Below are 134567 nucleotides of genomic sequence, written 5' to 3'. Positions count from 1 at the left end.
GGCAGTAAAGAATGCTTGTTATACTCACCGAAGGGGTTAATCCTGTATATTGTGTAAAAAGGCCACTTGATCCTGTCTTCTCTGATACTCCCCTTCTTCTAATGTCCCCAATCCATCTGCTGATAGTACAGAGCTCTGGGAGTCACTCTGCACATGCTCAATTTGGTGTGTTGCTAGTTTTTTTTTCTTTTTTTGGGGGGGGGGGGGTATTTGAGTGCATGTGCTCGGCCCTGACCAGACAGAGGGTCAGGGATTATGCAGTCTCATAGGACAGTGAGAGCAGAATGAAAACTCCTCCTGCAAGCTTTAACTAGTGCTGAACGGTACACTGATAGAAGTCACAAGATTGCTATATACTGCTGATGAGAAAAGGTATTTAGCAGTTTAGATTTACTAAAATAATTGTATTTCCATGTTCTGTGTACTGTGGGAGACCAGATCTACTGAATGCAGGGGCCTGGGTTTAAGTCAGTACACAGCAGCACGGGGCAAAGCACATTGGTGACTTCAGATGCCATCTAATACACTGCAGCAAAATGGTCAGAATTTTTTTTCCTCATTGCAGCTTTGAAGTGTGAATGGGGCAAATAGGAAAGAAGGGTTTTCTATGTGCTTTGGTGATGACCTGTGCAGAAAAATGGAGGTCACTGCTCAAGTGTGAATGAGCCCTTACTGCTGCTGCATATGAGATAACGTGCAGCAAAGTGTGTCTGCTTGCAGTAGTTATTAAAAATCCACATAAAATCCACTATATTGCCAAAATTTTTGGACAACTCTCCAAATCATTGGATTCGGGTGTATAAAATCAAGCATCTAAGCATACAGACTGCTTCTACAAACATTTGTGAAAGAATGGGTCGCTCTCAGGAGCCCAGTGAATTCAAGCATGGTACCGTGATGGGTTGCCACCTGTGCAATAAGTCCATCAATGAAATTCCCTTGCTACTAAATATTCCATGGTCAACTGTTAGTGGTATTATAACAAAATGGAAGCAACTGGGAGCAACAGCAAATCAGCCACAAAATGGTAGGCCATGTAAATGACAGAGTGGGGTCAGCGCATAAGTTGCCAACTGTCTGCAGAGTCAATAGCTAAAGACCTCCAAACTTCATGTGGCCTTCAGATTAGAACAACAACAGTGTGTAGAGAGCTTCATGGAATCGGTTTCCATGGCCGAACAGTTGCTTCCAAGCCTTACATCACCAAGTGCAATGCAAAGCGGTGGATGCAGTGGTGTAAAGCACGCCGCCACTGGACTCTAGAGCAGCGGAGACATGTTCTCTGGAGTGTCGAATCGCGCTTCTCTGTCTGGCAATCTGATGGATGTGTCTGGGTTTGGCAGTTGCCAGAACGGTACTTGCCTGATTGCACTGTACCAAGTGTAAAGTTTGGTGGAGAGTGGATTATGGTGTGGGGCTGTTTTTGAGGGGTTGGGCTTGGCCCCCTTAGTTCCAGTGAATGGAACGCTTAAGACGTCAGCATACCAAGACATTTTGGACAATTTCATGCTCCCAACTTTGTGGGAACAGTTTGGGGATGGCCCCTTCCTGTTCCAACATGACTGCACACCAGTGCATAAAGCAAGGTCCATAAAGACAAGGATGAACGAGTTTGGGGTGGAGGAACTTGACTGGCCTGCACAGAGTCCTGACCTCAACCTGATAGAACACCTTTGGGATGAATTAGAGCGGAGACTGCCAGCCAGGCCTTCTCATCTGACATCAATTCCTGACCTTACAAATGCTCTTCTGGAAGAATGGTCAAACATTCCCATAGACACACTCCTAAACCTTGTGGACAGCCTTCCCAGAAGAGTTGAAGCTGTTATAGCTGCAAAGGGTGGGCCAACTCAATACTGATCCCTACGGACTAAGACTGGGATGCCATTAAAGTTCATGTATGTGGAAAGACAGGAGTCTCAATACTTTTGGCAATATAGTATATATACTTACAAATATGTGACTAGAAATAGCAAATTGGGCTTCTCATCTGTAGTCTAATAGAGTATACGACCCAGTGACCTCCAAAACCCAGGGGGACCTCAGGATTTCGAATGGGTGACTCATATTGAAGGATCAACCTTCTTTAGTGCCCTGATGAAGACAGTTGATCCTTTGAAAGGTGTCAGCCAGTCATGATTCAGAGTTTCCCCTGGGCTTTGGAGGTCGGGGAGTATATATTTTATGTAGTTTTTAATAAATGCTGTGGGATCATGCACAAGGCTGGTGTGCCCGCTGTTTCATTTTGTGTTTTATAGATGTCAATGGACCTAACCCGGCTCCAGTTTCAGGCTGGTGATAAAACCTGAATGGACACAGCTCTCACAAAATGTCCATTCAGCTCAAATTCAGCAAGGAATCTGTTCACGGTACCTTGGTGATGGAATGGATGCTGCCCATACAAAAGGATCCTTTTCTCATCCAAATCTCTGCGGAACAGGTAGAAGTAAAATTCATCTACTTTACCGGTGTGACCACCAACATGCACGAAACAAAAATGAACTGCAAACTTCAATTCAAGAGTTGTTAAAATTCCATTTTATTACCAATACAAAAGAAAAACCCTCAAGTATCACCAAAATACACAGGAGCCATCCTGTAACACACAAGGCTCCCGGCGTCTGTTAGAGCAGCAAGAAAACTGTGTGGCTCCCCGTGTTAGCAAGGAAACCGGAATCCTGACTGTAGCACACTTAACGACAAGATTTCCTGTATGTGTTCAGGTTAAGTGGCAGTGAGGAAGTTTTTAACACAGTTTCAGACAGGAAGAGCACTTCCCACCCAGCTGAAGCAGCAACAGTCACTCTCCAGGAAAAGAAAAAAAAAACATACAAACTATGCTATACACAGTAAAAAATATTAAGGCTTGTGGATACATGACCTTGAGGTGGATGATGATAGCTGAATATTATGACACCTTGTGGTTGGTCTGAGGTACTGCTTTGTTAGTGTGAAATATAAATGGTGAATAAAGTTTTGTCTTCGTACATTTAACACGATGGCAATATATAAAAATGTCATTCTACAAAAACAAATCTAGGACAAGAAGCTATAAAGATTAAAAAAATTGCACCGTTTAAAAAATCAGGGTCAGTAAAGATTCTCCTGACTGTAGTCGTTATACAGGAGGGTAACAAAAAGAAGAAACAAAAACACAAATATTCAAGTTATATCAACCACATACACACTTGCAAACCAGAAGACAGAAGTCCATCTAAAACGAATGACTTAATTTTGGATGGAAGCGGATTGGTGCAACTGGTATGTGAAGTTATCATTTCCTACAGAGGTGTACTGTGAAATTCAGCCACAAAGATTCATTTCTGATTTACTCTCCTTGGTACTACTGAAAATGGATGAATATCTGAACAATCAGACAGCTCAGCGCTAGCCAAGGGAAGGCCATGAGCTCTATACAAAAGGGCTATAGCATTCAGTACAAATAAAGGCCTTGTTCACACAGGCATACTACAGCATTCATCTGTGCAAGGGCCGTGTTTGGCCGCACAGATACTCCATACATCCCCATGCAGGCAGTCCTATTCATGTCAGTTAGCTGCAACAGTTGTACAGACGCAGCCATGGCTCCCAATTTGACGGTGGGTGAATGGCCTTGAACACAGACAGTGTGCATTCGGGGCTGTGCACCCGCAGAGCTGTCAAATTGGGAGCAGCAGCTGTGTCCATGCAGCTGCTACAAACCATTTGACAGGAATGGGGCTTCCTGCACGGGGATGTATGGAACACCTCCGCATCCCTGAACAGGCAAACACAGCTCTAGCACAGGTGTACGCTGTAGTAGTGTGAACAAGGCCTAAGAGAGACCATTAAGAGCCAGTTCACATCTGAATCACAAGGAACGTGACGTGCATTCTTGTGCAATTCAAACCACATGCAAAACGCACTATATTTGCAGTCGGCAGCGGGTGTCACTAAAACGTTAACAATACAGCAAATGTAGGTCACAAACAGTGAGTTTGCTCGCACCTACCTGCACCAAATCGCACGATACTTTTGCATGCACTTCTTTTGGTGTGGTGCAATTTAAGCCCATTCAAAATAAATGGGCTGAAATTGCACCGCACAGAACCGCATGTGAATCGCACAGGAATTCACAGCTCATTCCTGTGTGATTCAGATGCGGGCATGGTGTGAACCGCTCCTAAATGTGTATGTTCTGATCCTCTAGGCCTAGTCTGCTCTTATTACTTTATTAGATAAAGAATGTATTCCCACCAACAGATATCCTGGCACAGCTGGCATAGGTTGCTGCCCCCACAGAAGGCAATGAGTCTTAGGACCCCCTATAATACTGACACTAGCCCACTTGTTGATAAGAGAAGATAGTGCACCATTATAGTATTTTATCAGATTTGTATTATGCAAAGTTTTTAAAAAAGGGTAATACATGCAAATACATATGATCCACTGCACCACCACAGTAAGCTGAACTAAGCATAACTCTGAGCAAGGCCTACGTCACTTGTACTGCACCATAAAGAGATCCACTAATAAGAGCTATATTTATAAAATCCAAAAATGGCTGGAAGGTACATGGCTCAAGATAGAAACTTAAAAGGATAAGTTCACCACCTTCAGGAATATGTAACATATTCCCATAGCTGCAGTCCCCGCCACCCCCCCCCTCCCTCTGACAGAAAGTACGGGGAGACATCTCCCCATACTATCTGTCAAATTTGAAAATACAGCCATGCAGGGCTCCACCCACATGGCCGCATCATTCATTCACAGACTTCCATGAATGAATGATCTGCAAGTCCTGACAGCCTTAGTGGCTGTTGGCTCAGTTTTTAATGAGCTGTGTAGCCCCGTGGTAGTTCATCGAAGTTCCTGTCAGAATATCTGCTTGCTCATACATCCCCGTACAGCAAGCAGATATTCTGACAGGTCTGCAGGAGACCTGCATGGCATCTGTGATCTACTGATCACTGGTACAATGCCTTCCAGGCTCCTTTGGACAAATATAATAAATGCACATTTTTTTTACCTGCAAACAACTGTGCATTTCGTTTTTTTGTCTAAAAGGTGATCTTATCCTTTAAAGTAGTTGTAAACCTCACAGATGAAATATGAACAAATCATATCCCTCTCAATTAGGAGCACTAAGTGTCATTTCTGTGTGCTGCTTTAATGCTCTATCTGCATGAGTCACTTCTGACATATTTTCCTGACACCAAGAGAAAAGTGGTGACAGGGGAAGGACCTCCAGCAGATTGACAGCCTCAGCTCTCTTCCTGTGTAAAGGGGGTGTCTCTCTTCCCTCCAATCATCTCTCAGCGCTCTCCTCACTGAGCTCTACAAAGTGTAACTTCAGCTCACCTTCCCCTTTTTTCTCAACTCTTAGGCAAGCTTTATAATTTTAGCACTTTGAATGGATGTAGAGTGAAGACTGCAGATAGACAGATAGAACTTATATAGGAGATTTCTTTCATCTGTGTATTACCTGAGGCCAGTCACTTCATTGGGTATATGTAAGGGTTTACAACCACTTTAAGGAACTCACAAAATGAGCAAAACGTGCAGATAATGCAAAGGAGCCTCCATGTTGTTTGAAGACGGTCTCACCATTTCAGGGCTATGCTCCCGCTACCTCTCCTAGCAGTTTGCTTTGGGGTATCTGGCATTTCCTCTGTGCATATATCTTTCTATTCAGCGCCTCAACTAATTAGGTGGAACCAGGACCTGAGGAAAGGGTATAGCCCTAAAACGTAAAGGCGTATAGCTCTTATTAGCTCTCTGGATAGTGGCCTCAGGATTACCAAAGTAGTGCAGTGAATCATATGTATTTGGAAATATTACTTCAATTCATTATTGCACCCTCAAATACTGTTAGCTATATTTACATCCTTAGGGCGTGTATACATTTTTTCCCTTGTTATAAACTAGCCCACATGCTTGTCAGCTTCAGTATATGAAAAGTGGCCAAACAAAATAGAGCCCACACCTCTTAAAACACCATTGTAACAAGGTAGTTCCTCCATTCACTGTAATTGTTTGTTAATAATATGAATTACCCTGGTAGAGCAAGGAAAACTCCCAGGAATCCTCAACTCCAGCAGGCCATTAGTGAATCTCTGTTCAGACTACATTTGACAGGAAGACAGTAAGAAAGGAAGGTAAAGTGCCCCCAAACTGAAGTGAAGGCAGGGTTTTATCAGACACACCATTTTCTTTTCACTTATCCCTGCTCTGTTTTTTCCTTTACCACAGCAAGCATTGAGGAGAATTTTTCAAATCTGGATGAGCTGTGCATGGTAAACAATTGGCTTCAATCGTTCATTATCTTTAGCTTGTTTAACTGAACAGGATAAAGAGAGAAGCAGCACTGAAGGTTTTTTTTTAATGCATTAAATGGGAAAAACCTTAAGGCTTTAGAACCACTTCAAAAGTGAAAACCCTTCTGAGTGCAGCTTCCTCCGTCCAGCACCCCACCCCCCACCTTATACCTACCTGAGCCGCATCTCGATCCAGCGATGAGCATGGGAGCATTGGCTATCCTGGGCCTCTCTCCCTCTCCTCATTGGCTCACACAGCATTGGGATCCATTGGCTCCTGCTGCTGTCAATCACAGCCAAGGAGCCAATGAAGAGAGGAAGGGTCCAGGCTGAGCCACGCTGTGTGTGTGTGTGAATGGACAATGTCCACTCACAGGAGCAAGCCTGTTCAATTGCCCCTATAGGAAGAAGCTTGCTATTGGGAGCACTTGGCGGGAGGGTGGATACGGAAGGAACCAGGACCGCTAGTGGGGGACCCAAAAAGAAGAGGATTGGGGTTGCTCTGTGCAAAACCATTGCACGGAGCAGGTTAAAATAACATGTTTGTTATTTTAAATAACAGCAACAAAAAAAAAAAAAAAAAAAATCAACCTTTAGAATCACTAAGTAAAGCTCTGCGCAAACTGTTATGCTATAATAACTTCAATATTATAATAATAATTTCTTTTAAAAAAGGGCAGTTTCTAACTCAAACAAATCAGAAAAACAGATTGACATACGGTCTTTGAAGCGTTTTTTTATGCACTCCACCTACAGGAAAGCGTGACTTCACAAACCAGATGACCACTTTGACTGAGTCGCCTACATGCGCTTGCCCTAAATTAATAGCTTTGGGTCATTAATACAATATGCAGTAAGATGGCCAGTGTCTGACTCTTGGCAGTGTAACAATTCTACAAGGGGCTGAATCTTGCAGAGTATAGTTCAGCTGAATCTTAAAGGGTTTGTTTGGGCAGCAAACAAAATGTTCCGTTGATGGCTAAGGTCTAGTATGAAGGATGAAGCAAAGTATTTTTCTACAGCTCTCTGTATGCACCAATCACTTTAAAAAGAAGGCTGAGGATTCAGATGCATACTGATAGACTGTAGTCTATTGACAGACAGAAGCAATGCAGAGGTCAGCCAATAGTATGTAAAGAGGAGGGAAATCTGGGCTTACACAATGCATCATCATTCTGCCTTTGACCTGGCTTCAGCTTGAATAAACAAAGTGTAAACAGCAAGCTTTTGCAGAGCATTTGCAGAGCTTTCAGCAAGCTTTATTGCAGCTTTTAAAGTACCATTCAGCGTCATTGTTGGACATTCTGAACCGAACGACACCGCACTGAACCTCTCTCCCACTGCAGATACTCTGGGTGTCAGCAAAAGGTGCCCATCCCCACTCCTAAAATCCTGAGACAGTAACTAAATTCAGGCCACACACAGATAACGCATTTCACCCTATGAGGCGTCCCATAAGCCCACTGGGGTGAAACGTGTCAGAAGCGATGGTTTCCAGGCAGGAACATGTGGTATGCTGTCTGTGGCAGGAAGAAGTGATGTCATTGGTGTGCATTGCACTGTGTTTCCATTCAGCTTCCGTTTGGGAATGTTAAACATCAATCTTAATAGGAGAAAGGTCATTGAAAACAAGCTGCTTGCAGGTATTAACACCATTTGAAACCTGTTAACAGCCTGCAAGTAGCTTGCTTAAAGTGACAGCATGTTCTTTGAGATCTACGTTTAACATTTCCAAGCAGAAGCAAAAGGATGCTTTAAGGGTTCATTCACACAAGCCGTTGGGGGGAGGTAAAACCCAAGGTTGAGTCACATTTTTAACACCTTAACCACTACCCCCTTTAGCTGCAGCGACTAAGAATGTACACAAACCATGACAACAGCAGGAATTATACCCCCTGTTGCTTTCAACCGGCTCTACGTGAACATGGCTCATCTACAAGGACCCTGCAGCCATGTGCAATGCACGAGGCTGCGATACACAAGCGCAGGGATCAAGTGTTAATGCAGCCAGATGAGGAGGAGATGCAGACAAAAATGATATACAATGAATGGGGCCACCCTGCAACTGTGTGCAATGCACACAGTTGCAGGGCGCTAGTGCTGGGATCCAGGTGTTGAAGCAGGCAGTGAAGAGGCGATACAACACCTCCTCACTGCTTGTGAAATGCTCTCTGAAGAGTGCTGCAAACGCGGATCTCTCTTCAGAGACCAAAGCTACTGTGAACAAGTCCTAAAGATTTCAAGAAAGCTGCTTGAAGCTTTGCAAAATTGCCGAAAGTGTCATAAAAGCTTGCTGTTCACACTGCTCTTATACAAAATTAAGCCCATGTGAACTAGACCTTTGGGTTCTACTATTCATATCTGCAAAATGCAGCCTTTAGGAAACATTTTATAGTCTAGGTAGTTCTAGCAGCAAGCCAAGGCTCATTATCAGATAAAAGTTAACAATGGTCTATTCTTCCTGACACAAACCCTCTAAGAATCAGCATACAGACACTGCATCATTACCTGGAATGTTAGGTACATAGTATATGTATGGTGTTTATACCCCACTGTATAAAATACTGACAATCAGGGCTTCTGATACATAGGTGCTCCAGTATGTTTGTAATGTGTGCAGTCTCAACAGAACAACCACATGGTGTACCCCTTCAAAGCATAAAGTGCAGCCTTTAAAGTGGGACTCCAGCCAAAATACTTTTTTCTAGTCTTGCAGAGTGTGGACAGGTTGGAACCTTTAAGCTTTTTATTGACATCCGTGTTCTCACTGGGTAGACTTCTGCTCACCTCCTAAATTGGAGGCAGGGCAGGAAGGAAGAGAAAAAGTCTCCAAAACATTAAATACAAAGGAAATCCAACCTTTGACATCCATCACCAGGTGCCTCCATTTCTCTACCCCTGTTCCACTGGCAGCTCTAAGATTCTGCATTTACAGATATCACCAGCATAAAAGTGACATTGAATCTCTTCAATTGGTTTACATACAGCACAAAGGACCTGACTGAGGCTCTACCCAAAACTAGGAAAAAGTTATGGCTGCAGTTCCATTTTAACTATCTATACTGAAAGGAGCCAATTTGCTGGTTGAGCAACAGTGGGGAGCAGCTGGTCAATGACGGTATCTCAGCTCAGAACCCACAGATTATATTATTTCACACAGCAAAAAAGCACCATGTGCTGGCAGTAGGCATTTGTTGGACTGTGAAATGCACCCACCTATAAAATAAAAAAACAAAACAAAAAAAATAAAAATATAAGTAAATACAAAAATATTGCCCCAGGAAGTGTTAGACGTGTATACGCACATGAAAAAGTGAACCTCCGTGAATACTTTTCTTGTAACCCAAATACCGCCGGTAAAGTCTTTCGCATACTTGCCTGGCTGTAGAGTTAAAATTGGCTTATGTTTCTTAATATTTGGTAAAAACTCGAAAACAAATTCTTAAAAATAATCCTGAGTGTTGAGGAGCAGCGAGCCCCACCCTCGTCATATCATGGCAATCCTCTCAGGATTACAGTTGAGGTGGGTAGATGTGCTGCTGCTTCCTGGAGACTTGCAGCTGCGAGCTGAGGAGCTCTGCAGAGCGGCCATGATGGTGTCGCTGGAGACCGAGCCAAACTCATAGGAAAATGTTCCATAGAAGACCAAGATATCCAGTACAAAGATCCACTCACAGATTGCAGCCAAGTGCTGAAGGAGGAAGCTTTCATGGATGAAAAAGACCCCACCTGGAAGCAATGTTAAGGAAGACAGACTTGACATTTACTCAGAACCAGAACAGAAACAACCCTAAAACCCATTCACTTTATTTCACGTGGACAGGGATAGGAAGACTTAAAAATGAAACCTGTCATGAGTATTGTCAATTTTTTCATTCTGAAATGTTAGCTGCCTAGCTAATATATTTATTCAAAAATTCAATAGTTCCAGTCACTGACCCAAAACATCTATGCAGATCCACCAGTATGCTTTCCCCTGATTTTACTGGCTGTACGTTTGTTCCAGGTCAGTGACTCAGGAAGCATTGGGGACAGAGGCAGACAAGGAACCAGCATTTCAGACATTGGCACACAATGGCAACTTTATTTCTCCTATCATGTTTTCTTGTCATTCAGGGCAAAGTGATGACATGTTCTCTTGATAGCCCATTCAGGGCAATATTCTATGTTTTATTGAAGGTTTAGGGTTCCCTCTATGGCATCCTTCTTTAGATACCCAGCTCTGGCATCATCCCAGTCTGTGTGAGTAACCTAGAACAAGCACGCAGTGAGTGAAATCACATCACTTGATATGTATGCTTGTTATTGGTCTGTGACTCTGAAGTCACTGCAGTAACATGACTGCCAGGCAACTTACATGCCCAGGAAGAGATAAGAAATGGTGGCATATATATTTTTGTATTAATATTCATTTCTCTAGCCATTCGCATCACCTGTTCCTTCGATTTCTAATAATGAAATTTCAAGATGATATTCCGAAGTGGTCCTTCAGGTGGTCTGCGGCCTAAGGCCCTATGTATCCTATCTATCTCCAAACAATCCACCGGAACATCAGGGATCAGTTCTTGCAATAAGGATAACACCGAGCCATGGAGATCTGTAATAGTCTCAGGAAGGCCCCTGATACGAATATTACTGCGACGAGCTCTATTCTCAGTCTTTTCCAGTTGATTCTTAAGAGAATGTAATTCTGCCTGTATATTTTCTATATCACCCTCATGGCCATCCAGAACTGTAGTAACATTATCCATTCTGTGTTCTAGAAGAGCAGCCCTCATTTCTAAGTTCTCTGAGTAAATCTGCTGATAATTCGCAAGAGCTCTCGCCAAGTTCCTCCCAAACAATCACTGGAATCTTACCCAACAGAACCGAATCTTGATCCATGCAGGATGGCTGCAAGGCAGAGGGGAACTGTAAAGAGCTGTCAACTGAAACCTCAGAGTTTCCCAATGACTGCCTCGTAGTCTCATCTGCAGGGGGGGGGGGGGGGGGGCGACGACATCTTGGAAGGGAGTCGGCGCTGCGGCTTAGGATCAGCCTGCTGCTTGGACTGGACCCGATCTGGAGGAGCCATGGCCACTGTTCACTCCCCCACACACTCCAATACCTGCGGAGACTCGATGGGCTCCTTCTAGCTGGAAGGAGAGGAGGTGAAGCGTCTGGGGTGAGTGGAGCTAGCTCAAATCGCGACCATTGGGCCGCTCCACGCATATGCCCCCTCACACACAATGTTTCAATACAAAGCAAGACACATTTGCAAAAGGATACTCAGGACAAGGGATGCTAAGGCCACAATGGTCAGGCTTACACGCAGGTGTCCCACCCAATAGTCTAGTGTGCTAGTGGCCAGATGGTAGGTAAGGATGCAATGTAGGCATACAAACAGCAAACCAGCTGGGAATGCCACTCCTGCTCCGATATAATGCAGAGACTTGGCGTAATCCACCTGCCAAAGAAACACACAAGAGTGACTTAAGACAAGATTCATTCGCACCTAATCAAACCAACAGAGCACAGGGTAACTTGAGGCCTGTACTCCAACTGTTCTCCCCCGTCTGTCTTTGTTTACAACAGACATATCTCATTCCAGAAGAGAAAGCAAGTAACAACACCCAATGACAACCTGCTGTCTCAAACACATTCTATAGCTGATCCCCAGGCAGATGCAAAACACACAAATTAACATAGCTCTGTATTCACTAAAACATCCTGATTAAATTATTTTTTATTTCAAGTACTTGACTTCCTCTTGAAATCCCCTGTATCGCAAAGCTTAAACTTGGTCAGATGTTAAAATAGATAGCCTACAAGAAGTCGATAGGAGATGAGCTCATCAGTGTGTACGTACACACACACACACAGGAACACTTTTTAAATCAGAGTATAGCATCAAGTCAATTAAACTCCTGGGATATTGATCTGGTCAGATAAGTAGCAGAGGGGGGTTGTTAATCAGTTTCAGCTGCACAGGCAGTCCAACTCCTCCAGGATGGCACATCTATATGTGCCATTGCCAGAATGTTTGCTGTGTCTCCCAGCACAGTCTCAAGAGTATGGAGGAGATTCCAGGAGACAGGCAGTTACACTAGGAGAGCTGGACAGGGCCATAGAAGGTCCTTAACTCATCAGCAGGACCGGTATCTGCTCCTTTGTGAAAGGAGGAACAGGATCAGCACTTCCAGAGCCCTACAAAATGACCTCCAGCAGGCAACTGGTGTGCATGTCTCTGACCAAACAATCAGAAACAGACTTCATGAGGGTGGCCTGAGGGTCCGACGTCCTCTAGTGGACCCTGTACTCCCTGCCCAGCACCATAGAGCTTGATTGGCATTTGTCATTGAACACCAGAATTGGCAGGTCCGTCACTGGCGCCCTGTGCTTTTCACGAATGACAGCAGGTTCACCATCAGCACATGTGACAGACAAGAAAGGGTATGGAGAAGCCCTGGAGAATTGTTTTTTGTGGTGGGTCAGTGATGGTCTGGGGAGGCATCTCCATGGAGGGACGCACAGACCTCTACAGGCTAGACAATGGCACCCTGACTGCCATTAGGTATTGGGATTAAATTGTTGGACCAATTGTCAGACTCTACGCTTGTGCAGTGGGTCCTGGGTTCCTCCTGGTGCACAACAATGCCAAGCCTCATGTGGCGAGAGTATGCAGGCAGCTCCTGGAGGATGAAGGAATTGATACCAGTGAATGGTCCCCATGCTCGCCTGACATAAATCCAATAGAACACCTCTGGGATATCATGTTTCGGTCCATCCACTACCGCTAGGTTACACCTCAGACTGTCCAGGAGCTCAGTGATGCCCTGATGCCAATCTGGGAGGAAATAACCCAGGACACCGTTTGTCGTCTCAATAGGAGCATGCCCTGACATTGTCAGACATGCATACAAGCACGGGGGGGCCATACAAACTACTGAGTACCATTATGAGTCGCTGCAATGAAATTTCAACAAAATGAACTAGCCTGCTGCATAATTGTTTCCCTTTGATTTTCAGGCTCTCTTTGAATTCAGTCCTCTGTAGGTTGATAATTTTCATGTATGTATGTATGTATGTATGTATGTATGTATGTATATATGTATATATATATATATTTTTTTTTTTTTTTTTAACAGTGCAAGGCCCTGGCACTGTGTGAATATAAGTAAAATAGTCAGGAAAAGGACACAGGGTTTGCACATTTGCTGAGTGCAGGGATATGGAGCATAGATTTTGAGTGGAGAAAAACTGCTTTTGCAGCAGCTTTCTCTGGAGTTCGGTATTCCCAGATTGGGCTCCATAGTTTGGATATTTCAAAGTGCCTTGGGAGGGAAGAAATTTCCAACCCAGTGTCCTGGTGTTGTGAACAAGCAGAAGGGTGTGTACCCAGGTGCACAAAGCCCTTATATGATGGTCTGCTGAGAGTTGAAGGAGGAGTGGCTGCCAATGAGAGAGTCTCTGTGTGGAGATAGATGCTGTGTGCATTAAGGAGCTCAAGGCTGTGTGTGTCCAAGAAGCTTGAGGCTGTGTGCATTAAGGAGCTCAAGACTGTGTTCATTCAAGAAGTCCAAGGCTGTGTGCATGGAATAGCCAGTGGTCTGGAAGACCAAATAAGTAGAGATACTGCTGACCAAAGAGAACCAGGTGGACTAGCATTTTCATTTGGATTCTGTGTATTTTGCAGGAGAAGAACCCCTGTGTAGGAAAGCTTATGTTGGACTTAGTTTTCTTTTTGCCTTTTTTAACCACTTGCCCTCCAGAGGATTTATCCCCCTTCCTGACCAGGCCATTATTTGTGTTACGGCGCTACGTTACTTAACTGACAGTTGTGCAGTCATGCAACGCTGCACCCAAATGAAATTTATGTCCTTTTTTCCCCACGAATAGAGCTTTCTTTCGGTTGTATTTGATTGCCTGTGTGGTTTTTATTTTTTGCCCTATAATAAAAGAAAAAAAAAAAAAAAAAAAAAAAAGGAAGGACTGACAATTCTGAGAAAAAAAACATTATTTTTTACTGTTTGCTATTAAACATGTCCAGTAAAAAATTTAAAAAGTCAAATTTCCTCATAAATTTAGGCCAAAACGTATTCTACTACATGTCTTTGATACAAAAAAAAACCCAATAGATGTAAATTAATTGGCTTACATGAAAGCTATAGTGTTTACAAATGGCAGTATATATACTGAGGCCGAGGCCACGAATAGCGGTGCGGGTAGGGCTTGCGCGCGCCCCCTACTCGGAAATGCAAATTGACGTGTATATATACACGTGATTTTGCGCATCCCTGCCACCCTGTAGCAGTATACCTGCTATAGGATGGCGGGAAAGCGGTTAACAAACAGGCCCTTAAATATAGTTCCTGACTGACATGAACTCACTTGAAGTGCATCTACCACTAGAGCTAATGATCCCCCATGTCACAACTATCACTTCTATCAGGGTTACAGGACTCACAGAAAGGAACACAGAGTTATAGGCAGAAGACCAATACTACGTGCAAAATGAAAAGCATTGTGTCCTTACCTGGAAATTCCCCACCATGACAAGTCCTGCTGCGTTGGTGCAACCAGCGATCAGGGCGACTGTGTTCAGCCAGGAGCCATGGCTAAGCTCGATGACCTGACTGTATCTCAGCAAACAGATCATCACCACTGAGAGAGAGGAGAGTCAGGGAGGAGGGAGGGACACAGGACACAGGGCTGAGAGGGGCAGGGGATGGATAAGTAAAATGTATGGGTGAAAATGGAACGGGAAGGATGTGAGAGTTTTGGAAGGACAGGGAAAAGAGGTCAGTGAAGATGGCAAGGAAGAATGTCTATGGAAAGTTTGGACAGGAAAAGAAACATGAGGGTTTATAGTGGAGACACTCACCCATAAAAGCACCGACATTTCCAATCAGACTGAAGAGACAGCTCTCTGGGGGGTACGTCCCACACTTACTGATAAGACAAGAAATAAATATTTTGTAATTTCCACATAAGCGGTTACATTTTAAAGTACCAGGCAGAACATAGTAACCCACAAGGTATAATTAGGATCTCAGTAAAGTGGGGTAGAGCTCGGTGCAGTCCAGGATTACAACAAGGAAACTCCCTCTTAGCCTCAGTGAAGCGGTCACGGGTTCAGTTTGGGCTTTCAGCTGAGCAATTTGTATTACCTGCCTGTGAAATATTCATAAACCCCAGTGTGCTTGTCAGTGTGCATGGCTTTCCAGCTAAGCCGTATGGCCAGCCTGAAAATTCTCCATATAGCACTATGAGATTTCATTAGAGGATACAGGATATGGTATTTATATAGGAGAAACATAAAAGCTGACTTCTCATTCCATAAATGATGTTCCCTGGCTGTCAAACTGACTTTAATGCTTCAATAGATTGAGCAACTAACCCAGAACAATTATGCAGATAAGGCCTTCTAACTTTACTAAGACTTAATTTATATGCATGCTTGTTCCAGGTAGTGACTCAAAGTACTGAGGCTACTGAAAGTACTCAAAGTACTGAGGGACAGCAAACCCATCAGACAACTAAAATTTTCAGACAAAAATTCAACAATTGCATCCCCTTTGTCTCAGGAAAGGGTCATGCTAGTGCTGCAAACATTGATTCAGGTGTATATAAATTACTGAGCCACATTAAACATACTCTGCATTCTCTGCACCGTATGTAAGGTTGCATCAGTATGTGGTGGAGGCTTCAAGCAGCATGTGAACATCGCAGTTATCTTCTACAAACCACTGGGCAAGTCTAATATAAACAAGACTGACTTCCAGTAGGAAGCTGGTGCTTGGCCCATAAAGTGATGGGTTACCTCACTGATAAATCCTAAGACTAAAGAGAAGGTGAGGGGACTTCGTAGTGGAAGTTGGTGTTTGCACATTAGATGCTCTGAGTATTGGAATTTACAGGGCTCTTTGGAATGTAACAAGGGTTGTGGCTGCACTAACATTCTAGTAGAACTTTACACAGGAGCAATGAGTACAGGTACACCTTAAAGCCTGGCAAGGGGGGCTGGGACATTTAAATATGAAGAGCAGATGATCCCAAAACTGTAAGATTGGTGAGGAACACCTAAAAGGTATTCTGCAAAGATGCTGAGAGTAGGTAACCTGATGAGAGGGACATCCTCCAGAGTGCAGCAAGTCTTCGGTGTCCCCTGCTTGGCAGTGTCATCGGAGCACGTCACATTGTACGTCCTGAAAAAAAGGATCACCAGCAACATTACAAAAAAAACCCCACAAAAACATAGCCAAAAATTGTAAACTTTGCATATTAAAAACGTATAATCAAGAAAATGAGCAAAAAGAGGCAATAGAGAATGATGTCGCAGACAATTGTGCAATGAAAAAAAAGTAATAGAGTATTGTACCACGTTATCTGTCGATTTTATTCAGAACGTTTGGAGTTTAACTCATGCAAGTTTTCATGAGGATTTAAATCCCTTTTGCATGCTTTGTACTATAAAGCCTGAAGGAGGGATCCAAGTAACCCTAAAAGCTTGCTTTTTTAATAAGTTAAGTTGGCGAACAAAGGATATCACTTGAACTTCAAACTTGCTAAAAAAAAAATAATAGAAAGAAATACAGACACAACAGAGTGATGTCATAGAAAAGTATGGAAGAAGAGAGACACACATAAAAGCAAGTGGGGTCACGAACAAGTATGTAGTAAAAAGAGACAAGCAGTACAAAGAGTGATGCCAGAAAATGTGGAAACACACACATATAAGCAAGAATTGCCATAGAAAAGTGTGTAGCAAAGAAATTTTGCACTGATGCAATAGAAATGTGCATGTGATGAACACTGCACACAGCCTCTACACATATGATCCTGTGTCTTGTCTGCTCTTCTATTCAAAGTCCCTTTCTCAGTTTATTTTCCGCTCTCTGCAAGCAGAATTCTAACTACAAACCAGGCTATACCTTTCAGTTCCCAATACCTGGAAACAAAGCAGCAAAATTTGTATATTATGCATCCGAGTGTTTGTATTTACATTGGAGTCACTTGTCAACTTTGCAGATGGCTGCTGTACTGACAAGGAGATATCCTGGATGTACTCATCTGGCTCCCACTAGTGGCCTCTTGAGGGACTACATTGTATAAAGACCTCTAGAGAATCGCTTGCAGCCAATCAGGATATTCCAGTAGTGAACAGGGAGTAAAATAGATTTGCTTCCAGTTCACTCAAAACTAGCACTGGGCAGCTAGAATCCAAGGCTACTACTGTGAGCCAAGGTGTCTGATCCTCTACCCTAATTGAACTCAGTGACAGAATCTGACACGGGATACAGTCTTCTAGGCATACTTGTCCTTTTGCAATCTAGCTTAGGTCATTTTAATATTCTATATAATGCACTGGTTATCTAGTGGGGTGGAGGGGGAATCAACAGTTCCAAGGTCATTTGTTTTCTATCATCGTGACTATGTCTCTATTGCAGAGCGTCTACAGTTTTTGGAGTAGCAAGTACTGGGCTTGTTAAGGTCGTTTGTTATGTTACGTTCTGCTTTGACTGTAAATCTGTGTTCTTTTCATTTTGCATCTACTTGAAACAGGGATTGCCCAGAGGCTCTGTTTTTTTATAGTTATACACAACTACAGATTCAATAAATAGATATTTAAAAAAAAAAAAAACCTAGCACTGGGCAAGCACGCACGCACGCACACACACGTATGTATATTTAATAAGCAAACATAATTCCTATTTAGAGTCATGCTGCACAAGAGAAGTTGATTAAATCTTGTGAAAATAGTTAATTGGACTTGACACAAAACCACTCTCCTGGTAACAAATAAAAGGAGTACAAAGGAGTACAGTGCAATACAATCATAGAAGACAATTTCAGTACAGCCAATTTGTGAACTGTAGCTTCAAGCAACCACTGAAGCAGACTAGAGGCTAAAGAGAACACTACTACCACTCGAGGTTTCATAATTCACTCTCAGATATTGCAAAGATATTGAATTATCCCTGTGAGAAATATAGCAAATTCTGAACCTATATAATCATCTGCAACTATATTTGCATCCAAGGTAAGAGAGGAGAAAGCACTATACTCTGGTGCTTGCAATTAAAAAAAAAATCTAGTAGGCAGTCTCTTTGTCTTGTCTTACGTCTTATGATACGGTCTCACTGTAATTTAAGCTAGCCATACATGTATAGATTTCACTTGTTCTGCCCGAGGACTGAATGAGACACATCTAATAGATTTCCTTATCCACACAAAAAAGTATGGATGGATGTATCTCCCTTGCCAGTCTTGGCAAATAGATAAGCCCAGAAATCTCAAACGACATAGTTGCACTCTTTAGTGTGATGTAAAAGCTGGTCCCTTCAAGACTTGCCTTGTATAAAGCCGCCTTCTTAAAATATAATGCCTACCTTCATTCTGCCAAACAGACCTGTTTCATCACTCAATAACACCCTCCCATCCAGTCTTCATCAACTCTTTCTACCTTTAACCCTCTATTTTATCCTCTACTGCCACTGCCCACTAGCTTGTTCACTGTCCAGGACATTGCCAGTCATTTTAAAAAAGACTGGTGAAATTCATGATAAGACTGTCACTATCCAGTCATCTCCACCATCACATACCTCACCACAAGTCCTTACTTTTGTCACTACAGAGGAAGCTGCTATACAGGTGAAACTCAAAAAAATAAGAATATCGTGCAAAAGTTCATTTATTTCAGTAATGCAACTTAAAAGATAAAACTAATATATGAGATAGACTCATTACATGCAAAGCAAGATAGTTCAAGCCGTGATTTGTCATAATTGTGATGATTATGGCTTACAGCTCATGAAAACCCCAAATCCACAATCTCAGAAAATTAGAATATTGTGAAAAGTTGCAATATTCTAGGCTCAAAGTGTCCCACTCTAATCAGCTAATTAAGCCATAACACCTGCAGAGGGTTCCTGAGCCTTTAAATGGTCTCTCAGTCTGGTTCAGTAGGAATCACAATCATGGGAAAGACTGCTGACCTGACAGTTGTGCAGAAAACCATCAATGACTCCCTCCATAAGGTGGAAAGCCTCAGAAGGTAATTGCAAAAGAAGTTTGATGTTCCCAAAGAGCTGTATCAAAGCACATTAATAGAAAGTTATGTGGAAGGGAAAAGTGTGGAAGAAAAAGGTGCACAAGCAGCAGGGATGACCGCAGCCTGGAGAGGATTGTCAGGAAAAGGCCATTCAAAAGTGTTGGGGACTTTCACAAGGAGTGGACTGAGGCTGGAGTCAGTGCATCAAGAGCCAACACACACAGACGGATCCTTGACATGGGCTTCAAATGTCGTATTCCTCTTGTCAAGCCGTTCCTGAGCAACAAACAACATCAGAAGTGTCTTACCTGGGCTAAAAAAAAAAAAAAAAAAAAAAAAAAAAAAACCACAGACCTGGTCTGTTGCTCAGTGATCCAAAGTCCTCTTTTCTGATGAGAGCAACTTTTGCATCTCATTTGGAAACCAAGGACCCAGAGTATGGAGGAAGAAGGGAGAGGCACACACTGCAAGATGCTTGAAGTCCAGTGTTAAGTTTCCACAGTTTATGTTGATTTGGGGAGCCATGTCATCTGCTGGTGTTGGTCCACTGTGCTTCATTAAATCCAGGGTCAACACAGCAGTCTACCAGGAGATTTTGGAGCACTTCATGCTTCCTTCCGCAGACGAGCTTTATGGGGATGCTGACTTCATTTTCCAGCAGGACTTGGCACCTGCCCACACTGCCAAAAGCACCAAAACCTGGTTCAATGACCGTGGGATTACTGTGCTTGATTGGCCAGCAAACTCGCCTGACCTGAACCCCATAGAGAATCTATGAGGCATTGCCAAGAGAAAGATGACTTACATGAGACCGAACAATGCAGAAGAGCTGAAGGCCGCTATTGAAGCATCCTTGTCTTCCATAACACCTCAGCAGTGCCACAGGCTGATAGCTTCCATGCCACGCCTCATTGAGGCAGTAATTGCTGCAAAAGGGGCCCAAACCAAGTACTGAGTACATATGCATGCTTATACTTTTCAGAGGTCCGATATTGTTCTATGTACAATCCTTGTTTTATTGATTGCATGTAATATTCTAATTTTCGGAGATTGTGGATTTGGGGTTTTCATGAGCTGTAAGCCATAATCATCACAATTATAACAAATCACGGCTTGAACTATCTTGCTTTGCATGTAATGAGTCTATCTCATATCAATTTCACCTTTTAAGTTGCATTACTGAAATAAATTAACTTTTGCACGATATTCTAATTTTTCGAGTTTCACCTGTACTTTTCTTGGGCACCCAGCACCCCACCTGCCCCCTATTTCCAAACAACTTACCTCTTACTTACATCTTCAGCCTTCCCCTCTCTATTGGCATCTTTCCCCTCCCTTTTAAAACATGCCCTGGTCACCTGCATATTTAAAAATCCCTCACTGGACCCCTCTAGACTGAACAAGCTAAGACCCATCTCTTTGCTCGCAGTTATCTCCAAGTTCCTAGAACACCTAGCCTACAGCCATTTGAGCGGCTACCTTATAACAACCTTCTCAACCCTTTACAGTCTGGCTTTCTTCTACAACACTGCACACAAACTGTCCTTCTAAAACTCAATAATGACTTAATAACTGCAAAATCCAATGGACTCTACTCAGTACTCTTACAATTAGACCTTTCTGTTGCCGGCAACACAGAGGACCACTCACTCCACTTCAAACAACTCCACTCCCTTGACCTCCAGGCTTTGCTCTTTCCTGGTTCTCTCCTACCTAAGTGCTCCTTCTGTGTTATGTACAACTCCATCTCCTCCTACCCCAGAGGGGTCCCCCAAGGCTTTGTCCTCTGGCCCCTTCTATTCTCTATATAAACCTCTTCCCATGGTCAATTGAGAACCTCACACAGATTTCAGTTCTATGCTGATAACATGCAAATGTATCTTGATACTCCTCAGCTCTTCCCTTCAGTCTTCTTGCGCAGTCAAAAATTGACTTGTCAAGCTGTGTGGTTCTGAAAGGGTCACCCATGGCTCGAATTGTGACCAATTCAGTTGGACAAAACGCAAGCATTCCATGGCAGCCTTTACTGTAAAAGGAAAGCCAAAAGATTACTGACTGATCACTGTTGTTCTCCCACTGATAATACAAAGATGTCTCTTTGTTTTGACTAAAGCTGGCTATACAATGATTGGTCAGCCCCGACACAAAGCATCACTCTGATCTGTCCTGGAGCCCTTCTGATAGAAAAGAGAGAATAGCAGGGATGGCGTAGCATGTTTGTTCAGCTTTTCATTTTTTTCTGTAAAGGTGAATTAACCCTTTAAAAAAACTTTTTATCCTCATATTGTTTCTGAAGTTGATAAGTGGATTTGCAAGATGGGTTTTTATTAAATAATTCTACATAAGTTTCTGAAGCCTCTACAACTAAATCAACATAGGACTTTAAAAAGTATGATATTAATAAGCACTAGTTTAAATTTTATAGCATATTCACAAATATACTGTACATTAAAAACACATTCACACTGAGCAAACTGTACATGTTTTGCATAAAGTGGACTATGTGCTCTAATAGTCAATAAATTGGCAGTGGAAAAGAACAAAGAATGTACAGATGGGATTTACCAGTTTTCCACAGGACAAACATGATGGTTCATCACAGCCATGGCATACCTGGAATGGAAACAATATTAAATGTTAACAAGCTGCCATTCACAGTACCCCACACCATTTTCCACATCCAGATTAGAACTGTCACAGCTTATCACTCTGCTTTCCTAACCAGTAATATGGCCTGCTTAAAGAGAACCAGTCAAAACAGGTATTACCTGACCAGTTCAGAATCCCATTCACTGCTGGAAGAGCCCACTTGAAGTAGGGCCAGTTCTGGGGCAGGCACATCACTGATAATTCAGAAATGTGCTTTTACTCAGAACTTTCACCTCATTCGGGAAACAAGCCATGTCAGCCAAGCTGATGGAGAGGAGCCTCTGCTGTGAGTTGTAACAAAATTTCAGAAAACATGTGCTTATACAAATCGTAAGGCTGCCTTGCTGATGTAATGGTTTCAACACTTTGAGCTACTGACTTGCGGATTTTTTTTCTGGGTCAGTTTCTCAGAGTTTACTCTGGCTTCATCGCCACATACTTCCAAATCAGAAAGCACTGAAGCCAAAAGGATCAGCTTAAAAGGTAACTAGTTTTTCCAGACTGAGGTCCAAAACGGCAGCCCCCACATGAAATGTACAACTTTTCGTGAAGTTTAAAGAGTTTCTTTGGACCAAGCTAGTCAAAATAAACTATTTACTTCACTAAGAGATGCAGCAGATATGTGCATGATATAAACTGTGTGTAGCCACAGCCACCTACACTATACTGCACTGTGTTAGGGCAGCAAGGCAAGAACGTCCTGTTACACTCCCGCTGCTCAGCCATTCACAGGAAACTTTTTTTCTGAATGAATACAAGGCTTCCTCTGATTGGCTGAGGTGGAGATCACATCATCCACCTACCTCTCTGCCTCAGCCAGTCGGAGGAAGCTTTGTACTCATTCAGAAAATACAATGCTTCCTGAGAATAGCAGCACTTAGCCCAATTTGATTTTGTTCCAGGAGTAGGACGGAAAGTTCTTTTCCCACTGCTGGAGTCCAGTGCTGTATACTGTATATAGCTGAGGCTGTATACAGTTTATACAGCACACACATCCACTGCATATCTTAATGAAGTACATAATTTGCTTGGACAAGCTTGAACAAATCTCTGCTTCCCCCAGTAATTCCTGTACTGTCTGCAAGGAAAATAAACAAGGAGCTCCAAAATTCAATTCTTCATTTCTGCCTGAATAATGAAATCAGGTATCAATGTATGACCACTGGAAAACAATACTCTGTAGGTGTTACTTAAAGTGGGTGTAAAGGCTCAATGTTTTTTCCTTTATGCATTATATGTGCCCCCAGCCCCCTCAATACTTACCTGAGCCCCATCAAGATCCAGCGATGTGAATGACAGCCTCAGCTGTCCCAGGTCTCTGCCTCCTCATTGGCTGAGACAGCAAGCAGGAGCCATTAGCTTCCGCTGCTGTCAATCAGGCAAATCAGCCAAAGGGGGGGCAAACTGCAGCTCCATGTGTGAATGGACACACTGCTGTTTGCTGTGGGGCACCCAACAGAAAGGAGGAGCCAGGAGAGCCTGTGGGAAACCCAGAAGAAGAGGATCCAGGCTGCTCTGTGCAAAACCACTACACAGAGCAGGTAAGTATAAACATTTTTTTTTAACAATAAACATTTAGTATCGCTTTAATAAATTCTTAAAACCCCCCCCAAAAAAACAGTAATTACTGAATCCAAGTAACTTGGAAAGATCTGATTTTTTATATGATGATAGTGTGGTAGTATACCTAGCAGGCCTTGGAATTGTTAGGTCTGATAGGACTGTGCTGTATAAAGGAGGTATATTTGAGAGCCCTCCTTTTTAAGGCAAAAATCCTCATTAATGGTTGCCTTGACACAATGAATACCTCTGCTACATATAATGTTGTAACTATTCATTTCTTTTTTTTGTCCACCCTGTACCAAATTGTACACAACTCTACCCAGGGATGTTCAAATCTTATCACCCAATGCCCGGGACATGCAGTCCCGGGTGCTGGGCAAGAAGTTCTTTTTACATTTAGCCCTGCTGCAGGGTTTACAACTGGCTGGTGGCTCCTTGTAAAAGCAATCTGAGTAGCTAGCTAGCCGCTGAATCGCTTTTACAAACAACAGGAGGGGGGCGTCTATTGCCACCTTCAGCGGGCAGTCCGTCCCACCGGGACACTCAATCAACCAGCCGGTGCTACCGCCAGCTGGTCATAGAGGCGGACAAAGATAGGAAACCAATTTATTCTCTAAGGCCTCTGCCACATATATAATGTTTGAGGGTTCTAAGAAATTTTCTAGCAAAAAAACTATTTAAAAAAAAAAAAAGAAAAAAAAAAAGTATGTTGCCACAAATTTCATTTTTAAATGCCATTCTGAAAAGATGACTAATAAAAAAACATCAACCCATCATATTTTCCATCCTTTTAGTCAGGACAAGTAGATTGTCATGAGGCAAAACTAGATTGGGACCCCAATTTTATCTCTTGGACAATTGGGTTTTTAATTTCCACATCCCTGCCAGCCACACAGCACTACCAGGCAGATGACACCACATTCCCTGTTACACTTATTAACTGTAAAAGAAATGAAGTGATGTCCTTTCCCCACCTCAGGCTGCTGATTGGACACAGTAGGGACAGCAACAGATGGGTAAGATCAATCTTCTGCTCACTCTGTTCTTGTCTCTACTCACCATGTTCCTTGTCAAAACATGAGCATTGCAACTCACCTGTTTGGCTCCTAATGTAGCCCCTTCCCCTCCTAGTATTGTAAAGCTGTATAGGGGATTGCAAAAGGCTCATAGCAAGTCGATTCAGTTATTTACACTAGCTGCACTAAAAATAAAAATATATACACACACAACAATGTATTAAAGAATTACTGAATGCAGCTGTGACATATCTGGCTTGAGTGCAGCTTTAACCCCAATTTTGCTCTGTTCCAGGATCCTCTAAGCTACAATGTACTTGCACAGGGACCACCGCAATAAAATCTATCGTAACAGTCAGAAGGCTTCTGTTACTACTTTAGAAACATTTTACGCCAGGTCAGGTCCTCTTTAATGGGTGCTTCTGGCCCCTTGGTAGATGTGACCAATGCTGGATCTTCACATAGACCAATTGTTAAAGAAATAAAGTTAAATAAAATACTCATGTATACTCATTTGCCATGCTACCAAACTTCATTCTGGTTTACAATGCATTGAGTACTAACATAGAAGGAACATACTCTTTATTATCTCCTTCCTTCTTGAACATATCTGACTGCACTACATACACAGCCTCGAGCCAGGGCTCAACCATTTCCAGTCACCATGGCAAAAAAAAAAAAACAAAAACGCAACTGGATTGTGCAAGGCAGACTGAGCCAAATCCTACCACCGTGTGAGAAAAGGAAACTTAGTTCAGTCTGTCTCATGCAATGCTGGCTGTCAATACAATACATTAGCTGCTACATTCTCATGCAGTGCCAGGTTTATTGAACGATAGTCCTGGCATTTCTGCCCCTGCCTGCCCACTAACAATTGCTATATCAACATCAAGTAGAAATCCCCAAATGCTCCCTCCCTTTTCTCAAACCGCCATTTGCCAGCTCTAGGACCATGAATTCTCTATGCTGAGAGAGGCTCAGTTACACAATGCAGGCAAGCAATTATTGGCACTGTTTATTATTATTTATGGTTTAAAGTTGTTCTACTGGTAAAGTAATAATCTGTTCTGTATTTTTTGTTAATTTGTTAAATGGTTAGCACTTCTGCCTGGCAGTACTAGAGTCGTTGGTTCGAATCCCAACCACAGCACCACCTGCCTGGAGTTTGCATGCTCTCCCTGTGCTTGCGTGGGTTTCCTCCGAGTACTCCTGTTTCCTCCCACACTCCAGAGACATGCTGGTAGGTTAATAGGGTTCTGTCTAAATTGATCCTAATATGTGTATGTATGTAAGTTAGGGACCTTAGATTGTACGCCCCTTGAGGGTTAGAGACTGATGTGAATGTACAATATATATATGTAAAGTGCTGCGTAAATTGGCGGTGCTATATAAGTACCTGAAATAAATAAAATAAAATCTGCTCATAATTTATCAGAACAAATTTTTTTTAACCGTTGCTTAATAATGTATCTTTCATCTACCTACATAGTGCACTTTGCTTACTACTGGCTCCTAGTTCTGGGTGAGCTTATTCCAGTCCTGCTCTAAGAAAATAAAACAGGTTCAGTACGGTAGCTACTCACACAATCCATATCCCAGGGATGGAGAATGCAGTCAGGCTGATGGGTAGGACAATCCAGCCAGTCATTAGTAAGGAAGGTCCGGGGGTCAAGGGAGGGGGATGAGCAGGCCGTACAGGAAACTCCAGGGCAAACCATCAGCAGATGCTACCAACCAGAGCAAAGGGCATTTCACTGACAACCTGCTGGGTGGAATGCATAAGTAATTAATGATAGATCAATCCATAACTAAATCCACAATGCCCTGACTGAAAACATTGACAAAGTGTTACTAAACCCACAACAGTAAAATCAGTCTGTATATGCAGTAAAGCATGCTTGTTATACTGACTGTGGAACCTAAGGGGTTAATCATCTGCATTGTGTAAAAAGGATGTTTGATCCTGACTTCTCTGATCCTCCCCTTCTTCCAGTGCACCCCTCTTATCCCCTGATAAGACATATCGTGAGGAGACACTACACATGCCCAGTTCGGTGTGTATTGCTATAGAGGTTTTTTTTTTCTCTTGGGAAAGTGCATGTGATGAGCACAGGGCCAATCAGCACTGCCCAGACAGAGGGCAGGGGTTCTGCATCCTCCTAGAGAAAACTCCTCCAATAAGCTTTAACCAGTGCTCTGCTGAACACTGATAGAAGCCAGAAGGCTGAGAAAAGGTATTTAGCAGTTTATATTTACTCAAATAATTGCATTTCCATGTTCAGTGTACTGCGGGAGACCAGATATAGTGAATGCAGGGGTCTGGGTTTAGTAACACTTTAACTTTCGTGCAAGTAATGTTGCAGATGACAGTCACAAAAGAATACTAAATCCATGTAAGTGGTTATTAACATGCAGCTTTATTCTTTGGCTGAAGCAAACTACTGAAAATACAGAATGTAACCTCTTGCTGACTACGTATATGTGGCAGAAAAGAGGATGGGTAATAATGCCAATATGTTGCGCATGTGTCCATGTGAGCCAAGCTTTCTGTACTGAGAGTGCACTACAAAGTCTGAGCTGTCACAAATAGCTCCCACTCTCTATTTATGGTCAGGAGCCACTAGGATGGGCTGTTGATCATGTAGCAGCCAATCACAGCGATCAGGAAGTCTGGTCCATATCCCAGACTTAAGACCCAGTTACAGGGCTGCCAGTAAAGGGTTTAAGTACACACGTATACTGTTTTACCTGCCAAAGGACTTGTAATTCTACTGAGCAAACCTTGTGATTTGCACTCATCTGCCACACGCCACAGTCAGAGAAGTGACACATTTATTTCAATCAGCTTTCAATGAGAACAATCTGCTACCCATGAGGGGTTATTTACTAAAGCTGAAGAGTGCAAACTCTATTGCAACTCTGCTTAACAACCAATCGATTTCCAGGTTCTATTACCAAAGCTTAACTGAACAAGCTGAAGTTAGAAGCTGATTGGCTACCATGCACCGCTTCTGAGTGCAACTGTTTTAGTAAATCCACGCCATTGTGTTAGTAGCATTTCAGTTGACAAAATTTTAGAACTATAATAACCATAACAGGATAATTTAATTATTTAATTCTGTGGTAGGTTATAGGACAGGAAGTAAAGGGAAATCTCTGCAATGGGACAAAGATGGAAACAACTGACAAGGGTTAGAGCCCCCCCCTTACCCTATCCAAAAGGAAAACAAAAATGTTGACTTTGCTTCCACTTCAAATACTCTTTTAGTTTAGGGGTGTGGGAATAAGGTTTATCACTTGCACTATCCCCGGCTCTGGCAGACCCCTGCACTATTCTTTTCTGTCTGTAGCTCCAGTCTAAATGTGGTCCCTCAGCATCATCATGTACAATGCAGCATTACTGAAGAGGAGGCAAGCTTAGGGAGGATGCTGCTTTGGACTGATTGCATGAATAGAGGAAGCCTGCTAGATCCAGGAACAAAGTATTGCACCTTATCTATGTACCCCTAGACTAAATGAGCATTTAAAGTGCAGGGTACCACTGCAAGGATAGTTTGTGTGCTTCCCAGAATTCCGCTTTAAGATCACGCCTCTGGCAGCAACTTGCTATCCAACGTCAGGGACCCTAAAGAGTGCAAGCCACAAAATGCCAGCACTTTTTAAAAGGATAAATTAACCTTTTACACACAAATAATAACCGTATATTTTTTTGCAGGTAAAAAAATGTGCATTTATTATTTTTGGCTGCAGGAGCCTGTAAAGCATTGCTCCAGCAATCAGCATATCGCTGGTGCCATGCAGGTCTCCTGCAGACCTGTCATTATTCTGCTTGCCTGACAGGAAGATTTACCACGGGCTCCACATCGCCGTTGTAGTTCATTGAGAACTACAGGCAACAGCTGCTAAGGCTGTTGGGACTTGTAGTTCATTCATAGAACACTGTGAATGAAAGACACGGTCTGTTTTTGAATACTGACAGCTGGTTGGGGGAAACTTCTCCCCATAATTCTGTCACAGGGAGGGGTGTCGCAGCAGGTGGCGGCAGCTGCAGCATTGGGAACGTTACATGTTCCACCCTAAAAGCGAGTGGAACATGTAACATGTTCCCAAAGGTGAACTTATCCTTTTTAAGTTTCCGAGCTTTGAGTTTATTTCTTTATAGCAAGAACACAGATAAAAACCACTAGCCGTTGCTGTAACCTTTAAATGGTGATGCTAGACTGTTCCTGGAATTTGGAATTCTATTTTAGTTTCAGAGATTGTGGAGTATATCTTGAGTCAGTTCTTTACTGGATTATTTGGATTCAATAGACGCTAGGCTTTTATGGTGCCATTTCCTCACCAGCTCAAATGCTGCACAGCAGTAAAGGAGTGACACCACACGAACAGGAAAGTATTCTCTCAGAAATATGCTCTGAGTAAGAGGGGACACCCTTGAAACACGTCAGTGTCAGGCTTGTTGGATATTATCTGAGCACGTACAGCGGTTCTGGGTGAGCCTTTAATGCATTCACGTTTGTATGTCCACCTATTCTTATTTAAAGAAATGGTGCTTTAGATAATAGTTCCGTTCTGGGTACCAATTCACAAAAACAATAACGGGGAACTGGAGAAAGTACAGAGAAGGGGAACCAAACTGATAAGAGGCATGGAGGATATCAGCTATGAGGAAAGATTAGAAGAACTGAATTAATTCTCTTTTGCAAAGAGGAAATTAAGGGGGATATGATCAACATGTATAAATACATCAGTGGTTCATATAGTGAACTTGGTGTAGAGTTATTCACCCTGAGGTCATCACAGAGGACAAGGGGGCACTCTTTACGTCTGAAGGAAAAGAAATTTAATCTCCAAATACGGAAAGGTTTCTTCACAGTAAGAGCTGTGAAAATATGGAATAGACTCCCTCAAGAGTTGGTTCTAGCCAGCTCAGTGGATTGCTTTAGAAAAGGCCTGGATTCTTTCTAACCCTAGGTTCACATCTGTGCGGGTGGTGCCGCTGCGGATCCGCACGAAAATCTGTGCAGCCGCACCACCCGCACAGAGAAATGCGGACCTGCGGGCGAGTGCCATTAGTTCTAATGGCACGTCGCCAGCGCTGGAAAAGGCAACCGTACTGAGAACCAAGGTTCCCGTGCAGGCTGCGTTTTCCAAAGAAGTGCAGGGACTTCTTCCCTGCGTGGCACGGGAGTCCATTGAAATGAATGGGCTCTCGTGCCTGTGCAAAACGCGGCCCTCACGGCCGCATATATGTGAACCGGGGGTTAGATACACAGAATATAACTGGATACTAACATTAATAGGTAAAGCTGATCCAGGGAATATCCGATTGCCTCTCGGGGGATTAGGCAGGAATTTTTTCCCCTGCAGGAGCAAATTACATCATGCTTTGCTGTGGGTTTTTTTTGCCTTCCTCTGGATCAACTGTGGATCTACAATAACTTTTTTTTTTATGGTTGAACTAGATGGACTTTTGTCTTTTTTCAGCCAGACTAACTATAAACGCATTAGGCCGGTAGGCCCTCTTTTGGTGTTCAGATCCTAAAGGTGTGGTGTGCCGCGGCGCATGCCCGTTATCAAGGCGCATTGGGCTTAGGGATGAGCTCAGGTGTTCAGATCGTAGTCCCAACCCTCCAGAGCGATCCCACCAGGAAGCTGTCATTGCACAGTGCTAATCATAAGTGGCTGAGGCATACTCCATCCTGCAGCGGCACATATACACACCCTTTGTATACGTACAGCTGCGGGGAGTGCCTCGGCTCCTTATGATTGGCGCTGTGCAGTGACAGCTTCCTGGTGGGATTACTCTGGAGGGTTGGGACTACGATCTGAACACCTGAGCTCATCCCTAAGGCCAATGCGCCTTGATAACGGACATACACTGCAGCACACCACCCTTTACAGTAACGCACTATCGTGTGCATCACAAAAAAATAGCGCAGGTGTTTTTGATGCGGTAGGCGGCCCATGTAAATTAATCATGTGCTGCAACACACATTAATGCATGCAAGACCGTGTATCAACATGCATGTGTTACTGCAACACAACAGAAGGAAGCCAGCCTAAGCCTGACAATGTGATGACTGGGGAGCCCCTATTATAGGAAGTCTATATGACCTGAGGGAGTGACACACACACACCGACAACGATTCAGCACAGCACACAGGCCGCCCACATACACAGGACAACACACAGTACACGGTGAGCTCAGGAGGACAGCAGACTCCAGCTTAGAACGGGGAAGGCTGTGTCTTCCATCTTGAGAGCTGTCACCCTGCCTAATGCTGCATATCACTTGTTACAATGGCACTCCTTCCTCCATTCACACACACAATATATCTGACACAAAAGCCAGGGTGACCCCGGTATACACACCCGCTCCCCGCTGCCCCCGAGTCCCCCGGAGCCTCCACTGAGCAGTCAGTCCTTCAACTCATTAAACTGCTACTGACCGCGGTAGCTCACGGGAATTGTAGTGCGGAAAACCACCAAACGGTGCGGCAGTGAGGTACTACCAGGACTACATTACCCGGCGTGCCTTCTGCTCTCACCGTCACGTGACTAGAAAGCGAGTTACGCTAGAGCGTCCTTACGTTCCGTAGTTTATTTTGGGCTGAAGGCACCTGTGGCGTCATGGGGCGTGGAGGCTGGGACGTAAACAACGTCTAGCAACAGTCCTATAGGGGAGAGGAGGAGCTTGTTACCATGGTTATTCCGGAGCCGACCACCCCCTCCTCCAAATTTATATAATTAAAACAATGAGATTGCATGATAGAGGGAGAGGTAACCAAACACACTATCAGCGAATAGTCACTTTATTTGTCGTAGCCTGACGAAACCACTTCCTGTACACCTAAAGGAGAACTATAGACAAAACCTTCTCCTTTTGGATAGAATAAGAGAAGGGTTAAAACCCATGTCCCTGTCAGCTTTTTTTTTTTTGCCATCTTTGTCCCATTGAGGAGATTTCCCTTCACTTCCTGTTCCATAGCCAAAACAGGAAGTCCATCCAAAGTGAGGGGATCCCAGGGTGTTATCAGAACTAGTCCACCCCCCTTCCTCCCTGTTCTGAGAACAACCCCAACTTTCATTCACAGTGAAAACAGCAGCCTGGACAAATAGAAAGGGTGAATCTCCCTAACGGGAACATAAATAAAAACCTGACGGGTTCTAATCCCTCTTCACTGTCCAAAACAAAAAAATATTTTGCCTTTAGTTAAAATTTTAATTTAAGTAATGAATGTATTTATAGTCAAAACTTTTTTTTTACCTTTTGTAGAAGGATAGAGTTTAGGTTCATTTTTTGCTGTCTGCATCATGTTGCAGAGATTTCCCATCATTTCCTGTCCTGGAGATGCAAGAGGAAATTTCCACAGCAGCCTTTCTCAACCAGGTTTCATCCAGAAGTTACTATGGGCTCCTTGGGGGATTTCTGTCTCTAAGATAAGTAACAAATGACACCAATAACCTTTCACCTATCTGTAAAAATGGGCCATTCTTCCCACTGACCACCAAGTGAAGAGATGTTCTTCCTCCTGACCACCAACTGAAGGGGCGTTCTTCCCTCTCACCACCAACTGAAGGGGCGTTCTTCCCTCTCACCACCAACTGAAGGGGCGTTCTTCCCACTGACCACAAACTGAAGGGACGTTCTTCCCTCTGATCACCAACTGAAGAGACGTTCTTCCCACTGACCACCAATTGAAGGGGCATTCTTCCCTCTCACTACCAACTGAAGGGGCGTTCGTCCCACTGACCGCCAACTGAAGGGACGTTCTTCCCACTGACCACCAACTGAAGGGACGTTCTTCCCTCTGACCACCAACTGAAGAGACGTTCTTCCCTCTGACTACCAGTTTAGAGACGTTCTTCCCACTGACCACCAACTGAAGGGACGTTCTTCCCACTGACCACCAATTGAAGAGGCGTTCATCCCACTGACCACCAACTGAAGAGACGTTCTTCCTTCTGACTACCAGTTTTAAGGACGTTCTTCCCACTGACCACCAACTGAAGGGGCGTTCTTCTCACTGACCACCAACTGAAGGGACGTTCTTCCCACTGACCACCAACTAAAGAGACGTTCTTCCTTCTGACTACCAGTTTTAGGGGCGTTCTTCCCACTGACCTCCAACTGAAGAGATGTTCTTCCCACTGACCACCAACTGAAGAGGCGGTCTTCCCACTGACCACCAACGGAAGAGATGTTCTTCCCTCTGACCACCAATTGAAGGGCCACTTTTCCCACTGACCACCAACTGAAGAGGTATTCTTCCCACTGACCAGCAACTGAAGAAGCATTCTTCCCAATGAACACCAACTGAAGGGGCATTCTTCCCAATGAACACCAACGGAAGGGGCATTCTTCCCAATGAACACCAACGGAAGGGGCATTCTTCCCACTGACCACAACTGAAGAAGCATTCTTCCCAATGACCACCAACTGAAGAGACATTCTTCCCTCTGACCACCAACTGAAGAGACGTTCTACCCTCTGACCACCAATTGAAGAGACGTTCTTCCCTCTGACCACCAACTGAAGAGACGTTCTTCCCTCTGACCACCAACTGAAGAAGCATTCTTCCCAACGAACACCAACTGAAGGGGCGTTCTTCCCAATGGCAACCAACTGAAGGGGCGTTCATCCCGCTGACCACCAACTGAAGGGGCGTTCATCCCGCTGACCACCAACTGAAGGGGCATTCATCCCGCTGACCACCAACTGAGGGGGCGTTCATCCCGCTGACCACCAACTGAAGGGTCGTTCATCCCGCTGTCCACCAACTGAAGGGGCGTTCATCCTGCTGACCACCAACTGAAGGGGCATCCGACCAGCAATTGAAGGGTGATGCAAGCAGTGGGCTAGTTTTTGGTAGGAATTATGTAAATACCAAAATTAAAGGACTTGGAGGATGGATGCCAGCCTGGAGGTGTGGGTGTTCCTTGGCAGTCTGCATTTACTTGCTCACTATGATCTATTATCGAAAGAACTTAAAGTGGAACTTTAGTCAGAAAATCAAGTCTTGCTAGATCACTTAAGGCTGCCCTTTTTAGTAGGTATAGCTATATAAAACATTCAAAATAAGTGTCTATACTGCATAAAATCCAATAATACACTGTCCCACCCTGCTCTGCACATGCTCAGTTGTTCTCATTTTTAGAAATTTTAAAGCACTGCTGAATATGTAGAGGTCGATCTGCTGACAGTCTTAAAGCACAATTAAACCCTCCTATCCTTTAGAGCCAAGGAAGTTGCTTCTGTTTGATCTGCAACTGCCATGGTGCTGCACATGTGATCAGTTATGACACCAGCCATTTGATGGTTTGACAGTTTGGTTGAGAACACAAGCAAATATGACAACAATCTTGGCATTCCAGGAATGTAACTTTTTTTTGTTTTGTTTTTTTCTTAACCACTTGCTGTCCAGCCGCTGTATATAAACGGCCAGACAGTGGTAGTCCAGGGGCGGGTTGCCGTTCATAAACCGTGCCCACCATTTTGAACTGGGAGCGCGCAGCACCGCGATCCGGTGTCCACTGTGTCCTCCGCACACAGTGGAACACCAATTGTCGTATGGGACCTCTGTGCGAGGTCACGATCACATGTAAAGTAGTAAGCAAGATGTCACTTTTGACATCATTGCTTACTACGCGTGAAATCTGTGAATGATCACAGAGGTCACATGGTACAAGGCTATTCCCAACAGGCTTGTACCATGTGACAAGCTGTGACATCCCAGCTCACACAGTAGTTCTCAATGGCTGCAAGAATGCAGCCAGAGAGAAGAAGGAGAAATGATTGCATTTACAGCCTTTATGGGTGTAAAAGAAATCAGTGTAAAAAAAAAAAATCTTCCTCACCCCCCCCCACAAGTAGTACAGTGTCACCATGGTGACACTGTACTACTAGGGTGACAGTATGTAGAAAAAAATGTAAAAAATAAATGTTTTCAAATTATAATCTTTGGTTATAAAATAATTTAGGTTATTTTTTTTTTTTTTTTTTTTACTAAAAAGATAACTGAATACATTTTGGCCAAGATTTAAGATAAAATATTTATTTGCAAAATTTTATAAGAAAAAACACTTTTTTTCCAAAATGTTTGGAGTTTTTCATTTATATAGCAAAAAAAAAAAAAAAAAAATCCCAGTGGTGAATAAATACCACCAAAATAAAGCTTTATCTGTCTCAAAAATATGCTAAAAAAAAATCATATGGGTACAGTGTTGCATGACCACGCATTCAAAGTGCGACAGCACTGAAAACTGAAAATTGGCCTGGACAGGAAGGGGGTAAAAGTGTCTGGACTTGAAGTGGTTAAACATTAAAACCAATGGGTTTAGTTCCACTCTATGATTTACTTCTGTTCAGTGGCTCAGGGATTCAGCAAAATGGCAGCCTCCAACAAAAAGAAACAGGAGAAATGCTGGAGGCAATTTACAGCACACTCATTTTGGTAGCATACTTATTAATGTGGAAGGTGTGTTTCTTGCTAAAGAACATTATATTATCAAGTTGTTATGATAAAAGTTCCACTTTAAAGAATTTCTAAAAGCATAAAGTTTTTTTTTACTTTAATGTATTCTCTGCATTAAGGAAAAAACAAAAACACACACCTTTCAAAAACTGCTCCCCCAGGCCCCTCTTAACCACTCCCTGACCGCCTACCACAGTATTACTGAAGAAGAGCAGCTCCTCTGCACCAGATCACGTACATGTGATCATTCACCACAGCACAAGACGATCAGCAGGTCCTTGCTAATGATTTATGGCCTGATGATCGGCTTAGCGAATGACAGTTCAGAGCCCTGTGTTTACATAGAACACAGGGCTCTGAACAGAGAGCAGTGATGTGCCTGTTTTTTCCTCCCTACAAAAGCAGGGAATACATTTTGGCCTACATTTATGAAGAAATTTCACATTTTTTTTTATTGGATATGTTTTATAGCAAAAAGTAAAAAAATATTTTTTCAAAATGTTTTGGTCTTTTTTCATTTAAATACAGCCCTAGCCAAAAGTTTTGAGAATTACACAAATATCAATTTTCACAAATTCTGCTAGATCTTTTTGTCAGATGTTACTATGGAATACTGAAGTATAATTACAAGCATTTCATACGTGTCAAAGGCTTTTATTGACAATTACATTAAGTTTATGCAGAGAGTCCATACTTGCAGTGTTGACCCTTCTTTTTCAAGATCTCTGCAATTTGCCCTGGCATGCTGTCAATCAACTGTTGGGCCACATCCTGACTGATGGCAGCCCATTCTTGCATAATCAATGCTTGGAGTTTGTCAGAATTTGTGGGGTTTTTTTTTTTTGTTCACTTGCCTCTTGAGGAATGATCACAAGTTCTCAACGGGATTAAGGTCTGTGGAATTTCTTGGCCATGGACCCAAAATTTGGATTTTTGTTCCCCAAGCCACTTAGTTATCACTTTTCCCTTATGGCAAGGTGCTCCATCATGCTGAAAAGGCATCGTTGGTCACCAAACTGTTCTTGGATGGTTAAGAGAAGTTGCTCTCAGAGGATTTTTTTGGTACCATTATTTCTTCATGGCTGTGTTCTTAGGCAAAATTGTGAGTGAGCCCACTCCCTTGGCTGAGAAGCAACTTCACACATGAATGGTCTCAGGATGCTTTACTGTTGAGTCTTTCCCTCTCTGTGTGTGCAGATGCACTCACACCTGCTTGCTGCCATTCCTGAGCAAGCTCTGCACTGGTGGTGCCCCGATTCCGCAGCTGAATCAACTTTAGAAGACAGTCCTGGCACTTGCTGGACTTTCCTGGTCACTCTGAAGCCTTCTTCACAACAATTGAACCTCTCTCCTTGATGATCTGATAAATGATTGATTTAGGTGCAATCTTAGTAGCAGCAATATTCTTGTCTGTGAATCCCTTTTTGTGTAAAGCAATGATGACCTGCACTTGCAGGTAAATTAATATTTGTGTCTCAAAACTTTTGGCCAGGGCTGTAATAAAATAAAACAGCAAAAAATAAATATACCACCAAAAGAAAACTCTATTTGTGTGAAAAAAAAAAAGATAAATTTTGTTTGGGTACAGTGTTGCATGACTGCACAATTGCCAGTTACAGTAGCGCAATGCCAAATAGCAAAAAGGTGCCCTGGTCATGAAGGGGGTAAAATATCCCAAAGCTCAAGTGGTAAAGACTTACCTGAGTCTGATCTCAATCTATAGATACACACAGCCCAGCTAGGGATGGAGCCAGAATGTCTGCCTCCATAGCAAGCCATTTGCTATGGGCACAGATGGAGATGAGGAGCAGACAGCATCAGCAGGGGATCCCAGAAGAGAAGGTTTGGGGCCATGCTGTGCAAAAGTGTTTCACAGAGCAGGTAAGTATGACATGTTTGTTATTTAAAAAATAAAAAACCTTTACAATTACTTTAAATCCAAATAAAAAGGGGTGGGCCAGGTACAAGCTTGAGTGCAAATAGCTTAATGATGCTGGATGTCCTCCAGTCAGGAAATCTTTTTGACTTGCTGCAGCTACTAATGAACACGGAGAAGCTCACAGGGTACAGTGAAATCAGAGTAAGCAATTTTTTGGTATGTTAGGCAGGCAATTTGAGTGAATGACTTGCCTTTTCAGAACGTGCATCAACCCACAGCAACAGTAAGAATCCATACAGCATTAAACAAGCTTTGGCAGTAAGCCCAGATCACATATTGATATTGTCACACTTTTATTTATCAGCTTTTTTTTTATATATTTTTTTTTATATAAAATCCAGATGCTCTTAAAAAAACAAAACATTGTGGTAAACCACAATCTATTAATACTTTTATTTTTGTAAACTCAAACTGTACTCTGGTTATAAGAGCATCCTGTGACTCTCCAGCCAGGGCAAAACTGCATTTCCCAATGTCCTACGGTAGCAGTTCCAGCTCAGCTGAGAAGTCAGAGATATCCAGATCCTGGAATTACATCTGAGATCCAGCTCCGAATGGTATACAATATTATCACAATTTTATTGTCTGGCTTATAACACAACCACTATTGCCAGATCAAATATAGAACATAAAAAAACAGCAAATTCAAGCCCAGCCAGTTTTGGCTAACAATTAAGGCACTGGCACTCCAAATTCCTCATCTGCCAAAGATCCACATCACCAGTTGCAGAGGATGGAGCTCATGTTACTTATGTACCCACAGCAAACAACTCCAAAGCTGCAGACAGCACTCTCTGAAGCCAGAGTCTGCAATAGTCCAAGGATACATGATTCCTACATTCTGATCAATACACATTCTTACGTCTTCCCTCGTCAACACTGCACAACTCAGAAGGACAAATTCCAGTACAGTATAACCAGAGCAAATACTTTTGCTCATTTGCACTCTTTTCTAATACACGACACTCAGCGGTGCACTCGTCTCTTGGTGATTTCTTCTTGGATCCTTCTTTTAAGGGCTTCTTTCATCTTGGCTTCCAGCTGGTTCTGAATGGATATCTTTGCTGCAACCTGCTCAGCATCATCATCCTGCAAGAATAATAAAACCAAGTAATACATTGGTTTGTGGAGAAGGTTATGCGCAGAAGAGGTTTTATGTCCTTAGGGTTTTCAATAAAGAAATGATTTCTTAGAAAGTGCTACTAAACCCATGACCCTGCATTCACTATATCTGGTCTCTCACAGTACACACTACATGGAAATGGATTTCTTGTAGTAAATATAAACTGCTAAATACATTTTCTCATCAGTAGTATATAGCAGTCTTGTGATTTCTATCAGTGTCCACATGATCACTGGTTAATCTTGTAGGAGGAGTTTTCATTCTGCTCTGACTGTCCTATGAGGCTGCATAACCCATGACCCTCTCTCTGGACAGTGCTGATTGGCCCTGTGCTGATCATATGCACTCTCCCAAGGAAAACAAAAACCTCTCTAGTAATACACACTAAAGTTAGCATGTGCAGAGTGACTCCTAGAGCTTTGTACTATTAGCAAATGGATTGGGGACAGTAGAAGATGGGGAGGATCAGAGAAGGCAGGATTAAACAGCCTTTTTACACAGAAGATTAACCTCTTAGGTTTCACAGTGATTATAACAAGCATGCTTTACTGCATATACAGATGGGATTTTACTGTTGTAGGTTAAGTAACACTTTAAATAGCAATAAAGGAATGGACCTCAGATCAAGGTAGACTGTAAATGAACCGCAATACTCCCCTAACGTGATAGGAGAAAATTACTCCATAAAAAGCTCTAGTAGTGGGTAATCACACTTAACTGGACTTGTTCTGTAATGTTCAAGAGGTTTCGTAGCTTATCCATGCCACCTCTTTAGTTCTATTGGTGTCAGGAAACTACCCCAACATTTATTAGGTAGCACTGACACCTTGATCCAAATACCACAGAAAGGCAGATGCCATTTCCAAGGACAGGATGGGAGGTGGTATTGTGGACCCACCCTGTTCTAGTTACATAATCCCACCATTGGTTTCCGGAAGGCTTCATAATTGTTAATTCTTTGATTTACATGGCTGAAGGTGTGAATTGTTGACAAAATGCCAGGGTATATCAACCATAGCATTATGACAACTGGCATGTAAAGTGAAGAACATTGATTATCTTGTTACAATGGCACCTGAAAGTGGGTGGGATATATTAGGCAGCAAGTGAACATGTTATCACTGAAGTCGATGTGTTGAAAGCAGAAAAAAATATTTGAGCAACTTTGAAAATTGTAATGGTTAGATGACTGGGTCAGACCATCTTCAAAACTGCAGATCTTGTGGGATGTTCTCCGTCTGCAGTGGTCAGGACCTAACACAAGGGATCCAAGGAAGGAAAACTGGCAAAACTGTGGGAGGCCAAAACTCAGTGATGCAAGCGGGCAGTGAAGGCTTGCCTGTGTAGTCCAATCCAAAAGAAGAGGAATTGTAGCTAAAATGGCTGAAAAAGTTAATGCGTTAAATGGGTCCGATAAAAAGGTGTCAAAACACGCAGTGCATTGCAGTTTGTTGCATATGGGGCTGCATAGCTGCAGACTGGTCAGGGTACCCATGCTGACATGCGTCCACAGCCAAAAGCACCTACAATGGGCATGTGATCATCAGAACAGGACCACAGAGCAATGGAAAAAGGTGGCCTGGTCTGATGAATTCCAGAGTGGTTTAAGGAACAAGACAATGAGTCTGAGGTGTTGACTTGGCCTCCAAATTCTCCAAATCGAACATCTGTGATGTGTGCTGGAAAAATAAGTTCTATCCATGAAGGCCCCCACTTGCAACATACAGGGCCAAAAGGATCTGCTACTGACAGGTTGGTGCTAGATACCACAGCATACCTTCAGAGCTCTAGTGGAGTCCATGCCTCGACGGGTTATGATGGATGGTCGTAATGGTATGACTGATCGGTGCAATGTTGATATGGCACTATATGTGGAAGACACATGGTGTTTACGGTTCCCACTGTTCAGGGATAACTGTTTCAGTCTGGACAGGAGTGGGGGCCTTCAGCACCACCTGTCTTCCACATATAATGTCATTTTAACATTTGTACCTGGGGATGACAATTCACACCTTCCTTCATATACATCAAGGAATGATATTTATAAATTCTTCCCAACACCAAGGATGGGATTATATAACTAGTATGGGGGGGTGTCACAATTTCCACACTTCCCAACCCTCTCCTTCTCTGCCGGTCCATGGTGATTGGCTCAAGGTGTTTTGTTACCTGTAAAAATAAAATCTACTGACACCAACCTCTTCCCTACTGACTCCCACTGCTCTATTCACACCATCCACTGCTCTTCTGACTGACACCAACCTCTGCCTTACTGACACCGTCCACTGCCCTGCTGACTGACTGACATTGGCCATTTTTAAGGTAGGCTAAGTTTGTATTTTTACAGTGACATTTGTTTTATTATATTTTTCTACATTTTCCTTGCTATTTGGTTAGGCCTTGCTAGTTCATTTTCCTAACATGGATTAAAAGAGCGCATTGAACCTGCATCAAGTGGTGCCGATACAGGTAGCCATGGTGCTGATCATATGCCTATACAACTTTATGCATAGGGCTCTTGTATTTGAACTCCCGTTCTACAGTGTTGGGGTCCTGGGGCTCAATCCTGTTTCTTGTTACATCTCAAAACTTTTTGCACCCGCTACAGGGTGTGTTTGCTGCTGTGGTATTTTTTTTATATGTACTTTTTTTCCTTTTGATGTGTGACCTGTTTTGACTGCTAGGAAAAAAAAGAGGAAAATATGGTTTGTAAATAAAGAACGCAAAAAAACAAAAAACAAAAAAACAAAAAACAACACCACAAAACAAAAAATGAGCATTGCAGGTGGGGTGGTGGGGTTAAGAGGAGGCCAGCTCCATGATCACATAATATTCTCTACAGAACTGCGTGTAGTAAAATGTGCATACCTCATACACAATGATAGATGTGACCTCGCCATCGTCTGCCTCAAACTCCAAACAGAAGAGCTGATTTCCAAGCTGCTCAGGGTCCGTACTTGAACTGCTCTCACTAATGTCATCCTCGGCCAAACCTGCACTGGGGTGGGAACTTTCTAAGGAGAGGCACAAGATGAAATCTCAGACAGAAAACCTGCACAATCAAGAAAAACTTTAGCTTAAGAAAAAGTCAAGGTTGCGACTGACAGCTTTAGCAATGCAATACAGACATACATTTTCACTCAAACAGACCTCTGCCCATAGGCAGTTTGATTGCCTTCCAACTGTGGATGCACAGAAATTTTGATGGCCGAAATGTATCAGCCAAAAATAGTGTTATCGGCATTTTGCCGATAATGGCCGCCAAAAACACACAATTTTACGTGCAATTTTACCACGTTTAGGGTGCTATTGTCAAAGGTAAAAAAAACAAAAAACAAAAAGCAACACGTGTGCATTTTTGATGGGTTTTCAATGCATTTCAAGCCTGGTTCACGCCAATGCAGTTTGCGTTTTCTCCATTTTAAATGCACGTTTTTTTTAATGCGTTTTGTTGAAATTTTTTTGGCTAACTTGCTGCTGGGCAGATAAAAAATGCAAATAGCATCCAAAACGCAACACATATGCCTGGTTCACACCAATCCAGTTTGTGTTTTGTCCATTTTGCATGCGTGTTTTTGACGCATTTTATTTCTTTTTGGCCAACTTGTTGCTGGGCATTTTTAAAAAAACTGTCCATTTCGGTTTTTGGCCAAATGCATTCTGAATTTTTAGTTTCAGTTTAAGAATTTTCATTTCGGTGTACCACTACTTCCAACATGTGTCAAAAGCTAGGACTACAAGGGCAATGCTAACCTTTTGCTAGGGAGAGATTTAACTATGTCTATAATTATCTCCTTAGTATCAGATTAGTTTTAGGAATTGCCCACAAGTGATAAAATCTTTCAGAAGCAAGGGATTGCAACCCCATGTGTAACCCTAGCCCATATCTGCAATCTAAATCTGGACAACAGAAAGGTTCTTCTCAGTCAGTCATTCTATATACTAGCTAGGATACATCTTGGAGACAAGGCACCTAGACACTGTTAGCGCTGAATCGGATAATGCCACTGAGCGATCCTAATATATTTAGTCATTTTTTGGGTATTCCTCAGTGTTACTTTAACGGCTTCCCGACTGTCCTATAGCAGAAACACTGCTACAGGGCAGCACGGGTGCGCAAAATCACACACACATACATACACACATATATATATATATATATATATAATGTGTGTATGTATGTGATTTTGCATTTCCGGGTAGGGGGCATGCGCAACTGCCCTACCCGTGCCGCCATTCGCGGCTGTCAATCACTGGGTCCCAGCTGGTGATAACCCGCCAGCACCTGGTGATTTCCGAGGATCTCCGACAGGGAGGAGGACTGTTTTGTTTACTAACAGTTCTCCCTGTCAGCTCGGCACACTGCTTTGGTGTGCAACGACGTAGACGCCATCTTGGTACACCCGGAAATACCCACATATGCAGTACACCCATCTTGTGGTGGAAAACGCTGAAACATATCTTCTTATGTGAGCAGATTCAAGTTTATTACCTCAATAAATCTATGGTTTTACACTATATTAGATTTTCTTGCCTTACTGGGGACGTGCATGGAGAGCTACTGGTCTTAAGAAGCAGGAGTATACAGGGGAGACCTTGCTATTAGAGGAGGAGAGAGTCCCAACACCACTGCTAAGGAGGAATCCATACTTTGGAGCAGCAATACTATAAGGCTCATTGGCCCTGTGGGGCCTGGGCAGGAAGGTGAGGGGGCACCCTAGGCACTGAGGATTGTCACGCATCGGTTGCACACCTGCATGAAGAGTGTTTTCTCATTTTAAGGACACCCATTTGTCTTGTGTCTAATTATGCATGTCACATATCCCTCCAAGGGATTTACGCACCAGTTGAGCACGTGTTGATCCATACAAGGACGATTCTATATTTATGTTATCTGTACATTTAGTGACACATCTGTTTATGAGCTATGTACATGTGATGTCATTTTATAGCGCTGCACTACGTCTATATCTTATACAGTCCAGCACTAGATTTCTACCTCCTGGGCTACAGAAATCGCCCCCCTCTCCCTGTTACAGAAGTACAGGGAGAAGTTTCCCGTGCTAGCTGTCACTTTTTTACAAAGCAGCTCTGCGTGGCTCCACCCATACGGCCGCATTATACAGAGTTCTGTGAAGGAACTACATGTACCGACCATCCTTTGCGAATGTCGGCTTGTAGTTCTCAGTGAACTATCACAGCACTGTTTAGCGCTGTGGTAGTTCATGGAGTCTTCCAGTCATTGTAAAACTGTCTGGCCGTACGAGGTACAAGCACACAGATTATGCTGACAGTCTGCTGGAGTCCTGCAATGCTTTAACCACTTGCCTACTGGGCACTTATACCCCCTTATTTACCAGGCCAATTTTCAGCTTTCAGTGCTGTCGCACTTTGATTGACAATTGCGCGGTCATGCAAGATTGTACCCATATGAAATTTTTATCATTTTTTTCCTCACAAATAGAGCTTTCTTTTGGTGGTATTTAATCGCTGCTGGGCACTTTACTTTTTGTGCTATAAGCAAAAAAATTGCAAACAAATTTGAAAAAAAAAAAAAAAAGTTTCTTTGTTTCTATTATAACATTTTTCAAACAGGTAATTTTTCTCCTTCACTGATGTGCGTTGATGAGGCGGCACTGATGGCCACTGATAGGCGGCACTAATGAGGTGGCACGGATAGGGGGCACTGATAGGCAGCACTAATGAGGTGTCACGGATAGGTGGCACTGATAGGCGACACCGATAATGGGTACTGTTAGACAGCACTGATAGGTGGCACTGACTGACATCACTGCTGGGCACTGACTGGCACAACCGCTGGGCACTGACTGGTGGCACTGACTGGAAGCACTGCTGGGCTGCATTGATGGGCACTGGTGGGTGGCACTGGTGGGCGGCCACAGGTGGGTGGCACTACTGGGCACAGGTAGGTGGCACTTCTGGGCACAGGTAGGTGGCACTGCTGGGTGGCACAGGTGGGTGCACTGCTGGGCACAGGTGGATGGAACTTGTGTGTGGCACTGCTGGGCACCGATCATCAGGGCACTGATGATCAGTGACCCTGATGATCGGTGCCGATCCCCGCTCTGACAACTGCCGGTTTTCGGCAGTACTTTCCTCACGATCTGACAGCGTTTGCATTTCCCGGTGATCAGCGTGTCATTGGACACGGCTGTTCACGTGGTAAAAGGCCGCTGTGATTGGCCTTTTACCACGTCATGTGATCAGCTGTGTCCGTAGGACACAGCGATCACGGAGATCGCCGGGGGCGCGCAGGAGAGCGCGTTCTGGGAGGATGTCATATGACGTCCACCCAGAACTGGCCAGCCGCAGTGCAGCCGTCATTCGGCTGTCTGCAGTCGGCAATTAGTTAAAAAAGAAAAATTAAACACATTTTTTTTGTGTTTTTTTGTTTTGTAAAGTGAACTTATCCTTTATCTCCTGCAGTGTGAACGCAGCCCCACTGCAAGGGATAGTTTTTGAATTTCCTAATGTTCAGCTTCAAAGCAGAACTAAACCCTCCTTTCCTTTCAGCCGAGGAAGCAGCAATCTTAGCCTCTGTTTGATCCTCAACTGCCATGATGCTACACATGTGATCAGCCATTTGATGGTTTGACAGTTTGGTTGAGGAATGTAACTCTTTTTAAAACTGTTAAGTCAGTGGGTTTAGTTCCGCTTTAAGCATTCGAATGCTTAACCACTTTAAGTCCGGACACTTTCACCCCCTTCCTGCCCATGCCAATTTTCAGCTTTAAGCGCGATCACACTTTGAATGACAATTGCGCTGTCATACAATACTGTACCCATACAAATTTTTTAGCATTTTTTTGAGACAGATAAAACTTTATTTTGGTGGTATTTATTCACCACTGGGATTTTTTTTTTTTGCTATATAAATGAAAAAGTCCAAACATTTTGAAAAAAAGTGTTTTTCTTATAAAATTTTGCAAATAATCTCTTTATAAATCTTGGCAAAAATGTATTCAGCTATCTAAAAAAAAAAAACCCAAAATTAGTTTATAACCAAAAATTATAAAAATTAAAAAAAAATTTTTTTACATTTTTATATTATTATTTCTTTTTTTTTTTTTTTTTAAATACTGTCACCCTAGCAGTACAGTGTCACCATAGTGACACTGTACTACTTGTGGGGGGTGATGAAGATTGTTTTCTTTTCATTTACATTGATTGCTTTTACACCCAACCCATAAAAGGCTGTAAAAGCAATCATTTCTCCTTCTCTCTAGCTGCAATCTTCCAGGCATTGAGAAATACTGTGAGAGCTGTGATTGGTCACAGCTTGTCACATGATACAAGGCTGTTGTGAATAGCCTTGTACCATGTGACCTTTGTGATTATTCACAGATTTTACTAGTAGTATGTAATGATGTCAGAAGTGACATCTGCTTACTACTATTCATGTGATCACTGATTGGCCAATCAGTGATCACATGATCGGGACCTCACACAGAGGTCCCAAACAGCGATCAGTTACTGCTGTGTCCGGAGGTGCACAGGCAGGGAAGCGGGAGGATGTTTATAAATGGCCACCCGCTCCTGCACTGCTCCTGTTTGGCCATTTATGTACATGGGCCGGATGGGAAGTGGTTAAAGTGGTAGTAAACCCTTACATATACCCAGTGAAGTGACTGGCCTCCGATAATACACAGAGATGAAACAAATCCTCCTACATAAGTTGTACCGGTTATCTGCAGTCTTCTCTTCTCTGAATCTGTTCAAAGTGCTGAAATTTTAAATCTTGTCTGAGAGTTCAGAAAGCAGAGGGCGGACAGCTGAAATTACACACTGCAGAGCTCAGTGAGGACAGCTGAAAGCTGATTGGAGGGAAAAGACACCCTTTCCACACAGCTCACAGGAACAAAGTTGAGGCTGTCAATCTGCTAGAGGTCCCTCCCTGTCACCATTTTTCTCTCGGTGTCAGGAAAACTGGGGAAAACAAAAAAGGGATTTGTGCTGATATCAGAGGAACAGGGCAGCAGACAGAATTGACACTTAGTTCTCTTAATTGAGACAAGTACACACTATAGAGGAATATGCATTGTTCAGATTTCTATTGAGGTTTACAACCACTTTAAACCTGAAGTTCTTCTTTAGCTAGAAGCATACACCGCCCAAACCTGCTATTGAGTTTGGGGTGTGTGTCTGTGGGTTAAACCACTTGCTGGATTTTCTTTTTTTTTTTTCTTTAGCAAATCAGACTCCTGTGGCATGGTTGCATCTCTATCCCATCTGACAAGGACACAATCATGGTGTCACACTCCAGCAGCTGGACTCCCCAGCTTTTTGTACATTATGGGTACTCTATCAGTGGGGTAGGACAGCAGTGTTTGGCTTCGAAATGGACACGGCAGCTGTGATAAAATGAGAGTTCTGGTGGTGACAGCTCACCACTACAAAGTCATTAACCATACAAACCTGAAATAATAATTTAGGTCTTCACATTATTTGAAAGAAAAAAAAAAAAAAAAAAAAGCACATAGGGAACCTAACTGGCTAACATATAATAATCTGCACATTTAAGGTTACCTCTCTGACGGGGGTGGTAAACCTGCAAGTCCGGTTTCTTGGGGCGTGAAGGCCTTGGGGTATACCTTTTCTTTTGCTTCTCTTTAGCTTGTTTTACTTCCTTGTCATAATCATCTCTAGTCATAAAAGAAAAACAACTTAAACATCAGCATTTAACTAAAAATTAAAGAAGTATTAAACCCTTTTTTTTAAAAAAAAACAAAAAACATTCCCCTTGTAAATGATTTGTTAATTCTATCCCAGCACTTTCCAAGCTACTTTCATGCTGATTGCATATGGACTTATAGGAAGAAGTTAACAGTGGACATTAAAGTCTGAGGATGGGAAAGAGAAAGGAGAAGATGAGGAGGGAGGCGCAGGGCAATGCCTTGCCATTCTAGGCTACAGGGCTGCGTGTTTCTATTAATGCACACAATGTAGGGGGGAGATAAAACTCTAGTCTCTGAAAGCAAAGGTGGTTCCATAGGATGCTGCGAGAGATAGGAGCTACATTGAAACATGAAATCTGGGGTAGCAGTCTTAGCATCTGCTAAAACAGAAACACTGTGAAGGATTAAAAGATAAAGAAGTTTCATACTCAGTAAGTAATTAGGGGTTTATAAACACAAATTATTATAGGCATGTGTTATACCTAGCATAAATTTTCCTGCCACAGAGAAGCTGCACGTGCCCTGTACAGCCTGCCCTACAAGTTAATGTGAGTACTCTTGTAAATGCTGATGCTTTGTATTGCTGCTTACTCATACATGCGTGTCTGACATATTTTCTGAACACAAAACTACCATTTTGGGGAAATACAGTAGACACACATGCATGGGCAAGGGAAAATGCAAAAAAAGCATCGGCATTTACAGGAGTACAGCAGCATTATATTTTATATATATATATCTCATCTTTTCTGACTGTTTTTCACTAGTTTTGCATTTGGCTTGGGTCAGTGTCACTACTGGTAGCATAAGGTGATACCTGGAACCTATAGAGGTTGCACAGGCAGTCCAACTCCTCCAGGACAGCACATCAATACAAGCCATTGCAAGAAGATTTGCTGTGTCTCCCAGCACAGTCTCAAGAGCATGGAGGAGATTCCAGGAGACAGGCAGTTTCTCTAGGTGAGCTGAACAGGGCCATAGAAGATCCTTAACCCACCAGCAGAACCCTACAAAATACACACACTTCCAAATCATTGGATTCAGGTGTTCCAATCACCTCCATGGCCACAGGTGTATAAAATCAAGCACCTAGGCATGCAGACTGCTTCTACACACATTTGTGAAATAATGGGTTGCTCTCAGGAGCTCAGCGAGTTCAAGCATGGTACCGTGATAGGTTGCCACCTGTGCAATAAGTCCATCCGTGACAACTCTTTGCTACTAAATATTCCACGGTCAACTGTTAGTAGTATTATAAAAAAGTGGAAGCAACTGGGAACAACAGCAACTCAGCCATGCAGTGGTAGGCCACGTAACATGACAGAGCGGGGTCAGCGCATGCTGAAGCGCACAGTGCGCAGAAACCACCAACTATCTGCAGAGTCAATAGCTAAAGATTAGCACAACAGTGCGTAGAGAGGTTCATGGAATGGGTTTCCATGACCGAGCAGCTGCATCCAAGCCATTCATCACCAAGTGCAATGCAAAGTGTCAGATGCAGTGGTGTAAAGCACGCCGCCACTGGATTCTAGAGCAGCGGAGACGTGTTCTCTGGACTGACGAATCATGCTTCTCTGTCTGGCAATCCGACGGATGTGTGTGGGTTTGGCGGTTGCCAGAAGAACGGTACTTGCCTGACTGCATTGTGCAAAGTGTAAAGTTTGGTGGGGGGGGGGGGGGGGGGGGGGAGGATTATGGTGTGGGGTTATTTTTCAGGGGTTGGGCTTGGCCCCTTAGTTCCAGTGAAAGGAACTCTTAAGGAGTCAGCATACCAAGACATTGTGGACCATTTTTTGCTCCCAGCTTTGTGGGAACAGTTTGGGGATGGCCCCTTCCTGTTCCAACATGACTGCGCACCAGTGCACAAAGCAATGTCCATAAAGACATGGATGAGTAAGTTTGCGGTGGAGGAACTTGACTGGCCTGCACAGAGTTCTGACCTCAACCCGATAGAACACCTTTGGGATGAATTAGAGCAGAGACTGGAGCCAGGCCTTCTCGTCCAAAATCAGTCCCTGACTGAATGTGCTTCTGGAAGAATGGTCAATCATTCCCATAGACACACTCCTAAACCTTGTGGACAGACTTCCCAGAAGAGTGGAAGCTGTTATAGCTGCAAAGGGTGGACCAACTCAATACTGAACCCTACGGTGTGTGTGTGTGTGTGTGTTTTTATACTTCAAAAATAATCTGTTGATCATGAACAATTCTGGTGAACTAATGATTAAATATAAAGTGAAATCTCTGCACAAACGCTAATGGTGTCCTGACTATGTGGTCAGTTCTCCTTGCTGGAGGTTGCTGGTGACAGGAGGCTGGTTCTCTTTTTGGTGATCTGCCTGCAGGTTAGATGCTGCTACCTGCAGGATGGCTAGTGGCATGACCTGTAACGTGAACCTATGCTACAGGTAAAGTAATGTAAACTGAGGCCGATGGGGAAACCAAGAACTAGATGGCTCCAGATTATATCACCACTGTGACAGATCGCCTCCCAAAATGACTCCACAGTTTAGTGCTGAGTGACATCCTGCCAGGCATCACTATTTAGAGGTGTGAGGGGGTAGTGAATCTATCAGGTATTTTTTGCTGTCTGTCACCTGGCAGGGAGATAAAGTGTCTCTAATTACACGGATCACAAATGTCACCAGAAATGAGAGTGAATTGCCACCAGAACAGGAATAGAAGGGAAATCTTCCACTGGGGACACCCGTTCCTGTCTGGATTTCCCTGACATTGGAAAGAGATCCTCTCACTTCCTGTTGAGTCTACAGAACAGGCAGTGGAGGTAAATCTCCCTAATGAGACACAGATAGCAAAAAAACTATTAGGCCTTGAATGTAACTGTTTTGGGAAGCAGCTAAATCAGCAGGTTTAGTTCCAGTATAAGCTACATTCACATACGGGTCAAAAGAGGGCTAAGGGTCTATGGTTACTGGACACCATGTACTACTGACTTCAGCTGGTTTTAGTTCATCGACTTTAACGATGTTCCCTAGTGGTACTGACAGCCCATCGCCCCTGCTCTTCAACACTGACAGCCCACTTTATAGCACTGACAGCCCATCTCCCCACTCTACGGTACTGACAGCCCACTTTATAGCACTGACAACAGCCTCACTCTACGGCACTGCCAACCCATCACCCCACTCTCTGGCACTGACAGCCCACTTTATAGCACTGACAACTGCCTCACTCTCCGGCACTGACAGCCCATCACCCCACTCTCCGCCACTGACAGCCCACTTTATAGCACTGACACCGCTCACTTCACTCTACAGCACTGATCGCCCATTGCCCCCCCTCTACCGTACTGACAGCCTATCACCCCACTTTATAACACTGACAGCTTATCATTCCACTCTACAGCACTGACAGCCCATCACCCCACTTTGAAACAAGATCAGCCCATTACCGCACTCTATGGCACTGACATCAGTCAGCTGCAATGAATGACTTCTGTCTGCTGCTCTCTCACCGCGCTATCTGGTTTCGGCGGATGTGATGAACGAAGCCATGATTCATATCCAGCCGCCCCCCGGGCCCAGACTTGGCCTGCTGCTCCGCTTCCTCGTCCATGCTACCGCTCTCCCCACCGGCGGCTCTAAGAGTCCACCTTCTGATTCGCTCCGGTATTCCATACCGCTCCCCCTAATTGGCTACGAGGTAGCAAACAGACGTAGCGTTGATTGGTTACGGTCACCAGTCTCACTGGCCATTGGCTAATTGTGCACCAAGCCTTTTGCAGGCAGCCCCCAATCACAATCAAGTATTTGAGTGAAGCCTCGTTCTTGTAGCACGGCCACCAATCAGTAGTTGGATCCCGGTAGAGGGCGGAGGCTTAGCCATAGCGAGGCTCGGTACGCAGTACCGGTGTGGAGAGAAGGATGAGCGCCTACAAGAGGATAAAGCGGGAGGCGGAGGAGCCGGTGGTTACTGGGAGAGGTGAGGGCGGCCTGCAATGCTCGCCTTACCATGGGGGTGATGTATGGAGTCTTATACTCACAGTGCGCCTGTGTGAGGCCCGGATCCCAGATGGCTCCTCGCAGAATAGAATCCTTCATTGCAGGGCCTGAGTGTGGCCTGGAGCAGTGTTCAATGTCTACCCCTGGCCTAAGGCATACAGAGGGCAGAGCTGGGGTATGTGCAGGCCTGCTGGGCCCTTGAGGCCTCCCTCACCCAGGAGGCTTGGCTTTGTCACTCCCTGACCTCCTATTAAAACTCTTCATTGATTGTAGCACTTCCACTCTGGAGGAAGGAGCACAGGGGGGCATTTGGACAGCAGCATTGTCAGGGAGGGGGTTAAAACGATTCTAAAGGTTCTTCTTTCTTTTTTTTTCTGTAAAATAACAAACATGTCTATACTTACCTGCTGTGTGCAGTGGTTGTGCACAGAGCAGCCTGGATCCTCCTCTTCTTGGGTCCCCTTCAGGCTCTCCTGGCCCCTCCCTAGTCAGGTGCCCCCACAGCAAGCAGCTTGCTATGGGGGCACCCACTGCTGTGTGTCCATTTGCACATGGAGCCATTGCTTTGCCCTGCCCCCTCTTTCTCCTCATTGGCTGGCTGGCTGACTGACTGACTGATTAACAGCAGCGGGAGCCACTGGCTCCTACTTGCTGTCTCAGCCAATGAGGAGGCAGAGACCAGGGACAGCTGAGGCTGTTGTTCACATCACTGGATTGTGATGAGGCTCAAGTAAGTATTGAGGGGGCTGGGGGCACTGCTGCACACAGGTTTTTTACCTTCATGCATCGATTCCATGAAGTTAAAAAAACCTTCAGCCTGTACAACCACTTTAAACCCTTCCTGACTGCCCTATAGCAGAAATACTGCTACAGGGTGGCACGGGTGTGCAAAATCACGTGTGTGTGTGTGTGTGTATATATATATATATATATACACGTGATTTTGCTTTTCCGGGTGGGTACATGCCCTACCTGCCATTGCTGGCCGTGGCTTTCAATCACTGGGTCTCGGCCAGTGATTACTGTGGATCTCCGATGGGGAGAAGAACAGTTTTGTTTTCTAACAGTTCTCCTTCCTGTCAGCTCGGGCACACTGCTTTGGTTGGCTATGCACAGCACAGCCATCCAAAGCAGTGTGCTTACAATGAAGCACCACTGACACCGCCCCCTAGTAAAACACACCCAGCACACAGTTAACCCTTGGATCACTCCTCATGTTAACCCCTTCTTGCCCAGTGCCAGTAGTACAGTGCTTTTTCTTTTTTTAGCACTGATTACTGTATTGGGGTCACTGGGGATGTCGGTGACACCAAATCAGTTCCCCCCAGTGTAAGAATGCAGTACCGGTATTAGTCGCTGATTGCCGCCATTACTAGTAAAAAAAAAAAAAGAAAAATCCCAGTCTATATATCACCATTTTTAAACACTATAACTTTCACATAAACCATTTAATTTACATGTATTCAGATTTTTTTTTTTTTTTTTTTAAGCAAAGACATGTAGCAGAATACATTTTGGCCTAAATTTATGATTAAATTTGATTTTTTCTTTTGTCACTGGACATGTTTAATAGCAAAAAGTTAAAAATGTTTTTTTCTCAAAACCGTTGGTCTTTTTTTTTTTTATAGCGCAAAACATAAAAAGCGCACAGGCGATCAAATGCCACCGAAAGAAAGCTCAATTCGGGGGAAAAAAAGGACTTTAATTTCATTTGGGTGCAGCGATGCATGACCGCACAATTGTCAGTTAAAGTAACGCAGTGCCGTAACGCAAAACAATGGCCTGGTCAGGAAGGGGGGTAAATCCTCTGGAGGGCAAGTGGTTAATCGCTTTAGCAATGTATCTGTAGGTTACCAGATTGAAGGGGTTATACTGGGATGATGCCTGTATCATCCAGCTTTTATTTATTTTCATTTATTTTAACTGCAGCCGACAGTGGATTGCAAGGTAAAAGCAATCATAGCAGCTAGTTAGCTACTGGATCACTTTTACGGGCAGCAGAAGGGGTCCCCCTCCTCTCCCACCACCTTCCCAGGCTTTCCATCTCAATGGGGAGCCTGGGACTGAAGCTGGAGTTTCCACTGGCTGACTATAGAGGTGACCTAGCATCGCAATGTCTCCAATCATCTCTATGGTCTACCAAACCAGAAGCGATGAATATTTTGTCACGTCCAGTTTCAGTCTAATGTAAATGAACTGTTACTGGCTTGTGAACTGATCTGATCAAACCCGTCTCAGTTTGAAGCGATGCTTTGAAGGGCAGAGGAGAGATCTGGGGTCTAATAGAACCCAGATCTCTCCATAAGGACCTGTCAGTGCTTCAGCTATCACAAGGGATGTTGTTCAACCCTCGTGATAGCCATAAAAGTGATATAAAAAAATTCAAGAGACGGTGTAAGAATAAAAAAATGTAAATAATAAAAAAACAAACTTAAACCACCCCTGTGCACAAAGGTGAACGCATACATAAGTTGCACACACACATCTGTAAACAGTGTTCTTGCCACACGTGAGGTATCACTGCAAACGTTATAGCAAGAGCAATACATCTAGTGCCAGAGTCTCTGTGAAACTCTAAACTGGTACCCTGTAAAGGTTTTTAAAGTGTCGTCTATAGGGATTTTTAAGCATTGACGGTTGTTCGCCATTCCACAGGTGTGCACAATTTTAAAGCTTAACATGTTTGAAACCTATCTAATAAGTGTAAGATCATCTTTTATATTTTACCAAACAATAGGGTATTATATTTTTTGTGCATTAAAATTCATTAGCCACTTGTCCTCCAGAGGATTTAAACCCCCCCCCCGACCAGGCCATTTTTTGCGTTATGGCGCTGCATTACTTTAACTGACAATTGCGCGGTTATGCAACACTGCACCCAACTGAAATGTATGTCCTGTCCTTTTTCCCACAAAAAGAGCATTTTTTTGGTGGTATTTTATTGCCTTTGCGTTTTTTTTTTTTTTTTTGCACTATAAAAAAAAAACCTACAATTTTGAGGAAAAAAACTTTTTTACTTTTTGCTATTAAACATGTCCAGTAAAAAAAAAATTTAGAAAATGAAATTTCGTGATACATTTAGGCCAAAATGTATTCTGCTACATGTCTTTGCTAAAAAAAAAAAATCTGAATACATGTAAAATAATTGGTTTACGTGAAAGTTATAGTGTTTACAAATGGCAGTATATATTCTGGGATTTCTTTTTTTTTTTTTTTTTTTAATTTTTACTAGTAATGACAGCTATCAGCGACTTATAGCGGGACTGCGGCGGGCATTCTGATACTGGGGGGAACTGACACCCCCAGTGACACCAATACAGTGATCAGTACTAATAAAAAGCACTGACACTATACTAATTGCACTGAGCAGGAAGGGGTTAACGTGGGGCGATCAAAGGGTTAACTGTGCTGTTTTACATACTGGGCTGTGTTTGTGCTTCACTGTAAGCACACTGCTTTGCATGGTATGCAAAGCAGTGTGCAGGAGCTGACAGGGGAGAAAACTGTTTTGTTTACAAACAGTTCTCCCGCCGTCAGAGAGCCGAGGTCGCGAATGATGGCGCGGGTAGGACGCGCACCCCTACTCGAAAATGCATAATCACGTATATGTGATTTTGCACACCCGTGCCGCCCTTTAACAGTACTTCTGCTATAGGGCGGACGGGAAGCAGTTAAATTGTGTTTTGGGTTTGTTTTTTTTAATTGCATTTTAAAAGACCGCTGCACAAATACTGTGTGACATAAAAAAATTATAACACGCACCATTTTATTCTCTAAGGCTTCTGCTAAAAAATAAAGTTTGGGGGTTCTAAGTAATTTTCTAGCTGATTTTTACCGGTTGGAAAAGACTGTCAGAATTGATCTGGTGCTCAAGTAGTTAAATACATTAACAAATTGAAACTGAACTCCAGCTAACGCTTTTTAGAACTATGAACAAAGCTTTTTTTGTCCATACTTCTAATATGGGTCACAGGAGTGCATCTACTTGTGCTCTTCTGTGACACTGAATCGGCCAGCAGCTGGCTAATGCCCTCTGTTAGGTGAAGTCCCAGAACAACTTCAATGCAATCAAAGTAGAACTAAAGGCACTTCTTTCATTTTGGATAGAGTAAGAGAGTGTTATAACCCGTCAGTTTTATTTTTGCAGTCTTTACTTCTGGTCCCATAGCCAAAACAGTAAGTGGGAGAAAATCCCTACAAAGTGAGGGAATCCCTGTTTGTCACCAGAACTAGAGTCCCCATCTGAAGATTTCCCTTCTATTCCTGTTATGGGGACAGCGCAAAATTTGGGGGTTTTGTTTACTTTCATCCTCGGTGATAACAGTAAAAGAGGACTAATAGAGAGGGTGGATCTCTAGAAGGGTCCTTCTGGCAACATCCCGGGGAATGCAGAGTATCCTAGATCTTACAAGAAGACAGTATAGCACTGTGGCAGAACATTTTCTTTTGAGAATATTTTTATACTAAATATAATGGCTGTTGACTGAAAATGGTCTTTGGCAGATTTATTTTTAACCTTCGTTTGAAACTGCAACAAAACTGTTAAAAAGCTGTGAGTCCTCAAATACCTTACCCCTTTTAAAAAAGTCGGTGCACATTCTTATTCTGAGTCAACAAGTGATGAAATATGTATATGGAGGACTGCACTGTCATTCTTATATGCCCCTATATTGGCAGAAGGCTATACCACTTTCTAATGTAACAGTTTCAACATCTTTTGATTTTAACATGTATCTGTAAATCTCAAGCCTCTTTATTGTGTTTTTCTGAAGGTCCTAATCTTACATTATCTTAAAGCGTAGCTCCACCCAAAAGGGGAACTTCCGCTTTAAGGACTGCTCTCCATTAAGGATTGGCACCTTTGGGGGGCGGGGGGAGCCAGTACCCGAATTAGACAGGTACCTTCTCCCACTTCTTATCCGATCGCCTAGGCGATCGGAAGCGGAAGGTGTCCTCCCTCCCTGTAGTCTTTTGGGACACGTGACAGGTCCCAGAAGACTATAGGACCATTCATGAAGCACAGCGCTACTCACGCATGCGCAGTGGATACCTGGCTGTGAAGCCGCAAGCTATCAGAGCTGGGTGCCCACACTGAAGATGCCGGCCTCCTAGAATACAGGCCTGTGAAACGTACTGCAGGGGACACACTGCGGGACCGAGGGACAGGTAAGTGGCTGTTTTTTTAAAAGTCAGCAGCTACAGTTTTTGTAGCTGCAGACTTTTATTTTTTGACAGCGTGAGTGGAACTCCGCTTTAACATGTCTGTGGAGAAATATGATCCATTGGTACAACTGTTTTTGTTTTTTCAGTTCAAGTAAAATATAGTCGCAGTGATCACGAGGACAGACGTAGCCGACATTGCCCATACCTAGACACTATTAACAGGTTTGTATACTGAGAGTGTGCTTTTCCAGGCGCTGTTTGCCTACAAGTCTCATCTAATGTTTCCTTGTCTGCTTTTATCAGGAGTGTGCTGGATTTTGACTTTGAAAAGTTATGTTCTATTTCATTGTCTCACATCAACGCATATGCCTGTCTAGTGTGTGGCAAATACTTCCAGGGTGAGTAACACTTATAGAGTATTACTGAGCATATAACTGGTGGATGAAAAAGACAAGTTTTTAATTGATGATTGTTTCTTGTCTTTAGGCCGAGGTTTGAAGTCTCATGCATATATTCATAGTGTCCAATTCAGTCACCACGTTTTTCTGAACCTGCACACGTTGATGTTTTATTGTTTGCCTGATAATTATAAGATCATAGACTCATCATTGGAGGATATCACAGTAAGTATAGCAGCGGTGATATTAGCAATAGTGGTGTGACCCTCCTGCGCTCCAAATATAGTGTTTTAAATAATACAAATTAAATATATGAACCCCAAACAGCTGCTAGCATTAAATCATATACCAGTGATCAAGTGAATATAAACCATATAAATGCTGCGCTACATTCAAAATTAAAGTGAATGTGGAATCCGATAATATAAATCAATATAGTGACGATATTATGTAAATAAATATATAAGTGCTTAATGATAACAAAAATTATCACATCAAACACCCCAAAAATTATAAAAACACAAACTTAAATCTATACGCATGTGCATAAATTACACATACATATAGTTATATCACACGTGCAAATGTGAAGTGAAATAATGGCTTATTAAACGCACAGAAAAACAAATCTATAAATGTTGAAGGTGAAAAAAAAAAAAAAATGTGAAGTGAAATAATTGCTTATTAAACGCACAGAAAGTCCAATTAAATGTTGAAGGTGAACAAAAATGATAACGGTGTTTCCAATAATACTGCAAAGTGACCACAGGTGAACCAAATCGTGCAGGTATCTGAGTGTAGATAGAGCTTGTGAATCCAACCACCTTCTGGATTAGCCTCTCACCTCATCCCTTCGACCCTTGCGGATCAAAGAGCAATAATGGATCCCTCTCACAGATCCTCCAGGTACCACAGCCTTCCAGAAACGCTTTTCAAATTTCAATAATCCCACTCAAGCTCTTCTCCAGGTATAGGTGAAACATCAATCCCTCAGAACAAAAAGAGGAATCATAGCAGCCAGTCCACATGAGACCCTCATGCTCTCAGATGAGGATAAATCTGTGTTGTTGGGTGTACAGCTGAATAACAGGTGTACCAAGATGGCCGCCACGCCGGAAATACGTCACCGCGCTTACGCCGACGCGTTACGTCACAATATCACGTGACTTCATCAGGGCCCTGATGAAGTCACGTGATATTGTGACGTAACGCGTCGGCGTAAGCGCGGTGACGTATTTCCGGCGTGGCGGCCATCTTGGTACACCTGTTATTCAGCTGTACACCCAACAACACAGATTTATCCTCATCTGAGAGCATGAGGGTCTCATGTGGACTGGCTGCTATGATTCCTCTTTTTGTTCTGAGGGATTGATGTTTCACCTATACCTGGAGAAGAGCTTGAGTGGGATTATTGAAATTTGAAAAGCGTTTCTGGAAGGCTGTGGTACCTGGAGGATCTGTGAGAGGGATCCATTATTGCTCTTTGATCCGCAAGGGTCGAAGGGATGAGGTGAGAGGCTAATCCAGAAGGTGGTTGGATTCACAAGCTCTATCTACACTCAGATACCTGCACGATTTGGTTCACCTGTGGTCACTTTGCAGTATTATTGGAAACACCGTTATCATTTTTGTTCACCTTCAACATTTAATTGGACTTTCTGTGCGTTTAATAAGCAATTATTTCACTTCACATTTTTTTTTTTTTTTTTTTTTTTTTTTTTTTCACCTTCAACATTTATAGATTTGTTTTTCTGTGCGTTTAATAAGCCATTATTTCACTTCACATTTGCACGTGTGATATAACTATATGTATGTGTAATTTATGCACATGCGTATAGATTTAAGTTTGTGTTTTTATAATTTTTGGGGTGTTTGATGTGATAATTTTTGTTATCATTAAGCACTTATATATTTATTTACATAATATCGTCACTATATTGATTTATATTATCGGATTCCACATTCACTTTAATTTTGAATGTAGCGCAGCATTTATATGGTTTATATAGCAGCGGTGATATTTGCGATTGTAGCCTTCACTGTGGTTATATTTACAAAGAATATATCATGTCGGGTAAATTCTGGACAGAAGAATAAAATGGCACCAAAAGTAAAATCAATTAAGAAGGAAATTCTGGCACACAGAGGTAAACTTATTCTGAAAAATGATAATACAGATGATGAAGATAATAATAACCAAGATATCAAATATATGCAAAGCACATGGTATATAATACTGTGCTGGGACAGGCACGGTGAATAAATATTATAAGCACATATCTCATATAGTGTCCATGAGCTGTAATAAAGTCTATAAAAAGTATCTGGTACACTGATTGTAAAATGGCGTAAATAGCGGCAGCCGTCCTATAGAGCAAAGCCAACTCTGTATGCAAAGACAGGAAAGAAGAAGACAGGAGGTGCCAATCTAAGTGCAGTTGTAAATCTTATGTTTAATTTTGTAGGATTAACCACTTGCTCTCCAGAGGATTAACCCCCCCCGACCAGGCCATTTTTTGCGTTATGGCGCTGTGTTACTTTGACAATTGCGTGGTCAGGCAATGCTGCACCCAAATAAAATTTTTATACTTTTTTTCCCACAAATTGAGCTTTATTTCAGTGGTATTTGATCGCCTATGCGGTTTTTATTTTTTGCGCTGTGAAAAAAAAGACTGTCAATTTTGAGAAAAAACAATCTATATTTTTGACTTTTTGCTATTAAACCTGTCCCATAAAAATCTAACTTTGACATAAATTTAGGTCAAAATGTATTCTGCTATATGTCCTTGCTAAAAAAAAAAAAAAAAAATCCCTATACGTGTAATTTAATTGGTTTACATGAGAGTTATAGCGTTTACAAATGGCGGTATATACCGTATTTTCCGGCGTATAAGACGACTTTTTAACCCCTGGAAATCTTCTACAAAGTCGGGGGTCGTCTTATACGCCGGGTGTTGTGCTGAAACCTTACCTGTACTTCCGAGCTGACGCTTCTGCGCATGTCTTCGGCAGCAGTAGACGATCGCTGATCACCATTCCTCGCAGAACTGCATGAGACGTCGGATGCAGCCGTTCAGTGCTCGATTGAGCTTGACTGAAACTGTGACATGTGCAGAAGCGTCTTCTTGCCGCTACCCGATGTGTATCCCTTCTCTGCATATCACAGTTTCAGTCAAGCTCAATCGAGCACTGAACGGCTGCATCCGACGTCTCATGCAGTTCTGTGAGGAATGGTGATCAGCGATCGTCTACTGCTGCCGAAGACATGTGCAGAAGCGTCAGCTAGGCAGTACCTTGCAGGAAATACGGTAATTAACATTAATTATTATATATTAATAACTGTGGCAGTTCTCAGATCATCTTGGAGACAGGGAGGGCTGGGCAGGCAGGGAGAGCTGACCCCCCCAATCCAAGCAGGCTTTGTATGCAGTGTGCACAGAAAATACTGGTACATCGCTTGCCGTGATTGGTTGGTAGAGGGGGGTAGTCTTATACGGCGAGTATAGCCCAAAGCCTATATTTTAACAGGAAAAGTAGGGGGGTCGTCTTATACGCCCAGTCGTCTTATACGCCGGAAAATACGGTATATTGGAATTATTTTTTTTTTACTAGTAATGGCGGTGATCAGCGACTTATAGTGGGACTGCGGCAGGCATTCTAGCACTGTGGGGAACTAACTTGGTGTCACTGACATCCCCAGTGACCCCAATACAGTGATCAGTGCTAAGAAAAAAAAAAACACACTGTACTAATGGCACTGGGCAGGAAGGGGTTAACATGAGGGGTGGTCAAAGGGTTGACTGTGTGCTGGGAGTGTTTTACTGGGGGGGAGGTGTGTGTGTGTGGGCTTTACTGTAATCACACTGCTCTGGATGGCTGTGCTGTGCACTCCCTGTGCCGCCCTGTAGCAGTATATCTGCTATAGGGCAGTAAAGACGTGGTTAAAAACACTCATAAGAACAATAAATAAACAAACAAGCTCATCTGTGTATGGGGGTATGGCTGCTCCTATTCATCCTGCAGATACCACTGTTGTTGCCATCAATGTTGGCTGAATGGTAAAAAGCCATTGGTGCAGTAGGGGACAATCTTCCTGATTTATGGGAGTCCGCATTAACCAGTGTGGAACGCACTGGCGGAAATGATGTCACCGGAAGAGACGGAGGGTCAGAGATAAGGAATGTCAGGAACACAGAAAAACAGGCTACACGCTCAGAGCCTCTAGCTCCTTCTACAGGCCCTCCGTCTCTTCTGGTGACATCACTTCTGCCAGTGCGTTCCATGCTGGTTAGTGCGGACTTAGATTGGTGCCTCCTGTCTTCTTCTTAAAAGTAAAATCCATGCCCATATGGAGGCAGCATCTAAAGACCACTGCACTCTGTATGATAACAGCGATGTCACCCACAACTTTGTAATCAGTAGGGAATGTAACATTTCTGATTGCAGTACTGTAGTGGAATTTTCTTTGTAGAATAAAAGGTGTAAGGGGCCAGTATGAAAATCCTCTGGTGTATGCTGACTTTACAGAGCACCCCTGGAAATACCAACTTTTACATTACACATATTGTACACTATTTATTTAAATACAATTTTTATGCCTTTTATTGCTCTATGACCCTGTTTATCCCTCACATTTCTCTTTTCCTGTAGTATGTTTTGAAGCCAACATTTACCAAAGCCCAAATCAGTAATCTGGATAAACAGGCCAAGTTGTCCAGAGCATATGATGGAACCACCTATCTGCCAGGCATTGTGGGGCTCAATAACATCAAAGCTAATGATTATGCTAATGCTGTTCTGCAGGTAAGAGTTTTCTGAGGAATGTTCTTTATGGGATTCTACCTTGTTCATTCTTTGACAGTTATATGCTCATTTGTTTTGTGGCTTTTAAATTGGCTTTTAACCCCAGCTGTTTCCTATTTTTCAGTGGCAAAAATGAACTAGATTTGGCAAAAAGTGGACCAATCTGGTGTTACTCAAATCATTTTCCATTATAATTTGTATTTTTTGGTTACCATGTAATATTAGTGATTTGAAAGCAAGAAAATTGCTTAGTGTATGGACAGCATTACATCTCCCTCTACATTTTAGCAATAATGAGCTGGGAATTTTGATCTTCCATGTTCTCTGCATACTACTGAAGTCTTTGTGGTAACCAAAAGGCTCTGAATATATATTTGTTTTTGTAGGCATTATCCAATGTGCCCCCATTGAGGAACTACTTCCTGGAAGAAGAAAATTATAAAGACATCCAACGCCCACCGGGGGATATAATGTTCTTGCTGGTTCAAAGGTTCGGAGAGCTAATGAGAAAGCTGTGGAACCCCAGAAATTTTAAAGCCCACGTTTCCCCCCATGAAATGCTGCAAGCTGTAGTTCTGTGCAGCAAGAAGAAATTCCAAATAACAAAGCAGGGTGAGACCAATGTGTTGGTGCAAACGTTTATATTGTTGTACCTGCAATTTTTTAAGGTTAGTTGTGCAAGTAGACAAAGCTGTTTGGTGTTTTGTTGAAAGTAAATAACAAACTAACACAGCGTCTACAGCCTCATTTGCCAGCTACTTCAAAATTGAATATTTTGTGTCGAGTGGCTGAATTTGAGGGAGCCTGCTTTTAAAGTTGTCATTCCTTCTCTATATAGGCAGGAACTCCCACTCAGATTCTACACTGACAAGCAGCACGTCGGGGAGGCTGAAAGTGCTGTCTGCGGGCCTCCCCAGTGCATCCCTAGCATTAGTGAATGTAAAGTGTTGTTTTTTGTTGGAAAAACAGCACACATTTGGCTAATGCCAGATTATTTATACAGCTATCGTTTCAAAATGATAAATAGATAGATAGAGATATATATATATATAATTTTTTTTTTTTTTTTCTCTTTCACAAAATATCATTTCTATCATAACTGTCTTCTATACCTGTATCTGGCATTGTTCTTCCAAGATCCGTGTTTTGTGTGTATTAAGTGTCGTCATGCTGTTACAGGTGACGGTGTGGACTTTCTTTCCTGGTTCTTAAATGCCTTGAGCTCTGCTCTTGGGGGTACCAAGAAGAAGAGAAGTAAGTCATCACGTTTCTTATGAATACTCTGGTCTTTAGTACAAATTTGCACTTCACCTAAGTTAATCAGTTCACCTTTTGACAAAAAATAATAAATGCACATTTTTTTTGCAGGCGAAAAAAATGTGCATTTATTTTTTGTTGCAGTAGCCTGTAAAGCGGATCACTGGTGCCATGCAGGTCTTCTGCAAAGCTGTCAGTATATCTGCTTGCCTGTACGGGCAAACAGATATGCTGACCGGAAGATTCAATGAACTACCATGGTGTTCCATAGTGCCGTGGCAGCTCATTGAGAACTACAAGTCTACAGCCGTTAAGGTTGTTGGGACTTGTAGTTTATTCACAGAACTCTGTAAATAAATGACATGGCCATGTGGGGCTGCCGCACTGTTTTTCAAAAGTGACAGTTTGTACGGGGAACTTCTTCCCGGACTGCTGTCACAGGAAGGAGGGGGATCGGGCAGCGGCTGCAGCATTGGGAACATGTTACATTTTCCACCCTTGAAACGAGTGGAGCATGTTCCCAAAGGTGAACCTATCCTTTAACATATGTTGTCTGAATATTTTACTACATTTAAATGACAGAGAAAACTTTAGTATCAGAATTAATAGATGCAGTATACTCAGTTTCATGACCCTAAAAAGGTTCTGTACCCCAGGAGAGTTATTTAATTAAAAAAAAACTCTATGGCATGGGAGAAAAGGTGGAATATCTGCCTTACTCCTCCAGGCTCCTTTTGTCTGTGCAACCGGTCCCCTAAAGCCTCTTCTCTAAGATGCTTTGGTCCCACAATGACAATAGACCTGCATTGTACGTGAGTATGAAAAGGAATCACAAGTAGGAGCGACGAATAAGGTAAGCATTACACCTTATTCCTAATTCCCTAGAGTTAATTAGCAATTGACCCTTGCATTTCAGAGGGGTGAGTGGTGTTAGCCCACTGCAAGGGTAGGTTTTTTTTTTGTTTTTTTTTGTAATTCTTGAAGTTGGGCTTTAATAGTGCCCTAAGTTGTTCCAGGGATTTATCTAGTTACCTTTTTAGAATTGGGAATTGTTTTCTTACTAGGGTGATACTGCATGGGGTTTAAAAGATTGTTTTTTGGCTTTCTCTGGCTCAGCTGGAATTATAGATAGATATATAGGGTTCTTCTACCTGAGTCAACTCAAACATATTGGACATCTGTCTTTTTTACCAATCTAACCAGCTTTGTAACATAAAATATATCCAGGTTTTAGAGCAGCATATGCTCCCATCCAGACGCTGTCTTTTTCAGGGAAGGCCTTGCATATTTCAGCATGACAATGTTAACCACATACTGCATCTAACAGAGCATTGCTTTGTAGTAGAAGAATCTGGGTGCTTAACTGGCCTATCTGCAGTCCAGACCTTTCACCAATTGAAAATGTTTGACACATCTTGAAACAAAAAATATGACAAAGAAGACAGAGGACTATTGAGCAGTTATAATCTTATATTCGGCAAGAATGGGACAACATTCCTCTCCCAAAACTCCAGCAACTGGTCTTCTCAGTTCCCAGACTTTTACAGAGTGTTGTTAAAAAAAGAGGGGATGCTACACCGTGGTAAACATGGCCCTTTCCCAACTTCTTTGAGACGTGTAGCTACCATCAATTTCAAACTTGCCCTTTTTTTTTTTTTTTTTTTTTTTTTTTTCTTAAATTGGTACATTTTGTCAATTCAGACATTTGATATGTTTTCTATTTTCTGTTGTGAATAAAATATGGGTTTATGAGATTTAAAAACCATTGCATTATGTTTATATAGATTTTGCAGTGTCCCAACTTTTGGAATTATACAATAATTAATGGGTCACACTGCAAAGCACTTGAGTAGTCATATAATATTGCAAAAGATACGACATGAGCACCAAGTAACTATGTACATTGCCATTAAAGATAACAAGATCATTTATCATATGTATTGCACGCATAAAGATATAGCTGGTCCAGACTTGGTTTCTTTAAATAGTAGCAACTAAGCTAAATAGAATGATGCTGAGATTTGATGAAAATTCATGGGATCCAGATCTGACAGTTTTTTTCAAAGTGAAACATTTTTCATTAATCTTTATAGTGTTGACACAGTTGTATAATTTGGACAACTGCCAAACTTGGCCAGTTGATGGATATGGTTCATATAGTCACTGATGGTAAACGCAAAAATAAATTCTTTTTCTTGGCAGCAAAACAAGTATAGAGAAACAACGCACCGTGGATGTCTAGTTTTAGAGTTTCTTTTGAAGTTGTAGTTTTATCCTCCCAAATTCAAATTTTTTTTTTTTTTTATCTTTCTTCATATTCTTTTATTTTTCAAGATATTAGTTATTAGGGGAAAATGTTTCCATCTACTGTCTGGTTGCATTAAAATGTAATTTTTAGAAGATGTTTGGCCATTTTAAGCTGGATGTCCCCGTGTCTTTCAGCAACTGTAACAGAGGTGTTTCAAGGACAGATGAGGATTTTCACCAAGAAGTTGCCCCATCCTGATCTGGTAAGCTGAAACTACAGAATTTTGTATAGGCAAACAGATTTCTGTGTATTAAGTTTAACAGGTTACCAAGGATGGTTTCAAAAGATAAAGCTGAAATATAACTAAAAACTTTTTTTTTTTTTCTTTTTAGTTTTGGATTGCATGGAGAGAGCTAAGAACCCCTGTCAGGTTTTTATTGCTGTCTGTGCCACCGTTGGGGAGATTGACCCTCTATATTCAGGGGTGTGGAAATGTTTTTAAAAAAACTACTTGTCCAAGGGATTAAATCGGGGTTGGGATTGGGTTGGGGTCTACTTATCCCTCATGACGATCTACTTTTCCTGATTAAAAAAAAAAAACGTTTTTTCCCAGGATGGAAAATAGGAAGGCTTGATGTTTCTTATTAGGCAGAGGTGCTTTTAGGAATGTCTGGGGCTTTTAACAACGAAAGGGGCTTTATGGCGACTTAAACTTTTTAATGTTTTTTTAGTTTTTGCTAGAAAATTTCCATTTATATATTTTCTTTTAAACATCTCTTGTCACAGCAATAGGCAGTGACAGGTACTCTTTATGTAGAGATGTGGGGTCAATAAGACCTCAGATTTCTCCTCTCCCCTTTTAAGAGTATTTGATGACACCACGATTGGTGTGATCAAATGCTTTCTTTTTAAAAATGGTGCCCAGGAAACCGGTGGGGATATATGCTCATCACTTCCTGTTTCCTATTTCATAGAGGCGGACAGAGCGGTTCCAGTCTTTGCCTACCTCTATGATCAGCCAGCGGAAGCGCTGGCTGGTTGATTGGGTGTCCTGATGGGAAAGGACAGCCCGCCAGGGCTTTTTTTTTTTTTTCTCAGAGAATAGGTGCAGGAATGCAACTACGCCCCCCACCACACCACTGCCTAACAGTGGGAGGGTCTTAATGGAGCATTGTTCTATACCAGTAATGCATACTGCACAGGGCAGAGTTCAGGAGTGCACTGCATGCAGAGTGAAGAGCTCAGGAGTGCACTGCGTACAGACTGCAAAGTTCAGGAACGCGCTATGCAGAGAGTGCAGAGTTCATGAATGTGCTATGTACGGAGTGCAGAGTTCAGGAGTGAGTTGCGTACAGAGTGCAGCGCTCAGGAATGCATATCTCACAGGCCAGTTTAAACCCCCTTCTAGTACACAGTCCTCCTCCCACCACCAAATCTTCTCTCCCCCACCTACAGAGTATCTGAGAGAGGGGCTGCTGCAGAAGAGAAGCTACAATTACAGTAGGAGTGCAATGTTAAGTGGGGAGAGAAGGCATTACTGCTAAGAGGGGGATAGGGGATGACATGGGTGCGAAGTTAATGGAGCATTGGTGCTAAATGTCCCCATTTAGGGGGGGGTCAATGTGCTAATTTATAATGTGGGAGAAAGGGGGGACATTGGGGATTAGTGGAGGGAGAGGAGAAACCTTGGGAATAGGTGGGGGGAGAGGGGGACATTGGGGATAAATGGGGGGGATAGGGGGGACATTGGGGATCAGTGAAGGGAGAGGAGGAACATTGGGGATAAATGGGGTGGGGGGTGCTGCTCTGTCTGAGTGTAGTGTGACTACTCCACATGCTGAGTGTCACATACCACAGTGCACTTGGTCAGGAAGATTCCAAGAGATGTCCATTACAGGTGGGGTACAGCAGCACACCCATTCCTGGAACAGCAGAGGAGCAGAGCTCTGAGCCGTATGATACACAGACTGGAGGGGACTCAGTGTCCCGGGACTGACAGCCAATAGGATGTCAGGAAAGTATGTATGGACTTCTTGTGGAAAGAGAGGCAAAACTCTGTGCTGGCTTTGCATTGCAGAGGTATAACAGCTGCAGTAGAGTGCAGAGATAGGACAGGCTGTAATACGATACATTAAGAGATAAAAAGTGATGTTTGCTAGGAGACAGGAGTCCATGTTCTCGCTCAGAACAGCAGCCCTCAAGGAAACACCACTCCCCCGCCCTCTCCTCTGTTGTCATGTGCAAAGCAGTGAGGGTTTTGTGCTACCAGACTAGAAGCCAGGCTTCTCTGTCTACAAGTGAACTTCTGCCAGCGCCGGAGTAGCCTGCAGCAGAGCTAAGTGTAGAACAAAACTTCTTGCTCGGTGCTCAAAACTGCATGTCCCAGGCGTCGGGCGATAGGAATTAAACATCCCTGTGTATTTGTCATGTCTACCAATATTATCAAAGGTGAAAGTAAAGGGAAATCCCAAATTTTGGGTTGTTCCAAGAACAATAAGAAGGGGGAAATCTTCCAATGAGGACACTGGTTCTGGTGACCCTGGGGACAGCAAAGGATCCCCGCACTGGTTCCCGCTCGTCATTGTACATTAGACCGAGCAGGACCTCTCTTCTTATGGGAGGACATCATATGATGTCCTCCCATGCTTGCCGCGCAGCGCGGTGGTCAGTGGTGCGCTGGGTCCCTGGGACACAATGCATCACCAATCAGGGTAAAGAGCTAGTGACGTTGGCTATTTACCATGTGATAAGTTGTGTCCAATCACAACTGATCACATGTAAATAAATTCTGTTTATAAGCTTTTCCTTTCCTCGGCACTGTCACTGTCTAAACAAAGGAAAGCCAATAACCGGCTTTACTGTGACAGGGACATTTACACTAATAACCAGGGCACTTGATTATCAGTGCCTCCTCTCAGTGCAGCCTCATCAGCGCACATCAGTGAAGAAGAAAAATTACTTATTTGCAAAATTGTATAACTGAAATGAAGAAAAAGGTGTGGGTTTGTTTTTTTTTTTGGTTTTTTTTCTGGTTTTGTTTTTTACCCAAAAAATGTTTTGGTCTTATTTCATTTGTTTAGTAAATAATAAAAAACCTTGTGTTGATTAAATACCAACTACCAACAACAGAAAGCTGTATGTGTCTCAAAAATGCTAAAAATTTAGTTTGCACGACCGTGCAATTATCATTCAAAATGTGACAGCATCAAAAGCTGAAAATTGGCCTGGGCAGGAAGGGGGTTAAAAAAGGCTCGGTATTGAAGTGGTTAAGTACAGAAGAATTTTCTTAGGATCTCTGTTATTGGGAGAATGTTGATTTTGTTTTATCTAGACTGGTTGTTGGCAAAAGCAAGAGGCTCATCATGACAGCCAGGTGTTTTGTCGGTTCCATTGCTAGCTTCTCTTGAGAGGTCTGTTAAGGCCAAACCCCTCCCTTTTTTTTTTTTTGGTATAATGAAGCCAGCTCTATAAAAGTGTTGGCTGGTATTGCATTATGGAAATGTTGTTATATTTGTCTTTGTTTTTTTTTCCTCCCTCTCTCCTGTTCCGATGTGTATTGTGTGTCTGTGGTAGGGACGTTACATTGGAAGTTTAAGGAACAGGGACTGATGTAACCAAGTGTTCTCTGATTGAGTGTTATGATGGGGTTAATGGTTGTGCTGACTATTGTCGTAAAAATCATACAAATTTTAATCAACAAATCTTATTAAAATTACATAAAAGCAAAGAGAACAGGTACAGTGAGGAACAGAAGTATTTGAACACCCTGCGAAGTTCTCCCACTTAGAAATCATGGAGGGGTCTGAAATTCACATTGTAGGTGCATTCCCACTCTGAGAGACAGAATTTAAAAAAAAAATTCAGGAAATCACATTGTATGATTTTTAAAGAATTTATTTGTCTTGCACTGCTGAACATAAGTATTTGAACACCTAAGAAATAGCAAGAATTCTGGCTCTCAAAGACCTGTTACTGTGCCTTTAAAGTCCACCTCTACTCCACTCATTAATCTAACTTTGTAGCACCTGTCTGAGCTCTTTAAAGACACCTGTCCACCCCACAGTCAGACGCCAACTACCACCATGGGCAAGACAAAAGAGCTGTCAAAAGACACCAGAGACAAAATTGTGGACCTCCACAAGGCTGGAAAGGGCTACGGGGCAATTGCCAAGCAGCTTGGTGAAAATAGATCAACTGTTGGAGCAATTGTTAAAAAATGGTAGAGGCTAAAGACGACTGTCCGTCTCCCTCGGACTGGGGCTCCATGCAAGATCTCACCTCGTGGGGTATCACTGATAAGAAAGGTGAGGAATCAGCCCAGAACTACAAGGGAGGAGCTGGTCAATGACATGAAGAGAGCTGGGACCACAGTTTCAAAGGTCACTGTCGGTAGAACACTACGCCGTCATGGTTTCAAATCATGCATTGCAAGGAAGGTTCCCCTGCTCAAGTCATCACATGTCTAGGCCCGTCTGAAGTTTGCCAATGACCATCTGGATGATCCAGAGGCAGCATGGGAGAAAGTCATGTGGTCAGATGAGACCAAAGTAGAACTTTTTGGTCTAAACTTCACTTGTCGTGTTTGGAGTAAAAATAAGGATGAGTTGCATCCCAAGAACACCATCCCTACTGTGAAGCATGGGGGTGGTAACACCATGCTTTAGGGGTGCTTTTCTGAGAAGGGGACAGGACGACTGCACTGTATTAAGGAGAGGATGAATGGGGCCATTTATTGTGAGATTTTGAGCAACAATCTCCTTCCCTCAGTCAGAGCATTGAAGATGGGTCGTGGCTGGGTCTTCCAACATGACAACGACCCGAAGCACACAGCCAGGTTAACCAAGGAGTGGCTCCGTAAGAAGCATATCAAGGTTCTGGAGTGGCCTAGCTAGTCTCCAGACCTAAATCCAATAGAACATCTTTGGAGGGAGCTGAAACTCTGTGTTGCTCAGCGACAGCCCCGAAACCTGACAGATCTAGAGGAGATCTGTGTGGAGGAGTGGGCCAAAATCCCTGTTGCAGTGTGTGCAAACCTGGTCAAGAACTACAGGAAACGTTTGACCTCTGTAATTGCAAACAAAGGCTTCTGTACCAAATATTAACACGGATTTTCTCAGGTGTTCAAATACTTACCGTATTTTCCGGCGTATAAGACGACCCCCTACTTTTCCTGTTAATATATAGGGTATGGGCTATACTCGCCGTATAAGACTACCCCTCTTCCAACGCACAGCAAATAAAAATTAAAAAACATCAGATTTGATTTCAATATGGTATGGTATTCCAATGATGGGGCACGATTCCTCGCTCTGACACCAATGATGGGGCACGATTCCTCGCTCTGACACCAATGATGGGGCACGATTCCTCGCACTGACACCAATGATGAGGCACTATTCCTCCCATTGACACCAATGATGGTGCCCCATCATTAGTGTCAGTGTGAGGAATAGTGTCCCATCATTAGTGTCAGTGGGAGGAATAGTGCCCCATCATTGGTGTCAGAGCGAGGAATCGTGCCCCATCATTGGTGTCAGTGGGAGGAATAGCGCCCCATCATTGGTGTCAGTGGGAGGAATCGTGCCCCATCATTGGTGTCAGAGCAACGAATCTTGCCCCATCATTGGTGTCAGTGGGAGGAATAGCACCCCATCATTGGTGTCAGTGGGAAGAATCATGTGCCCCATCATTGGTGTCAGTGGGAAGAATCATGTGCCCCATCATTGGTGTCAGTGGGAGGAATAGTGTCCCAACATTGGTGTCAGTGGGAGGAATAGTACCCCGTCAGTGGGGAGAGGAATAGTGCCCCATCGTTGGTGTCAGTGGGAGGAATAGTGCCCCATTGTTGGTGTCAGTGTGTGAGGAATAGTGCCCGATCGTTGGTGTCAGTGGGAGGAATAGTGCCCCATCATTGGTGTTAGTGACACCAATGATGGGACACTATTCCTCCCACTGAAACCAATGACACTTGCTGACCCCTGTTCCAGTATAGTGCTGCTGCAGCCAGCATATGTGGTTGCAGCAGCACCTCTGCACTGCACACTTACCGGCTGCTCCCTCACTGCTCCCTTGCTCGATTTTTGTGGGTCCGCTCGGCTCCGCCTCCTTGCCCGTGATTGGCCGCCTGTGTGCCTTTCCTGAGCTACAGTTCTGGCGGCCAATCACCAGTGAGGAGGCGGAGCCGAGCAGCAGGAGTGAGCGAGTGGCCGGAGTGACTGAATCAGCAGCGCTTCCTGGATGGATCGTTGTAGGAGCCTGGTAAGAGACAGCAGCCCTCTGCCCACCCCTGTACTTAGTGTCCCTTCCGTCGGAAGGGGGGGGCGGTGGCACCGCGCTGCCCCCCTAAAAAGTGCCGCCCTGGCGTATAGCGGCGTATAAGACGACCCCCGACTTTTGAGAAGATTTTCAAGGGTCAAAAAGTCGTCTTATACGCCGTAAAATACGGTATGTTCAGCAGTGCAAGACAAATATATTCTTTACAAATCATACAATGTGATTTCCTGAATTTTTTTTTAATTCTGTCTCTCAGAGTGGGAATGCACCTACAATGTGAATTTCAGACCCCTCCATAATTTCTAAGTGGGGGAACTTGCAAAATCGCAGGATGTTCAAATACTTCTGTTCCTCACTGTATAATATTGATCACGATGCAATTTGACTGCAAGTTTCTCATGTTTTTCAAGATATTCCTGATATTTCCCTGGGAGCATATCATTGGCTGAATTTTTTTGGAACAACAAATTTATTTGAAGATTGTGTTGCAGTCTGAAAATATTCCCCAACCCCGAACACCCTCGAACACACACGTACACACACACACACACACACCACCTTTTGGATTAAACCTGGGTTCTAGATTACTGTTTGAAGAATCCCAGGGGTGGACTGACCATTTGGAAACTCGGGCACTGCCCGAGGGCTCAGGGTCAGTAGGGGGCCCCATGAGATGCCCCTGGTACCTTTTTTTTTTTTTTTTTTTTTTTTTTTTTTTTTTTATTTATTTATTTTTCTCATAGGCTTTTTTGATTTGGATATGTGATTTGGATAAAATTTGTATAATTTTCATAATTTGTGTACAGATATCTGCGCCTTTTAACAGTCCCATTTCAAAATGGTTTTGCTAACTGCTTCCATTTTGAGATGTGTCATGGTTTATCTGGGGGGTCAAAATACTCAGCTTATACATTGTGTCATTGTGCCTGCAGCCAGCAGAGGAGAAAGAGCAGCTCCTGCAGAATGAGGAGTACCTGGAAACCATGCTGGAGTCTCCTTTCATGTACCTCACTCTGGACCTCCCCACTGCTCCTCTTTACAAAGATGAGAAAGAACAGCTGATCATCCCACAGGTGCCTCTCTTCAGTATTCTTGCCAAGTTCAACGGCATCACTGAAAAGGTAAATGATCATAAACCTGTGTTACAATATTACGTTTTTGGTAGCATTTGACATTTGTATCCAAACACATAAGCCCCATGTCAGGGGACAGGAACAAGAATTGTTTACATTCTCATGCTTGCTTCTCTGTCCCTCGTTTGAGGAAAGGCTCTGAGCTCAGGAAGATATTCTGGCCCCAGTGCTTCATTCCCCACTTTTCAAAGTCTAGGTAGTGGGCATGCGTTCCTGACAGTTCACACCAAGGCCAATCACTAATAGCCTCTTTTTGGGGAAGACTTGTGGCCAGAGTAACACACTGCATGTAAATAATCCTATGTTATACTGACTGTGTATTTTAGTTTTACAGTTCCACTTGAAGTCTAAATTGGTAAAACATGTATATTAAACTTAAAGCTGAACTAAATCCATTGATTTAAAGCAGAACTAAAGGGGTTAATACTCTTTCCAACAGTCCGTTGCTGGTGCCAGCATTTTCTCCTGTGTGCTGGTCTTTGCAATCTTCATTGGTCAGGAAGGATGACGTCACTCCTGTGCATGGGCAAGAGGCCATCTGCAGAGAAGACAGCCAGCAGGGAGGTAAGGGCATTTTATTGCAGAAGAGACATTGCATGTCTCTCTGCAATAAAAGTGCCAGCTGGCTGTTTGTTACTGCGGGACGTGGTTTCCCAAAACAGTTGCATTCAAGCTATGCCGGGAATGCTGCTTGTGCCTTTAACCGAACTCCCACTCTCTTGAAGTCTTCGATGGTAGAGGAGGGTTTATTTCCGCTTTAGAGCATATGTCAAGTCAACATAAAGTACATTTCTGCATGACATGCACATTTATGCATTATTCCTTACAGACCCTGCAAGTACAGAAAAATACCCATTAATCTGCCAGAAATGCTGTTGTGGAAGACAGTACACAGCATGGACTGAGTAGTGTCATCTCTGGCCTTTTTTGCTAAATTCCTTGATATGAAAATTTTTGGGAAGATGCTAGCCACCTTTTGATACGGTCTTTTGTGCCCAGTTCTGCAACACAAAATTGCTGGTATGGTACAAACATCAGGAGTCCTCCAATCCTGCCATTGTATCTGACTTCCAAGATCAAGTTTTCTATGGAATGGTGGATTCTTAGTGATTCAAGGTCTTGACAATGGATGCCAGCTCTTCAGGCTTGGAAGATGTCCTGGAGAACAACTCTGATCAGGGAAGAGGAAATTTGGGCAATTCAGCTAGTGTTCTTGGAAGGTGATTTTGTAATGGGGGTTTTCCCCCTGTTTTGGGAATTTTGTTAACCTTGTGCTGTGTTGCCCTCTCCTCCATGATCACTGCTATGGGACATCCCAAGTAATCATGATTATTAACTCCTTTGTGTCCAATGATGTACAAATTAAGATTTTTGGTTTACCTGTAAAACCCTTTTCTTAAAGTATATCACATGACACAGATCCCTATTTTTGGTCTGTATTCATTATTGCTTGCTACAAAACTGAGGCTGAGGTGGGAGGAGTTATGCATTGGCAAGGTAATCCTTTTTTTTTTTTTCGGCCAATGTCCATTCACCTGAGGGTGGCAGCATAACTCCAGTAGTCATGAATAACTCCTCTGTATCTTGTGATGTATTTCAAGAAAAGAATTTTCACATACTCCAAAATATAAGTAACTGCAGGGCTACCACTAGGGGGGAAAATATCCTTGCTTTGCTGTATTGCAGATCTGTGAATTTATATAATTGACACAAATGTTGTAAGACGTATCTGCCTTAGGAAAAATATTCAGGGAGATCATTCATTTTATGTTGTAGTATATGAAGTGCAGAATGCTGCCAAGTGGAAAATAACTATGGCAGTCATGTAGCAAGTCTGGTAATTGCATATTTTTCACACGTTATAAATACAAGCTCTTTGGCTGTGCTTACTTCACATTCCTACCTTTTTTTCAGTTCATATTATTAGTATTTCTAGAAGGTGCATTTTCTTTTCTGTTCACTGTTGTGGAAACTAACAGTGAATGACCTTTTTATACAGGAGTACAAGACCTATAAAGAGAACTTCTTAAAGCGATTTCAACTGACCAAGCTTCCACCATATTTGATATTTTGCATTAAGCGCTTTACAAAGAACAACTTTTTTGTTGAGAAGAACCCAACTATTGTGAATTTCCCTATCACGTAAGTAAAGTCACAAATAACTGACATCAATTGTATTTCAGTTTACGTTTTAGTAACATGTTAGTAATGCAGCGCAGGCAGCTGTGAAGGCTTGTAGACATCCTCCCCCCGTGCAACAAAAGAATCATACTGCTCTTAGAACTGTGCAAAGAGCGTGGCAGTGGTAATCATTTCGTAAAACCATGTTCCCTTTTTTTTTTTTTTTCCCTTAATGCCAACACAGAAATGTAGATCTGCGGGAGTACTTGGCAGAGGAATGCCAGACTACACACAAGTACACGACTTATGATCTTATTGCAAACATAGTGCATGACGGGAAACCCAGCGAAGGCTCATATCGTATCCATGTTCTTCACCATGTGAGTGTTTAGCTTGTTTTACATCTGTTTGTCTATCAATTTATTTCTATCTACATATGTACTTTCAAGGAATTGAACTGCATCCTCTTATGAGGAATAGGTGTAATCTTGGCTTGGCCATAAGTAATCCTAATACAAAATCATTTTCTGTTGATGTGCACAAAGTAACTAGACTTGGAGCTAGATTCTATGGAAGGACAAAAAAGTAGGGAAACTGGTGCACAGAAGTACTAGATATGGGTTTATGAAGATGTGTGGTTAATATCTGGTATCCTGTATATTTTAACCACTTGCCTTCCGCCTGCTGTTTATAAACGGCAGGACGGTGGCACTCCAGGGGCGGGTTGCCGTTCATAAACGGCACCCGCATTTTCTAGCTGTGCGCGCTCCCTGGGAGCGCACAGCACCGGGATCTGGTGCCCGCTGTGTCCTCCGGACACAGTGAAAGACTGATCGTCGGACGGGACCTCTGTGCGAGGTCCGATCATGTGATCACTCATTGGCCAATCAGTGATCACATGCAGAGTAGTAAGCAAGATGTCACTTGTGACATCATTGCTTACTACGTGTGAAATCTGTGAATGATCACAGAGGTCACATGATATAAGGCTATTCACAACAGCCTTGTACCATGTGACAAGCTGTGACCAATCACAGCTCACACAGTAGTTCTCAATGGCTGCAAGAATGCAGCTAGAGAGAAGGAGAAATGATTGCTTTTACAGCCTTTATGGGTGTAAAAGCAATCCGTGGAAAAAAAATTCTTCATCACCCCCCCCCACAAGTAGTACAGTGTCACCATGGTGACACTGTACTGCTAGGGTGACAGTATGTAAAAAAATAAAATAAAAAGTAAAAAAAAAAGTTTAAAAATTATAATTTTTGGTTATAAACTAATTTTGGGTTATTATTTTTTTTTTTTTACTAAAAAGATAACGGAATAAATTTTGGCCAAGATTTATGATGAAATACTATTTGCAAAATTTTATAAGAAAAACACTTTTTTTCAAAATTTTTGGACTTTTTCATTTGCATAGCAAAAAAAAATAAAAGTCCCAGTGGTGAATAAATACCACCGAAATAAAGCTTTATCTGTCTCAAAAAGATGCTAAAAAATTCATATGGGTACAGTGTTGCATGACCGTGCAATTTGTCATTCAAAGTGTGATAGTGCTAAAAGCTGAAAATTGGCCTGGACAGGAAGTGGGTGAAAGTGTCCGGACAGGAAGTGGTTAAAAGGCTGTTACACACAATGTTGTATCAGTTTTGTTAGGTGGGCTTTTATATAAAAGTTTGAATAGGAGTCATGAATAGGAGTCATGGATCATGTAAATGTTTCAGGGTATCAGAACTTTTTTTTTTTTTTTAATTCTAGGAAATCCGCAAAAAAGCAGTGGCAGTGAAATTATTATGCCAGAGCATAGTACAACACGTATAAAAAGGGTTATCTATTCCACAGTCCAGAGTAGAGATTTGTGGTGCACCGAAATTAAAATTCTTGGACCGAAACTGAAAATTCAGGATGCATTTGGTCATATAATATTTGACTTTTTAAATGAATCTGAATTTTTTTTTTCAGCCATTAAGGCTGCTTTCATACTGAGCAGTTTTTGCAGCTCAAGAAAAATGCATAATTTTAAATTCAATGTATGTCTTCACACTGGCCCGTTGTGCTTCCCTTGCGGTGTTAAAAATCCTGCTTGCTGCATTTTTGGTGCATATTTGGCAAGCTAAAAAAAAACGCACCTTCCCATTGAGGCCTGGTTCACACCAATGCGTTTTTTAGGGCTTTTTGCAGAAACGCAGTACATTCCATTTTGACATCTATGCTTTTTTTTGAGCGGCAGCGGTTTTGGAAATGGTCAGGGACTTTTTTAAATGCAAAACGTTGCATTTTTGGTTTAATAGACTTCAATGGGACCCTGCAGAAATTGCATGTAGTGCATTTTTTTTTCATGTTTTCATGCATTTGCTGTATTTTTGATGCGTTATGCATTTTTAATCTGCCCAGTAACAAGTTGGCCAAAAAAAATTAAAGGCAAAAAGAACTGCACAACAGACAAAACGCAAACTGCATTGGTGTGAACCAGGCCTGAAATGCATAGAAAACGCACATGTGTTGCGTTTTTGATGCATTTTGCATTATTAATCTGCCCAGCAACAATTTGGCCAAAAAACTCCCAAAACATTCACGTGTTGCTTTGTGATGCGTCACATGGCCTATGAAAAACGCACCCTAAACGTAAACTCGCTTGCTTTCGGCGGCAAAATGCCGATTAACACTATTTTTGGCTGGTTTCAGACACCGGTATATTTGTGCATCCCTAGTAGCTATTATCCAATAGTTGGATATTTAACCACTTCATTACAGGGCACTTTCACCCCCTTCTTGCCCAGGCGAATTTTCAGCTTTTAGTGCTGTCGCACTTTCAATGACAATTGCGTGGTAATGCAACAGTGTACCCAAACTACATTTTTATCATTTTTTTTTTGACAGACAGAACTCTCTTTTGGTAGTATTTAATCACCATTATTTTTTGCTAAACAAACGAATAAAGATGGAAAATTTTGCAAAAAAAACCCAACTTTTTCTTTGTTTCTGTTATAAAATTTTGCAAATAAGAAATTCTTCTTGTTCACTAATGTATGCTGATGGGGTTGCACTGATTATCAGTGCAAGTGTGTGCTGTCACAGGAAAGTCGGTTCATTGGCTTTCCTTTCCTCGGGCAGTGATCTCTGAAGAAAGGAAATGCCGATGATCGTCATTTGTTTACATGTGATCAGCTGCGACTAGACACAGCTGACCACATGGTAAAGAGCCAACGTTATTGGCTCTTTACCTTGACCAATGATGAGCTGTGTCCTGGGGGCATGCATTCACAGCAAGAATGGGAAGACCTCATATGACATCCTCCCAGAACAAGAGAGGTCCTGTCTTTCTATAGTAGGCCGGACGGAAACCAGTTAAGACCAGAGAAAGCTGAAATGTTGTTAAATTGTAAATGTAATTGTAAATGTTGTGAAATTGTAGCCGAACCATGCAACCTATTGGATGTTATATTTTACAGGATAAATAAAAGTGTAGGAAATCCCAACAAAATAACAGAAACTGGGGGAAGAGCACAAATGGGAAGGGGGCAGGGCCGGAAAAAGGAAGATCAAAAAGGCATCCAGAGAACTATTCATGAAAACGTATTGTGGTCCTTAGCTTTTTAAGAAGCTCTGATGGAGCTCATCCAGTCCATTCTCAGATTCAGAGTTTGATCAGACAATTTTGTCAGGTAATTTGCACCTCAGCCAGGTGCAAACTTCACCACCTCAACCTTACCTCAACCAGGAGTGAGATTCTCCTTTGACAGTGTCAAAACTATTGACCAGAAGGCCTGAATCTTGATTTGTGCATGGAAATAAACTCCTTTTACAGCATCCAGAGGTTGCCATTCTAGAACTTGTGTGGTGATACTGACAGGAGTGATACATGTCACATAGCTCTTTGGTGTCTTTTTTGGAATGGGTCATATATCTGTCGTAATAACCTATATATGATGCTGGAAAAGATTTGTGTGCTATGTGACAGTTCCCATCATTTTTGTTTCTATGTACAGGGCACTGGAAAATGGTATGAGCTGCAAGACCTGCAAGTCACGGACATTTTACCCCAGATGATCACCCTCTCAGAAGCCTATATTCAGGTATATTCTGCAGTATTGTCATCTGTCTCTTCAGTGTATATCCTTACTATCGCACACTGCATACAGATCATTCCAAGCATCCACTGATATACACACTTAACATTGTGAAAGACTTCTGAACAGCTTATTCCATGAGTGAGGAATGTCTTTAGAATGAGAATGGTTTTTGAAGGCTTAGTACTTCAGTTTACTTTGGAAATTTTATTTCTGAAGGTTTTAAGCAGCACTGTGAATGAGAGGTTAATAATTGTGCAAAGCCTCTCACTGAAGCGGTCTAGGAATTTTATGCTGGTTTCCAAGACTGTGTTCCTTTTATGAAGTGTGTATTCCTATTTACTCGGGTTAGGCGAACTTGCAACAGATCAGATGTTTCTAGACTTATATCAGTTTTATTGTACAGCCTTCTATTGTCTTGTTGCAAATACCAACTGATCAGATGATGTTCTACACTGGTCGATGCAAGAATTCAGTTTCTTGCTGCTGTGACATGAGTTGTTATACATGTGTTCATTCTATCCCATGATTATTTTCATCTCTGTTTGTTCTTGAAAAGTATTACATAGGTGTGGAATTTATGTTTTTGCAGACAGGTTAAACCTTATGGGGTTTTCATTAATAAAACTGGAGATTGCAAAATCTGGTGCGGCTCTGCAGAGAAACCAATCCGATTCCAGGTTTTTGTCAAAGCTTAACCAGTTCCCATCCGGGCTATATAAAAGACTGCTCCAGTGCGGTTGGCTAGTTCTGGGAGGGCGTCCATGGACGTCCTCCCCAGAACCACAAAATCCCCCGCAACCCCTGGGGCGCACGCTGTGCTCGAGCTGTGATCGCTGTGTCCTTCCACAGCTCATCACATGTTCAGGTAAAAGGCCAATCAGAGCCGCCTTTTACCATGTGTTCAGCTGTGTCCAATCACAGCTGATCAGTGTAAATAGGAAATACCAGTTATCAGCAGCCTTGTCCTCATGCTGACAGCGTGGCGGTAAGTGGCATTTCTCAGAGGGGACATCTACACTGCTCATCAGGGCACTGGTCATCGGTGCCCTGATGATCAGTGTAGCCCCAGCAGTGCGACTAATAGTTCCCATCAGTGCTGGATATCAGTGCCGCCTGTCTGCAGTCTCATCAGTGCAGCCTCATTAGCAAAGGAGAAAAATGTGCTTATTTACAAAACATTATAACAGAAACTATGGGCAGCACAGTGGCTTAGTGGTTAGCACATCTGCCGTGCAGTAAATGGATCATGGGTTCAATTCCCAACCATGGCGCCTCCTGCATGGAGTTTGCATGTTCTTCCTGTGCTTGCATGGGTTTCCTCCTGGTACTCCGGTTTCCTCTTACACTCCAAAGACATGCTGGTAGGTTAATTGGTTCCTGTCTAAATTGTCCTAGTTTCATCCCTGGCCATGTGGGATCTCCTGCATGGTAGGGGTTGGGGAAAGAACTGGCAACCTACCCTGTAAAATAATTGCTAAGAGAATTCATGGAAAAAGTCACTTACGAGTGACGGTCCATGCAATCACCAAGGGTCGGATACGACTGGATAGATAGATAACAGAAACTAAGAAACTTTTTTTTTTTTGGTCTTTTTTTTTGTTTGTTTAGCAAAAAATAAAAACCCCAGTGGTGATTAAATACCACCAAAAGAAAGCTCTATGTCTTTGTCTCAAAAAAAAGATAAAAATTTAGTTTGGGCACAATGTTGCATAATTGTGCAATTCATTCAAAGTGCAATTGCGCTGAAAATTTGGCCTGGGCAGGAAGGGGGTAAAAGTGTCCGGTAGGCAAGTGGTTAATTAAACAAGCTGAAGTTAGAAGCTGATTGGCTACCATGCATAACTGCACAAGATTTTGTACTCTCCAGTTTTAGTAAATCAACTGTTTTTGTCTGTCCCCCCCCCCCCCCCCCCTTTAAATAACAAGTTTATTAAACATTTTCCAAATAGTACAGTACTTCATGAGATGGTGTGAAAAAGTCTGACCATGTTTTCATTAAACAAACAAGTTTTGCTTTGTTTATAAACATACTGAATGCATCTTAAAAAAAAGTTTTTCGTTTTTTTTTTCCTTTAAAGATTTGGAAGAGACGTGACGATGGTGAGCAGAATCAGGAGGGCGCATGAGGATATTTAGGAGTTTAGTCTTCTGAAAAAAGAACTTGCGAGTACTGGGGCAGTAGACCTTGTGGTTGAAGTGTTAACATTTACTGAAAAGTGAGACTGGCCTGTCTGAAGAAGACGCATTACAAGTTGAAGAGCATAACAGCCTTCTCCTGCTATAATCCATCCTATCTGCAAGATGAGTCTGTACCTGTGTTTCCAGGAGTTTTGTGAATTTGTATATTTTTTTTTATATAAAATCTATAGAGGAATTTTAAAGGCTTCCGTTTTTGTTTAATATACATTAAATCCATTTCCCTATACATCCTAACTTTTGTGATTATTACATTTATATGTAACTAATCACTGAAATTTCATACAAGTGTTAGCATACTATTGAGAATTCAAAATTTTCAAGGTTTAACCACTTCACAGCCACGCTATAGCCGAATGACGGTTACAGCACGGTTGTCCAGTTCTGGGAGGGCGTCATATGACGTACTCCCAGAACAAGCTCCAGTGGAATACACCTAGCCCTCTCCATGATCAGGAAAAAAGGCCAATCACAGGGGCCTTTTACCACGTGATCAGCTGTGTCCAATAACAGAAGATCACCGAGTAAACACAGTTGCCGGTTATCGGCAGCACTTTCCTCACACTGTCACAACGTGAGGAAAGTACTGCCGATTGCCAGCAAATGTCACAGAGCAGATCGACACTGATCATCAGGGCACTGATGATCAGTGCCACTCATCAGTGCTGCTAGCCAGCACCCATCACTGCCGCCTATCAGTGCCCATCATTGCTGCATATCAGTGCAGCATCATCAGTGCCTCCTCATCAATGCCCACCAGTGCCGTCTCCTTGGTGGCCACCTCATCAGTGCTGCCTATCGGTGCCCATCAGTGTTTTTTTTTTTTTTTTTTTTTTTGTTTTGTTTTTTGGTTTTTTTTTTAATAGTGCATAAAATAAAACTCCCAGTGGCGACTAAATACCTCCAAAAGAAAGCTCTATTTGTGTGAAAAAAAAAGGCTAAAAATTTCATGTGGGTACAGTGTTGAGAGCGCTGAAAATTGGCCAGGGCACGAAGGGGGAAAAAGTCCCAGTAGTCAAGTGGTTAATTCTTCAGCTTTCGTTAAAAAAACCCATGGTGATTATTGATAGCTTCCTGTTTACAGGGTGACAGCATTTTGTGCCTGTCTTCAAGTTCTTGTCCTGTGTTGTCACCTTGTCTGATGGGCTGCTGGTGAAGCTACGTTGGCCATTACAAAACACTTTACACAGGCATGGTTCTCTGTTATCACCATCAAGACAGTCTCCCTGAGATATGCTATGCACTCTTCAATGTAGCACATGCAGACAGGTAGTGGCTGCAATGAGGAAGGAAGAAATCGGTGTGAGATGTAACAAAGGTGGAAAAAGTACTTTATTAAAAGGAGATGACAGTTTGATACAGAGTGATTTATTAAAGTGGTTGTAAAGGCTCAAGGTTTTTTTTTTTAGCTTCATGCATTCTGTGCCTGAAGGTAAAAAACCTCTGCAGCATCCCCCTCAATATTCACCTAAGCCCCCTCTTGATGCAACAATGTGCACTGGAGTCTAGGCTATTCTGGGGCTCCCTCTTCTCATTGGCTGAGACAGAAACGGGAGCTATTGGCTCCCACAGCTGTCATTCACAGCCAGTGAGCCAATGAGAAGAGAGGAGGTGGGGCCGAGCCACAGCTTGGTATGTGAATGGACACCCATAGCAAGCTGCTTGCTGTGAGGGCACCTGACAGGAGGGAGGGGCCAGGACCACTGGTGGGGGACCTGAGAAGAGGAGGATCCAGGCTGCTCTGTGCAAAACCACTGCACACAGCAGGTAAGTATAGACATGTTTGCTATTTTTCTTTAAAAAAAAATAAACCTTTAGAATCACTTTAAACTAAATATCCTGCCATTAGGGTTTACATCTACTTACACGTCTTGCCGACCATGTATAGCATATGTGCAATGGCAGGAAGAGTAGGTCCTAACACCCACACACCATACATACAGTGCTCAGCATAAATGAGTACACCCCTACAGATTTGTCAGCAAACCTTTTTACTTTCCTTTTCAGAATCAACACTTTCTATTGAACACTATACTATAAAATACTTCCACAAATGCGGGCCATTGATTGCAAACAAGATATGTTCATTTGCACACACAAAGTATTTTTCCTAACATTTATTCAAGACCATGTTGCAAAAAAGAATACACACCAATGAAAGTCTTGAGACTTGTCATTAAACAGGTATCCAGCAGACAGTTGATAATAAAAGGGCGTTACTTAACCACTTGCCCTCCAGAGCATTTACCCCCCTCCTGACCAGGCCATTTTTTGCGTTACGGTGCTGCCTTACTTTGACAATTACACGGTCATTCAGCGCTGCACCTAAATGAAATTTATGTCTTTTTTTTTTTTTTTTTTTTCCCCCACGATTTGAACTTTTGGTGGTATTTGATCACCTGTGTGTTTTTGGGTTTATTTATTTATTTTTTTGCACTATAAAAAAATTACAATTTTGAGAAAAAATATTTTTTACTTTTGCTATTAAACATGTCCAGTAAAAGAAATTTTGAAAAAATCAAATTTTGTCATATTTAGGCCAAAATGTATTCTGCTATGTGTTTTGCTAAAAAAAAAAAAAAAAAAAAACAATACATGTAAATTAATTGGTTTATGTAAAAGTTATAGCGTTTTACAAATGGCAGTATAGATACTGGAATTTTTTTTCTTTAACTAGTAATGGCGGCGATCAGCGACTTATAGCAGGACTGCAGCGGGCATTATGACACTAGGGGGAACTGACTTGATGTCACTAACACCAATACAGTGATCAGTGCTAAAAAAAAAAAAAAAGGCACAGACACTGTATTAATGGCACTGAGCAGGAAGGGGCGACCAAAGGGTTAACTGTGTGCTGTTTCACAGTAAGCTCTGTATGTGTGCTTCACTGTAATCACACTGCTTTGGATGGCTGTGCACAGCCATCCAAAGCAGTGTGCACGAGCTGACAGAGGAGAACTGTATTATTTATGGGGTCGGGAAGCGGTTAAAGTGTTGCTAAACCCAAGACCCTGCATTCACTCTATCTGGTCTCCCATAGTACATAGAATGTGGAAATGCAATTATTTTAGCTAAATACCTTTTCTCATCAGCCGTTAGAGCAATCTTGTGACTTCTATCAGTGTCTAGCACAGCACATGTTAAAGCTTGTAGGAGGAGTTTTCTTTCTGATCTAGGAGGATGCAAAATCCCTGACCTCTGTTTGGACAGTGCTGATTGGCCCTGTGCTGACCACATGCACTCTCCCAAGAAAAAAAAAAAACACCTCTCCAGCAATACACACCAAACTGAGCATGTGCAGAATGACTCCACATGATATGTCTTAGCAGGACATAAGAGGGAGACACTGGAAGAAGGGGAGGATCAGAGAAGTCAGGGTCAAACAGCATTTTTACACAATGCAGAGGATTAACACCTTAGGTTCCACAGTGAGTATAACCAGCATGCTTTACTGCATATACAGACTGATTTTACTGTTGTGGGTTTAGTAACACTTTAACCAAAAATAACCCTTCCCTTTCATGCTGTCAGCAATGGCACCACATGGAAGAAAAATGTCAGAAGGTCTGAGAAAGGAAATAATTTTTTTACACAAGAAAGGTGAAGACTACAAGAAGATCAGCAAAGCTTTACTTATCAGTCAGAATACTGTAGCAAAAGTGATTAAAAAATGTAACAAAGATGGAACTGCAACCATCTCACAGAGATGTCCAGGCCATCCACAGATGTTAACACCTCGACAGGAGCATCTTCTGATGAGAAGGGTTGAAGAAAATCATCATCCAAGTTCACTGCAGTTATCTAAAGATGCAAAAAGCCAAACGGGTGATTGTTTCCCGTGATACAATACGGCGCACACTGCAGAGGAATGGCATACATGGTGTCATCCACAAAGGAAGCCTCTCCTAAAGCCCATGCACAAAAAAGCCCGTCTAGAATTAGCCAGGGCCCATGCTAAGACTACTGTGACTCTGTACTCCTGATGAGAACAAGATAATGTTTTTATAACTGATGGCTTCAAAACTGTATGCCATCGCAAAGGTGAGAAGTACAAAGAAAAATGCATGGTGTCTACAGTGAAACATGGTGGTGGCAGTGTCCTGTGAGGCTGCCAGAGTGCTGCTGGTGTCAGGGATCTGCATTTCATTGATGGTATCATGAATTCACAGATGTACTGCTCTATATTGAAAGAGAAGATGCTACAATCACTCCATGACCTTGGTCGTCGTGCACTTTTTCAACATGACAATGATCCAAAACACACATCTAAGGCCACTGTTGCATTTCTGAAGAAGAACAGGGTGAAAGTGATTCAGTGGTCAAGTATGTCTCCTGATCTGAATCCAATTGAAAACCTAAGGGGAATTCTGAAGTGACAAGTTGAGCATCACTCTCCATCCAGCATCCAGGCTCTAAAAGAGGTCATTCTTGAAGAATGGAAAAAGATAGATGTTGCAGTTGTCACCAACTTGTTCATTCCATGCCTAGAAGACTTGATGCTGTCCTTACAAATCATGGAGGTCATACAAAATCCTAGATGTAGTCGTTTTTGGTGTGGGGTGTTTTCATTTTTGCATCAAATAATTTGAATAAAATCTTACTTTCATGTAATGAGCTGAACAAATGTTTTATAAAACTTAGTTTTCTAAACATTTTTTCAAAAGGGGTGTACTCATTTATGCTGAGCACTGTATGTGTTTATGGCGGTTGAGGTTTTTGTGCTGAAAACCCACTCCCAGATCAGTTGCGAAGTTGTCACAGACAGCTACCAGTCTCTGTTTATGATCAGGAATTGGCAGGACAGGCTCACGATCAGGTGACAGCCAAGCACAGTGTTTACATGATCTAGAAGTCCACCCTGTCTCCCAGCATTAAGACCCAGTTAAAAGGCCACTGTGAGGGATGGTGAAGGGGTTAAAGCAGATTTGATTCCATGTTAGAACAACAGAAACAAAGTAGCCCGTTAACCATACTTTTGTTATTTGAATCACTCACTGCGGATTTAAAGAGTTGCCAAAGCAGCCAGTCAGGCCTTTTGTTTGTAGTTCATGGGCATATGGAAGAGGAGTCTGGCAACAATAACTGTTCCTTTTTTGACCATCTCTGACCATTGGGTTCAGTGATATTTAATGGATCCTATACCCAATGGTTCAACTTGTCATCTCTGTTTTGGTGGATCGGCAATTCTAATATTAACCGCTTTCCGACCGCCCTATAGCAGATATACTGCTACAGGGCGGCATGGGTGTGTCAAATCACGTATGTATACGTGATTTTGCATTACTGGGTAGGGGGTCCGCGTGCGCCAATCATGGCCACAGCTGTCAATCACCGGATCCCTGCCAGTGATTACTCACTGGCACCCAGTGATTGCTGAGCATCTCCGACGGGGAGGAGAACTGTTTGTAAACAAAACAGTTCTCCTCCCTGTCAGCTCATGCCCACTGCTTTGTATGGCTGTGCATTACTAGTAACAATTTAAACAAAAATCCCAGTATATATACTGCCATTTTTAAATTATATAACTTTCACGTAAACCAATTAATTTACACACATTGGGATTTTTTTTAGCAAAGACGTAGCAGAATACAATTTGGTCTAAATTTATGACGAAATTTGATTTTTAAAATATACTGCTACAGGTCTTTTTTTTTTATATAACGCAATATATATTTTATATAAAATATATAATTAAATATATTTTTATAATTGTCGGTCTTTTTTTTTTATATAACGCAAAAAATAAAAACCGCACAGGCAATCAAATACCACAGAAAGAAAGCTCAATTCGGGGGAAAAAAAGAATGTAAATTTCATTTGGGTGCAGCGTTGCATGACCGCACAATTGTCAGTTAAAGTAACTCGGTGCCATAACGCAAAAAATGGCCTGGTCAGGAGGGGGGTAAATCCTCAGGAGGGCAAGTGGTTAAAAGGTACATGTGGAACTCAAGTGGAACAGTGGATCTTGTTTAACTCTACAATGGGTGGTATTAGTTATACTAGACAATGAACATAGGCAACTGATCAAAAAAAGCTACAGAACCTTTGGGATTAACAAATCACTTGGGAATTTGTCAATGGAACGTGTTAAAGCAGAACTCTAGGAAAGCATTTGAAAACACAATGCATTTACCTGTTTAAGAGCGATTTTTTTGTGCTGATGGATTTGAATTCCTGTCTATCCAGTGCTGAGATTTATAAAGCCCTGCTAAGCAGGTGATCAGACTTTTATTTTATTTTTTTGTGTTGTCGATAAGTGGTAAAATTCAAGTTATTTCCCTGCCATCAGCATACTGTTAATTGCCTACAGCAGTGGTTCCCAGTCTCAGTCCTCAAGTACCCCCACAGGTCTTGTTTTTGGGATTTCTTCACCTTGCTCAGGTGATTTAAATCCTTATCAGTGGCTTGGTATGTATGACTGCTATTTTATCTAAGGGAAGTTCCCAAAACATGGGGGGTGCCTGAGGATGGAGGTTGGAACTGTTGACCTAGAGAACAACTTAGACATATAGTTGCATAGTTAGTCTGGCTGAAAAAAGACAAGTCCATCCAGTTCAGAAAAAATACAAATGATGTAGCGCTAAAACACCCAGTGAAAGCGTCAGTGCCTTAGGACATGCAACATGATGTTAAAATCCTATATGAACATAATACATATATGTGCGTGATGATACTGACAAAATGGAAAACAGATGTGCAACCCCTACACACAGTGCACATATATAAATATAAAGTCCAGTGATCCTGTATCAATATTTGCACTCAAACAGAGTCCTTGGACTGTATGTGGGCCCGCACACCACCACGTGCAATCCGAAATCAGCTGAAGTGGCCTCTCACCTCCTCCCTGCGACCCTGCAGGGCCACAGAGCTTTATCAGATCCCCACTGAGTCAAGGTATGCTTCCTCTTGAGTGGATGGTTGGTATATCCCCAGTATACAGCTTCCACCTCTCCTGTGGTATCCTCCGAGGTGAGCTGAGCAGGATGGACCCCAGCTCAAGCCCCCATGGGATAAAGGAAGCAAAAGACATCCTCCATAGTGTAAAACCGTTTAATAAATGCCGGAAAATAAATGTATAATACACTCACATTTGCCAAATAACATACAAGCTGTATCCCATAGCATGGGTGTATGCGTGTGGCTGAGGGTGTACCAAGATGGCGCCGCGCCGGAAGTGCGTCACCACGTATTGCCGTCGACGCGTTGCGTCACGTGACCCCGTGACTTCCTCAGGACTGACGTGATTGGTCTATAGCACTCACTTAAATAGGCCAGCCTTTCCTCCAATCGTGACCCGCTGGGAGTGGTCACGGCAGCCATGTTCTTGTAGCCCGTCGATCTTCTACTTACACATAGCCTGAATAGGTGTATATAGAAATATACATACACCACAGGCTTCAGCTCTAGCACAAAAAATCGTGCCAGAACCGATGTGGAATATAATGGTAAGTAATTATGATGTACTAAATCCACCAGCAAATATAAAACCACATATATGAAAAATGTGATGAATCTATAAACAAAAAACCTCCTGAAATGAACTTTATTAAGGAGGTAAATAAAATGCAAATGCAAATCTAAAAAATAATGATAAAAATAATAATGAAATGTATATAAAAAATGTATATATATAGAAAATATATATATATAAAACAGGAAACCGCCGCTCTCTATTTGAGGAGATAAATATTGCCAAAAATCTTGGAAAAAACATAAAAAATATATATATAAAAAAAAAAAAAAAAAAAAAAAAATACCACCTCTAGACATACGCTGTTCACCCTTCATATGGTTACATATAAATGTAAATGAATGAATAAGAATGCAAATAACCAGAAAACACATAAGTAACTCAAGATACAACACAAAAGAAAAATAAAATTAATAATTGCTAATGAAGCAATTTAAATCAAAATCAATGTTAAGCCCTTTGGGCGTGTGTGTATCTAAAATAAATATCCACTTTGACTCCGCCTGACTTAATGCTCTGATCTTATGGCTTCCTCTCCAGTGCCTATGATACTTCTCAATTCCCCAGAAAACCAGACTAGAGGGATCCTTATTATGATACTGTGAGAAATGTCTAGAGACACTATGCTTAGGAAAACCCTTGCGAATATTTTGAACATGTTCTCTCAATCTGACCCATAGCGGTCTTTTCGTCCGGCCAACGTATTGGAGACCACAACCGCATTGCAGTGCATATACCACCCCCTCTGTCTTACTGGATATAAAATCCTTAATTTGAAATTCTCTTTGGTTGTTAGTAGAGATGAAAGAATGGCGTCTAGGATTGGGGCCTTTAATAGCTCTGCAGGCATGGCACATTTTGCAAGGGAAAAAACCCTTATAATCCAAAAAAGTTGTTCTATTTTTATTAGGAGGATCTATCACGTTATGTACTAAAACAGATCTCAGAGTGGGGGCTTTCCTGTATATAAATTTCGGAACAGTAGGTAAAATTTGACACAATAGAGGGTCCGTAAGCAAAATGGACCAATGTTTGATAAACACCTTTTCAATATCCTTATAATTAGCTGTGAAGTCTAGAATGATAGCCAATTGATTGTCAAATTCCTTCTTATTCTTGTTACTCTTGTCTACCAGAAGGCAATTTCTATCCATGTCTCCTACTTCTCTAATTTTACCCTTGATGTTATCTTGACAGTATCCTTTGTCCACAAATCTATTTTCCATAATTGTGGCCTGCTTAAAGAATTCTTCTTTGTCAGTGCAGTTCCTCCTCAGTCTAATCAGCTGTCCCTTGGGTATATTCAACAGCCATGGGGGGTAATGGCAACTATCTAATGGGATATACCCATTGCGATCGACTTTCTTAAAGAAAGTCTTAGTATAGATCTTCCCCTCATATGTGTAAATACATAAATCCAAAAAATTGATACTTGCCCGATTAACCTCCCATGTAAAAGTGATGTTCTTCCCATTGGAATTCAGCTGATAGAGGAACGCCTGTAGATCTTGTTCTGCACCGTCCCAGACAATGAACACATCATCGATGTATCTCTTGTACAGGACTAACTGTTGTGGGGGATTATGGTATACTGACTCTTCCTCCCAGTGGGCCATAAACAGGTTGGCCACACTGGGAGCAAATCTAGCCCCCATGGCTACACCCCTGATTTGTTTGTAAAAGACACCTTTATACCAGAAGTAGTTGTGGGATAGACAATACTCGAGACATTCCGTGATGTATCTCCTCTGGGCCCATTTATATTGGCTGAGCTCTCCCAGACTCCAATTGACTGAATTGATTGCATCTTCATGATTGATGATCGTGTATAGGGCTGATACATCTGCACTTGCAAACACCAATTGATTGCCTCCTTTAACATTCTCTAAACATTGGATGAGATGCTTGGTATCTCTTAAATAGCCTTAGTTTTAATAACCAAAGGTTGTAGAAAAATATCTACATACTGTCCCATTCTGGCCATGACAGAATCTATCCCATTGACTATGGGCCTCCCAGGTGGATTATCTGGATCTTTGTGGATCTTTGGTACCATGTATATAACGGGTATCCTGCACACTTCTGGATTTAGAAACTTAGTCTCTTTCTTATTTAATATTTGTTTGGCTTTTCCTTTCTCAATCAATTTAGTCAGGTCTTTTTTATAAACATTAGTAGGATCTTTAGGTAAGGTTAAATATGTGGCTCTATCATTAAGATGTACTTCCATTTGTTTTTCATAATAGTCTTTAGTTAAAATCACTATACCCCCACCTTTGTCTGCTGGCCTAATGATGATGTCATTTCTTTTTTTCAATCTGCTAATACCAATAGCCTGAGCCTTATTCTGTATTCCTTTTGTAAAGCTCAATTTCTTAATGTCCATGTCAATCATTTTTTTGAAAACCTCAATCTGATTGTTATTACTTACTTGGGGGTTGAACAATGACTTATTTTTAAGTCCTGTATGTACAATGTCATCATTGGGAGCAGTAGATACTAGATGTTTGGGTCCTGGTAACCCTAAGAAAAACTTTTTGGTGGTCAATTTTCTGGCATATTTAAGGGTGTCAACGTATATATTGAAGCCATTGGCTTTGTGTGGAGGGGCATATTATCATGCAGTATAATTATCATCCAGTTCAACCATTAAAAAAAAAAAGTGATAATCCTATTCCCACAGATGATCCAGAGGAAGGAAAAAACCCAGCAAAGCATGACCCAATTTGCTCCTGCAGGGAAACAATTCCTTTCTGATCCCCCGAGAGTCAATCAGATATTCCCTGGATCAACTTTACCTATAAATGTTAGTAACCAGTTATATTCTGTGTATCTAACAAAGAATCCAGGCCTTTTTTAAAGCAATCCACTGAGCTGGCCAGAACCAACTCTTGAGGGAGTCTATTCCACATTTTCACACCTATCATTGTGAAGAAACCTTTCCGTGTTTGAAGATTAAATCTCCTTTCCTCCAGATGTAAAGAGTGCCCCCTTGTCCTCTGTGATGACCTCAGGGTGAATAACTCTACACCAAATTCACTATATGAACCACTGATGTATTTATACATGTTGATCATATCCCCCCTTAATCTCCTCTTCTCAAGAGAGAATAAATTCAGTTCCTCTAATCTTTCCTCATAGCTGATCTCCTCCATGCCTCTTATCAGTTTGGTTGCCCTTCTCTGTACTTTCTCCAGTTCCTCAATGTTCTTTTTGTGAATTGGTGCCTAAAACTGAACTGCATATTCCAGATGAGGTATTACTACTGATTTGTACAGGGGAAATATGATATCTCTCTCTCTGGAGTCTATACCTCTTTTAATATAAGAAAGGATTTTGCTCGCTTTAGAAACCGCAGCTTGGCATTGCATGCCATTATTAAGCTTGTGATCTACCATAACCCCCAGATCTTTCTCCACCATTGATTTCCCCAGTTAGACGCCTTAGTTAATTTTAACATCTTAAAACCTGTCATTGCAGATTCATAGAGGCTGTCATTGATAACCTTTCCTAAAAATGCATGGTCCCTAGCTGTGTACCAATGCTGACATCCCAAGCTTCAGTAATTTGCATTAGTGATACAGGACAGGTGTGTAGAAAAGCATTGACTTGTTCCAGGTCAGTGACTTCAATGTTGAAGCCAGTGGGTTTGTAGGCAGCAGGGGCGGACTGACCATTTGGAAACTCCGGCACTGCCCGAGGGCCTGGGGTCAGTAGGGGGCCCCATGAGATGCCCCTGGTACCTTTTTCATAGGCTTTTTTGAGTTTGGGTAAGGACACAGGGGCCCCATGATCCCCTAAAACCCGGGGGCCCCATGAGTTGTCAGTCCTCCCCTGGTAGGCAGCTAGCATTTTCAGAAGTTATTCATCGATGGTAGCCTTTGTGTTTGGCTCTTAACAGGTTTACTGTAATTTAGCAAAGTATAGCAGGGAAAGGATAAGAGGGCTGCATGCTGCCCAACGCCCACCCACAAACTAATGAGTCCTGTGATGTACATGTGTGCAAAGCTTTGTAAACCTATGTAAAAATGGCAAGAATGACAAACCCTTTAAGGTGTTTGGTGGCCCTTGCATTAGATTGTACCGTTACAATGTATCTAAACCCTAATAATTTACTTCTCGTATTTGCAACCTTTGGTCTATTAAATATACTACGTCACATTTGTTAAGTTACATCTGTTCAAGTGCAAAAAATGCCAGTTGATCCTGCCAAAGGTCTTGTGAGCCTATAACTTCCTCTGCTCTCTGCCTGTGCTATCTTCCCATCTATCTCTACAAATAACATCCACCCTATGTTATAAAGAAGAGGAGAGGTGGTGTGTTCTATAGTTCTTTCCTAGGGTGACCTCCGCTCCTCCATAGATTCAGTATGGTGACTTGAGCATAGCCACCCTAGGACAGGAAGTGTTTTACTGGCCCGATCATGAGATGAAAATGAAAGAATATACAGCCTGAAAAAAGAAAACTAATGCAGGTACATCATAGGACTGGTAGGCTGCAATGTATTACATTTTTGTTTTTGGTTTTAGATACGCTTTAAGTTTCTGCAGAAAATGATGATACAGTTGGAGTGATTGTAACCAGGCAGTATTTTATTGAAGTAAAACAGGAAAGTGTAAGGCTCATATTCACAAAGTGCTTTGTAAGGTGCTCTGAAGAAAGCAGGTCCCTTGTGGTCCTTTAGTGCCACACGTTGGCCAGGCAGTGTCTGATGGCCTGGAAAAGAGAATATCTTGTAAATATTCATTTCATTTACACAATCTATTTTGATTCCACTTTCTTAGTAAGGTATACTACTTCCATCTAGTTTGCTTAGCCCATTTTAAAGAAAAACTGCACTAGGGGAGGGTCACCATTTCTATTCTCATGGATATGTATTGGCTGACTGACTCTGGCTTTGGTAGTTCCAGTTACTGCCCTTCAACAAACATGTAGATAAGAAAGTAAGTGTGAAGGCAGAACTCCTAATCTGCATATCTGTTTCAGATCACTTTTGAAGCCATTCAATTAGCATAACAGCCAGGTAACTAGCACCTTCAGAAGAAGTCTCAGTCTCCAAATTGTTAGTACAGGTTTTTTTTTTAATTACTCACATTGCACTCTCTTGCATTGTCCAGGTTTTGACACCAATAAGATGGCCCAGCTGCACACCCAGAATCCTCTCTGATGGCTGTAGAAGCTGCAGGACAGGCCCCAAGTGCCTGCAAGAAGAAAGCAAGGTTCCTCTAAAGTTTTTCACTACACACACACACACACACGTCCATATATACTTGGACACAGGCACAATTTTCATACTTTTGGCTCTGTATGCCACCAGAATAAATTAAAATGAAACAATCCAAATGAATTTGAAGTGCAGACTTTCAACTTTAATTCAAGGGGTTGAACATAAATATCAAGTACAAATTTTTGGAACTGCAACCATTTTTATACACAGCCCCTCCATTTTCAGGGTCTCAAATGTAATTGGACAAATGAATATAATCAAATAAAATGTTAATTTTTAATATTTTGTTGCAAATACGTTACTGGCAATGACTGCCTGAAGTCTGTAACCCATGGACATTACCAAAGACTGGGTTTCCTCCTTTCTGATGCTTTGCCAGACTCTAACTGCAGCTGTCTTCAGTTGTTCTTTGTGGGTCTTTCTGCCTTTAGTTTTGCCTTCAGCATGTGAAATTGGGTTGAGATCAGGGGATTGACTCAGCCATTGGAGAATATTCCACTTCTTCTCCTTCAAAAGCTCCTGGGTTGCTCTTGCAGTGTGTTTTGGATTATTATCCATCTGTACGGTGAAGTGCCGTCTAATCAACTTTGCTGCACTTGGCTGAATCTGGGCTGACAGTATGTCTCTAAACACTGCAGAATTCATCTGGCTTCTTCTGTCACATCATCAATAAACACCAATGGCCCAGTACCACTGTAAGCCATGCATGCCCATGCCAGCACACTGCCTCCACCATGTTTTATAAATGACGTTGTGTGCTTTGGATCATGAGCTGTTCCAAGCATTCTCCACACTTTTTTCTTCCCATCATTCTGGTACAGATTAATCTTAGTTTCATCCGTCCAAAGAATGCTTTCCAGAACTGGTCTGGCTTTTTCAGATGTTTTTTGGTAAAGTCTAATCTGGCTTTTCTATTCTTCAGGCTTATGAATGGTTTGCACCTTGTGGTGAACCCTCTGTATTTGCTCTCATGAAGTCTTCTCTTAATTGTAGACTGACAGTGATACGCCCACCTCCTGGAGAGTGTCCTTCACTTGTCTGTATGTTGTCAATGGGTTTTTCTTTACCTTAGAGAGGATCCTGCGATCATCCACCACTGTTGCCTTCTGTGGACGTCCATGCCTTTTCATGTTGCTGAGCTCACCAGTGCGTTCTTTATTCCTCAGAATGTACCAAGCTGTTGATTTGATCACTCCTAATGTTGCTATTTCTCTGATGGATTTGTTTAGTTTTTGAAGCCTTACAATGGTCTGTTTCACTTGCATGCAGCTCCTTTGAATGCATGATGTAGGTTCACAGCAATAGATTCCAAATGCAAATACCACACTTAGAATCAATTCCAGACCTTTTACCAGCTTAATTGATGAAGAAATAACGAAGGAGTAGCCCACACCTGGTCATGAAACAGCTTTTGATTCAATTGTCCAATTACTTTTAGTTCCTTGAAAAAGGGGGGAGATGGCTACTCTTAAGAGCTGTAATCAGGCCCGGACTGGAACAAAAATAGGCCCGGGCATTTTGGACTGAGCAGCCCAAAGCCTGGGGACCCTTTCCTCGGAGCCTGGTGGCGGAACACTTGGGTCTAGTTCCGTCACTAGTGTCAGTACGTTTTTGTTTTTATTTAATTTTTTACAATTTTATATTTTATTATTTTTTACATTTTTTTTGTAGGAAGGAAAGGGAGAAAGGAAGGAAGGAGGGAAAGGGAGAAAGGAAGGAAGGAGGGAAAGGGAGAAAGAAAGGAAGGAGGGAAAGGGAGAAAGAAAGGAAGCAGGGAAAGGGAGAAAGAAAGGAGGAAAAGAAAGAAAGGAAGCAGGGAAAGAAAAAGAAGGAGGGAAAGAAAGGAAAGAGCGAAAGAAAGGAAAGAGGGAAGGGAAGGGAAAGGAAAGGAAGAAGGAAGGGAAACAAGAGAAAGAGAGAGAGAAAAAGAAAGAGAGCCGTATAGAAGGAGGGAAAAAAAGAATGCAGGGAAAGACGGAAGGAGGGAAACAGGAGACAGAGAGAGAAGGAAGGAGGGAAAGAAAGTAAGGAGTTAAAGGAAGGAAAGAAGAGAAGAAGGAAAGAAAGAGGGAGATGGAGAGAGAGTAAGAAAAAGAAAAGTATAAAAGGAGGGATAGAAAGAAAGAAGCATAAAAACAAAAGAAAAATAGAAAAAAGAAAGAGAGGAAAAAAGGAAGGAGAAAACAGGAGGTAGAGGGAGAGAGGAAGAAAGGAGAGAGAGAAAGAAAGAAAGAGAGAAGCATAAAAACAACAGAAAAATAGAAAAAAAGAAAGAAAGAAAAAAAATGAGAGAAACAGTAGACAGAGAGAGAAAGAAGGAAAGAGAAATGAGAGAAAGAAAAAAAAAGAATGAAAGAGAAACAGGAGACAGAGAGAGAAATAAAAAAAGAAGTAAAGAAAGAAAGGAAGGAGAAAGAAAGGGGGAGAGAAGACACAAGGCTGGCTGGGAGTGTGGGTGGGGCAGACACAGGAGGAGAGGGTGGGAGGAGGAGGGGCAGATTTCTCCTCTCCCTGTCTGTGGTGGGCGAGGAACTGTCAGCACTGGGGACTGCATATGCTGTCAGATTCCCCCCACAGTGCTCTGGGGGAAGAGTGGGGCCTTCTGCAGGGAGGCATACAGGAGCCCAGGGCATGCAGCCTGCAGGAGGTGGATAGGAGAGGCGTCTGGGCAGAACATAGAGCAACAGGGGTGGACTGACCATTTGGAAACTCGAGCACTGCCCGAGGGCCCGGGGTCAGTAGGGGGCCCCATGAGATGCCCCTGGTACCTTTTTCATTGGCTTTTTTGAGTTTGGGCAAGGACACAGGGGCCCCATGATCCCCTATTGCCCGGGGGCCCCATGAGTTGTCAGTCCGCCCCTGTAGAGGAACTGAGAAAAGCATGGTCCTCTATGTGCCGCCGGCCGCTTCTCCTATCCAGGCAGCCCTGGCCCACTGGGCAAATGCCCGGTGTGCCCTATGTTCAGTCCGGGCCTGGCTGTAACTCCTAAACCCTTCCTCCAATTTGGATGTACATGCCTTCATACTAAACATGAGAGTGTGCACTCCTGCATGGAGTTTGCATGTTCTCCCTGTGCTTGTGTGGGTTTCCACCCACAATCTAAAGACATGCTGGTAGGTTAGTTGGCTTCTGTCTAAATTGTCCTAGTTTCATCCCTGGCCACGCGGGATCTCTTGCATGGTAGGGGTTGGGGAAAGACTTGGCAACCTACCCTGTAAAATAATTGCTAAGAGAATTCATGGAAAAAGTCGCTTACAAGTGACGGTCCATGCAATCGCCAAGAGTCAGATATGACTGAATGGATAGATATATATATACACACACACTGTATATGTATATACTTTTATTTATTTATTTTTTAAGCTTTGGATTGAGTGGGTTCTTGTGAGTCCCCACAAGTGGCAAATTTTCCCTCATTTCTTATTCTAGTGACATCTTTAAAATTTTAACTTTGTGTCGTTGTGGCAATGACAAATAGTAGGGACTCATCTTTACGACTTGGCTGACATCAATAAAAGTCTTTGTGACCCTTTCCCCACTCAATCCAGAACTAGAATAATACAAAGGACAGCCTGTTAGAAACATGGAGCAGATGATACTGCGAAATGGGCTAATTACCCCAGAAGCTAAACCTAGATAGCCCTTTGTTGTTGCCTCTTTATATACCTGACAGGTTGTCTTGTGGTCCCAGGGTTTGAGGAGAAGCTGTGACAGTTCCTTCTGGTGCTCTTGCAGGAATACATGACACTGAGGAAAGATGTAAACATTTCTGTACATTACAAGGAACATTTCAAGTTAGTTTTGTAATGTACTCTTCATGTATTGTAGACATTATCTCCTAACAAGCTATGCTTTTTCTTTAGAATGTCAGTTTTTACAGCTGAATAATTGCACTGACTATAACCTTTGCATATGTAGTTTTTCTTTATATACTCGGTTTGAATGGATATGTTTACTTTAAAGGACATGTGATAGGAGATACATGCATAGGCCGCTATTGATGACTGCTTGTTTTAAAAATTCTAGTTGACAGGATGGCAGGCTGAGCCTATGGCTTCAGTTCTTGGAGTCGCTGGCCTGGTTTGAAATTTGCTCATCTTAGATCCGTGACTCCTGAAGTACTAATACACTAGCAGAGTTTATGGTTGAACTAGATGGACTTTTGTCTTTTTTCAACCAGACTAACTATGTATGATAAACACCAGCAAAGTCAGTCTATATTTGTTTCAAGACAGGTGCACTTTAATTCTCTTAGTTGATGTTTGTGGTGGCTTTTTGTACCAAAGTCATGGAATCTAATGATTCCCAGAAATAAGTGTTCATCCTACTTTGCTCTTTAAACAGGAGAAACACACATAAGCATAAAGCATACTGTAGTATCTATTTTACTCCAAATCAGCTGTGGCCCATCATATGGCAATTCATTGCTTGGTGTCACTGACAGAAACAGAAAAGGGGGACAAGTACAGTGAACATACTGTAAACCTTTATTCTATAGGAACAAGTTGTCGGTTTTCACCCACCTCCTTCCAACCAAGTTGTTCGGGACACACCCTGGATAGTGACTTGGTGATCTGCTCCTGGGTCACATTTTCCTTAGCCATTGGCTTCACAAGGGAGGTGACAGCCAGGCAGGTTTCACAGTTGATGTCATATTGTAGATCTAGAAATGCAAAAGAAAGGCAAACATATTTCTGATTTTACCTACACAGCCATTTAAAGTCAGCCTCAGTACAAAATATGTGAGAAGTGACTGCTGCATATGGCGACCAGGCAGGAGTAGGCAGAACAAACTGCATGGCTCAAAAAAATCCACAGATTGCTGTGAATTGTTAAGTGCATTGAGTCACCTTTGGAAGTCCATCCACTCAAGACTAACCACTTGCCCTTCAGAGGATTTAACCCCCTTCCTGACCAGGCCATTTTTTGCGATACGGCACTGCGTTACTTTAACAATTGCACAGTCATGCAACACTGTACATAAATGAAATGTATGTCCTTTCAGTGGTATTTGATCACCTCTGCGGTTTTTATTTTTTGCGCTATAAAAAAGACTGACAATTTTGAAAAAAAAAATAATGTTTTTGACTTTTTGCTATAAAACATATCCAATAAAAAAAATGAAAAAAAAAATACATTTTGTCATAAATTTAGGCCAAAATGTATTCTGCTTCATGTCTTGGCTAAAAAAAACCTCTAATACATGTAATTTAATTGGTTTACGTGAAAGTTATACCGTCTACAAATGGTGGTATATATACTGGAATTTTTATTTACATTTTTATTTTTTTTCATACTAGTAATGGCAGCAATCAGTGACTTATAGCGGGACTGCGGTGGGCATTCTGACACTGGGGGGGAACTGACTAACTGCCACTGACATCCAAGCGACACTTATACAGTGATCAGTGCTAATAAAAAGCACTGACACTGTACTAATGACACTGGGCAGGCAGGGGTTAACATCTGGGGCAATCAAAGGGTTAACTGTGTGCTGTGAGTGTTTCACATTATGTGCGGTTTTACAACGGAGACATGCTGCTTTGTGCAGAGAAATACTAAGCAGCATGTCCTTGCTGACAGGAGAAAGACCTGTATTGGCATAACAGTTTATATTCTCCATTGGAAATCTGTATGACAGCATGACCAGGGCCGGTGCTACCACTAGGTGAACTAGGCAGCCACATCTGCTGATTTGCCTACTCTCTGCCATGGCCAGATCTAGGGATTGCTAGGGTGGACAAACTCCTCCCCCAGATTTCAGTTGTTCCCCCCCCCAGGCCGGTCTTTTCATGGACGTTGTGCCTGGCCGCTGAGTCCCTTCCCCCATCCCCACACTCATAGTTGTGAAAAGGGAAGAACAGCCTTTTAGCAATGAAGCATGCAAATGAGAATTTACAAGAGAGAGCCGGGAGGTGCAGGTTGTGCTCTCCTCTCCTGTCAGTGGAGCGATCCTCCATAAAGCAGATGACACAGGATCACTCCGACATCGGCATGTTCTGATTCATTCCCCTGATTCCTGCTGCTGAGAGATGAGCGGATAATGGAGGAGATAGGGTGCAGAAGATTGGGGGGATTTGTGCTAGGAGGAGGGATTGGGGGGGATTTGTGACAGGAGGGGGATTTGGGGGGAATTTGTGCTAGGAGGGGGGATTGTGGGGATTTGTGCTAGGAGAGGGGATTTGGGGGGGGGGGAATTTGTGCTAGGAGAGGGTATTGTGGGGATTTGTGCTAGGACGGGAATTTGGGGGGGGGGATTTGTAATAGGAGGGGGAATTTGGGTGGGGAGGAAGGATTTGTGCTGGGAATGGTAATTTGGAGGGGACTGTGCTAGGAGGAGGGCTTTAGGGGGATTTGTAATAGGACGTGGAATTGGAGGGATTTATGCTAGGAGGTGGGGATTTGGAGAGGATTTGTGCTAGGGTGGAAATTTTTTAGGGGAAAGAGGATGTGTGTTAGGAGGGGTGAAGTAGAACTACAGATGAAGTTTCTTTTTTTTTGGGGGGGGGTGGGGTGCAAGAAGCTGGTTGTGCCTAGGGTGCAGAATTGTCTATCACCAGCCCTGAGGGTAACAATTCAGGTGCACAATAGGAGACAGGGCAGTGCGTTGTCACCCTATAACAAATATTGTTTTGATGATTTAAGAATATTGAAAGTTACTTTTGAAATTACATTAACATTTTAAATCTCCAGCCTATCCCCTCATCTGCTTTGCTGAAAAAAAGAGAAAAAAAAAACTTCCCAATGTCACTGTTAAAGGCAAAGGGTTTTGAAAATCTCAAGGGCTCACTCACACCATGTTCATTGAGCTATGTTGATCTACATAAATCAGCTCAAGGGCATACGTGTTTTATAGGTGCCCTGTTCACACCATACATTTGTGGTGGTGTGCTCTGCAACATGTATACATTTTTACACTTTACAATGTACAGTGTTGCAATGTCCTGTGGTGCATAAAGTACAAATGTTATTTATAGCTTTTAAGGACTCTGTGAAATTGTTTTAAACATATTCATATATGGTGAAGATAATATATTGCTTTGTACAATAAGTACTGCTTACAATTTATACATGGCCTGTGTTCACCATCTGGAATAAATGAAAGACCAATAAAACAAATTAAATGTTATTTTGTGACACTTCAATAAATCTAAATCGAAAAGAAAGGTAAAGCGTGCGATGCATAGTAACAACAGATGCCAAGGTCCACTGTCCACTAACGCTGGGCATTTTTTCTTCCCACTCATCAGTATTGTAAGAGATACTGGAGGAGGCTTACTAAAACTGCAGCACTCAGAATCTTGTGAAGCTGTGTGGTAGCCAATCGGCTTCTAAACTCAGCTTGTTCAGTTAAGCTTTGACAATAAAACCTGGAAGCTGATTGGTTTCTGTGAAGAGCCACACCAGATTTTGCACTCTCTATTTTTAGTAAATGTCCCCCATTTTTACATACTCCTGGCCATTGCACTCTCTTGACCCATTAACTGTGCATGCTGACCTGTGTGCTGTACACTGAAAGCTTGTCAAACTGCATATTTGACATAGGCTGCACATTATAAGAAAGGAAAAAGTGTGTTTTAAAAAGATGATGGAGCGGATTATGATGGTACCAATAAATATACATGCTTGAGGAATTAAAAAGCTCTCATTAAAAATGTTATATGATGACGTTATACTTGCTTTGTGTATATTTTCTTATCGTAACTCCCTTCGTAATATGTCATGATGAACGTCTATGGCTTTTGCATCACTTTTAAGATGTTACATATTTGCACCCTTTGCTTCAGACAAGGTTCTATAAAACCTCCTTGTCATAACAGTCATAAGACTGACTGTATGTTGCCATACAAACACCCACCTGCCTCACAATTCTCTTCAGTAGCACACATGAGTAGTAGTCCACACACCAATTTTGGACCCAGTTTTCCCAGTATGGTATCCAGTATAATCACTGTGTACTTCTCAATCAAACACTGGCACACTCCAGCAATCTTTCCTGGAAGGGCTAGGCACAGAGCTGATGCACTCTTTGCAATGGCACTCTGTAAGCAAAAGGAACACTTATTATGCACTTAGTAATTCAAGAGAACTTGTCACTAATACACTTGTAAACTATTACCAGACATTTAAAGCAGGCACATCTAAAAGGTGCTTGCACAAAACTTGGTTTCCATTGAGAATGCCCCTGACCCCTGGCACACAAATTGAAAATATCACATTTCCAGCTATTAAAAAAAATCTGATTTCAACCCACCTTCATGTAGCACCTACCTTTTCTGTTTAGAAACACCCATTCACACTTATGTGTTCTACAAAGTGCATTAAACCTCCTGCCCACATTTGGAGATAGTATCGTTCACATTCTCAGTAGTGGAATACTCAGCGCTGTGCTTACAAACCCCTTTCATGCTGGAGTTTGTTTGCTCCCAGGGTGCTGCTATAGGTGTTGTCCTAGGATGCTTTATTACAGCACTGAAGCTGCACTAAGTACCAAGCCTTTCTGACAATAGCCCCAACATGTCCTCAGAGTATACAGCATGGAGGGTTCCACATTGTGAGAACCTTGTAAATAGTTCTAATGCCACTGTCTCAAGAGATGAAAACAACACTAAAAAAATGTATGCAAAAGAAAAAAAAAGAAGGCGCAACGGCCTAGTGCATTATCGTAAAAAATATTTAATGAAAGGATGAAAAATAGGTATCATACTCACAATGGACATATAAAACACAGGCACATTACAATAAACAGCGGTGTTCAAACCATATAGCACCTGAGTCCACAACAATGGAACCTTGGATAACCAACTTGCCAACGCGTTTCGAGGACTCAGCCTCTTCCTCAGAGCCAGGGTTCCATTGTTGTGGACTGAACACCGCTGATTATTGTGATGTGCCTGTGGTTTATATGTCCATTGTGAGTACGATACCTACTTTTAATCCTTTCATTAAATATTTTTTACGATAATGCACTAGGCCGGAGCGCCCTCTTTTTGTTTTCTTTTGCATTCAGTGACTTTGGACTACCCCGGTCCGTTGAGGGCAGCAAGGAGTGCATATTCCAGGATATTTATATTGTCACCCTTACCTCTGCTGAGTCCATCCTGAGTGCAGGAGTACAGAATTTGCTGTGTTTGACTAAAAAAATGTAACCGTACCAAAACCCACAGTACTTAGAGCTTGGCAAATCAGTACAGATGGCTATGAAGTCTCAACTACATGACATTTGGGTCCCGAGCCTCCTCTTCTCTTTTGTTTACATCCAGCAGATCCTTCTTCCCAATGTGCACATCATTGCTATGTGGACACTTCCTTTTGGTGGAGGCGCAAGTTCCAGCATGGGGAGGGGACGAAGAAGGTCCCATCCAGAGGCTTCAGAGGCAGCAGAACTACAAGGGGAAGTGAGGGGACCAGTCCCCAGAAAGATAACAAGCAGCCAAAACTATCTGATCTATATGGCAGGAAAAAAAGATTCCCAGAGCAATTGAGAGGTGAGCGTTGAAGACTCCATCTCATTATGTGTTCGTGGAACCCACCCAGGAGAGGTAAATCATTTAGTCTATTGCCTCTCGGGGGATCAGGAAGGAATTTTTTTCCCCTGCAGGAGCAAATTGGATCATGCTTTGCTGGGTGTTTTTTGCCTTCCTCTGGATCAACTGTGGGAATAGGATTATTACTTTTTTTTTTTTAATGGTTGAACTGGATGGACTTTTGTCTTTTTGCAGCCAGACTAACTATGTAGTATATACTGTTAAAATTTTAATTTTGACCAGATTTGAGTTTTAAGCTCTTCGGAGTGAAACAATAAAGATGAAGTGCTCTAGGGGGCCAAGCAAGGACATGCAGTACAAGTATAGTTTGGATCTTGAAGTGTGCCTGTCATAATTTTCTTAAATGCCATGTAGATGAGTCTGGTACAAGCCAAGAAAAATTGCACCTTAGGTCGGGGAGGCAGCTTGCAGGTGTGCCTTGAGTAATAGACATTGCTATTTTTACTGTCATGAAGAGGTTTGCTCATAAGGTAATTAGAGCTTAAGATGGTCCCAATGAGCACATCTGTATAAGGTGATCCCTCATTAATGCCCATGAAGCAGTATAGTACATTTCTAGGCTCGGAAAAGATTTATTTCCACTGCTTAGGGTACAGCTCTGTATACTGGCTGCAACAATGATAAATACAGTGGTAACAGCAGTACCCACAGAGGTTTGTTTCTTTAGAACTGTAAAGGTCTAGCAGGGCATTGTTTGCTGTGGAATACGTACCACTGGGATTGCTGCCTCAAATTTACTGACAAATGATTTACACATCCAACACATTGGCTTTGGAATTGGCAAGTCTTCCTTCATATTCTGAAAAAGAATGAAAAATATTGAAATAGTCTGCTTGGGTAAACTAAAACATATGTACCTATATGATTATTGTTACACTCCCCCCCCCCTCCAGAAGGCCCTCATTGAGGCAGATTGAAACATTACTACAAACAAAATGGCAACCACTCCAATCTGTAATTGTCCTATGCAACAAGGAGCACATGAAGGGGCGACACATGTCAAACAATAACAAATAAAAATGCTCAGCTCACTTACCAGCTATCCTGCAACAAACCGAATTACAGTTCAGTTTGCGCTAAAACAAGGGGTTTAGTTTGCACACATTTGCAAATATATGTGTACGCTTCAGAGGCCACTTCATGGCAGCCCAGTTTATCTGCAGTCCTAAATCTATAAGTTTTGAAAGCCTCCAAAGTCGGAGCACAAACAGTATATAATAATGGACAGATTGAGAGCAGGTATGCCTGGAGGGAGCCCACCCCTCCTTAAAAGGTTAGGAGCACACTGAACACCCAGCAAGAGCACAGTGAATCCCCAAATCAATTACTGCTTACCTTCGCTGCCATTGTGCTCTTGCTGGGTGTTCAGTATATTCATATGGGCACATGGGCAGTACGGTGGCTAAATGGTTAGCATTTCCGCCTGGCAGTACTAGGGTCGTTGGTTCGAATCCTAGCCATGGTACCTTCTGCCTGGAGTTTGCTTGTTCTCCCTGTGCCTGCGTGGGTTTCCTCCCACACTCCAAAGACATGCTGGTAGGTTAATTGGATCCTGTTTAAAATGGCCCTTGTATATGAATGTAAGTTAGGGTCCTTAGATTGTACGCCCCTTGAGGGTTAGGGACTGACGTGAATATACAATATATATGTAAAAGCACTGTGTAAATTGATGGCTCTATATAAGTACTTGAAATAAATAAATATACCTTTAAGGAGTGGTGGTCTCTCTCATGCTCTCTGAATACAGTCTTTAAGCCGGTTTTCTATCCATTTAGAGACTACATTTTCTAACTCTATAGATCTTAAAGTGACACAAAATGATATCCCTATTCTCCAAACATCATCTACATCAATTGAAGGATGATTTAATCAATCATTAAATAATGGAAAGAGCATGGCACTGCTGTAAATCTATCAAGAACAGGTCCTCCACCTAAACTGAGCAACCATGCAAGCAGAGTACTAGTGAGAGGCCACCAAGAGACATATGACAGTTTGAAGTTACAACCCTCAGTGGGTAAGATTCATATGATATACGCATATGACAACCACCACCCATGTGCTTTACCAGTTGCAACAAAGAAGCCAATGCTAACTAAAAAACTTACATGACATCTAACCTACAGTTTTCCAGAAGGCACATGAGAGATTCTAAATGAATTGGGTATATGATCGTAGATCATATTTGGTATAAACCCAACACTACACATTATGATAAACACACCATCCCCACTGTGAAGCATAGTGGTGGGAACATCAGCCACTGGAAATGCTTCTCTGCGGAAGGCCACACAAGGATTGTAAGCTTTTTATATTAACTGCTTCCCCTCCGCCCTATAGCAGAAATACTGCTACAGGGCGGCATGGGTGCACAAAATGTATACGTGATTTTGCATTTCCAGGTAGGTGGTGTGCGCGTGCCACTATTCGCGACCTAGGCTGTCAATCACTGGGTCTCGGTCAGTGATTACTCACCGGCAACCGGTGATCGCTGAGTATCTCCAACGGGGGAGAGACCTGTGTATAAACAACACAGATCTCTCCCCTGTCAGCTCCTGCACACTGCTTTGTATGGCTCTGCATAGCAGAGCCATACAAAGCAATGTGCTTAGAGTGGACAGCACACAGACAGCATACTGTGAAACAGCACACAGTAAACCCTACATGTTAACCCCTTCCTTCCCAGTGTCATTAGTATAGTGTCAGTGCTTTTTATTAGCACTGATCACTGTGTTGGTGTCACTGGGGATGTCAGTAGCAGTTAGTCAGTTCCCTCCCCCAGTGTCAGAATGCCAGCCACAGTTGCTGGTCGCGGCCATTACTAGTAAAATAAAATTCCAGTATATATACAGCCATTTGTAAACACTATAACTTTCACATAAACCAACTAATTTACACGTATTGTAAATTTTTTTTTTAGCAAAGACCTGTAGCAGAATACATTTTGGCCTAAATTTATGACGAAATTAGATTTTTAAAATTTTATTATTGGACATGTTTAATAGCAAAAACTCAAAAATATTGCTTTTTTTCTCAAACATGTCGTCTTTTTTTTTTATAGCACAAAAAATTAAAAAACGCACTAAAAAAAAGCTCTATTTGAGGGAAAAAAGGATGTAAATGTCATTTGGGTGCAGTGTTACCTGACCGTGCAATTGTCAGTTAAAGTAACACAGCGTCGTAACGTAAAAAATGGCCTGGGCAGGAAGTGGGGGGGGGGGGGGGGGTAAATCCTTTGGAGGACAAGTGGTTAACTGTACATTAGCATATAAATAATAAAATCTTTTACCTCTGTGATTTTGTCATGAATACTCTGTACATTTTCATGGACAACAGACAAGATATTTTTCAGAAAGAAAGAGTCACTTAACAGCTCCAGTTTCAAGTTATCATACTGGTCGTGAGGACACAAGGAGAGTTTAGCGCAGACTGTAGCAGGATTCTGGAACAAAATGGATTTATAAATGTCTTAAATCAATTCACTGCTACACAAATTCATCAGAAGAGCTTGCAATCACTACAAGACATTACATTTGGAATATGATTGGTTCCTAGAGGCAACACACCCACTTAATATAAAGGATTAAAGAAAAAAAATGTGTTAGATTTCTCCATTCAACCCGTGTATGGCCAGCTAGCCTGCCATACTTTGTGTGCGGGAAAATTTCTGAAGCAGGGGCGGACTGACAACTCATGGGGCCCCCGGGCAATAGGGGATCATGGGGCCCCTGTGTCCTCGCCTAAACTCAAAAAAGCCTATGAAAAAGGTACCAGGGGCATCTCATGGGGCCCCCTACTGACCCCGGGCCCTCGGGCAGTGCCTGAGTTTCCAAATGGTCAGTCTGCCCCTGTTCTGAAGCCAGCTCCACATTCTGCTAGGTGACAAAGGTATAAACCGCTGGAATCACTACAACACAGGCCTTTAATAGACTCCAATAAAATTTTTCCAAGCAACAAAAACATCAAGAAGAGTTATGAAGACCACTGCCACAAAACCGATCATGGCCCTGATTTTTTTGTAGGATGGATACACTTGTTGATGGACAGAGTTTTTATCTTTTTAAGTTACTGCAGTTATAAGTCCTCATGCACACAGGATGTTTTTACAGCTGCCATTTTGGGCTTTTGACATTTTGTTCTATGCACACAGGCTGTAATCAACGTTTTTTGGCTGGAAAAAAACCCAGGACTAGTAGGTTTCTAGAGGAGTTTTTTAGCTGTATAAATGCTCTAACACTGAAAAACACGGCAAAACGCCACAGACTGGCATTTTTGGATGTTTTTTCTGACAAAAAAAAATTTTATGTTAAAAAAAGCAAACGCAGGAAAACACTGCTAAACATGGCAAAATGCTGCTAAACGCTAATGCAAAAACACTAAAAAGCTGAAAACGTGACTTTACACAGCTAACGTTACCAGCGTTATCAAAAATGGAAGCCAAAAGGTATCAATAAAATAACAAAAACAATGAATTATTGTTATCTGATCAATACATTACATGCCAAGTGTCACACTTCATTTTCCTCTTACAATAACAAAAAAGAAAGAAGCATACAGTAACTAATCTGGAAAAAGGATATCTTAGGTTAGAAAATCTTATTTATCAAGGGTCTTTTATCCTGTCATCATTTTGACAGCTGTCACAGTGAACACATGAACAGGAAGAGCTAGGCGTTGTCTGTCACAGTTAACTGGACTTGGTCTGTACTGCTGAAGATGTTTTGCTGTTTATCCAAGTAGTTTCCTCAGATTTAATGAGTGTTAGGGACATACCCCAACATACAGGTAACTCCAGGTAAGGCACACTAGCATTTTTTTTTGAGTTTAAGAAACACTGGATAAAAAACACTGGTAATAGCATTTTTTAGGAGCGTTCAGAAGTGTTTATGAGCATTAGCGTTTTTAAAGTACATGTAGAGAAAAAAAAAAGCTAGAAAAAAATTGTTAGGAGCGTTTTAGTAGCATTTAGCATTTATTTCTGCTGGAAAAACATTCCAAAAAACTCTACAAAAACAATTCTTTTTTCTGCTCCTAGATGCTGAAGCTCAAAAAATGATAATAGCCTAATGTAGTGTGCATGGAGTCTAAAGCAGATCTAAACCTTAAAGTATATGTAAACCCTTACCTTGTAAAACAACCCATTCAGTTTATAATAGAAATGAAAGGCAAAACATTTGATTATAGATATAAAAAAACATTCTAAATAAATTTTTTCCCTGTTTTATAAGTAATCACATACCCTATAAGCTTCTTAGGACTCTTTCACACAAACATTCCAATTGGGTCCGCCCTGTCCATTTTTCAGGCGGACTCGCCTCCATTCTCCTTTTTTAAAGGACATATGGCAGGACTGGGCAGCACCCGGAAGTGATGTGATTGGCGCCATTTTGTGGTCACACGGCGGTGGTGAGAGCACTGCAGGGGTTCACATGGTTCGGTTTCATTATCTGCAGCATTTGAGCTTGATATTCTTTTTATTCTTGTAAGTGGCTATCTATCTGGGCCAATAAAGAAGGCATTTTGTACTGCACCATTTAGGTTTCTCTTTTGTGGTTTTTTTTCCTTTACATGACCATTTGGGAGGTGATCATAGAGGAAGAAGAAGGGTGGCTGTGACCATTTTCAATGCCTTTATATCTATTACCAACCAATCCATGGAATGATACCTGTCCATCCTGAAGAGAGTGACATCTTGGTGTATGGGAGATGGTGATTCTTTTCTTTAAGCGATTTGGCCAACCATGAGAGTGGGGAGCATATTCATTTGGTGAGTGCACACCTAAAAGGGGGGACATTTCATTTTGTACACGTGGTGAACTTTCTGGGAGATATTGAAGATTTTTGTATGTTTATTAAGGACTTTATTTGGGACTTTTTCACATAAAAACTCATATTTTGATATTTAGTTTTATTGTTTTATTCACTCTATGGTATTTTGCACTACTGAACCACTTTAAGTTGTTCCTTTTTTGGACACATTGATTTATTAGAAGTGGCAGCAATGATTTGAGCACGAATTATATTTTTTGGTACGTTACTTTAAGTGCAGTTTTGTTTGTTTTTGTATGTCCATTTACAACTGCCTACATCCAATCCAATCCGCCAAAAACAGACGTATTGGGATTCGTTCCTCTACCATTCAGTGGACCAGATGGCAGTCGGGTGTAAACGAACTGGCAGTCCATTCACATCTGACTGCCCATAGAGGAAAGCTGGTTTAGGCAGAGTGGACACGGACCTGTCATCCACCTGCTCATCGGGGATCAGAAGGCAAATCCCCTGCGGAGACAGCGGATCACTGACGGACTCTGCCCTGCGTGAAAGGGGCCTCATGCAGCTGAGAACAGGGGGAGGAGAAACAGCATAACACTGATCTTGCCGTGAATGGCTGGGCAGGAAGAGGGGCATCAGAGCAGAAGACTGATCATTGGAGGAAGGCAGGCTAAGCTCTCAGTACAACCAGAAAACTCACCACGCTTTGCTCTAGTATAATGAGTTTTGAATAGGAAAGCAGAGGGACTGGCAGGAACACCAGGAATTTCACACAAAGGAAGCAATACAAAGTGAACAGGATACTTTTTCATAAAAGCACAAGGTACAGCAGTCACATATCAGGAATATGAATTGTTGGGTTTACATATTCTTTAACTTGATGACATTTGGTAAGCTAGATCAGCTTATGTGATAAGCAATGACCATTTTTTTAATAATAAAACACCGTCTTCATCTTTTTTTAATCCTTCTTGGCATCTCAGTTCTGTAATCTCACCCATCCTCTTTCAGCCACTGCATGTCTACATGCACTTGCTCCAGCATTGATGGCACATTATAGCTCTGGACCTGAAAGTAACAATGGTGGACCATGCCTGCTCAATGTGTGCTGGCAAGCATCCTCCAGAGCAGCACGTGACAGGGTGACAACTCAGGAACACAGCTGGGAAATAGTTGGTATCCTATAACCGGAAGTGCTTGAACGAGACTTGAAAGACTTTCTTGGCAGGTTCATTGAGCATTCTTTTTAATAAAAGATGTGTTTTAACAAAGATAGAAAACAACAGGATAAGGAGGTCTCAAGGTACTTTAGCCAGATTTTACAACTGTGAAGTCACTTATGAACACAAATGGTAAAAGCAACATAAGATCTTACCACCCATTTTTCCATGCTATCCATCAGGGCATTTTCATATTGATCCAACAGCTTTTTGCATTCATCCAAGAATATATCAAGAGGGTAATGATTGCACTGTTTGTGCAAGAATTCCTTGATAGAGCTCTGAAGTGGCAAGACACACAAAATGTCATCTGATCAGGTTGTCTGGCAATTAGTCTTGATTTATAATATTATATTACTGTGTCACAAAGATATAACTTAAAGCGCTATTGAACTTTATATTTAAATTGGTTAAATACATTCCAGATGCAGCAAAACAAAAAGTATTTAATGTCCTACAGTCTTTTTTTATTTCTAAAGCAGCCACAGCTTGGGTAGGAAAGCCTGTTCTCTGCCAGCATGCTGATGATAAGGTCCCTTGCTTTCTGTGTGGAAGTAATGGTCTTTCTGTAGAAGTCCGACATGCCCCCAGCTGAGTTAGACCTATAACTCTGCAACCGGCAAAGCTACTTCTCACTGAATGGAGCTCTCTGGCTGTCACACAGGGGAAATATCAGACCTCTGCAAAGGAGCACTGCTTCCCCACAGAGAGCAAGGGTCCCATTCTGCAACATGCTGGCATAACACAGGCTGTTATAGGCTACAAACTGAAAGGCTAAATTTAGATGGGTAACTGAACAAGGAATAAGAAATAAACAAGGAATCAGCGCATACAAATTCCCCGAATCCTAATGAGAGAGGGCACTTAACAACGTTCATAATAAGGTCCAATGACATATAAAATAAACACAAATGAGTCCATATAGCACTAGGGCAAGCTCTTGTAGCTCTAGCAGTCTCTGGGTAAAGATATAAAAAAGAGAAAAAAAATACTTCTAAGTGCAGTATGTAGAACATTTATTGAGGAACACAGTAAGAAACACTCACATGATGGAGGAGAGAAAGAAGGCTGGCATATGTTATAAAGATTGAGGACTTGACTGCGATGTGATAGCCGTAGTCAGCGCTGGGGGCGAGACTCTGGATGTTCACAAGGAACCGGCCGGCATGTGTGAGTATCGGAAGATGGCATCCGGAGTACACCCTGGAGCGCGACGTCGGCGTCAGCGTGATGACGTGGGGAAATCCAGCATGCAATGCGACACGTTTTGGAGTATGAGCGAGGCCGATGGAAGGCAGAAGCAAGCTTCCTTCTCAAGAATAAGTTGGCTTATGTCCAGGGTATACTCCGGACGCCATCTTCTGATACTCACACATGCCTGCCGGCTCCTTGTGAACATCCAGAGTCTCTCCCCCAGTGCTGACTACGGCTATCACCCAACACCCAACATCTACTCTTCGCTCCTCACAAGACCTCCTACTCTCTAGCTCCCTAGTCTCCTCCTCCCGTGCCCGACTCCAGGACTTCTCCAGGACTTCACCCATCCTCTGGAACTCACTACCCCAATCCATCAGACTTTCACCTACCCTCCTCACCTTTAGGCGCACCCTAAAAACCCATCTCTTCAGGGAAGCCTACCCTGCCCTCACCTAACAGCCGATCTCCCCCACTCCTCCTACCACTCCATCCCCCACAGCCACTTCCTCCTGTACCACTACTCCCTCCCTCCTAGATTGTAAGCTCTAAAGACCAGGGCCCTCGAACCCCTTGTGTATTGTATTGTCACTGTATTGTCTCATGTACTGTCCCCCACTATAATGTACAGTGCTGAGTAAACATTTTGGTGCTATATAAATACTGTATAATAATAATAATCACATCAAACATATATCGGAAGATGGCGTCCGGAGTACACCCTGGAGCACGACATAAGCCAGCTTATGCTTGAGAAGGGAGCGCGCTTCTGCCTTCTATCAGCCTTGCGCATGCTCTGAAACTCATCACATTGCATTGCATGCTGGACTTCCCCACGTCATCACGCTGACGCCGACCTCGTGCTCCAGGGTGTACTCCAGATGCCATCTTCTGATACTCACACATGCCTGCCAGCTCCTTGTGAACATCCAGAGTCTCTCCCCCAGAGTTGACTACGGCTATCACATCGAGGACGCAGTCATGTCCTCCATCTTTATAGCATATGCCAAAGCCTTCTTTCTCTCCTCCATCATGTGAGTGTTTCTTACTGTGTTGCTCTTTTTTTTATAAATTTAGATGTGTGGCTATTGTTGCTCACCTGAAAAGCCATCCATGGTGGATCACTATTCAGAAGCATCCGACAGGCATTGAGGAGGCAATATGCAGCCTCCTCACGGCATGTTTTAACCTTGTAAATGCCATACCATTGTACCACATCCACATGCATCACACATGGTTGCAGTACAGCCCCATTCACTGAAATTGAGTGCGTTCAGTGGCGGTAGTGCCTGCCAAAACCAACAGGAGGAATATTTGTTGCTGCACTTGTAAAACAAATCATTGAGGCAGTGGTGTGTGTACACCTCTATCCAGCTGCATTTACATCTTAAGGGGAGGCAGTTGGAGGGTAGTAAAAACGCAGGTCAGCTGTCTGTTTTTTACTGCACCTCCAATCATAAGTGTAAACAAGCCTTAAAGCCCAATTGCTAATATCCTGGAATTGGGCTTTAAGCCAGTCATACACACATAGAAATTTAACACATTCCTCATGGCACGCTAAATAGCGCAGATTGGAAACCAAATTGAACACATTCCTCATGGCACGCTATATAGTGCAGATTGGAACCCAAATTGAACACATTCCTCAAGGCACACTAAATAGTGCAGATTGGATACCAAACTGAACACATTCCTCATGGCATGCTAAATAGTGCAGATTGAAAACCTCCCACTGTGGCTATTCTATTCTGACAGCCGGCACCGCTGGCTGTCAAAATATCCAGACAGTGCCTGCATCAGATTGAATGCAGGCACTCTTTGGCCGACATTTTCTGCCCAGGTCCTTTGATTTTTAAAACAAATGATATCAGGCAGGAGTAAGCCAGCAAGGCTTCCCACCCACAGGCTTAATCAGAAACTAGACAAAGTTCACTCGGTGTATGGCCAGCTTTACTTTCTGTCTTTAGGTGATGATCATACAGTATACATATTCATGATTATGTCTTGTGAGTGCACTACCTGGAGATGAGATGACTTCACCATGCTGATGAATAATGAGACCATCTGCTTACATTGGAGACATACTGGGTCCTGTTTATGGGGGAGAGAGACATTATTATAGTATTATTTCATTATTTAAATCCCATCACCCCTCATTCCATTTAGATCTAATTCTAAACAAAAACTATCAATCTGACTTAGGAAATACAGAAAAGGCATCTCACAACTAGTTTTCTGTTTCTGAACAATTAGTCCAGAAGCTATAATATCCTACCTGATATATCTAAAATAAAATAATTGCTTAGGCAGGCCTTTATACCAGTGTTTAGAATGCAGATTCCATAATTACAATGAAATATTGCCTATAGCAGCCAGAGTAATTCAAAATGTAATTTTTCATGTTAGGGAATTAAAGTAAGCGTCATGTTCTGGGCCACCATATTGCTTTAAGCGTACCACAAACCAGACCTCATTTTCTCTTCCGTTCTTACCAGTCCGTCCTTCCACACATTCTGCTTGCAGTGATCCACTGCTCCACACTGAAAGGCACTGGCCAAATCCTGACACCAGAACTCTGGACCCTGGACACATCCATCTTTCACCAGAACCTTTCCAGATACAGCTGCAGAATAAAAACACAATAGAATGCTTTAATTACAGTCCCAGAAGAGGCTGAGTTTATAGAGGTGCCTAGAAAGGATGATAGCCAATAGGATGCCATCATAATTTTTCAGAAATTGTATCTTCATAAGGTGGGTTAAAACTCTATTTTAAATGGTCATTTCATCTGTTATGTTCAAATGTAACTATTTTTTGGTTTGTTTTCCACTCAGCTGATTTGATGTAACTTTCAATATCTAAGAAAATGGGGGGCTCCAGGATAACCTCAACAACAGCAACATCCTGCACTTCAATTACCTTTCCATCAGTAGAAAAGAGCTTACTCGTGGTGTAAAGAACATTGGTGATGGCCAATCAGAAATGTATTTATTTCAGGTACTTATATAGTGCCATCAACTTACGCAGTGCTTTACATATATATATTTTTTTTATATTCACATCAGTCCCTAACCCTCAAGGTGTGTACAATCTAAGGTCCTTCACTTACATTCATACACATACTAGGGCCAATTTTGACAGGATCCAATTAACCTTCTAGCATGTCTTTGGAGTGTGGGAGGAAACCCACACAGGCACAGGGAGAACATACAAACTCCAGGCAGGTGGTGCCCTGGCTGGGATTCAAACCAACAACCCAAGTACTGCCAGGTGGAAGTGCTAGCCATTTAGCCACTGCGCTATGAACTTATTCGCCAAAACTGATATTGTCAATAGAGATGAGATCATATAATTTTTTTATACCTGGATATTCCAACAGTCAGCTCTCCCTGCCTTAGTTCTTGAATCTGTTCTTGACCACCTTGACCCCCTTTTGCATTCTCCATAGTACAAAATAGATTTAAAATCCAACAGAGATAGTGGGAATCCATCATATTGTTCACAGTAGGAACACAGGTGTACGATATCTCACCAACAGCAGCATTTATCAAAAACTAAAATATCTATTTCGGGTGGACTGACTGAAATCTTCCTCGCTATAGTTTGTATCAATTTGCCTATCATGTTTGCACTCTGCCCCGCTGTTCTCAATAAACGTTAAGAAACTGTAACTTCAGATTTTATATGGAGACCCACCAACAAGCTTCACTGGCATTGTCACTTAGCTTTTTAAGTCACAGCAACAGGGCGAGAAATGTTTATGGGAAAGGTGCCCTCTTCCTCACCATGCAGAATAGTAGTGGCCATGTTTATGTTTTCATTAGTCCTGTAAATCCCTGTGATTTTAAACATTGGGTACACAGGTTGATAGACTAGTATTTCCAACCATCTGATGGAGTGACCAGGAGAATCACAAAACACATTGAACTTAAGTGCACCTGTGCGTAGACATGGGTATTAAACCATATATACATTCTTAGCAAGCAGTAAAGAGCTTTAAAGCTTATGTTGAGATAAGAAAAATCCTACACCTTCATCCATTTCACTCACCTGTAATGAAATACAGAATGTCCCACACTGTGTAGGCAGTTGGAGAAATTGCCATTGCAGGGATGCCCGTCTTCTTCCTGTCTCTGCAGTGATTAACAGCTTCAGGTCTTCAGGCAGAACAGCAGTACAGATGGTCCCCTCCCCACCTATCCCCTTCTTCTTCCTCCTCCTCCATTGAGAAACGTTTTTCCACTGATTACAGGGTTTGTAACATGATTTGTGAATGATGAAGGGTCTAATAAGTCACAGGATTCTCTCCCCATTCACAGATCACATTACAAGTCTGCAATTAATGAAAACACCTTTCTCAGTGGAGAAGGGGAAAGAGGAGATGTGTCCCTGTCAGACCATCTGTACTGCTGTTCTACCTTAAGACCCAAAGCTGTTACCCATCGCAGCACTGGAAGTTCAGAGATAGGAAGAGGACAGTCATCCCAGAAGTAAAGATTTCTCTAGGATCCAACTGTCTACACAACGTGGAACATACATTACAGATAAATGATAAGACTAAAGATGTAGGGATTTTTATTTTTGGCTGCAGATGCTATATTTGTAATTTTTAAAAATCAATGAGTGGTGCCTCCACTGGCCTTAGCTTTGGTCACAAACCAGCTGGCTGCAGCTAATCATCAAGTTAGTATAGCTCCATAGCAAAGCGTTGACGTTTAGCCGCCCCTGAATGCAGCAAACTATCCATTGCTAAAGTGCCACGTGAAGGTTCCCCAAGGTCCATGAACACTTGGGGCAGAAAAAATGTTCACAGCGGCTGGTATTGTATAAGAGTTTATGGGCATTTGCTTTTATAAGCATTTTTTCCAAAACATTCCCCTCTGCTAAATTTTCAATGTACACTTGAAAACGTTGAACGATCTGAAAAGCCGCATTGTAAGTGCCTTTAGGCATGTTTATAATCGTTAATCATTTTTTCTGCCCGAAAGTTCTTCTCAAAAACGTGATTCTGAAGGGTTTTTTTTCTGCCTCCAAACGCTCCTCTGGAAATATGCCTGTAAACTCTCTATTGTGCATGGACACTTAGGCTAACAGAACTTCTTATACAGGCTGCATAAAAAAAAAAACACAGAATGCTTTTATTAAACAGCATTTTGTATGCCCAGTGTGTAGAAGGCCGTAAAGATAGCCTCTCACTGTTTAATACCTGTTGGATTTGCAGTGCAGGTAATGAAGGTAAAGCTCCCTAATGGGACACAGATGAAAAAAATAAAAAAACAACAAAGGCCTCAAAAATTGAAAACGAACAACAGGTTGCAAATGATAGCAAACCCCCAAACATTCTTCAGATATATTAATAGTGAAAAGGTCCGGACCGAGCATGTAGGCCCTTTACAAAATAATCTAGAGTGGGTGACTGGGGACAAAGAGAAGGCAAATTTATTAAATACCTTCTTCAGCTCTGTATACAAAGGAGTATGGGGGAGCTCTTGTCTATAATGGGCATGGTATTGACACAGCTCCAGATGATCCACATTGGCTCACAACTGATATGATCCAAAAATATGTAGACAGAATAAAAGGTGAATAAAGCACCTGTACCGGATGGTATACACCCACGGGTCCTTAAAGAATTGAGCTCTGTCATTTCAAAGCCATTGTTTCTATTTTTTAGGGACTCTTTAATGACTGGCAAAGTACCACTGGATTGGCGTAAGGCCAATGTGGTGCCAATATTTAAAAAGGGGACAAAATCTTTACCAAGTAATTATAGATTGGTTAGTTTAACTTCTATAGTTGGGAAGATACTGGAGAGTTTAATAAAAGACCACATAGATGAGTTCTTGCTGGAAAAAATATTTTAAGCAACAGACAGCATGGATTCATGAAAGACAGAAGTTGTCAAACAAATTTGATTTCTTTTTATGAGGAGGTAAGCAAAACCTTGGACAGAGGGGTGGGGGTGGACGTGGTATACTTGGATTTTGCAAAAGCGTTTGACACGATTCTCCACACACGGCTAATGTGTAAGGTTTGGAAAAATCCGTATGTAAATGGATAGAAAGCTGGCTAAACGATCGTATTCAGAGATAATGATTGATATTGTAATAATTCATACTCTGAATGGTCTAGGGTTGTCAGTGGTGTACTCTAAGGTTCAGTGTTGGGACCCTTACTTTTTAATATATTTATAAACAATATAGGGTCTGAGATTAAAAATCCCATTTCAGTCTTTGCAGATGACACCAAGCTGTGCAGTGGAATAACGTCCTTACAGGATGTCTCCAATTTACAGGCCGACCTCAATGCACTGTTTAATTGGGCAACTATGTGACAAATGAGGTTTAATGTTGATAAATGTAAGGTTATGCACTTGGGGGCTAAGAATATGCATGCATCATACATACTTTCAAACTTTCTGCCAATTATCTGATCCTTAGTATAGCGACATCTTATTCCGACTTTTCAGACTACAAAAATCGAGGGTGTAAGCTAGTACATTTTTATCGTACGTGAACACAACATACGATTATCCTTTAATGTGTACAGTAATCATAGGGAAAAAACTGAATAGAAAAAAATGCACATGATCAGAAGCAAAGAACGACCCTACACTTCCTATTCTAGTACGTAGCTATGTTTGCCTTTGTCGGACAAGAATTTTCTTACAAGCTAATGCCATCCCGACTACATAATGATGTGCACTTTCGTGGAAAAATCAAACGATCAGTCTTCCGATTTACTCATAGTGTGTACTAGGCTTTAATACTAGGAATCAATGAATGTACAACTAAAGCGGGTGATGATTAATGCTATGAAATATATTTGTACCTGTCACTAACAAAGAGCATTAATCCTGCACCACAAAAATACTTTGGCTCATGTTGTTTTCTTCCATATAAGTAATATTTTTTATTCTATCATCCAATCATATGCACACAAAGTGACTTTTTTTTATTCTATCATTCAATCATATGCACACGAAGTGACATTTTTTTATTCTATCATCCAATCATATGGACACAAAGTGAAATTTTTAAAAAATTCCCCTGCACACAATACAAAATGTAATGAATACAGGTTAATTTCAGTAAATAAGCCCATAGTTCTGTGGTTATCTAAATGGCTGTTTTATCCCTATTAATATTAGTATTTTAACTATGCTAAACCTAGAAGAATTTAAAGAAACACTAACCAATCTTTAAGTTTTTTTGGGATTGACTTAAACAGTCAAAATATCTCACAAATTGATAAAAAAAATCCATGCAGTAATGCTTTTAGTGAACGAAAAAATGCAATTTTTGGAGAAGAAAAATCATGAAGCTTATGATGATAAAAATTTTGCACACATTGCGCTCTTGAGAATACAGGCAGTAGTATCCTTCCTTATGAAAGTGCTTCTAAATCTCCATGATCAGGTAAGGACTATTTTTCTTTTATTAAAAAAGAAAAGGAACTGTTCTTTTTTTTTTTTTTTGCACATTTGGAAAAAATTGAAAAACAGCCATCAGGAGAAAAAAAGTTTTGCTGACTACTGCAGGGTAGTGAACAACTGAGGATGGACAGACTGTCCCCTTTTACTGAATTTAATGACAGATTAGTGAATGCCCAATCTATTCTCATGATATCCAGAATATTACAGTGCATAGGCAGTGGAAGTCACTCACCTGCAATGACAGTCAGGAGGCATAACAGGCTCACCGAAGTCCTTTCCATGGTGATGGTTGAATGGGCAGTGCCCTGTCATCAGTGGCCCTATATACCCAGACTGGAGGAGCCAGAGATGCAAATCATTCTCCAGAACACTGTGACACTCCCACTGCTCTTACAGTCCTGGAGTTACATGTCACCTACTTGTTGCTGTGTCAGTACAGATTGTGCATATTCTGTAGATCTCTTCTGCTTATAGAAAGGTATTAGTTTTTTATTGAGAGATGATTAAACGTATATTTAGGCTGGTTTTTAGTTCCTAATTTTAATTTTGATAAAAACTGTGATATTTATGATGGTAAAAATGAAATACTACTATTGCTCTCCTACTAAAAATTATAGTTGCCTGGCTGTGATGCGACTTTATTCATGTCACCCCTTCTATTACCTAATACAGTGAAGCCACGAACGAGGAAAGCAACCGCAACACCAGCTTTTGCCACAATAGAATTTTACTTAGATGTGGCAAATAAACACAACCACAAATGCTGGAAACATACAATAAATTTACAGACACCCAGCCCAAAGGCTGAGACCCTTGTGCTGCATAGCGCAGCACCTTCTGATGGATGAAGGTAGAAAGTGAAGTAACTTACCTACTGGCAGCCACAAATAAGATGCCACACCTTACCCGTTATTACCCTAAAAGAGCAGGAATCAGTGTATGGGTGTATGGTATGGGCTAGCCTGTGGTGCAGCGCAACAGCTTACAATCTTACACAAATTTACAGTATTCCCTCTCCCATAGCTGGTCCTGTAGCACGTGCCTGAGTATTCCTTCTGAGCAAAACGCCAGTCTGGCTTGAGTTTTTAGGATTTTATCAGCTCTCCAATGTGAAATGTCACTTTAAGTTGTGGAGTCCTTCCAATAATCAGTAACAACACTTGTGACCTGACACAAACAGAGACCCTAACTAACTAACTACAGGCCTGAACTCAGTCTCAAGGCGCCAACACTGACATGAGGTGCGTGCACGATCTTACCGACCCAGGTCTGCTTTGCATCCGCTGGTGACTCTGAACAGAACAAATGTCTCTCCAACAAGCATGCAAGACGTATATGTTGCTTAGTTCCTCTGCTCTCATCAGCTTCCTGGCAGCAATCTCATCAGCATTCCTGGCAGCAATCTCATCAGCTTCCTGGCAGCAATCTCATCAGCTTCACTCAGCTGCAACTCTGGTTAGTGAGGGTCGCATTCACACCTGGATGTCATCGGATTCTCAGCTCATATGGCCCCTTCATTCAGCATCATCCAAAACATGGCTGCAGTCTCCACTTCCTGTTCACTAAACCCCAACTCTGAGTGCAAAACCCCACCTCTTCATGAATATACAAATATCTATGCTGTCTGAGCCTGTTAGAAAAACAGTGACATCTTGTGGCTAAACCGCAGAATGTCAGTCAAAACATTAATTTACTTCCACACAAAACAGTGTTCAAACAATGAGAGCTGTTTTCCCCATCTCACACAGTCCCACTACTTTGACCACCTCTGTCATAAGAGCAGCTCACAATATGAGGACTAGATCAGATGAAGGCATGGTTTACTAGTCCTTCTGTTTACACTACTGCCATTACTGACTCGCCTTCCAAAAGTGCTACTGTCATTACTCAAAAACATCTCTGGCTGTAATGCTGATGTTTTCGCTTCAATAATTTCTGAGTTACTAATCAGAGACAAGTTTCACCACTTCAGGTATGGACACTTTCACCGCCTTCCGGTCCAGGACAATTTTCAGATTTCAGCGCTATCACACTTTGAGTGACAATTACGCAATCATGCAACACTGTACCCATATGAAATTTTTGCCATTTTTTTGAGACAGATAAAACTTTATTTTGGTGTTATTTATTCACCACTGGGATTTTAATTTTTTTGCTAAATAAATGAAAAAGACCAAAAATGTTGAAAAAAAAAGTTTTCCATATACAATTTTGCAAATAAATAATCTTTCTTTAGAAATGGCCAACATGTATTCAGCTATCTTTTTGGTAAAAAAAACAATAACCCACATTTGTTTATTAAAAAAATTATAATTAAAAAAAAAATATTTTAACATTTTTACATTATTATTTATTTGTTATATTTTTTACGTTTTGTCACCCTAGCAGTACAGTGTCACCATAGTGACACTGTACTACTTGTGGGGGGTGATGAAGATTTTTTTTTTCTTTTACACTGATTGCTTTTACACCCATAAAAGCAATAATTTCTATTTCTCTCTGGCTGCATTCCTGTGAGAGCTGCGATTGGTCACAGCTTGTCACGTAGCACAAGTAGTAAACAATGATGTCAGGAAGTGACATCTTGTTTACTACTATTCATGTGATCACAGATTGGCCAATCAGGGATCACATGAATCGGAACCTCACACAAAGGTCCAGTACAGCGATTGGTGTGGCGGACACAGCAATCACAGATTCCGGGGAGCGCACAAAGGCAATGAATGCGGAGGGACGTTTAGAAATGCCCCCCGCATTGGCAGCGCTCCTGTCTGGCCGTATATCGGCATGGGCCGGATGGGAAGAGGTTAAAGATCGGAGCCCTCTGATGTGGCCCTCCACCTCAAACTGAATTCAGGAGTTTTGGTTCACTTTCAGAAAGTGCACCACACCCATAAGATATATTAGAAGTCTATGGCAAAGAGCAGCTAACCAGCAGGAAAGCCCCAAATGCACCGAGCTTCACCCGCTGTTCAGGTAAACCGCACAATATCGGTGTGAAGGAAGCTTTATCGTGGACTCAGGACAGTAAGGACTCCTGTACATTTGCAGTTTGGGGGGCAGTAAAACCCCATAGTTGAGTCATCAGTGGTGTGGCTAGGGTTGCCACCTCATCCTTTTAAACCCAAACACATATTAATTACACAGGTTCTGGGGCTAATTGAATGCAGGTAAGGCACTAGGTGAGTTTAATTACCACCTTAATCAGCCACAGAACCTGTGTAATTAATATGTGTTTGGGTTTAAAAGGATGAGGTGGAAACCCTAGGTGTGGCGTCAGGGGGTACCATGGCAACACTGCCCCATGCTCCAGGGGGCCCGTGCGGCATCCCTGTCACATTCTGCTTTACACTTGGATTGGAGGTGTGGGGAGGGGGGTTTGGGTTTTATATACAGGAACCGATCCTCTCCATTTTCCCTCTGCAACTGCTGAAAGCCAGTTTCTCCTTCTATCCCTCCCACCAGCACTCAGCGGCTGCTATTCAAAATAAAAAATTCTAAATTCTGATCCATTTCATTTTATTGTGACCCACGACTGGTTACCAAATAACCTAAGTGGCCCTTGCTCCTCAAAAGGTTGAGCACCCATGCTTTATGTTTTCTCATAACTAGTGAAGATATTGAAGACAAACACAACTAACTACTATTTGCAGATTATAGCCCCTCTTTCTGTTGCGAGAGATATACTTTAAAGGAAACATCCAGACAACAATATGATACAAATTAATATCCCATCCCAGAATAAAAAAGCAGCTTTTATTGCAATACTCACTTTCAACCTGAAGGCCAAATCCTTGCAGTACTCCTTTCTGCAGTACTTCTTTTTGCCACAAGATGTCTTTAGTCTGATGGCCAGCATCATTCAACCCACTTCCTCTAAACCCAGGTCCTGCTTGACTTGCCCCTGTCTGTGTCTGGACAGTGAAAGGAGAAGCAGCACAGTGATGAGCTCATCTCTCTGTTACCCTGCTTCATCCTACTATCAGCATTCTTCTTGTCAGCATATGGACTAATTGGCTCTTTGTACTGCTTTTTCCTCTTACACCCCTGCCCTGCAAAACAGGGATTGCAAGAGGTTGATACCAGGTCAAATTCAGGTGCTTACAGGGTTAAATTAAAAAATGCAGTTACTAACATATTATTGATTACAGAGCTGCATTCATTTGTGTCTATTATATAATGTTCAGAGTCCATCTTTAAAGTGGACTTAAAGGCAAAACTTTTTTTTTTCATTTTCCATAGAATGAGGGGAGAGTATTAACCCCCATCAATTTATTTATTGCTATCTGTGTCCCCCTGGGTGATTTTCTTACACCTCCTGTTCTATAGCCAAAACAGAATGTAAGGGGAAATCCCATTAAAGTGAGATAACTCCTGATTGTCACCAGGATCACCATAAATATTGCTTCCATTGGAAGATTTCCCTTTTATTCCCGTTTTGGTAACAACCCAAAATCTAGGTGATAAAGATAGAGAGGGTAAATCTCCCTAACCAGACATAGACACCAAATTAAATTTAAGTTGTTCTATTCTCTCCACTATATCCAAAATTTTGAAAAAATTGGGTTTAGTTATACTTATAAAGAAAAGACCATTGATTTGGTCACTTTATACCATAAAGCATCAGGACAAGGCCCGGATCTAGGGGGGGGGGGGGGGGGGGGTGCTGCGGTGGGCTATGCTCCCTCAGATTTTAGTTGTGCACCCCCAGACCTCTGAGAGTGAATTCACAAATCCATGAGACCTGATGGGGACAGTTGATGTAAAGGGACACTCTGACGGGGACAGTTGATGTAAGGGGCACTCTGAGGGGGGCAATTGATGTAAGAGGACACTCTGAGGGGGACAGGTGATATAAGAGGGCACTCTGATGGGGACAGTTGATGTAAGGGGGCACACTGATGGGGACAGTTGATGTAAGGGGGCACACTGATGGGGACAGTTGATGTAAGGGGGCACTCTGGTGAGGACACCTGATGTAAAGGGACACTCTGAGGGGGACAGTTGATGTAAAGGGACACTCTGAGGGGGACAGTTGATGTAAAAGGACACTCTGATGGGGACAGTTGATGCAAGAGGGCACTCTGATGGGGACAGTTGATGCAAGAGGGCACTCTGATGGGGACAATTGATGTAAGGGTGATTCTGATGGGGACAGTTGATGTAAGAGGGCACTCTGATGGGGACAGTTGATGTAAAAAGACACTCTGATGGGGACAGTTGATGTAAGAGGGCACTCTGATAGGGACAGTTGATGTAAGGGTGATTCTGATGGGGACAGTTAATGTAAGGGTGATTCTGATGGGGACAGTTGATGTAAGGGTGATTCTGATGGGGACAGTTGATGTAAGAGGGCACTCTAATGGGGACAGTTGATGTAAAGAGACACTCTGATGGGGACAGTTGATGTAAGAGGGCACTCTGATGGGGACAGTTGATGTAGGGGTGATTCTAATGGGGACAGTTGACGTAAGAGGGCACTCTGATGGGGACAGTTGATGTAAGAGGGCACTCCGATGGGGACAGTTGATGTAAGAGGGCACTCTGATGGGGACAGTTGATGTAGGAGGGCACTCTAATGGGGACAGTTGATGTAAAGAGACACTCTGATGGGGACAGTTGATGTAAGAGGGCACTCTAATGGGGACAGTTGATGCACGGGTGATTCTGATGGGGACAGTTGATGTAAGGGGGCACTCTGGTGAGGACACCTGATGTAAAGAGGGACTGTTATAGGAACTTTGATGTAAGGAGGAACTCTGAGAAGAACTCCTGATATAAGGAGGGACTCTGTTAGGTACACCTTGCATAGGGGACACAGGTTTGGTTTAATCACCCTAAATTAATGACAGCATTCCCAGTTCACTCCTGCACCACCTCTGCACTACCTGTAAAATGTTACTTCCAAGTTATGACTCCATGGTACAAAGGTGTGCCAAGGGAATAGGGAATACTGATTCCATGCATCCCTGTCACACTATTGACATTATGCCCCCTGACATTTTTTATTGCACCCCCATATCAGACAGGCTAGATCTGGCCCTGATCAGAACTCTATGAGACTCTCCGTCCTCTTACTAACTCCCACTGATTTATTGATAGCATTAGAGACTGCTCTCAATCACTGACACCATACGCTAATACCTTTTGTACATGTTTATCACTGGTGTGGTATTTTCCATTTTATTGAATTCATAGGCTACAATGCAATAATCCCTGAATTGAACACTTACTGCCACTGCTAGTAGATATTGCCTAAAGAAGAGATTAGTGTGCCTGGAAAGCTTGCACTACAATCTATTTAGATCCACTAAATATTATTGACCCAAATCTAGATTTTTACTTTTGTTGATCGTTAACATGGCAAAACACTATTTTACTGCCGCTGCTAAATGTCTGACTACAACTTACCAGAATGCCTTTGCTAGGAACTTTGAGAATTTCTCCACAGTACCTGCAGCTATAGAGGTCAGTGAAGCCATGTTTTAAAGCTCTTTTAATGGTTGTTAATAATATGTAAATTATTTGTATTTCAATGTATTTGGCTCTGATCACAAGAGAAGAAAATTTAGGATTTGAACTATATTGGAAGGATGGAAGGACAAAGTGAACATAAAACAGCTAATCCATTGTTTTTTGTGTTTGCATCTCATTTTTGCTAATTTTGGAAACTGTTTAGTCTGGAATGTATTAATCTGTACTGACATCATTCCATTTTACTGGCCCCTCCAACACTGTTCCTATTTCTCAGTTTTCAAGGGCTCTTGAATCCTAAAAATATTTTATGAGTTCTTATGAAGTGTCTTACAAACACCTCTTGTACTTCACTCACTGTGTTTCGCAGGAACATTTGGGGTTTTTTTTGTAACAGGCTATCTGGGAAATGATGAAAATATTGATCAGTTTACCTTTAACTGAAATCCTAAGATATTTAGAATGGAGTCCAAAATTAGAGTATATAAATGTATGTTTATTGAGGTGATATTGTACCCTGTAGGAGCAAGGATAATGTGCACAGCACAGAAGCCCATAAGAGATAATTATATTCAACTGATTTACAGTCAGAAAATTAAATATGCTTTCAGATTTAATGCTGTAGACTACTCTGCTGTTCATATCAATATTGCTCTTCATGCTTGCTTCTTTAATAACTCCAAGTATCTTTAAAAGGCACCCAAACTAATAGAATAAAAATGGCCCAGGCGATGGACTCTTCTAGTGGGGATGCACTTGGGTCTAGTGGAGTCCCTGCAGTACTTGTTGGAAGTGAATGGTAAGGACTGGTGTGCCCTGGATAAATCCAAGCATAGGGTGGGCTACCTCTGGTATGGTCTGAGGCCAGACCTGTCTTAGATTCCTGATAGGACTGCGGAGTGTGATATTGAGGGAGTGAGAAACATAGAAAAGTGACGGCAGAAAAAGACTGAGTGGTTCATCGAGTCTGCCTATTTTTTTTTTGCTGTTTTTTTTGTTTTTGTTTTTTTGGAGGGGGGTTTGGTTTTTTTGTTAACTTTTGTGTCTGAATATAGATCTATGCTAGTCCAAAGCATCTTTGAAGATATTTACTGTTGACTGGCTCACTACCTCTGCTGAAAGTTTATTCCAAGCATCAACTACTCTTTCAGCAAAATAGTACTTTCTGAAATTAGTTTTGAACTTTCCTCCAGTTAGTTTAAGGTCGTGTCCCCGTGTTCTTGATTTTGGTTTCAGTTTCATGTTGAAAATACTGCCCTCCTGAACCTTATTCACCCCCTTGTTGTATTTAAAGATTTCAAATCATGTCTCTCCGTTCCCTTCTTTCCTCCAGACTGTACATGTTAAGTTTCTGAAGTCACTCTTGATATGTTTTATCCCCCAGACCTTTCACCATATTTGTCACTCGTCTCTGGACTCGTTCTATCTTACCAATATCTTTTTGTAAGTGAGCTCTCCAGAACTGGAAACAGTACTCTAAATGAGGTCTAACTAAAGATCTATAATCAGGACTTCCTTCCTCCTGCTGGTGATCCCTCAAGTGATGCATCCTAGAATTCTATTCGCTTTCCCCACTGCCTGGCCACACTGTTCGCTCATTTTGCAATCATCTGAAATAACCATCCCCAAGTCCTTTTCCTCTGAAGTGCTGACCAACACTGTACCCCAAATGTTGTACTCTCTCAAGGAATATTTATTCTTTAGGTGCATTAGTTTACATTTAGAAACATTGAACTGCAATTTCCACCTTTTTGACCAATCTTCTAGCAATGCCAAATCATGTTCCCTGTTACAGACACCTCCTGGGATATCAATCCTATTGCACACATTTGTGTCATCAGCAATAATACATATGTTACCCAACAAACCTTTAGTTATATCACTTACATACAGATTAAATAGAACAGGACCTAGTACAGAGCCTTGTGGTACACCACTAGTGACTGGTCTCTGTTCCGAGTGAACCCAATTACAACCACGCTCTGGTATTCATCCTTTAGCCAGCTGCATATCCACTGAACCACCCAAAGGCCAAGCTTGTACAACTTTTGCACTAGATAATTATATGGAACTCTATCAAAAGCCTTGCTGAACTGGAAAGGTAAACCACCTAGAAATTTGTGGTATGATATCCCCAAGGTAGGCGATTCAACCCAAAGCTCCAAGATAAGCATAAACTGTCCCAGAGATATCTTGTTGCTGGACTAGAGAGTCAAGAAACCGAAGGATGACTCCAATGAAGTCCAGATACAACTCAAAGATCTATTTATAATAAGCCTTCAAAGTCTAACATAGAACGACTTTAACTGAACCAAATTTTAACAACTCACACCTCTATTAGCGTCCAAGCTCTTATGAGCATGGGACATTTGCATTGTTCTTTTTTTACATTGGGTTAATCATTGTGTGTGTATTTATTACTAATGGGTGCAAACTTGTATAATATCAGTTTTCAGGTAGATAGTGTTTCTTTTCCTGTGTGCTACAGCTGTACCTACATGTAAATGCATGTTGCATATTGCATTACATAGTTAGTCTGACTGAAAAAAGACAAACGTCCATCCAGTTCAACCATTAAAAAAAATCCTATACCCCTCAGTTGATCCAGAGGAAAGAAAAAAACCCAGCAAAGCATGATCCAATTTGCTCCTGCAGGGGAAAAAACTCCTGCCTGATCCCCTGAGAGGCAATCGGATATTCCCTGGATCAACTTTACCTATGAATGTTAGTATTCAGTTATATTCTGTGTATCTAAGAAAGAATCCAGGCCTTTTTTGAAGCAGTCCACTGAGCTGGCCAGAACCAACTCTTGAGGGAGTCTATTCCACATTTTCACAGCTCTCACTGGTTCGGTAAAGCTTCTAATGAATGAAAGTGATAGGATGAAGGAATCAAACGACATTGTGTATGTGTCAGACTGCAGGTCCTATTCTCAGTGCAGCTTGTGCCTTTATGTTTACTACAGCTATATTGACAATAAACAGCGGTGTAGTGGGGTCTTTTCTCATAATGAAACCTCTTAACCTTCTGAATATTTTCTTAATTTATTTCTGTGAAGTGGATGGTGTGAAATACTGATGAGGACTCTTTACTGTTGTGTGAAAAGCCTCCTTCATATTTAAGTTGTTTATTTTACAGGTAAGCATTGCACATGATACAACAATGACTTGCCATGAAGGCGTCATACAAAGGGTCAGCTCTTGTGCTAGCAAATACTTCTTCAAAGACATATTGCAACAGACAGTTTTATGTATTTTCAAGTGCCCTACATTCTTGCTGAAATCTTTCTGGCATATACAGCCAAAAAGGGAGACGGCAAACACGACCTCCTTATTCCATTACCATGACCATTGGATTGATGGCATATGTACAGTCAGGTCCATAAATATTGGGACATTGACACAATTCTAACATTTTTGTCTCTATACACCACCACAATGGATTTGAAATGAAACAAATAAGTTGTGCTTTAACTGCAGACTGTCAGCTTTAATTTGAGGGTATTTACATCCAAATCAGGTGATCGGTGTAGGAATTACAATAGTTTGCATATGTGCCTCCCACTTGTTAAGGGACCAAAAGTAATGGGACAATTGGCTTCTCCGCTGTTCCATGGCCAGGTGTGTGTTATTCCCTCATTATACCAATTACAATGAGCAGATAAAAGGTCCAGAGTTCATTTCAAGTGTGCTGTTTGCATTTGGAATCTGTTGCTGTCAACTCTCAAGATGAGATCCAAAGAGCTGTCACTATCAGTGAAGCAAGCCATCATTAGGCTGAAAAAACAAAACAAACCCATCAGGGAGATAGCAAAAACATTAGGCGTGGCCAAAACAACTGTTTGGAACATTCTTAAAAAGAAGGAATGCACCGGAGAGCTCAGCAACACCAAAAGACCCGGAAGACCACGGAAAACAACTGTGGTGGATGAGCGAAGAATTCTTTCCCTGGTGAAGAAAACACCCTTCACAACAGTTGGCCAGATCAAGAACACTCTCCAGGAGGTAGGTGTATGTGTGTCAAAGTCAACAATCAAGAGAATACTTCACCAGAGTGAATACAGAGGGTTCACCACAAGATGTAAACCATTGGTGAGCCTCAAAAACAGGAAGGCCAGATTAGAGTTTGCCATATGACATCTAAAAAAGCCTTCACAGTTCTGGAACAACATCCTATGGACAGATGAGACCAAGATCAACTTGTACCAGAGTGATAGGAAGAGAAGAGTATGGAGAAGGAAAGGAACTGCTCATGATCCTAAGCATACCACCTCATCAGTGAAGCATAGTGGTGGTAGTGTCATGGCGTGGGCATGTATGGCTGCCAATGCAACTGGTTCTCTTGTATTTATTGATGATGTGACTGCTGACAAAAGCAGCAGGCTGAATTGTGAAGTGTTTTGGGCAATGTTATCTGCTCATATTCAGCCAAATGCTTCACAACTCATTGGACGCCGCTTCACAGTGCAGATGGACAATGACCCAAAGCATGCTGCAAAAGCAACCAAAGAGTTTTTTAAGGGAAAGAAGTGGAATGTTATGCAATGGCCAAGTCAATCACATGACCTGAATCCGATTGAGCATACATTTCACTTGCTGAAGACAAAACTGAAGGAAAAATGCCCCAAGAACAAGCAGGAACTGAAGACAGTTACAGTAGAGGCCTGGCAGAGCATCACCAGGAATGAAACCCAGCGTCTGGTAATGTCTATGCGTTCCAGACTTCAGGCTGTAATTGACTGCAAAGGATTTGCAACCAAGTATTAAAAAGTGAAAGTTTGATTTATGATTATTATTCTGTCCCATTACTTTTGGTCCCATAACAAGTGGGAGACACATATGCAAACTGTTGTAATTCCTACACCGTTCACCTGATTTGGATGTAAATACCCTCAAATTAAAGCTGACAGCCTGCAGTTAAAGCACATCTTGTTCATTTCATTTCAAATCCATTGTGGTGGTGTATAGAGCCAAAAATGTTAGAATTGTGTCCATGTCCCAATATTTATGGACCTGACTGTATGTTTCCTTTTGCTGTATTATGGTGGTGGGGAACCTGGAAGTTGATGAAGTAGGGTGAACATAGTGGGCTCAATTCTCAAAGCTAACACACCAGGATAACTATATTTATTTTCAAAACGTGACACGTAGGGGTTGCATTACTAAACCTAGAGTGCAAAATCTGGCGCAGCTGTGCATGGTAGCCAATCAGCTTTTAACTTCAGCTTGTTCAATTAAGCTTTGACAAAATAAACCTGGAAGCTGATTGGTTTCTTTGCAGAGCTGCGCCAAATTTTGCATTCTCCAGTTTTACTAATCAACCCAATAGTTACATAGTTAGCCAGGCATTAAATAGACAACAGTTCATCTAGTCCAAACAATAAAATATAAGAAAACCTCCATATACACTATCCTAAATCCACAGTAGATTCAGAGGAAGAAAAAAAAACTCCTTTTGAAACATCAGAATAGAAATCAGTGCAGAGCTATAACATTACATAGTGTAAACGGAAGAAACATTGAATAATAAATAAATATTATAGATGATATTAATAAATCAACAAATCAATTTTAAATAATAGTGATAACAAATATAAGTGGATGATGGGTGCAATAAAGTAAGTGCAACTGTGAAAGTCATAACAAAAAAAGTGTTCATAAAGTAGTGAAGGCTTGACACAAAAAGGTCAGCTTACTGTGCTCCAAACAGGTCCTAATGCACAAGTGGTATCCAATAATTCCGTGTGGCTTTATCCGTGCGGAAGATTGAAATAAAATGCGCACTCACCAGATGCGCATTATTAAACCGCAATATGTTGAACAAGAATCTGCAGGAAGCCCCCTTTAAATGGATCTGACAGACAGCATGGAACCAGGATCCCTCCTCTGGATACAAGCCTCCTCTGCAGCCACACTTCCACTGGGGTCCTGGAAATCATTTGCTCAAAACATGGTACAGATCGAGGCGATCTTGCGGACGGTCATTAGTATGTCCATCCGCCCTCCTCCGCCGTCGCCATGATCAACTGGAGCTCGGCACCATGACAGCCGTAGCAAAGTCCCCGGGATAGCAGGGGGCTTCCTGCAGATTTTTGTTCAACATATTGCGCTTTAATTATGCGTATCTGGTGAGTGTGCATTTGTTTCAATCTTCCACACAGATAAAGCACACGGAATTATTGGATACCACTTGTGCATTAGGACCCATTTGGAGCACTCTATGCTGACCTATTTGTGTCAAGCCTCACTACTTTATGCACACTTTTTGTTATAAGACTTTCACAGTTGCATTTACTTTATTGCGCCCATCATAGTGCTTCATCCACTTATATCACTATTATTTAAAATTGATTTATTAATATCATCTATAAAAATTATTTATTATTCAATATTTCTTCAGTTTACACTATGTAATGTTTTAGCAGTGCACTGGTTTCTATTCTGATTATCTGTAAGGTTTAGGGTTCCTTTTTCAGTGCAAATGCGGCTGACTCAGTTGGATCCCTGAGCTCTCGCTGATTCTTTGTCTGGTTTTCCTTTTGAAACATGCTTGAATTTGCTAAAGCCGAAAAAAACAGTCCCATAGAGCATGTGTGGAGAGATCTCAAAACAGCACCTTTCCAATCTGAGAGACCTGGAGCAGAAGAGTGGTCCAAAATTCCAGTAGAGAGGTGTAAGAAACTCTTTGATGGTTACAGAAAGCGATTGGTTTCAGTTATTTTTACCAAGGGGTGTGCTATCAAATAATAAACTGAGGGTGCCAATCATTTTGTCCAGTCCATTTTGGGGTTTTTTTTGGGTGGGATGTGTCAGATTTGGCTTTTTGTTTCTCCACCTTTTTGTATCATACCAATAAAAACAAAAGAAATAAACATGAGAATGCCTAAACATTTGTAATTACAACAAATTTCTGGGTGAAGTGTTACATAATCTGACAGAAATGCAGGGGTGCCAATATTTATGGTCGTCACTGTAGCTGATGCTTCTACAGTACAGTACAGAGAATCAGTTAGTAATGGATATAGTTCATTTGTGCCAGATTGGCCCAAACTAATTGTAGTCAAAGTAAACTTTAAATTCTTCATTAAAGCTTGGTGAATTGTATGAAACACATCAGTACATTCGATATCATCAGTGATTTGAAGAATGTTTGAATAAATACTAAAATTTCCTTTGCTTTTAACATTTAGTTTTGAAATGAATGGACTCAAAACCACATTCACTATTAGAATTAGAATGAATTTCCATTCATTCGAGAAAATCTTTCCATTCTGCTCCTTCAATTTTTAACATCACTATAGTTGCAAACTATTGTCAATTTGACCCTATTAACTATTAGAAAATTGAATGAAGGTTCTTAGAAACAAACATTCCTGAAAATGTTGTTACCGGATTATGTATTATGCGCTTGGAAAGAGGTTAAACATGTTTTGATAAAATGGGAGGCCTTTGTATGGTCATCTAAATACTTTTAGTGGCTTTTCCATCCCAATCCATCCCACCAAAAGAATATTTACTGTATTAAAGAAGAATTCCAGGCATGGATATTTTATACAAAGTTACAGAAGTCCCGCTTGGACCAATGTAACTATGTATATAGCATATAAACAACAAATGAACCCTAAGTGATTCAGTGGCGCTGCTAATAAACAAATTGATAAGTGACTAATGAATGAAAGTCCATAAATGCATTCCAACGTGATAATCTTCTATTTGTTTCCCAAAAGTGGAATCACCATGTGTTCAAGAAAAAGCGTTCCCCTTTCAGGTGTACACTCATCAAATTTCCATGCCTCCCACTCTCATGGTCAGCATATATCGCTTTGAAAAACTCCAAATACAAAAAGGAAGTATCAGTATATCCACAATCGTCCTTGCTCCTCTATCCTAAAAACAATGGCCATGAAAGAGTATAAAAGGTAAAAACTCCAATGGTGCAGTACAAATAACACCTTTATTTAAATAAATGCAGACAGCCACTCACAGAATAACTGAAAATGCACGCCTGTAGATAATGCATAATAGTGTGATATGGTGGGTTGCAAGCAGTGCTCTCACCACCGCCGGATCCCAAACAATGGCGCCCTCGCATCACTTCCGATACCTGACCAATACCCCTGCTAGAAATCATTGAAGTAGACACCGCTAATCTAGTTATTCCCACTTGCTTTTGGGTCCTGAGCTGTGCAGCTGGCCTGATCCATTCTGAACACAGGAGGTGGGTCGCTCAGCACTAGTGTTATTCAGGGAATATTTTGCGTTTGTGCAAAGATTGCAAAGAGTTCTCTCATTGGAGGAGTTGGAGAGGTGGGGGGGGTGATATCACACAATCCTCCTCGTCCAGAGAATGATCAAAGGATTCTTTGATTTTAATTGCAGTGGGGATACAGTGATCTTTTTTTTTTTTTTTTTTTTATAATTTAAATATTTATTAAATTTTTCATATTAATACAAAAACCCAAAAAGGGAACCGATTCACATATAAATAGACATTTATAACATTTCTACATTTCCCCTTCTAAAAAAACTTTTCTTTCCCATCCCCCCCCGGCCCTTCCCACCCCTCCACCCCCCTCCTCCCCCTCTGCAGACTCTAACCCGTTCTAATCTATCGAGGCTTATTAATTTTTAGCTAACATCCTAGTTCATAATTTCCTATATTTCTCTTTCAATCCTGCTTTTTCCCACTTTTCCCATCTCATATAATAAACTCCCATGCTATCTTCCTGCATATGGTATGATCTTTCCATTCTGCCTATCTGGTTTACTCTATTAATCCAGTCTTCCTCCTTCGGTACCTCCATTTTCTGCCAAAACTTGGGTATCAACCCTTTCGCCGCATTTAAGAAGTACCAGACGCCTGAATTTTTGTATTTATTTACAGATATCTCCACATTATGTAGGAGGCACGTCGATGGGTCTAACCCTATGTCAATTTCAGTTATTTCTTCAATCAGTTTGACTACTACCTTCCAAAAAGCCTGGATTTTCGGACATTCCCACCATATGTGAAACACCGTGCCTATCTCTCCACATCCTCTCCAACACATTTTTGAATTTTCCCCATTCATCTTGCGCTCAACACTCGGTGTAATGTGCCATCGTGTCACACACTTATAATTAATCTCAACCCCTCTCATACTAACATTCTCGTGTATTAGTCTAAACATCTTTCTCTGTTTATCCTCGTCAAACCCAACTTCCATATCCCTTTCCCATTTTGTTATAAAACTTAACTTTGTGTTTGTGTCTAATTCTGTGAGTATTCTATAGATTTTTGAAATACCGTGCTTCCCATCCCTTCGTGTTTCTAACAGCCTTTCAAACATATTCCACTCCTGTTTTGATCTCAGGGGTTTCGGGAGATTTCCAATAAAACATTTCAATTGATGATATTTCCACTCATCTATTCTAATAAAAGTATCTCCCTTCTTCTCTATTAATTCTTTAAGTGATCTCAATTCCCCCTCCACCAGAACATCTCTCAGTTGGGTATCCTCCTTTCTAAACCATCTCCCTGATATCTTATCCTTTCCCGGGGGAAAATACTCAGTGTTTGTGAGAGGCATTAGTATAGAATTAAATTCCCATTTCATGTTTTTGTGCAAATTATCCCATACCCTTAAAACATTTAAAGTGTAAATACTTGTGCTTTCTTTAATTCCTCTAAACTGTGCTGGAACCCATATCATCTGACTCAATCTAATTCCACTAAGATCATTTTCAATTGTTGCCCAACTTTTCCCCTTATGGTTAAATGTCCAGTCGTATATTCTTGCTAAAACCACTGCTTTATAATATCTCTT

At 42.0% G+C, this 134567-nt stretch overlaps 4 protein-coding genes across 5 annotated transcripts; 1 reads left to right on the top strand and 3 right to left on the bottom strand.

The window, feature by feature from the left end:
- Nucleotides 1-2515: 2515 nt before the first annotated feature.
- On the bottom strand, nucleotides 2516-31051 carry TMEM150A (transmembrane protein 150A). Of its 2 annotated transcripts, none has more exons than XM_089681686.1 (8): nucleotides 30933-31051; nucleotides 26141-26322; nucleotides 21895-21942; nucleotides 16397-16483; nucleotides 15160-15227; nucleotides 14812-14939; nucleotides 11565-11742; nucleotides 2516-10025 (listed from the first exon to the last, which is right to left on the bottom strand). In XM_089681686.1, exons 2-8 carry the CDS (start codon nucleotides 26203-26205, stop codon nucleotides 9784-9786), a joined length of 816 nt encoding a protein of 271 aa, XP_089537812.1. In that variant the 5' UTR covers nucleotides 26206-26322; nucleotides 30933-31051; the 3' UTR covers nucleotides 2516-9783. The 2 variants fall into 2 exon arrangements, with proteins under 2 accessions (XP_089537812.1, XP_089537811.1); XM_089681685.1 differs by having other exon boundaries at nucleotides 26141-26319; nucleotides 30933-31037.
- Nucleotides 31052-37250: 6199 nt separating this feature from the next.
- On the bottom strand, nucleotides 37251-50453 carry CUNH2orf68 (chromosome unknown C2orf68 homolog). Its single transcript, XM_089681684.1, has 4 exons — nucleotides 50269-50453; nucleotides 46645-46760; nucleotides 40966-41111; nucleotides 37251-38063 (listed from the first exon to the last, which is right to left on the bottom strand). The coding sequence occupies exons 1-4, from the start codon at nucleotides 50367-50369 to the stop codon at nucleotides 37941-37943; spliced, it is 486 nt and encodes a 161-aa protein (XP_089537810.1). The 5' UTR covers nucleotides 50370-50453; the 3' UTR covers nucleotides 37251-37940.
- Nucleotides 50454-50596: 143 nt separating this feature from the next.
- On the top strand, nucleotides 50597-80646 carry USP39 (ubiquitin specific peptidase 39). Its single transcript, XM_089681683.1, has 13 exons — nucleotides 50597-50735; nucleotides 56065-56140; nucleotides 56222-56316; nucleotides 56405-56541; nucleotides 60967-61119; nucleotides 61506-61731; nucleotides 62299-62373; nucleotides 64819-64886; nucleotides 71830-72018; nucleotides 74030-74172; nucleotides 74396-74531; nucleotides 78138-78224; nucleotides 80300-80646. Exons 1-13 carry the CDS (start codon nucleotides 50678-50680, stop codon nucleotides 80345-80347), a joined length of 1491 nt encoding a protein of 496 aa, XP_089537809.1. The 5' UTR covers nucleotides 50597-50677; the 3' UTR covers nucleotides 80348-80646.
- Nucleotides 80647-92462: 11816 nt separating this feature from the next.
- SFTPB (surfactant protein B) lies at nucleotides 92463-118600 on the bottom strand. The gene is made up of 11 exons (XM_089681670.1): nucleotides 118521-118600; nucleotides 113346-113476; nucleotides 112873-112944; nucleotides 109815-109940; nucleotides 105957-106109; nucleotides 103380-103466; nucleotides 100978-101161; nucleotides 97643-97782; nucleotides 96786-96866; nucleotides 92985-93092; nucleotides 92463-92607 (listed from the first exon to the last, which is right to left on the bottom strand). Exons 1-11 carry the CDS (start codon nucleotides 118567-118569, stop codon nucleotides 92572-92574), a joined length of 1167 nt encoding a protein of 388 aa, XP_089537796.1. The 5' UTR covers nucleotides 118570-118600; the 3' UTR covers nucleotides 92463-92571.
- Nucleotides 118601-134567: the final 15967 nt, after the last annotated feature.

This window comes from Staurois parvus, unplaced genomic scaffold (assembly GCF_062004578.1).
Source record: "Staurois parvus isolate SC_StPar_1 unplaced genomic scaffold, SC_StPar_1.0 ptg000276l, whole genome shotgun sequence".
Taxonomy (NCBI): Eukaryota; Metazoa; Chordata; class Amphibia; order Anura; family Ranidae; genus Staurois; species Staurois parvus.
The sequence above is the reverse complement of the archived record's forward strand: the minus strand, read 5'-3'. Positions and strand labels throughout refer to the sequence as shown.

Excerpts from the sequence above, each read along its gene's own strand:
- CUNH2orf68 (XM_089681684.1), bottom strand. The coding sequence starts at position 50,369 with ATGGACGAGGAAGCGGAGCAGCAGGCCAAGTCTGGGCCCGGGGGGCGG. Across the intron at positions 46,761-50,268 it reads CGCCGAAACCAGATAGCGCG|AGATGATTATGACAAGGAAG; the intron begins GTGAGAGAGCAG and ends TTTTATGACTAG. Across the intron at positions 38,064-40,965 it reads CATCTATCATTGTGTATGAG|GATGATGATGCTGAGCAGGT; the intron begins GTATGCACATTT and ends TTATTCTTGCAG.
- TMEM150A (XM_089681686.1), bottom strand. The coding sequence starts at position 26,205 with ATGACTGGCTGGATTGTCCTACCCATCAGCCTGACTGCATTCTCCATC. Across the intron at positions 15,228-16,396 it reads GAGGATGTCCCTCTCATCAG|TAAGTGTGGGACGTACCCCC; the intron begins GTTACCTACTCT and ends TTGTCTTATCAG. Across the intron at positions 14,940-15,159 it reads AAATGTCGGTGCTTTTATGG|TGGTGATGATCTGTTTGCTG; the intron begins GTGAGTGTCTCC and ends CCTCTCTCTCAG.
- USP39 (XM_089681683.1), top strand. The coding sequence starts at position 50,678 with ATGAGCGCCTACAAGAGGATAAAGCGGGAGGCGGAGGAGCCGGTGGTT. Across the intron at positions 62,374-64,818 it reads GGGTACCAAGAAGAAGAGAA|CAACTGTAACAGAGGTGTTT; the intron begins GTAAGTCATCAC and ends CGTGTCTTTCAG. Across the intron at positions 64,887-71,829 it reads AGTTGCCCCATCCTGATCTG|CCAGCAGAGGAGAAAGAGCA; the intron begins GTAAGCTGAAAC and ends TTGTGCCTGCAG.
- SFTPB (XM_089681670.1), bottom strand. The coding sequence starts at position 118,569 with ATGGAAAGGACTTCGGTGAGCCTGTTATGCCTCCTGACTGTCATTGCA. Across the intron at positions 101,162-103,379 it reads TTGAGGCAGCAATCCCAGTG|AGTGCCATTGCAAAGAGTGC; the intron begins GTACGTATTCCA and ends TTTTGCTTACAG. Across the intron at positions 93,093-96,785 it reads ACCACAAGACAACCTGTCAG|GCACTTGGGGCCTGTCCTGC; the intron begins GTATATAAAGAG and ends TTCTTCTTGCAG.